At 39.0% G+C, this 144,179-nt stretch overlaps 1 protein-coding gene across 1 annotated transcript; it reads left to right on the forward strand.

Moving 5' to 3' along the window:
* The first annotated feature begins 35,350 nt into the window (after positions 1-35,350).
* On the forward strand, positions 35,351-98,307 carry LOC124595995 (zinc finger protein 2). The gene is made up of 4 exons (XM_047134941.1): positions 35,351-35,670; positions 36,444-36,602; positions 72,516-72,844; positions 96,082-98,307. The coding sequence occupies exons 1-4, from the start codon at positions 35,536-35,538 to the stop codon at positions 97,097-97,099; spliced, it is 1,641 nt and encodes a 546-aa protein (XP_046990897.1). The 5' UTR covers positions 35,351-35,535; the 3' UTR covers positions 97,100-98,307.
* Positions 98,308-144,179: the final 45,872 nt, after the last annotated feature.

Genomic DNA, 144,179 nt, shown 5'->3' on the forward strand with positions numbered 1-144,179 from the left:
GTTAATGCAGCGATTACTTGGTCATAGCTGAGATTAGATTAGATTAGATTAGTACTTGTTCCATAGATCATGAATACGACACTTCGTAATGTTGTGGAACATGTCTATACAAGATATTACATTAGACAAAATATTACATGACACTCAATAATTTTTTTTGTGGAGGTTGGGAAATTATCCACTTACTATATCCAAAAATTAATCTAATGAGTAGAAGGAGTTGCCATTAAGAAATTCTTTTAATTTCCTTTTAAATACTATATGGCTATCTGTCAGACTTTTGATGCTATTAGGTAAGTGACCAAAGACTTTCGCGCCAGCATAATTTACCGCCTTCTGAGCCAAAGTTAGATTTAACCTTGAGTAGTGAAGATCATCATTTCTCCTAGTGTTGTAGCCATGTACACTGCTGTTACTTTTGAATTCGTTCGGATTGTTAATAACAAATTTCATAAGTGAATATATATATTTTTAGGCTACAGTGAAGATTTCTAGCTCTTTAAATAAGCGTCTGCGGGATGATCTTGGATGAGCTTCAGCAATTATTCTGATTACACGCTTTTGTGCAATGAACGCGCTTTTACTCAATGATGATTTACCCCAGAATATGATGCCATACGAAAGCAGAGAATGAATATAGGCGTGGTAAGTTAATTTACTCAGATGTATATAGCCAAAATTTGCAATGACCCTAATAGCATAAGTAGCTGAACTCAAACGTTTCAGCAGATCCTCAGTGTGTTTTTTCCAGTTCAACCCCTAATCAATGCATACACCTAGAAATTTTGAATATTCTACCTTTGCTACCGATTTCTGATCGAAGTCTGTATTTATCAATGGCGTCATTCCATATACTGTGTGGAACTGTATATACTGTGTTTTGTCAAAGTTTAATGAAAGCCCATTTGCAGAGAACCACTTAATGATTTTCTGAAAAACATCGTTTACAATTTCACCAGTTAATTCTTGTCTGTCGGGTGTGATAGCTATACTTGTATCATCGGCAAAAAGTACCAGCTTTGCAGCTTCATGAATATAGAATGGCAAGTCATTAATATATATTAAGAACAGCAGAGGAACCAAGACCGAACCTTGCGGCACCCCATTCTTGATTGTTCCCCAGTTTGAGAAATCACCAGTTTTTTGCATATTATGTGAACTGTTTATTTCAACTTTCTGCTCTCTTCCAGTTAGGTATGATTTAAACCATTTGAGCACTGTCCCATTCATACCACAGTACTTGAGCCTATCTAGAAGTATTCAATGATTTACACATTCAGAAGCCTTTGATAGATCACAAAAATCCCAACGGGTGACTTCCGGTTACTCAGGGAATTTAATATTTCATTAGTGAAAGTATATATAGCATTTTCCGTTGAAAAACCCTTCTGGAAATCAAACTGACATTTTGTTAAAACTTTATTTTTACAAAGGTGTGAAGCTACTCTACAATACATTACTTTTTCACGAATTTTGGATAAGGCAGTCAGAAGAGAGATTGGGCAGTAGTTGTTGACATCAGACGTATCCCCTTTTTTATGCAGTGGTATAACAATGGCATACTTCGGTCTATCTTGGAAAATACCCTGCTTCAGAGAGCTATTACATATGTGGCTAAGAATCCCACTTATTTCTTTGGAACAAGCTTTTATTATCCTGCTGGAAATGCCATCAATCCCATGTGAGCTTTTATTCTTGAGAGTGTTTATTATCTTCCTAATTTAAGATGGAGAGGTGGGTGGAATTTCAATTGTATCAAATGGTGTGGCTAAGGCCTCTTCCATTAACTGCCTTGCTTCTTCTAATGAACATTTGGATCCTATTTTCTCTACAACATTTAAAAAATGATTATTCAAAATGTTTTCAACTTCCGGCTTGTTGTTTATCAAGTTTTCATTCGCTTTGCTGGTGATACCGTCATCCTGTACTCTTGGTTGTTCTGTCTCCCTTGTAATAATGTTGTTGTTGTTGTGGTCTTCAGTCCTGAGACTGGTTTGATGCAGCTCTCCATGCTACTCTATCCTGTGCAAGCTTCTTCATCTCCCAGTACCTACTGCAACCTACATTCTTCTGGATCTGCTTAGTGTATTCATCTCTTGGTCTCCCTCTACGATTTTTACCCTCCACGCTGCCCTCCAATACTATATTGGTGATCCCTTGATGCCTCAGAACATGTCCTACCAACCGATCCCTTCTTCTGGTCAAGTTGTGCCACAAACTTCTCTTCTCCCCAATCCTGTTCAATACTTCCTCATTAGTTATGTGATCTACCCACTAACCTTCAGCATTCTTGTGTAGCACCACATTTCGAAAGCTTCTATTCACTTTTTGTCCTAACTATTTAGCGTCCATGTTTCACTTCCATACATGGCTACACTCCATACAAATACTTTCAGAAATGACTTCCTGACGCTTAAACCTATACTTGATGTTAACAAATTTCTCTTCTTCAGAAACGCTTTCCTTGCCATTGCCAGTCTACATTTTATATCCTCTCTACTTCGACCATCATCAGTTATTTTGCTCCCCAAATAGCAAAACTCCTTTACTACTTTAAGTGTCTCATTTCCTAATCTAATTCCCTCAGCATCACTCGACTTAATTCGACTACATTCCATTATCCTCGTTTTGCTTTTGTTGATGTTCATCTTATATCCTCCTTTCAAGACACTATCCATTCCGTTCAACTGCTCTTCCAAGTCCATTGCTGTCTCTGACAGAATTACAATGTCATCGGCGAACCTTAAAGTTTTTATTTCTTCTCCATGGATTTTAATACCTACTCCGAATTTTTCTTTTGTTTCCTTTACTGCTTGCTAAATATACAGATTGAATAACATCGGGGAGAGACTACAACCCTGTCTCACTCCCTTCCTAACCACTGCATCCCTTTCATGTCCCTCGACTCTTATAACTGCCATCTGCTTTCTGTAGAAATTGTAAATAGCCTTTCGCTCCCTGTATTTTACCCCTGCCGTCTTCAGAATTTGAAAGAGAGTATTCCAGTCAACATTGTCAAAAGCTTTCTCTAAGTCTACAAATGCTAGAAACGTAGGTTTGCCCTTCCTTAATCTATCTTCTACGATAAGTCGTAGGGTCAGTATTGCCTCACGTGTTCCAACATTTCTAAGGAATCCAAACTGATCTTCCCCGAGGTCGGCTTCTACTAGTTTTTCCATTCGTCTGTAAAGAATTCGCGTTAGTATTTTGCAGCTGTGGCTTATGAAACTGATAGTTCGGTAATTTTCACATCTGTCAACGCCTGCTTTCTTTGGGATTGGAATTATTATATTCTTCTTTAAGTCTGAGGGAATTTCGCCTGTCTCATACCTCTTGCTCACCAGATGGTAGAGTTTCGTCAGGACTGGATCTCCTAAGGCTGTCAGTAGTTCCAATGGAATGTTGTCTACTCCACGGGCCTTGTTTCGACTCAGGTCTTTCAATGCTCTGTCAAACTCTTCACGCAGTATCGTATCTCCCATTTCATCTTCATCTACATCCTCTTCCATTTCCACAATATTGTCCTCAAGTACATCGCCGTTGTATAGACCCTCTATATACTCCTTCCACCTTTCTGCTTTCCCTTCTTTGTTTAGAACTGGGTTTCCACCTGAGCTCTTGATGTTCATACAAGTGGTTCTTCTGTCTCCAAAGGTCTCTTTAATTTTCCTGTAGGCAGTATCTATCTTACCCCTAGTGAGATAAGCCTCTACATCCTTACATTTGTCTTCTAGCCATCCCTGCTTAGCCGCTTTGCACTTCCTGTCGATCTTATTTTTGAGACGTTTGTATTCCTTTTTGCCTGCTTCATTTACTGCATTTTTATATTTTCTCCTTTCATCAATTAAATTCAGTATTTTTTCTGTTACCCAACGATTTCTATTAGCCGTCGTCTTTTCACCTACTTGATCCTCTGCTGCCTTCACTACTTCATCCCTCAAAGCTACCCATTCTTCTTCTACTGTATTTATGTCCCCCATTCCTGTCAATTGTTCCCTTATGCTCTCCCTGAAACTCTGTACAAACTCTGGTTCTTTCAGTTTATCCAGGTCCCATCTCCTTAAATTCCCACATTTTTGCAGTTTCTTCAGTTTTAATCTACAGGCCATAACCAATAGATTGTGGTCAGAGTCCACATCTGCCCCTGGAAATGTCTTACAATTTAAAACCTGGTTCCTAAATCTCTGACTTACCATTATATAAGCTATCTGAAACCTGTGAGTATCTCCAGGCTTCTTCCATGTATACAGCCTTCTTTTATGATTCTTGAACCAAGTGTTAGCTATGATTAAGTTGTGCTCTGTGCAAAATTCTGCCAGGCGACTTCCTCTTTGATTTCTTAGCCCCAAATCATATTCACCTACTACGTTTCCTTCTCTCCCTTTTCCTACTACCGAATTCCAGTCACCCATGACTATTAAATTTTCGTCATGCTTCACTATTTGAATAATTTCTTTTATTTCATCATACATTTCTTCAATTTCTTCGTCATCTGCAGAGCTAGTTGGCATATAAACTTGTACTACTGTAGTAGGTGTGGGCTTCGTATCTATCTAGGCCACAATAATGCGTTCACTATGCTGTTTGTAGTAGCTTACCCGCACTCCTATTTTTTTATTCATTATTAAACCTACTCCTGCATTATCCCTATTTGATTTTGTGTTTATAACGCTGTAGTCACCTGACCAGAAGTCTTGTTCCTCCTGCCACCGAACTTCAGTGATTCCCACTATATCTAACTTTAACCTATCCCTTTCCCTTTTTAAATTTTCTAACCTACCTGCCCGATTAAGGGATCTGACATTCCACGCTCCGATCTGTAGAACGCTAGTTTTCTTTCTCCTGATAACGACATCCTCCTGAGTAGTCCCCACCCGGAGATCCGAATGGGGGACTATTTTACCTCCGGAATATTTTACCCAAGAGGACACCATCATCATTTAATCATACAGTAAAGCTGCATGCCCTTGGAAAAAATTACGGCCATATTTTCCCCTTGCATCCAGCCGTTCACAGTACCAGCACAGCAAGGCCGTTTTGGTTATTGTTACAAGGCCAGATCAGTCAGTCATCCAGACAGTTGCCCTTGCAACTACTGAAAAGGCTGCTGCCCCTCTTCAGGAACCACACGTTTGTCTGGCCTCTCAACAGATACCCCTCCGTTGTGGTTGCACCTACGGTACGGCTATCTGTATCGCTGAGGCACACAAGCCTCCCCACCAACGGCAAGGGTGGCTTGTAATAATATTCCAAATTATTTTGATTTTGTCATCAGAGGTATTAATCTCAGACATGATGCACATGCTTCTGGAATTTTTAATAAGCTTTCTTAATGTAGCTCAGTAGTTTTTATAATATTTGGCTGTTTCTGGGTCATTACTCTTTCTTGTCGTTAGATATAGTTCCCTTTTGTGGTTACAAGATATTTTTATTCCTTTAGTAAGCCAAGGTTTTTTGCATAGTTTCTTATAATCAGATTTCACTACTTTCTTAAGGAAACAGTTTTCAAATTCTCTTACAAGCGTTATCATGAAATAAGTTATATTTTAAATGAGTATCGGGTTCCTTGTACACCTCATCCCAGTCTAACTGCTGAAGATTTTATCTGAAATTTCTAATTGTTGATTCATTAATTGAATGCACAACTTTGGAGGGTAGTTTTGAATTAGTGAATGGAGCTATGTCATACTGTAACTAGCTGAGCATCATGATCAGAAAGCCCATTCTCAACATGACAAGAATTTATGTTTTTAAACCTATCTTGGACTATAAAAGTGTTATCTATCAATTTGCTGCTGTCCTTTACTAACCGAGTAGGAAAATTAATGACAGATGTCAAATTGAAAGAACCGAGCAAGACTTCCAGGTCATTCTTCCTATTACACTCTTTCAATGAATCAACATTGAAGTCCCCACAAATAATAATTTGGTTTCCCCTGTCTGACAGATAACACAATAAGGCATCCAAGTTTTCCAGGAATAAATGAAAGTTTGCTGAAGGGGATCTATATACTGTTACAATTATAAAAGAGCCCTCCTTCAGTTTAAGTTGACAGGCATATGCTTCTATATGTTGCTATAGACAAAACTTTTTTGTATCTACGCTTTCTACACAGTGTTAACTTTTGACATATTTGGCAACTCCTCCTCCCACCTTATTCTCTCTGCTCATACGTGCAGCTAGTTTATAACCACTGATAATTACCATTTCCATATCAGACACAATGTGACGCTCAGACAGGCATAGTATATCTATTACATTATTAGATTCAATGTCAGCTAAACAAACCAGGAGCTCATCTACTTTATTCTTCAATCCCGGAATATTTTGGTGAAAAATGGTAACATTATTTTTTACTTCAATTTTCTGAGAATCTACTTTTTTCTTTAATCCACCAATATTTTGGTTAAATATGCTAACATTATTATTTACTTCCCTGTTGTGAGAATTTTGTGAGTTTTGGACCTCTTTAGCACCTGCCTGCCTGAACTTCTCATTGGACACTGATATTAGCCTAAAAAAGAGGTACATCCATGAGTACTATTGTCCCCCCTTATAAATGTCGCTAACAACCCTGCCAGTTTACCCTTCCATTTCCCATTGAGATGTAGGCCATGCCTTGTGAAATCCCCCCTATCAATAGCCTCGACAGGAACCAATCCAATGTGTGACAGAGTGGCCGCCCTTCGCAACTGATCCAACTCCATATTTACCCTCCTGACAGAGCGGTTCAACTGGGGCTGATCATGCCGCACGAAAGCAGCATGGGTCGTTGCTGAGGCTGTTTTCACCAGGTCACACTCAATGCTGTAGCCCTGATCCCTATCAATACTGTTTCCCACTCCACCCACTACCATCATATGATCCTGCTTTGTGAATCCCTTGCACAAGGAACCTATATCCTCTACCACCTGGCTAAGACTTGCACTTGGCTTGAAAAAGTTTGTGACCTGGTACCTGTCACCTAATTTTTCCTGCAAAATCTGGCCCACACCCTTCCATGGCTGCTACCTAGCAACAGAACTTTCCTCTTACTTCCTGCTTTTTTTTTAAACATTTGGTTTCCTATTGAAATTCTGTTGCATCTTAACTACAACTCCTTCTACTGGAGCCTCTTCCTTACTTAACTGTGGTAGCAAGGCAAATCTATTGGTTGTGTCAATTGGGAAACTGTCAGACACTGTTCTTTTTCTGTGGCCCCTGTTCCCAGCTACCACTTCCCACCGCTGTTTGCCCTCCACCCCCCTTAACCTCTTCAGTTCCTTCCTCGCTCTGTCCAAATCAGCCTGAAAGGTTCTAATTTTCTCCTCCTGTTCAGCTATAATCCTATCTCTTGAGCAAACCCTGCAAGAGAATGGAAGAGTCTCGTTTGCTTCCCCAATTCCCACACCGCTACAATTTCCTCAATGAAACCACCTGTCACAACAGCTGCACAAAACCTCTGAACTAACTTTCCTACTGCAGCTCACACACTTAGTATCCATGGCAGTTTGGAAATTAGTTAAAGAGATTTACTAAGTGATAACGATAATATATTAAATACAGATGCAAAAAGACACTAAATATGTTTTGGAAACTAATATGTAAGTAAGCTATTACCAAATGCACTTAAATTTGTGGTATAACACTAGATACGCACTATCAAAAATTAGGCCTAAACAGCCGAATGTAACCAAAACAAACTTTATGCGACAAGTGGAAAAATATGTAAATAAACGAAAAACCTTTAATGGCAAGCTTGAAGAGCACACTAATGAATGTATTTAATTAGTTAATCTATACCAAATGCACTTAAGATTGCGGTATAACGCTAAGTATGCACACTCAGAAAGTAAGGCAAACCGCGAAATATAAACAAAACGTACTTTTCGCGATTACTGAAACAATACGCAAATAAAAGAAATACCTTTAATGGTGTGCTTGAAAGGCACCCTAATGAACGTATTTAATCAGTTAAACTACAGCAAGTGCACTTCCAATTGCGGTATAACGCCAGTCCGCCAGTCAGTGGCGGCGACCTAAATACTTACTGTCGAGAGGGTGTTGCTTGTCAGTGTGTCTCTGGCCTCTCTCATGATAGACATGCTTGATCAAATACCTACTATCGATCTACACGCTACGTCTTCGCCGACCAGTGTGCTGGCGCCATATTATGCCAGCATAGCTCCATACTTACCAGTAATATAGAACCACTTGCTCGACAAAAGATCCATACCCAAAGACTGGAAAGTTGCACGAGTCACAGCAATATTGAAGAAAAGTAATAGGCGTAATCCACTAAATTGCAGGCCCATTTCACTAACATCGGTATGCAACAGGATCTTGGAACATATGTTGAGTTCGAACGTTATGAATTACCTAAAAGAAAATGGTTTATTGACACACAGCAACACAGTTTTAGAAAACATCGTTCTTATGAATCACAACTAGCTCTTTACTATCACAAAGTGTTGAGGGCTATCGACAAGAGATTTCAAATTGATTCCATATTTTTGGATTTCCAGAAGGCTTTTGTCTCCTTTTTCAGAAGTGGCTTGTAATCAGATTGCATGCTTAGGGAATATTGTCTCAGTTATGTGACTGGGTTTGTGATTTCCTGACAGAGAGGTCACAGTTCGTCATAATTTATGGAAAGTCATAGAGTAAAACAGAAGTGATTTCTGATGTTCCCCAGGGTGGTGTTATAGGCCATCTGCTGTTCCATATCTGTATAAATGATTTAGGAGGCAATCTGAGCAGCTGTCTTAGCTTGTTTGAAGGTAATGCTGTCGTTCATTTTCTAGTGAAATTATCAGAAAAACAAATTGCAAAACGATTTAGAAAAGATACCTGTATGGTGTGAAAATTGACAATTGCCCCTAAATAATGAAAAGTGTGAGATCATATACATGAGTACTAAAAGGAGTCCATTAAACTTTGGTTACACAATACATCAGTCAACTCTAAAGGCCATAAATTCAAATAAATACCTAGTAATTACAATTACAAACAACTTAAACTCGAAAGAATACATAGAAAATGTTGCATGGAAGACGAACCAAAGACTGCGTTTTATAGGTAGAACATGCAACAGAAGATGTAACAGATCTACTAAAGAGACTGAATACACTACGCGTGTCTGTCCTCTTTTGGAGTACAGCTGCACATTGTGGGATCCTTACTGGGTAGGTTAATGGAGTACATTTTGTTAGTATGGGTTGCATACATTCAGCGGCAAACTAGATTGATTTATAACCCCCTCCCCCTTAACCTATTGTTCTGTTAATTGTTTTATGACCCCCTGGTTGTTGATTTATGACCCCCTGGGGATAATCTGTCCTTGTGAGAAACCCCTCCATCCCTGTCCCTCCACCTCCTTGATCCCTCTGGGAAGCACATCTTTGATATCAAATTAATTGACTAATCAACTAAATTGGTAATTTAGTTAACCACTCCCCCCTCTGCTAAATCTCCCAGCCCTCACCTCCACCCTCCCCAACTCACCTTCCCTCCATCTGGAAACTGTCAGGAAAAGGACTCAGTCTGTGCTGGAGAGGGAGGATGTCAAGACAGGAAATTCAAGTCTATGTCAATATCATAGCAAAGGTTATACTATTTATTTATAAAATTCGAACTGCAGGGGTTGGATCTCTCTTTTATTTGATGGGAAAAGCTCATCATTCTCAGCTGTATTGGAAGACGCAGGTCTTGTAAAAAACGCCGAAAAGGAGTAATTAAATCGATCACTTTTTTTCTTCTGATAGTGCAAGGAATACTGTCACGAAATCGACTTCACTATATCTCACTGCACATAATTACAGTGTTACAAATATGTTGCTCCCATATTTGGACCACAGGGCCAACGAGCCAGCCACTTTGCAGGTTGGGAGACAGGACACATTCCATCTGCTAGGGGCTGTGACCACTGTTGGCTGCCGCATCACCAGCAGCCTCGTGTATTACCACGTATGCAAGTCAACAGAAATGCGCGCAAACTGGAAGTCATGCTAATCTCTAGACAAAGCATCAGGTCGTGGCAACTCCTTGTGTGGCTGCGCAGACAGATAAGAGGTGGTATGAAGCACCAGCTTTCCACTGTCACAAACGTCAGACGTGATGTCCTGCTCTGATTACAGTGCTACAGATTGGCAGTGGGAATAACATATCATGAATAAACCCCAGCCTAACAGGTATTCGCAAATAGACTCTATAAAATACACACCTGCTAACAGCTCTGACTGAATGCACAGTGCTAGAAAAGTAACTCCCTTCCCACACTTTGCTGGACTGTCATGACAACACATCTGCGCCCCACAGTGTCCCAAAGCCTTGTGCCCAGGCCCACGGACAACTAGAATGCGATCCTAGCTTCTCCAGGTGACTGGGGATCACATCACATAGAGTGACAGGGTATATCCCCAGGTATACAGACAGATGAACACAAGTCAAGCAATTAAATTTCAAGAACACTCGTCATATATCAGGGGCCTTGTATACAGAGAGGTTTGAGAACACAAGCGCACTCCTGCATGCACTGCCTGTTACCCACATGGTCACAAAGGCTGCTAAACTAATACTGAATAGTAGTTCACTATTCACCCCCTAGGGAACACCTCGGCCATTGACACCTGCACAGGATGATGACCCCAAAGCAGAAGTTTTGGTCCTTTTGATATTTGATACCAGGCAAACCAACTACACTCTCTCTCGAGTGGTTACATCCTGTGTGTGTGTTATTGTGTGTGTGTGTGTGTGTGTGTGTGTGTGTGTATGTGTGTGCGAACCAACCTGTCCAAACCAGTAGAACAAGTTATCTCTGAATACTGCAATCTTTTTGGTTCCTGCCAAATTACCAAGCACAGCTTGAGTCTATATAAACCATAACCCATCTACCCTCAGCCTCATTCTGCCATCATTCGCCAGTGTCCCAGGTCACCTTTTGCTTGTGTGCCTGTTACCAGTTATTATTTGGAAAAATGAAGGTGGCAGTAGCCGCAGCGACAATGCCAGTGGTGGCAAACGCCCAAGATAGTGGGAAGTACCTGGTAAGTTAATATTCAAATTGGCAACTGCAACTTATTTATCACAAATTTTGTAGTATTGAATACATTTTGTCTTATTGTTTCAGCATACATCCACCAAATTGTGGATGAAATGAATACTGAAATGCTTAAGCGACAGCAGCAGTAGCAAGAGCATTGTAAATAGTATATATTTTTTTCTTTGTATACGTAATACGCTGGTGTTATTTAGTGTTTGGTCAGTGAGTCTTCACTGTCGTACTCGATTTTGAAGATCGAAATAGACAACTGTAAAAGACGCTTGTAATTTTTTCTCTAAGAATCTGGTAGTACTGAATATGTGTAGTCTTATTCTTTCAGTATACAGCCAACGTAATTGGTGAGCTGGCTGCTGAAAGCACTTCCAAAGACATATAGCAACTTTGTCTAAAATTATGTCTGCTGTGCTTAAAGAAAACCACACCGCTTCTGGGCAAAACTGGATACTACCAAAGGGGAACAGGGGGGAACATGGTGAAATCAGTAAAAAAGGTACACACACATTATGAGGTAACAATTAATTTCTCATCCAACTTGAAAGTAATTTTACATTTTCGTAACCAGACACACCAACACAATTTTTACACATCTTCTTCTTGAATCGATAAGGAGTAGGACACCCCTAGAATTCCAGGTCTTGAATAGCAGCAAACTTGAATATTCGATGCATCGATAGGTCTTCTCCTCCTCCTTTATGTAGATGATGGTATCAGTGTGGTCTAATAATGTAAGCGATGTCACCATATCGTTATAGGGTATGCCAGAATCATCCCAGTGAATTCCAAGGAAGAAATCTTAATCTCTTTGCACTCTTCTGTATTTTAGCACACTTCACATCCCTGAAAGACGTCGATGATGTAATGTTTGCTGAGAATGTCTCTATCATTCTGGCCTCTTCTGTGTGCACTACGAATGCAACACATTTAAATATGAACTGTCTACACTCATTGTCATAGAAACCTGAGCGTCTGAGTCATGTTCACACCCTGAGATACTATTGCCGAACGCTCTGGGTATGGTGCAGCACCTGTTCATTTATACAGCTCGCTGCACAACACCAGTGAGTGAGTAATAGTTAACCACATGGTCTTGTAGAACTAGAGCATACGTTGCAGTGTGTTCTGGGAAATTTCCCGCGGATTCAAATTCAATTCGTACATCTATAGGTCCAGAGTTAATTATCTCGTTCTGTTTTGAGCAGTCTATTACGATGATTGGCGCCAGCTCCTTGAATTTCCATGGACATAGTAGATATCTACCTTCTTCATAGTATGAAGCATAGAACTTCACATATATGTCATATGCTACACTGCACACTTTTTCATCCAACTGCAGGTGTCAATTATCATATGGGTACAATTTGGAGTTCAGGTAGGCTCTGGCATTAGTTAACCAGCAATTATCAAATTGGTGGAATCATTTGCTGTATTTCCTCATCTATTAGTCTCAAACGCAAGTATGATGAACCTGGTCATCTCCAAATGAGCGATGGTTTTAATAGACCACGTTTATCTGCTTGCAGTCAGCAGAACTGTGTACTCGAAAACCTCTCATGAAAGGAATGATAATGGTAGAAATATACTGCATTCAGATCTTTTAAAAGCTTCAAATGTTGCTCATCCGATGTGTGGCGTTTTCCATATTATTTTATTCATGATGATCTCTTTTTCCTTTTGAGCTCCTTGAATGTATGAGTTGTCATCCATTGCACTCCATACAAAAGTAAGAACCTGTTTAGCATTCATAACATTTCGCAGCATGTCCACAAAGCGGCGGGGTCAGGGATTTTCTCTGTCTCGTGATGACTGGGTGTTGTGTGCTGCCCTTAGGTTAGTTAGGTTTAAGTAGTTCTAAGTTCTAGGGGACTGATGACCATAGCTGTTAAGTCGCATAGTGCTCAGAGCCATTTGAACCATTTTGTCCTCAAAGTATCCGATGAGTAATTTTAAAGATATTCACACAGTAAATCTCTTGTTCTCTTCCACTGTTCTATCCACTGGTTCGTCTATGAACCATCCACGATTTTCTAAATCATTCAAATCCGAGGGAGAAGCAGAAACACACGTTTTAAGAGTTGATGTTATGCCTATGTTGCATGTATTATTAGTCTTGACCCCATTAAGTTCCTGTCATATCTCACGAAACAGGAACGCTAAATCACTGCATGTAAGGTTCGTTGCCACTGTAGCAATCCTATCCCTTTTCGTAAATGATCCATCAAGATATACAAAACTCTTGCATGAAACGGGTAAATCGTCTTGGTGTTGGATGACAACCCTAATTTCATTGTTCTTGTTAAATGTGATTGATGAGTAAGATTCACTGCAGATCCTGATGAGCCAATGGTAGCTGCCAATGCTAGAGACAAGCTGGATGTTGCTGCCAGTCCAGATGCATTAGAGGCCACTAAATAAAGAAGAAGAAACAATGAGCATCTACAAACAATGACAGGGAGCTGAAGAAGGAAAGGGAACTTGACAGAGAAGAGGAGGAGGCACTGCTACATACAGTAGTAGTACAAAGACATGTAATGAGAACTTGCTTTAACAGTTCTTCCGCAATAGAGAGGCAGATGAGAATCTCGACTGCTATTGGCACTTCACGGTTCTTCTTCTTCCAGAGACTGACTGTGACTTCTACACCATGATCAAGTGACCGGAAATTAATTAGTCAATCAATTTATTGACTGCAGTAGTGTTTCTGGATCGACTCCCACTCAGACAATTACCTTGGAAGGAGTTATCATGTGTGCCAGTATCTGGGAGGGAAAGGCTTGGGGGTTTCCCAGGTAAATGCTGCTTTGTTTGCGGTTCATTCTGACCACAACTGATATCACGGATGGGCCCAGCAATGGTTTGCAACAGGAAGTGGCCACTTGAGAGAGAGTGGGGGAGAGGAGACAATGAGAGCACATGTTTCAACAAGAATTTCTCAGGTATCAATATCAACAGTTGCCACCACCCGATGCTTTGTTTGGAGATTAGCGAACTTCTGGTCTGTGCACCTCTCTCCTGATCTACATGCATTGTAATACGTGAGGCAGCTGACAATGTGGAGGTGGAGGTGGAGGGGATGGGGTGAGGTTTCTCAGAAGGACAGATTATCCCCATGGGGTCAGAAATCAACCACAAGGGGTCATAAAACAATTAAGTGAATAATATGTTAATGGGAGCAGGTCAGAAATCAATCAAGTTTGCCCCTGAGTGTATGCAACCCACACTAATAAAAGACACCAGAACATAGGTTACCCTACTACTGACGCCTTCTGGCGTTTCAGCCATTATGAGAAAACTCACAGAATACCACAGAAATCAGTCAATTGTAGTTTCATACACGTTAGGCACCCCAAATACGACAGAAATTCGCACAGTAGGGAAATGTGGAAACAGATTGAACACTTTAGTGAATGAGTTATTTTGGTTAGTTTTGATGTGGTTTCCCTGTTCACTTGTGTGGCCCTCACAGACTCTGTATACTTGGTGTCCCAGCTCTGTGACGACACCATCGTAGATTTATTAAACATACCCTGACTTCATCATATTTTTTACTTGGTGGAGAACATTTCAACAAGGCAGACAGCGTCGCAATGGGAAGCCTTTAGCTCCAGTTGTAGCCAACCTCTTTATCGAGTATTCTGAGGACATTGCCTTGGACGCGCCTCCAGCAAATCCTAGTTGTTTTTAACGCTACATCGACGATACCTTCGTTGTATGGGCTCGTGGACATGAAAAGTTGGAAAGGTTGTTGCAACACATCAACAACATCCACGACCACATAAAGCTCACGATGGAAGCAGAGAAAGACGGTTCCTTGCCATTCCTGGATGTCCTCGTCCGCCGTAAACCCCGTATGTGTCTCGCTCACAGCGTTTACTGCAAGCACACCCACACGGATTGGTACCGGGTGATCAAAAGGTCAGTACAAATTTGGAAACTGAATAAATCACGGAATAATGTAGATACAGCTATTGTTGAGGAATGATGGTGGATATATTGAGTATTTCCTCTAAAGAACATCATCTTTGCTTTGTCTTACTTTGTTATGCTAATTATTGCTATTCAGATCAGATAAAGCGCCATCTGTCGGACATTTTTTGAACTTTTGTATTTTTTTGGTTCTAATAAAACCCCATGTCATTCCCAGCATGTGTGTCAATTTTTACGCCTCTGTCTACATTATTCCGTGATTTATTAAGTTTTCAGATTTATACTGACTTTTTGATCATCCGGTATTTGCACGCCACTGGCTACCATCACTCCATCACTCAGCGCAGATGCGGTCTATTGTGAAGACCTCGGTACATCGAGCTGAAACCGTCTCACACGCCGAAAACCTGCCGAGGGAACTGAGACACTTCTGTAAAGCTTTCAAGGAAAACAGTTACAACAACAGACACATTTTGCAAGCAGTTTCATCAAAGCCGCGAAAGCAGAAGGCCCCTAAAGAAGACTGCGTTTTTACCGTTTTGTGGCTCAGTAACAGGGAAGATTAGCCAGCTCCTGAAGAAATGTAAAATCGACACAGTCTTCAGGCCTCCCAGCAAAGATCTGGCAACTAATGAAGCCTGTGAAAGACGATGTAGGCCTCACAACACGTAGAATATACAAAATCCGATATGGGTGTGGACAGTTTTATGTTGGTCTGACAGTCCGCCCTATTGAACAGCGCTGCATAGAACATAAAAGGTGTTTTCGCCTACGCTATGCGGAAAAATCAGTTGTAGAAGAACGTGTACTGGAAAATGGACACCAAATTGCATTCTATGATACTTCTGTTAGTAAATGAACCAACAGCTTCTGGGATAGCATAATAAATGAAGCAATAGAGATCAAAATATCGGACAACACCCTAAATAAGGAGAGTGGATTGGAGCTCAGTATGCATGACCTGGGATCCTGTGATTGGTGAGTTGAAATGGGCATGCGGCCGCGCCACCAAAACATTGCTATACATGATGCGGGACTGGGCAGCGCGGCTATGTGATCACGGCGGTATTCAAATGACAGAGAACCACTTGGCACTGGCAGAGGAGATCTCTGCCGAAAGCTCGTGGGTAGTTAACCAATTGATTGATGCTGCTTGAAACCCAAGAATATTTTATTAATGGATATCACCACGAGAGCATGCATTCATACATAACATCGGAACAGATGGGAATTGCAATCGATTAATAGCCTTACGTCGACCAGAATCCGGTCTAGTTACCACTTTCCCAAGGTGACGTGCATATAAGGAAACAAACTGGGACCAGTTTCAACAACAGCAGGCCCATACTCACTGTCAGCACTGCAGAAAAGATAGACTAGCCAATATATTACCTTACCGCCACAATCAAATAGGCAGACAAACTGCCGCCCATGATAGTCATCCACGACACAGTCTATCAAGATCCCTTGCCACACTCAAAGAACTGAAAGAATCCAAAAGAGAAGTTACCAGAAACTTTGACAGAAGACAAGAGACCCCAGATACCGTTGAGCAATGCACTGCCTACGTAGGGAGCCACGAAGACGCCTCCCCGGGAGAAAGACAGAAAAGTGGGAAGACAAAATGTCGACCTTTTCAATGTAGACTTAGGCTGGAAGGAAGCTTGTTAAGAAGATACAAGCAAAGAAGACTCCAAAAAATCCAGTTCTTACACATCGAGACCTTTCTGCAGATACTCTGTGCAAAGCAGACACCTTCGCCACGATGTTTGAGGCACAGTCGTCTTTACTCCAAGAATCACCGAAATTACTGGAACGATAATACAAGTTTACAACGTAACAACTGTCAGAGCGCATTCAGATCAACGAAATATAGGTACAGCCACGCTCACAACACTATCAAAAGTGAAAACTACTCTGCACAACCGCTACTCACACCACCATCGGAAGTGAAAACTATTCTTCCTAAGTCGAACAATGAAAAGGCGTCTGGTCCCCGCAAAATCATAAGTAAACAGTTCAAGAACTTCCCGAGGAAGTCGCTACTATTACTGACCCCATCTAATCCCTTTACTTCCTGGATGCTGCGTAGCAATCCCAAAGAGAATCAGAGGCCTCACATAAGCGATTAAGCACTATCTCATTAGCTTTCTCACCAGCGTGAACAAAGGTTTTCAACGTTTGATTAAGAAGCAAATTGAAAAACCAACAACTCAGGACGCAACTGTCCGAGTTTCAACCAAAAGTTTCGGCGGAACTGCAACTTCTGAGGCTCACGTGACAGACATCTTCAATTAGTACACCAGATCGATGGCTGCTGTCTTTGGTGTTGACCTTTCTCCACAGTAGACGGCTCTAAGTGTATGTCGAAGGTCAGTAACCTGATATCAAGCGCCGCGCTGCCGCAAGTCTCGCTGTTGTCATCTACTCTATTTACAATTTACATCAGTGACATCCCAAACACACCGCCCACCCAGACAACATATTTCTTTGAGAACTCAACGTTTTTGACGACAGGGAGAGTTAATGAAACCACCATTCGACGACTTCAATGCCATTGACACATTACGACAGACTGGTGTAAAAAAAATACGGGGGAAAATGAGTCCCAACAAGACGACGACCATTAGTTTTAACAGAAAAAGAGCAGCTTTGCGTAAAACTCCTCAACTGTACAGCAGAAACTTGCAGCAGTCCGGTATTTAGAGTGACTTTCGACAGGCAACGGTTTTTCACAAACCTGTGGAGGACTTACTGGGAATGGTGAGGAAACTTATCCCATTCTTTATTAGCAGCAAACTAAACATGGTCACGAAACCAAGACTATATGAGTAATACGCTTTCAAAAATGCTCTATGAAAATTCTGTCTGTGACTTAGACAGCAAAACGTCCTACACGACATTACAAGTAACACAAAACACATGTCTGCAGTGGCTCTTAGGGGGGAACTGTTAAGAGGCAATTCAGAGTCATTCTACAACACTTCATAACAAGATAAAACAGACTTGTGTGACACTCAGGCAGCTACAACGTATTGGCACCATGGAACCTCGACCCAGGTTAGGACATTGGTAAATAACAACTGTGTTTTAGCACAGCAATGCAGAAATAGGATTAAGGACCCTAATATTGGCCCTCATACCCTTCGTCATAGTGAAATAAAGAAAGAACCAATGTTTTGTCACATGCCACAATGAAATGTAGGTCATCAGGAGATAATGCGGCTTTATATGCACAAAGACACAAAAAAAGTCTGCTACGAGATCAGGCTAAAAAAGTGTTTCATTTAAGGTTGTCTCTTTTTGTAATACAGGTGAAGACGTGTAATCAGGGAATGTGATGTAGTTAAAATAATTTTTTCTACAAATTAGAAATAAAGAAAGCTTACTCCATTGATGTATCAAGAAAAAAATTAAAAATACTCAGAAATATAGTCTAAAGTTGTGTAGCAGGATAAAACAACGAAATTTCCTAATACACATTACCAGTGAATTAGACTGTTGATAAATCTGCAGAATTACATGATCTTTTCAATGAATGGATGTTGCAGTGATTTAATTTCTCAAAATTTGGCCAATCAAAATGAGAGAATTGGAGTTAAAGTGAATGACAGTGTTTCCCTTCAAATGATGACCACTATGAAAAGTATGTCAAAAGACCATAGAACAGGCATATCCATAAGTATGGACTTCTGCAGGAATTTATCAAATGATAGAGAGGAGGGGGGGTGACAGGATTCTACAATTTCCACTTTTGATATAAACGAACTAATCGGTTTCAAGAAAAGAACTAATTTTATAGGTGACAAAAAATGTACTATATCCCACAGAACTGATGGTCATCCATGATGCATGAGAATTCTGTAAAGAAAGAAGACTATGCACTCCAGATTGTAGGGCAGGGGGACAAGTGCATCACTCCCCATCCCACCCCCTTCAAGATGCCTATGTTACAGAATGAGCATTCAGATGCACTATACAAGCTTTATATTACCAATGCACACTGCCATCCATATGAGGTTGAAAGTTATCATAATACATTTAAAAGATAAAGAAGATTCTCTGAATGTGCACCTATTTGCATAACTTCTGGATTGTCTCTTTCTGAGTGTATAGTCTCTTTATGAATCTAAGCTGCTGCATACAAAAAAGTCCATTCATAGAAAACAAATATGTGCATAAGCTAACCTCACATTTACAGTTAAAAACTAAACCTGTCTGTGAGAATGAGAAGCAAATCCGACTGTGAGAAAGTAAATGACATATGCCTTGTCTGAACTAACACTGTCTGTTGTATTTAAAAAAAGGTCTCTGAACTTTAATGAGAATAATTAAACTCGACACTGTTAATTGACTCTTTGAAATTGAAAACTCTTATATTCTGTATTTGGCTTATCTGTATTGCAATGAAAAACGTTGTGCATCTGCTCTCCTAGACAAATGAGAAAAGGCGCATCTCAGTTTCTGAACTGGTACTAACTACAGTGAATTGCGATAGTACGTTGCAATCTCTTAAATATTCAATGCAAACCTGGGTCTCATTACCGAGCGCGATGGCGCAGTGCTTAGCACACTGGACTCGCATTCGGGAGGGCGACGGTTCAATCCCACGTCCTGCCATCCTGATTTAGGTTTTCCATGATTTTCCTAAATCACTCCAGGCAAATGCCAGGATGGTTTCTTTGAAAGCACACGGCTGACTTCCATCCCCATCCTTCCCTAATCTGATGAGACCAATGACCTCACAATTTGGTCTCTTCCCCCAAAAAACAACAACAACTTGGTTGTCATTAAATTTATCTCTCTAAGAAAAGAATGTTCAGCTGGTAATGGGAGCTGGATAATGATGAAGGATAATCTGAGTTACTCTATAGACAAAAATTCTTCACGAGAAGCTGTATTAAAAAAATTCACCTCAAACATTTCTTAACACTACTCTGCTTGCAAAATTTCACCGTTGATGGCCTAGCAAGCAATAAGAAAATATTTCATTACAAATAACAATTATGTAGGTTACCACTGGAGAAATACAAAAAATGTAACTCAACATGAATAAAATATTCTAACAAAAAGTCCTCAAACTAATTATTAAATTCTTTTTGTCCTTTCAAATCTATTAGCATTGGCTATGACAAAGCTTTATAAAAATAACAAGAAATTCCTGTGTTAAACCAGAAATGCCAAAATAATGCTGCCACAATAAAGTAAAATGCTGTCATTCCTTATCTTAAATCCCAATCTCATCATTCAATGCATAGAGATATTCCTTTTGTAATAATAATATCTTCCATCAGATCAATAAAATGATTCCCAAGAGCACCATGTTTTGCATCCTTCCTGTACAAGCTTACCACCACAACACTTCCTGTCTCCTCTCCTCACGATTAACATTTAACATCCATGCACCTTTGCAAAGTATAGATGATCTTACTAGCAGTGCAGTGCAGTCCCTCTGGAGAGACTGCACAGAAATAACTAAACAATATTGACATTACATCTGCCTCCTAAGATATCCAATAACAAGAAAACCTGTAAGATTACATACACATAGCTTTCAAGGCAACTTCAGTATGGAATATGATTTGACCATTAGAGCTCTGTACATTTTTGACATTACATCTCTAGAATAGATGAAAGTGGTGTACCTATGTACATATGTTTCATAGACATAATGTTTGCATTCAGTGTCTGGAATTAGTTTGGCTTAGAGCTATGAGATGCAACAAATTAACCATTTATGCTTGTTAATTTCTCTTTATCTATGGTCTTTATTAACTTTTTTCTTTATAATAGCAAATACACAAGAATATTTTACATTTTCCCATATTTATTGGTACATTTATTGACACCCATATCAGAAGAGTTATTAGATAAGAGCTCAATAAATGTGCAACAAAAACATTTTACTACAAATATTTGACATGTCTCCTGTACTTAAATTATATAGATTATGTATATTATGGTACGAATAGACAACAATTCTCACCCATCCACCCACACACACACACACACACACACACACACACACACACACACACACACACACAAACATAAATCAATAAACCTCTCCAAATGAAAATGGTCATGTGTAAAGTGTTCTTAACACACTTTGAATCATTTTAGGAACAAAATTTTCCATTTTTATTTTCTTGTTCTGCAATTGTAATCATGGTTCATGCTTAGGGAAAAAAAAATATTAACTGCAGATAATAATTCTCCCTGACATAAGTACTAGTATATCCTGTTGTGACTGCTTTATAATAAAGATAAACATTTGGAAATCTTTATAATAAGTACATGAATATAGTTCTAGATTGCATACATAACAGACTGAGTGACAGCACGCTATCACTCTATGCAGTCACATAAATTACACCTACAATATCAATTTTTTATTACATCATATATAGATATTTTTCGACAAATAAAGAAAAATTACTGATGAAATAACCATAATTTGACTTTTATGGTACTTGCCTATGAAAAGTAACTTTCCCTCCATGTGCATATTTCAATTTGCATCTGTAGAGACAGTAATTGTTCACTGTTAATAATGGTAAAATGTGTAAAAATAAAGATTTTAACAATGTAAAACATAACAAATTAGTACAAAAATTCTTACGCTATCACATCAGATGCCAGTCACAAACTTGGTTATATTCTTGATTACACAGCAAGAAACGAAGAGTTGTCCTAACAGATGCAGATGAACCAATAAAATCAGTGAGGAACTATTAAGTGTGGTATTCCTCAAAGTTCGATCCTTGGACTGCTGGTCTTCTTCATGTAAGTTAATGTCTGCCCAGCATCAGTAAATAACAAGGTAAATATACTGAATTTTGCTGACTCAATTACCCTTACCAAAGCTGTGAAGTTCTCAAAATAGATCACAACTAAAACAATAACACACAAAGTATAGAAATGATTTATAGCAAGCAGTCTGTCAGTAAATCTCTGGACATCAAATCTAATGCAGTTTCAGATAGCAAATAAGCGACAAGATTCTTAAATTGATACCAATGGTCAGGAAATGAAACTCCCCACTTAATATTTCTAGGCGTATGAGCAGATTATCAGTTAAGATGGACTGAACATATTGATCACCTGATCAAGAAACAAAGTTCTGCATGCTTTACTCTAAGAACTATTTCACCCTGTGTTGGTAGGGAAATAATAATGTTTTTGTATTTTGCGTACTTCCACTCTGTGATCTCGTATGGTATAACATTTTGGAGAAAGGCTGCAAAAATGGAAAAAGTCTTAAAATACGAAAAAGAACTGTGAAGTTGATCTGCAGTGTTAAAAATTGGACATCCTGTAGAACCTATTCAAGACCTTTGGGATACTGACATTCACAAATCCATATATCTATTCACTGATGATATTTGTAATCAAAAACAACAAAAATTTTCCCAACTAATCATGACAGTCACAATCAAGACACAAAGTAGAAGCAAAACCTTCATAAAAACTCAGTAACTCTCAATATAATGCAAAAAGGAGCTATCCAGTTTGAAATAAAAGCTAACAATTAGCTTGCATTGAATATAAAGAAAGGACATTGATAACCTTCATATACTCAAGAGGAAACTGAAACAATTCTTCATAAATCACACTATATACAATTTAATTGAATTTCTAAAGCTATAAGTTATGTAAAAGATGTATCATACTGTAAATAACGTTATAAAATTGTACACTATGTATGTATGTAATACTGTATACCCCGTATGCATATTGTTTGCAGTGTGCGATTCTGCTGTCCTTCTCCGTGTATTTGTTTTTTGTATTTGCATTTTATTCATCTCATAACATACAGTCTACAGATTATTTCTTTCTATTGTACAGGAGAACGTCAATTTTGGACTTATGATACACACAGTTATATAATTTTCTAAAACTAATTTTACCAACACTGGTTTATGTTAAACATAGTAATAATATTGAACTGTTTTCCTCATGATGTACCAGTACTTTGTGTATAAATTTTCCAAATATTATTTCATACATAACACTATGATATTAAACATTCACACTGCTCAAGTAATCATCTCATCATTCATAAATTCCTGACTTGAATAGTAGCATTTTTCCACCAGGGTACCTTACAGGTGTCACTTCAACAAACCTAACTCTGCGTTCAGTACATCTGTACTGGTGAGTTAGTTATAGACCTTTATTCACTTGTACTTGGGTGTCCGTTGGTAAAATTTTAACCCTCATGTGAGCACACAATTTTTCTTAATACAAGTGATTGCATGGTGTACTTTGTATGCATATAAAGAATGGCTGTCTTTGTTACCAAGATAAACATTTATGAGCAAAATCACCATTTAATCTTAGTTTAATTGAACAATGGAGGAATTAATTTACATTGTATGAGCTAAAGCACTGTTTCATTAAACAATAGTAAAATAACCATCTGCCTGTGTGCAAAGGAATGGGATACTACCACATTATTTTTTCTACAGGGAACCATTTTATACTCTCTTTGTAAAAGAATCCACAGGTAAAACTTCTCCTCAGTTTGATTTCTCGGAGGGCGTTACATCAATATCAAATACAGAAGCACTGGGGGAGGGTGAAGAAGGAAAGAGGAAACAAAGCAGGAAGAGGAAACAGGCATTAAGGATTGGAACACAAAATGCAACCCACACTATTGCAGGCTGGCAAGCTGGAAAATGCCAAAAGGAAATGATGAAGAGTAGACTGGATGTATCAGATATGTGTGAAGTGAGATGGGAGAATAAGGAAGAGTTGGACATGAAGAATGGAAATACACTCCTGAAAATTGAAATAAGAACACCGTGAATTCATTGTCCCAGGAAGGAGAAACTTTATTGACACATTCCTGGGGTCAGATACATCACATGATCACACTGACAGAACCACAGGCGCATAGACACAGGCAACAGAGCATGCACAATGTCGGCACTAGTACAGTGTATATCCACCTTTCGCAGCAATGCAGGCTGCTATTCTCCCATGGAGACGATCGTAGAGATGCTGGACGTAGTCCTGTGGAACGGCTTGCCATGCCATTTCCACCTGGCGCCTCAGTTGGACCAGCGTTCGTGCTGGACGTGCAGACCGCATGAGACGACGCTTCATCCAGTCCCAAACATGCTCAATGGGGGACAGATCCGGAGATCTTGCTGGCCAGGGTAGTTGACTTACACCTTCTAGAGCACGTTGGGTGGCACGGCATACATGCGGTCGTGCATTGTCCTGTTGGAACAGCAAGTTCCCTTGCCGGTCTAGGAATGGTAGAACGATGGGTTCGATGACGGTTTGAATGTACCGTGCACTATTCAGTGTCCCCTCGACGATCACCAGTGGTGTACGGCCAGTGTAGGAGATCGCTCCCCACACCATGATGCCGGGTGTTGGCCCTGTGTGCCTCGGTCGTATGCAGTCCTGATTGTGGCGCTCACCTGCACGGCGCCAAACACGCATACGACCATCATTGGCACCAAGGCAGAAGCGACTCTCATCGCTGAAGACGACACGTCTCCATTCGTCCCTCCATTCACGCCTGTCGCGACACCACTGGAGGCGGGCTGCACGATGTTGGGGCGTGAGCGGAAGACGGCCTAACGGTGTGCGGGACCATAGCCCAGCTTCATGGAGACGGTTGCGAATGGTCCTCGCCGATACCCCAGGAGCAACAGTGTCCCTAATTTGCTGGGAAGTGGCGGTGCGGTCCCCTACGGCACTGCGTAGGATCCTACGGTCTTGGCGTGCATCCGTGCGTCGCTGCGGTCCGGTCCCAGGTCGACGGGCACGTGCACCTTCCGCCGACCACTGGCGACAACATCGATGTACTGTGGAGACCTCACGCCCCACGTGTTGAGCAATTCGGCGGTACGTCCACCCGGCCTCCCGCATGCCCACTATACGCCCTCGCTCAAAGTCCGTCAACTGCACATACGGTTCACGTCCACACTGTCGCGGCATGCTACCAGTGTTAAAGACTGCGATGGAGCTCCGTATGCCACTGCAAACTGGCTGACACTGACGGCGGCGGTGCACAAATGCTGCGCAGCTAGCGCCATTCGACGGCCAAGACCGCGGTTCCTGGTGTGTCCGCTGTGCCGTGCGTGTGATCATTGCTTGTACAGCCCTCTCGCAGTGTCCGGAGCAAGTATGGTGGGTCTGACACACCGGTGTCAATGTGTTCTTTTTTCCATTTCCAGGAGTGTAGTTTTACTTGGGCAGGGAGAAGAGTGGCAGCTATGGCAAGGCAATTGTGATAGGAATGTGGCTGATGAAAGTGGAGTACATAGATGAAAAACTGATGAAGATGAATTTGAGAAATGACAAGAAAGATGTTGTTCTAATCCATATATTCATGTTTACAAGTCAACACGCTGATGAGAAAGTAGAGAAATATCATGAGAAGATTGAAGAAATCATGGCTAAAGAAAAAAGAAACACCTGCATCATCATAATGGGGTATTTGAATGCAGTGGTAGGGGAGGGAAAAGAAGTGGGAGTTGTTGGAAGATTGGAACTGGAAAATAGGAACGACAGGGATGAAAGGATGGTTAATTTCTGCAGACAAAAATTCTCTTGCAGTTGGAAACACTTCGTTTGAACACCATAGAAGACAAAGATATACAAGGATATCCAGGTTGAATGACGAAAGATACAAAATTGTTTATATCCTAATTCAGAAGAGGAACAAAAACTGCCTCAAGAATACCAAAATATACCGTGGAGCACACATAGTTTTGGACCAAAACTTGGCGGTGGCAGACTTGGAAATAAAGTTGAAGAGAATGGCAAGACGAAAGTCAGCAAAAAACTTCGACCTAGAGGGACTAAGGGAAGAAGGTTAGGATGCTGAGTGGGAAAAGATATTTATATCCATCATTCTGATTTGCAGCTCCTTGTATTGGCCGTGTTTGCAGTTAAAATTGTTGGATGTGAGGTCCACCAGTTATACAAAACACCATTTTTCTCATTACACAAACATGTTTTGGCACCACTGTGCCGTCACCAGTGGGTTTTCGTTTTTATTTATTCTGCAATGTGAACATTTTTGCTAAATGATTATAAGATTATATGTATTTTTAGTTCAAATAACGGATTGTTTCTTTTGTAAATACCTTTACATTTGATGTGCATGAATTTTCTGGATCACTTGTGTGTTAATTACTAAAAGTAGCTTGTCATCTGCAACCAATCGATATTGATGAGAATTTTTTTTTTTTGCTGAGAGTTAACCTATCTTCTAGAATGTAATTCAGTTTTTCACGATGTTTTCGTGCCTATATTCGTTTTTACTTAAGTTTTCATGTGGCAAGTACTTCCATTCTCCACATAAGGCTGAGATGTTATGATGCACACGTAATTATAACAAGTATTTTTCACAAAGAACGTAGTAAAACACTTTTCACTTCCCCAGAACACAATGCGACTGTCGTTTGTTATGTGTCCCAGCCCAGTCAGTGTTCATTTGTTAACCAGAGAGTTCGGCGCCAAATTTGAATTTTGTTTGCATTTTATCTTTGTGTGTCTGTGTGTGCGTGAGTGTGTGTGTGTGTGTGTGTGTGTGTGTGTGTGTGTGTGTGTGTGTGTGTGTGTGTGTGTGTGTGTTTATTTGTAAAGTTCCTTTAATGTGTTAAATAGTGTGCCTTGCAGAGTGTAGTGTATTCGTTTAAGACCTATTTTCCTTCTGCTATTGCCTTCTGTATATGGAAGTTTTCCTCATTTGTCAGTTTGCTGTATAGGCTGTGGCTGGTTTTGTAGTATTCTTAGGTCTGTTACTATTGTGGTTGGGTGGTGATCGTTGCCTACAAGGTGGTCAGCAAATGTGCTATGGTAGCTATTGCTTTTTAAAGCTCTGATATGTTCTGAAATCTTGTTTTGAAGTTTCTGCATGTTTGTCCTATGCACACTGACTGGAAAGTGTTGCATGTGAGTTCATATATTCCTGATCTGTTAAATTTATCCATGTGTGTTTCTTGTGTTCTGATCTTTTTCTGTGTTGTGTTCTCTGTCCTGTATCCTATTTGGAGTCTCTGTTTCTTTTATATGTTGCCTATTCTGTGAACAATCTTGTTATTGTAGGTGAGTATGTGCCATTTCGTTTTGTGTGTGTGTTGTTGCTCTGTTGTGTCTTGTGTGTGGTCATTGTTTGTGTTTTGTGTTGTTCTGTGCTGAGTGAGGACTTGTGTGTGTGTACGAATACATTACACTCTGCAAGGGCATACTATTTAACACATTGAAGGAACTTTACAAAAGAAGCACATACACAAAAAATAGAGAAACTAAAATCTGGAAAGGAATACCATATAAAAGTAAACACACACAGCTAAGAAGCGCACAGAAAACACACACTCATGCACACACATGCACACATGCACACACACACACACACACACACACACACACACACACACACACACAAACATAAAATGCACACAAAAATCAAATTTGGCGCCGAACACTCTGGTGAGCAAATGAACACTGGGCTGGAACACATCACAAACGACAATCACATTGTGTTCTGGGGAAGTGAAAAGTGTTTTACCACGTTATTTGTGAAAAATACTTGTTACAGTTATGTGTGCATCGCAACACCACAGCATTATGTGGAGAATGGAAGTACTTGCCACACGAAAACGTAAGTAAAAACGAATATAGGAACGAAAACATCATGAAAAACTGAATTACATTCTAGAAGATAGGTTAACTCGCAGCAAAAAAAAAAAATTCTCATCAACATCGTTTGGTTGCAGATGACTAGCTACCTGTAGTTATTAACACACAAGTGATCCAGAAAATTCATGCACACCAAATGTAAAGGTATTTAGAAAAAGAAACAATCTGTTGTTTGAACTAAAAATACACATAATTTTTTATAATCATTTAACAAAAATGTTCACATTGCAGAATAACTAAAAATGAAAACCCGCAGATGATTGCGCAGTAGTGCTGAAACATGTTTGGGTAATGAGAAAAATGGTGTTTTGCATAACTGGCGGACCTCACATCCAACAAAGATATTTATGTCAAAATGGGTTAGAGAGCCCAGTGAAGAGAATGCAAATCAGAAATGGAAGAGGATGAGTCAAAACCCTAAGAAATCTGCAGAAGAAGTTGTAGGGGTGAGAAAATTGTAAAGAATAACGAAAAATGCACAACAAGACAATAGTAGTTAAGAAGGAAATGGAAGACAATAGGAATTGAGGGAGGAAAAAGGATGTACAGAAAACTGAATAGTGAGTTAAGGAGAAAAAGAGAACAGACAAGGGAGACATGGATCAAAGAGAGGCGTAAAGAAATAGAGCAACTAGAAAAAGGAAGGGAAACATCAAATGATGTACAGGATAGCTGCTGACCTAGTCTTTGAAGCAAAGAAAAGCAGGACAAGTATGGGAATAGAAAGAAGTGATGATACTGCAGTTCATAAAAAGGAGGAACTGTTGGAGAGCTGGCAAGAATATGTAGAGTGCCTAGATGAGGCTAATCAAAAACCAAAAGCTATTGAATTAGAAAGGAAGACTAGAATTATAGAACAGGACAAAGGATGCTGCATCTTGGAAGGAGAAGTAGGAAGGGCTTTAACAGACATGAAGAATCATAAAGTAAGTGGAATCGATGGATAGCCAGCAGAGTTGTTTACAAGCCTTGGCAGTAGTGGTCTGAAAGAGTTAACATATCTGTGTAATAAGCAGTAATGATACTGATTGAGAAAAACGGAATGACAAGAAATGTGAGGATTTTAGAGCAATAAGTTTGATTCCTTATGCAGCTAAAGTTTTATTAAATGTGAAAAACAGAAAACTTCACAGAAGACTGAAAAAAGCATTGCAGAGGAGCAGTATGGAGGAAGTGGAAGAGAAATTTACACTGTTTTCATTGACTTAGAAAGAGCTTTTGCTAGAGAGTAATGGAATAAATTAATAGATATTCTAAGAAAGAATGGTATCTACGGAAGGGATAGAAGACTAATTAAAAGCATATACCTCTCCTCATATATATGTGGAGCATATTATTCGGAGATATTTGAAACAAAATAGTGGAGTATGGTTTGGTGGTAAGAGGACAGAATGTATTCGATTTGCAGATGATACAATGCTATTGGCAGAGAGTGAAACAACTATGACTGGAATGTTAAAACAATTAAATAAGACCTGTGAGGATTTTGGAATGATAATTAATAAGAAAAAACCAAGTATACAGTGATAAGTGCAAGAAAAGTAAGGACAACTGTCAAGTTAAGACAGAAAGATACAGAACAAGTTAGTGCTTTTTTTGATGTTACATGTAGTTTGAATTCCCACCAAAAATTAAACCATATCTAATTATGGATTCAAAGTAACTGTGGTACACCACTTTCCTGCTATTTATGTCAGTTACACCAGATAGAATGACCTCTGAAAAAGCAACAATGTTTCATTTAGTAACTAAATAACCTGTATGTGCTTGCCAGCTCAGATTTTTGCCCAAGTTTAGTCCCAAGAATCTGATGGACTTTGCTTCTTCCACAACTCGAATTTTACAAATGAGACTGATCTCATTAATTTTTGGTCTGTTGGTTTTAAACTGAGTAAACAGAGTTTTTGAAATATTAAGTTTCAGACCATTTTGTTGAAACAATGTCTCTATACTGTTTAGTGCATTTGTTACAGCACCCAAAATTTCTCTCACATTTCCTTTTTCAAAAAGTACTTAAGTGTCATCGTCAAACATGACTGCTTGGCTACTGATATTGGGAGGTAAATCACTTACATGAAAGAGAAACAAGACTAACCCTAAGATTGAGCCATGAGGGACTCCTTGTGAAACTGTATCCCTTTGAGATGCATAATATTGCATTGTTTGACTTGACCTACATTGCAGTGCATTAGAGAAAATATTTCAGTGTGTTAACACAGTGTATTCAGTGCTCCATAATAAGACTCCGTTTTACACAAGTTCCTTACAGCTTCGACAGGGACACAATACTAAATATTCCTTGATATAAGAGCTTCCATATTGTGACAACAATAAGATATGCCCACTATCTTTCTTCTATGAGAGGTGGCGTATGTAACCCCCATGTTTATCCTACTACTGATACATTATTTGCATGAAAGAACTTCCTGAAAACGCCGTTTCAGCTGTTTTGAGGAATTTTCATTTATCAGTAATTTTATTTTGTGCATGTTACCGAGTATATATTTAGGCACAACAAACAAACGAGAACTGAGGTTTCACAAGAGTTCCAGCAACCCCTTCACAACTGTTTGCCATAATCATGATTGATTATTCTTACTGTGTTCTCTACAGTCCAGCTGTGAAAAAGAGTTTCACCTATGGTTCAGTATCATGTCAACAACAACAAATATTAACAAGTTGTTGTTTAGATAGTTCCCTCAATACATCCTCACTCTTCGTCCACACATTCATGCCAGCATTGGCGAATAGTCATAGGACAGCATCCACACATTTGGAGCCAACACTGAGTTGAATTTGTATAGAGCCGACGTAAGCATGTCTGACTGACAGATCGTGACTGGAGCATTTGTGGTTGTGAATGTGAATAACTGTATTTTGTCACTGTAAAATAAAAAATGAAAAAAATTATTGTAGTACTACCTACTGCAACTTTTCAAAAACCAAATCACTTACTTTATAACAATCACGAAAAAGACATAATTTACCGTACCTTCCATAAAGCAAATACCGATAAGCTTTCAGTCACAACAAGTACTTACGACCTTATGCTCCTGACGTTTTGCAGATGTTAAACTATAATGCCAGCCTTTGTCAGGATTCTCTACAGGCCCTGAATTCTCAGAATAACATCTGGTTTAAGGTATGTGAAAAGAACTTAGATGAAACAAGCATTACTGCACTAGTAATTGCTGCAAATACATCAATGCTCACAAAACACAGCACTGTTACAGAATACAGGGCGTTTCAAAAAGAAAGAGCAGATTTCAAACATTTATTTCTCAAAAACTACAAATGATAGAAACACAATTCAAACGTTTCTTGTCAGAGAAAGGTTCAAAGTTTTTCAATGGTCCGCGCAGAAGTTCCATGCAAATCCGCAGTGGCGCTGGCGTTTGTTTGTAGGAAAATGGCGACGACACCACAGGAACGATCATTTTGTGTGCTGCAATTTGCAAAGTTAGAGTCCATTGTTGGTGTGCAACGTGCATTCCGCCGTCAATTCAACAAACAGCCGCCTCGTCATAAGCAAATTTATGAGTGGCATCACAGATTCGTAGAAGATGGTTGCATCTGCAAGCGAAAAAGCACGGGTCGTCCACGCACATCGGATGAAAATGTCGAGCGTGTCCGTGCAGCTTACGAAAGGAGCCCTAGAAAATCCACGGCACGGGCAAGTCACGAACTAAACATGTCTAAAACAACGGTATGGCGCGTTCTGAGTAACCGTCTGCACATGAAGCCGTACAAACTGCAGTTATTGCAAGCATTGCGTCCTGACGACCACAACAAAAGGTTCGAATTTTCAACTGCAATTCTACAGGACATGGAAGAGGACAATTTTGCCGAACGATTAATTTTTTCAGATGAATCAACGTTTCACATTTCTGGTAAAGTTAATCGGCATAACGTACGAATTTGGGCGAGTGAAACTCCGAGGGACGTTATTCAACATGAAAGAGACTCACCAAAGGTTAACGTCTTTTGTGCAATTTCGGTAAACAAAGTTTATGGACCTTTCTTTTTCATGGAGAAAACTATCACAGGAACCATTTACCTGGACATGTTAGAAAACTGGCTATTTCCTCAACTTCAGGAAGATTCAAATCACTTCATCTTCATGCAAGATGGCGCCCCACCACACTTCTCTGAACCTGTACGACAGTACCTAAATAACACCATTCCAGGACGGTGGATTGGAAGAGCAGGAGCACAAGATCAATGTCATCGTCTGTGGCCTCCCAGGTCACCAGACCTTACTCTCTGTGATTTTTATTTGTGGGGGTACATAAAGGACTGTGTTTATGTCCCACCTATGCCCGCTACTCTTCAAGAGGTACGACATCGAATTGTTGCGGCCGTGAATTCGGTAACTAAAGACCAGTTGCGTCGTGTGTGGCAAGAAATGAGATACCGGTTTGATATTTGTCGTGTAACAAATGGTGCTCATATTGAGGTACAGTTTTGATATTTGTTGTGTAACATTTGGTACTCATATTGAGTGAAGGACCGTTGGAATTGTGTTTCTATCATTTGTAGTTTTTGAGAAATAAATGTTTGAAATCTGCTCTTTCTTTTTGAAACGCCCTGTATATATATCAGTAACCAATTTTTCTTGAGATATGTGCCTGTATTTACTCCCTGGGAGGATACAAGTCCGGTAAGAGATTCAGCAATCGTGTAGCCCTTTGGTTGCCACACATTCATTTTGACATAGCGATTTTTGTGGTTCCTCATTGTAGGATTCCACCAACGTATTTCTTACTGGTAAGGTCCCGAAAACTGAAGTACATCCATGTTACTGCACTGATCGTGAGACACCGTGTTTTCAAAGATCAACCGGGAAGTACAAGCACAGTCTATCATAACAGTCGCGACACTCACTGCTGTAAAAGTTGTTACTGTTTGACAGATGGAGCGACGCTAAGGTAAACGTCAGACGCGTCGTAAGCATAATGTTTCTTTTGCATCCATTTCCTACTTAATTTACAAAATATTTGAGGTATTTTCTTGCCTCCAAAGGTTTGTGTAGTATCAGAAGGCATGTACGTTTCTAAAAATGATTCTAAAATAAGCGCAAGTATGGACAAAAACCATGAATCGAGTGGCAAGCTACAACACATTCGTGAAGAAACACTTGCGACATTGGATAGAATTGCAGCTTACAACGTTGATATCAAAGGAATATAAACACACAGATTCACACGTAAGAAACACAGACATGTTCCTCTACGTACAAAAACGATCGACAGCTCATTTATCGTTCAGTAGGCCTATTGTGTTATACATTGTCGCCTGTTGCCACAAGTATGACCTTCATCTTTATATTATTATAACTGGGACAAGCAACTCCCAAATAGTGGGAGAAATATGTTGAAAACATTATAATGAGCTGATTACATTACATTTCATGCAAAACCAAATATTTGAATAATTTTCAAACAATCTGTCAGTGAACAAAGTGTTAACAAAATAATGTCATCACACGAAGGAAGCAAGGAAAATTAAGTGACTAACAACAGAAGTGAATGGAATACATACCAAACATTACACTTTTGTAAGACATGAATAACTGCACTTAATCTAACCACTTTATCATCAAAGCAAGTCTGTGTTGACGATTCACACGAATCTGGCACTGATATATGGAAAGTTGAACTGGCTGCTTCTGTGTCATAGGACTATTTTACAGCTTTAGATGGATTGTCGAATTTTTGTGGCAGTTTCCTCTTCATCGTCACTCGAGGTGGCGTATTTGGGATGTCAAAATCGACACAAGTTTATTATTGTCTGCGCTCATGAACTGGTTTTGTTCGAAATGTAGCGAACAAAACCTAATATTATTATACAGGTAAACTGCGTCTTTTTTCAAAAGGTCTTCTCGTCTGCTGTTAACTAGTCATTTTTTGCTCCTAAAACGTAACATTAATCATTACACACATGTAGTTTGCAAGTGAATCCCGACGATACAGTTTAGCATAACATGATGGTATATATCTCTCAGGATCCTTAGATAACCTAAAAAAAAAAGACAGCTCTGATGTCTTATACCTGTTGCTACTGCAATTTATTGCGCTACAAACGCTCCCGCTTGTAAAAACCACTGTAGAAATCAAAATAGGCAACCACTATTCGCTTTCACGATCGCGCCGAAGTCACAGTTTAAGTTACTGGCCGCTTGGGGTACTGCTGGCGCGCTGGGCAACCAAATCGAGGCGAAGTGTCGCGACTGTTGTGTTAGACTGTGGTACAAGCGAGGAAAAGAACTCGAGTTGCATAACGACAACCGAAACAAACATCGTTTGCACCAAGCTAAGGTCGACGTATCGGTGTTGGCCCCATCGTCCAATGGTGCTTGGTCGAAATACCGATAACAACGGAGCCGTAACAACATTGGGGCCAGTGTAGTTTCCAGTGTTGTGTTATTTCACTGATTTACACTCTGGACCAACACTGTTAGTGCCGTTTGACATGCTTACGATGGCTCTATCCAAATTCAACTGAATATTGGCTCCAACATATGGGTGCTATCTCACAACTATTCGCCAATGTTGGCGCCAAAGTGTGGAAGAAGAGTATTGAGGAATTGCCTCAACAGCAACTTATAAATTGTATTTGTTGATGTTCACGTGACATCGAGTCATAGATGTAATTCTTTTTCGTAGTTGTACTGTTCATAAAACAGTAAAAATGATCAATTGTAATTCTGACGAACAGTTGTCAGAAGGGGTTGTTGGAACTTATTATGAAACATGAGTCTCGTTTGTGTTTACTGCCTAAATAGATAGGGCCTATTTGGTAACTTCAATAAAATGAAATTTCTATTACAATAAAATCTACAAAGCAGTTTTCAGAAAATTCTTTGATGGAAATAACATATCGGTACTAGGATAAATGCGCCATCTCTCATAGAAACAAGATAGTCGGGTTACCTCATTGTAGTTACAAAATACAAACTTTTCAGTCAAGGAATATGAAATATTACGCTGTTGCGGAAGATACAAGAAACTCGTGTAGAACTGCATCTTAATCAGCGCTGTTACCACGCCGAAACATTTTCTTTACTGCATGGGGAACAGTTCTCACAAAACGATAATAGAAAATGCCATACTTCGAACTGTAAAGTTGTAATAGCACATTACGTTTTGTCGTAAATATTGACAGATTTTCATTCGATGAACAAGAGAACTGGGTTATTGTAAGTGAGCAGATCTCTGCTATACTAAGCTGTAAGTTTTTAAACTATTTTAATATTGTAGCATGGATGTTTCAAAATAATTTCAAGTCTTTGGTAACTTCCATACCGTATTGTAGGAGCAATATCAAATAGGATTTGTCATATGATTTGATTAAGCCTACATAAGACCTATGCTGTATAATTATTGTAGGTATCAACCAGCCCACAATTGTAACTAACTAAAATATTCGAGAACTATTCGTATGCAGTTGCCATACTAGAGACATAGTAACAGCAACCTACTGTTTACAGTTATCTCAGCATTTTCTGGGATTCTATTGTAAACCTACCTATGATGGACGAGCCGTAAAAAATAAATATTTTTCACATCCTCATTAGTCCTCACCGCAAAGGTCACCTTTCTTATTGGCACATGTTGTTTTCCATGTTTCTGAATACTTTCAAATCCTTCTTAGGGTTGTACTGGAAGCTATTTACTGTATTTCTTTACACACAAAAAATGTTCGTTGTGACACCGCATTGCGCCGACAGCCGGCGATTTTTTAGTGCAGTGTTTTCATCACTGACTTAAAATGGTGGCAGTGGGTTGTGGTAGTAGTAGGTGTGTGGTGTAATGAACGTTTGGGATTGTGTGTTAGTTTTAATTGTTTGCACTTCGAAAATTATGTAACATAGCTTGTCGTGGAAATTGGTGTATGCAAAATGAGCGCCGGGTATAATTCTTCGGAAGTTTGTCGTTTATGCACGACTGGCGGTGGGCTGAGGATGCACATATTTGACAAGGAAGGGGAACAAAGACAGCTGCTCTTCAAAATTAAATCGTGCTTACCTATCATGGTGAGTATATACGCTCTGTAGGGGAAAATAGGGAAATACGCGAAAATGCCTTTACAGTTGGATGCAAACTACATGTGTATGTGATAGGGCTCAGCATGATATTGAAGGCGTTTACTGGCGATACACCTATAAATCCCGCATAGAGAAGTTAGTGATGAAAGACCTTTAGGTATGAAAAAGAGTAGCTACAGGAGCTGGCTTCGGGCAGCACCTGCTATTAAATTCAGTTAACTAGTAACTTCAAGTAACTAGTAATTTCAAGTAACTTGTCTCTTGATTATTTTCATTGTTTTGAATAACACTCCAACATGTGAACTATTTAAAACAAGTTATCAGTTTCAGCTCACAGCTATACAATCATTAGACGCCTACAATTCAGTGTTGTCTTTCTGCTTTCCTTTATAAGTGGCCACAAAAAGCAGATAAGTCTTGAAGCATAGTGATGGATGGCATGTACCTGACGTTTTAGCTGATGCCCACTTGTATCACTTTGATTTCACTTGAAGTTTACAGCACTGCCATTTTCTGTTGTATTTAGAAGCCTCATGCAATGCTCATACAGCAGATTTACACATAAGCTACAGTTGCTGATACAAACGAAATTATGTATGTATAAAATATGTGGCTCAGTTAATATAGCTTCATGGTTTTTCAGTTACTGTTAGGCCTACTGAGAAAGAAGGTTACAAATTATCAAATCTGTTAAAGATAGGGCTACCACCAAACATTTTAGAACTGATTTGTACATTGAATGTCAATGTATTTGATTTCAGATATCAAAGGAAGATACCCTTCCAAAGAAAATATGTTACCGCTGTGCATACAAGTTGGACATGTTCTACGAGTTCCGATTGAGTTGCCTGAATTCTGAGAACATGTTGAAGAATGTAACAGAGAAGCAGTTACCTGTCGAGAATGGACAGAGAGATGAGGTTTGGTGCTTTCTGTTATTTATGGGAGGGGAAGAGTTAAAAATAATAATAATAGTTCCATTTTAGGTTACTGTGAATACTGTATGTTAATGGATTAACACGTAACACATTGGTCTGAGCACTAGTAATTTATTACGAAGTGTGTTACACACAACAAAACAGTTGATTTTTTAAATGTGTTTTGCCATTTATAATCATAAAAGTTGAAGGGTCAAGAGTCACCTATGTTCATAGATGGGAGAGTGTGGTGCCACATTTGTGAACTTGACAGTTAAAGTGTCGGATAGGAAACTAATTGTAAATGGCATAATGTATTAAAAGTTATGTGAACAAGTAGGCCTATTTGTCATCATTGTTGTATACTGTTTTAGATCTGGAATATTTTTTATTCTCTCTCTCTTCTTTGTGTGTGTGTGTGTGTGTGTGTGTGTGTGTGTGTGTGTGTCAGGGATTCACATTCTAATTGTTCATTTTTTTTTTTTTTTTAAATATTCTGAAATTGAATTGATGGCTTCCATAGCCTTAGACTGTCGTCGTGTGCGTGGGGGTGTTTTTTTGTGTTTGTTGTCTAATTCCGATGAAGGCCTAGTTGGCTGAAAGCTCACTTTCTGAAAGTACTTTTGTTGTGTCTATCTGCGACTCAATATCTCTGCTATATGGTGAGTAGCAACTATCCTTTTCATAATATTGTTAAATTTTGTCAAACTGTGAGGTGTTCATGATGTACAAAGATTTTCCCGGTAGGAGTCTGTATCCTAGTCTGCAGGGATAATATTCTGTGTTCATATGTGTATCAGCAGCACAGCTCATATGTCTATCACATAATTAATCTGTGCAGGAATTGTCCATAAGAAACACTTTTTAGTGTCATATTGGAGATTACTTTTGACAAATGGCTGATTAGGTGCAGTGAAATACAGATTTTATTTCATATAAAATTTGTATGGTTTACTCATCATAGATTTTCATCTAGGTATACACCAGTACGTAGAAATCTGCATCCATCTGTGTCTGTCTTGTTAGTTCCACCTATATTATTGATAGAGGTTTGGTGTGAATTTGGAAGTTTTAGTGACAGTAACTAAGATTTACTTATGATAACCTTCAAATTTTGATCCTGGAGATACATAGTTCATCATTTTGTTTGTCAACAAATAGCAGCAAGATGTCCGCATAACTTACCGATTGGGAGTTAAGAGGTGGCTCTATATAGCATTCATTTATTTATTTACACTAGGATATGTGAAGTGCTAACAACTGATCACTGGGCTACGCCTTGTGTGACTGTTTTGTATCTGGATTGGAAACTCATGACAAGATCATAGTTTTTGCAAGTCAGCTTTTTATAAGGCTTACAGTTAATTAGGTTTTGAGTAAGCAGTTACATGAATATGGCATTTATATTGAATAATCAAGTTTATTTAAGAATAACTCATAGTTTACTGAATCAAAGTCTTTAGTGAGGTCTTGAAATGTGGCCTGCTGTTGGGTACTACACAAGTTATGATTGCTGTTGCAGTGTTGATCCTTTCGGAAGCCGTGCTGTCTACCTGTTAGTAACTTCTTTTTCAAGAAATAGCCATTAAGTCATGTCAGCAATACAAGCATTAGTCAACAACAGTGTTATTGCACCTGGGAGTGGGGGTGTTTTGGTCAGCTGGTGTGTTTACCTGTGCGTTTGAAACCCAACATAACATGTTCTGCTGTTCTAACAACCAGACAACTTGCTTGTAAAGCTGTTCAGACTTCCACAGTGTATATGACAGTTGAAAAAATTGATATGGTTTTTGTGTACAGTAGCATCACTGCATGTTTCCGGTAACAATTGTGGCAGGCCAAGTGCAATATCATCATGGGTGGGTAGCAAATACTGTATTGAAGACGAGTATTAATGAAATGGGACTAAAGTGTGGAACCTCTTCCTTGGATCGTTTTTATGCACTGTGCTCCACTGCAATGCATTTGGAAAAGTGTGTTCTCTGATACTCTGGTTGATCAGATGGGTAACTATAATAGCTAATTCTTTATTTTTTATTTTATTTTTTTTAAATCACAACATTACAGAAACATTCCCAACTTGACGAGTAGTTATTCCATAGGTTGCTTATTATCCTGCCTATTTCCTTTTCATTCACTTATTTGAATTTAAGGGGTGGCTCTTGTATGGGGCAGAGCTTTACCTTCCACTCTCATTTGTGATATTACCGGGATTGGAGCTGCAAATATTATTTATTAAAAATGTTGCCAATCTTATTAGTATCTGTAATTATTTTTCCTTCGTGTCTGATTTTACAATTTCAGGCTCTGGCTTTGGGATGACTTGAAAAGTTTATTACGTTCCATGAAGACTTGGCTATATTGGCTGATTAAGAGCTATTTCATTGCCTCCTTCATCCATATCTGTACATCTCCTCTGGCCTCTTCTCTGTGCCCCTCTCCTCCTCCTCCTCCTCCTCCTCCTCCTCCTCTTATACATCCCCATCTCCTCCACCCCTTTCATTCTCCACTTCATCGTCCTTACCCGAGTAGGAGGCTGGTGGTTCCCGCCACTACTGAATTTCTTTCCAGATCATAACTAATAAATATTATAAATAATTAATACCAGATTTGATTGAAATGGTTCTTTTAACCCTTGACTCTGACCGCATATGCACATCTCAAATATATTTCACATATAGTTAACATATTTCATGTGCTTGTACACACATTTAATTTGTAAGTCTAGTGAATTTGGCCCTGCAGTTTCACTTTCAAGCCGCCCTACATCTACATCGATACTCCTCAATCCACTTTAAGGCCCGTGGCGGAGCGTACCCAGTATCACTGATAGTCATTTTCTTTTCTGTTCTACATGCAAACAGAACGTGAGAAAAATGACTGTCTATATCCCTCTGTATGAGCCCTAATTTCTCGTATATAATCTTTGTGGTCCTTATGCACAGTGTATTTGGAGGCAACAGAATTGTTTTGCAGTCAACTTCAGATGCCAGTTCTCTAAATTATCTCAGTAGTATTCCTCGGAAAGAACATTGTCTGCCCCCCCCCCCCCCCCCCCCAAGGATTCCCATTTGGGTTTCGAAGCATATCCATAAGACTTAAATATTGTTTGAACATAACAATAACAAATCTCTGAATTGCTTTGATGTCTACCTAAAATCCGACCTGGTACTGATATCAAACACCCGAGCAGTACTCCAGAATAGGCTGCACTAGTGTCCTACATGTGGTCTCCTTTACGGAATTCTCTCAATAAATCAAAGACAACCTGTCGCCTTTCCTACCACAATCCTTGTATGCTCGTTCCATTTCATATCACTTTGGAATGTTCTGCCCAGATATGTAAATGACGTGACTGTGTCAAGCAGGACACCCCTAATGCTGTATCCGAACACTATAGGTTTGTTTTTCAACTCATCTGCAATAGCTTACATTTTTCGACATTTAGAGCAAACGGCCATTATCACATCAACTAGAAATTTTCCCCATGTCATCTTGTACCCTCCTGCAGTCACTCAACTTCGACCCAGCTCAGTTTTTATGATGTCATTTTTCCTGAACTATGTGTTGTACATATTCTGAGGCATCAATGGATCACCAATTGGAGGGCAGCGTGGAGGGTAAAAATCGTAGAGGGAGACCAAGAGATGAATACACTAAACATATTCAGAAGGATGTAGGTTGCAGTAGGTACTGGGAGATGAAGTAGCTTGCACAGGATAGAGTAGCATGGAGAGCTGCATCACACCAGTCTCTGGACTGAAGACTACAACAACAACAACATTTGTTGTACAATGATAAATTTTTGAAAGTACGTACAGTCAGATGTGGATCCTGTCTGCAAAAGGTGTCGTGAATAGAGGTAGTGGCGACCAAGTAATGAATTTAAATGACTTGCCTGGCGCCGCAGTTTTTCGCAGATCTCAGTGTTTGTGATTTAATGTCTCCCGAATTACATGCCATACGATGATATAATTTTTGGCGGTATGAATACAGTTAGTAATAAAGAAGTTATAAATTAAAACTTTGTGCCCCATATGGAAGCTTTAGTACATGAACAGTGAAAATGTGGTAAGTGTTAAGCGTCTATCCTTTTGTCATTTTATGGAGGTCCTTAGCAAGAGAAAATTTCCTACAGCTTTGAAGTTACATATAAAGTTCGTTGCAGGTCTGTGAGTGCTCTTATTCGCAAATACTGTATGACTAAAGTATTGTATTCGCAATTTGTGGGCTACACTGCTTTATCATCCCCACACCTTTGAGAGGTAGATGGCTCTTAACCACATAGCGACAATTTCCAGATGGTAAATGATACGTATATCAGGTTTGGTTGAAATCAGTCCATTGGTTTAGGAGGTGTGGAATGTACATACATACATACATACATAATACATTTTTATAATAGTTGTGCTTCGTTGTACTTGTCTTGAAAATCTGCAGCTTTGTTGGCAACTTTAGCAGGTGCAGTTACTGAATATTTTGTGTGTGTGTGATCATTTTTGTTGGAAGTGAAATTTTGGTGTTTTTTGCATCTTGGTTATGGGTTAGTAAAAACAGAGTCCAAATGTCTTAGCATACTATTATAATATTTGCCTGTTTGCTTTCTGACACTTTACACTGGTAAACCAGATTACAATCCTAAGTAGCTAATTCATTTTGTAGAGCTTTGATGTCAGAATGCTTTACATTTACTTATTCCCCACAAATTTTGTTATTTTTGGCATGCTTGGTTTACACAGTACACTAGCTAACTGTGGTCAGAGTAGCAAAAAATAAAATCCACATTCATGCACCTAACACTGCCTTTATTTGTTTACGAAGCATAATGTGATCTATTCTACTACATGTGGATTTTGTTACTGTAGGGTTAGTATTGACTACATTTAAATGTTAGAATGTCCAGGATTGAATAACAGCAATGTGGAAGGGATAACTTGCTACTTGCCATGTAGAGGAGGCATTGAGTTGCAAAAGGCACAATGAAGAGACTATTCAAAATTTTAATTTAAGCTTTCAAACAAAGTCCCCTCCTCTGTAGTATCAGTCTTTCCTTTTCACATTATATCTCTTATGTAATTGCTATTGAATGTAATTAACAACAAACTGTTCACGAATCTTTTCAGAGCTTTAAACATTTTTTGGATAGTATGTTGTTTTGTTGTTGCAAAGGTTTCATTTATAAAGCTGTAGCCTTTGCATGATTTAGCACCAAATGTTTTTCTCTCTGCATATTTCACTGTCATTTTAGCTTCTGTTGTGAAAGTTTTACTTTTTAAGTCTTTAACTTCATCATGAGCACATAGCTTATGTGGTAAGTACAGTCATTGTTACTCAGATTTCGTCTTGGTTTATCTTCCATTCACAACCAGAACTTTTGTTTTAAGTTCACATTTGCACAGTCAAAATGAAACACCGTTTTCCATTTAATTTAATATGGACTGGTAAAGAAATCTACTCACCAAATGGCACAGGAGAAAATACATATAAAAGATATGGAAATGCGCAAGCTTTCAGAGCCAGTATCTCCTTCCTCCTGCAGAAGAGTTGAGGGGAATGGAAGTGGGATAAAGGAAAAAGACAGGAAAGGTTCAGCAAATAGAAAAGAGTTATGTAAAGTTGCCACTCAGGGGAGACTTACTGGATGGGGTAAAAAGAGAAGACATTGTTGGTGCCTATACCAGATGAAATTTGAACACGTGAGAACTTACAGTGGAAGTTAGGATGATAAGCAAGACAGAGATTACTGGGGAAAAAATGTGCAAGTGTCAGTAAGAATGGAAAGCTGAGTGCATCATACATTATAGATAGTTCAGGTGGGTGAGGAAAAATAGGCAAGTCAGAAAATAAAATATAGAAAAATAGAAGGGAGCGAAGAAAAGGAATAGTTACTAAAAATAAATGGTGAGAGCACAGAAAATAAGATACATTTAGGCCACATGGGTGGCAAGGAACAAGCACATGTTGTAAAGCTAGTCCCCACTGGTGGAGTTCAGAGAAACTGGTGCCAGGAGGGAGAATCCAGCTGGCAAGTGATGAGACAGGTACCAAAATCACGACTGTCGTGCTGTAGAGCCTGCTCTGCAAGATGATGATGTGTGTTGCCTTTATGCACCCTTTGTCCGAGCCCATTCATCCTGACTGATAACTTGCTGGTAGTCATACCATTGTAAAAGGCTGAACAGTTGTTACGTAACAGTTGCTGCATGACATGGTAGGTGACTCTCACTTGATAGTATATGTTTTTCCGGTGGCAGGGCTTTTATATATGATTGTAGGATGGTGCATCGGCAAGTCCTATTGTGGGGACAGTCATAGTGGTAGGAACCGTTGGGTAGTGAAATGAATGGAGGAGCAGCATAGCGTATGACTGGGTTATTGTGGAGATTGGGCAGGTACAAAAAGCTATTCTAGGTGTGGAGGGCAAAATGTCACATGAAATGGATGTCATTTCAGGGCATAGTTTTAGGTAGTCGTAGCTCTGTTGAAGTAACTGATAAATACATTGAAGACCAGAATAGTACTAATGACGAGCTGAATTCCAAAGTTTTTTCTGGGTTCTCGCCACTCACCAGGATTAAATTTGTGTTAGTTTATGTGGCCTCAGAATGCTGGTCCCTGGCATGAATCCTCCCAGTGGATTAGTGTCGAGGTCCGATGTGCCGGCCAGTCTGTGGATGGTTTTTAAGGTGGTTTTCTATCTGCCTTGGCAAATGCGGGCTGGTTCCCGTTATTCTGCCTAAGTTACACTATGTCGGTGATTGCTGCGCAAACACTGTCTCCACAAAAGCGTACACCATATTACTCTACCATGCAAACATTGGGGTTAAACTCGTCTAGTGTAAGTCATTCCTGGGAGGGGTCCACTGAGGGCCAAACCGCACAATAACCCTGGGTTTGGTGTGGGGCGACAGTGGACTGCTGTAGCGTGTTGTGGAGTTGTGAACCACTGAGGGCTACGGTGGGGACGAAGCCTCTCCGTCGTTTTTAGGTCCCCAGTTCAATACAATACAACACTGCAGTGGTGGATCCTATGCATGTTGGGTGCATGATGATGGAATCATTAGATTTTAGGAAAGGAAGTATCTAAAATTCCAAATATAACAGAGTAGGGTCATGTTGTAGGGACCTGAGAAAGGGTGACGAAGCAGTGCTACACATTAGGAATTCTTGGAAAGCATGGATGATGTAATTTTGAGGTAGTGGTGTGATTCAAGTTGGGATATGGTCAGAACTCTTAAAGGCAGGATTCAGTGTCAGATTTGCTGCTTGAAAGGTTTTAGATTGGGTTCTCGCCACTCACCAGGATTAAATTTGTGTTAATTTATGTGGCATCAGAAATTCTTTTCAGTAACTATTTTTTTTCTTTGTTCCCCTTTTTGTTTTCTGACCTGACTGTTTTTCCCTGCACTCCTTACCTATGTACAATACACTTAGCTTTCCACTCTCATTGACTCTTGAATGAAAGCTCCGTGTCTCTTTCTTGTTTATTACCTCATTTTCCATCTCTCTGTTCTCAGGTACTCAAATCTTGTCTGGTGCAGGCACCAATAATCAATCTTCCTCCCCATCCAATTAGTCTCCCTGACTTTGGGCTCTAGATGACTTTTCAATAACACTCTCCATTTTCTAAACCTTCCCAATCTTTTTCATTCATCCCTATTCCTTTCCTTTCAACTCTTCTGCTATGAGGAGGAGCCACTAGCTCTGAAAGCTTATGCATTTCCATATCTTACACGTTTTCTTCTGCCACCAGTTGGTGAGTAGACTTTTGCTGTATCAGTATTATATTGTATTTTCAAACAATGATTATGTTAGTTTTATTTTCGATGCACGCAATTTACCTACAGCAAAGTTTTGAAACTGTTCGACTTGATGTTACACTTCACTTGTAAGATGCTGCTGCTACACTGTCAAATTTGTCCAATTCTACATGTCGCTTTTCCACAACTTTTGATATTATAGTGCAAGTTAAACACACTCTGTGATTGTACATGTTGGCATTTTTAAACATACAGCACTTACTTATACAAACTTTACTTTTATTTGTCAAGCAGTTTGACTGACTATTCACACTTGACATCACGTTTGCTAATGTTGAGGTATTGTGGAGTATTTGATTATTCAGTGCAAGTTTTCAAGACAGTCTTCACATCCTTGGTGATTTTTACTGTATGGGCACTCGGCCGTGATCTAAGGCATGTTCCCGTGCCTAATATTTTCTCTCTTAATGTTAAGAGAATTTAGACTTCAAAGATGCAGTTAGTATTTTCAAATGTAAACTGGCTCACAAACTATGCTCTGCAGTAACATAGTATCATAAATACTTGCATAGTTGGTCATGAACTATACTCAAAAACTCTCTCCGAAATACATTTATTGGAGTGGGTTTGTAATATTTGATGATGCCGCTTGAACAGGTGTTGTGTTAAACTTTAGAATGTTTGTTCGAATGAAGAGTAAGGATGAAAATTTATATTGCTTACATTTCTAGTGTGTTGACTAACTAATACCAGTCATCTCCTCCCACACTCCTTAAACTTTGTAATGATGTGTGGCAGAGGATACTCCAGCTGTCATAACCCCCCCTTCTCTAAACCATTTATGAATGGTGCACGGAAAGAACTACTGTCAGAAAAATTTTACATACTTTTTACAAAAATATACTTATATGTTTACATGCTGCTGATTTATAGGTTCATAAGTACTAATTATTTCTATTAAAAAGTTTGTTATGGTATAGAAAGATTAGCTTAGGAGAAACAATTTTGCTTACTTGAAAATACTTCTTTCAGAGATTTTGTTTCTGTGAATAGATAATCATATTTCTTTAGCTGTATTTTACTACTTTCTATGCCAAAATTAGTCAATAGAGGGCTAGGCAGCAGTTTTTGTGAACTCTACACGTAATTGTAATTGCTTTCAAATGTGGAGTGGTCCCTTTTGCATGAAGGCTTACTCCAAAATCTGCACCTGTGAGGATGTATCAAATCTAAACCAGAATTTAAATCTGACAGCTGTTGTAAGACGGAAATAAGTGTGATCTTGACAGAATGTCGGTGGGGATGTTGGGAATAGCGTTGTGATGCAGTTTCTGTGACATGACTGGCAGAGTCAGACCACTATGTGAACAAGAGATGCACAGGTGTGGTGCGCAGCTCATAATAATCAAGTGTTTTGCAAAAGAAGGCACCAAACCTGCAGAAGTTTTGAGATGGTTCCTTGAACAATTTTGGGAAGAAACCCATTCGAAGACTCAAGTGTGTTAATGGCGTACAGTAAAACATCTGTGTCAGGATAGGTAGCTGTGGAAAATGTATCCCACCAAAGATGACCACAGATAAGCATCATATCGGATAACAATTATGCTGTATAGGATCTTATTGCAGAAGATTTTCTGAAATTTCTTAGGTGATATGAATAAGCTATGGAAGTGTTGGCAGCCAATCTGAAATGTGATTCTGCATCCACATAATACTCCGCAAGCCACCTAATGGTGTGTGGCAGAGGATACTTCTGGTACCACTAACTGATCCCCCCTTCCATGTTCCACTCGTCAATAGCACATGGGAAGAATGATTGTTGGTAAGCCTCTGTATTAACTCTAATTTTTCGAATTTTCTCGTCATGGTCGTTCTGTGAGGCATGTGTGGGAAGAAGTTATCTGTTGTCTAACCCTGCTTGGAAAGTGATCTCTCAAAATTTCAATAGTAAACATCTCCGTAATACACAATGCCTCTTGTAATGTCTATCACTGGAGTTTGTTGAGCAAGTCTGTAACACTTTCGTGCCGACTAAACAATCCTGTGTTGAAACACGCCACTCTGCATTGGATCCCACAAATATGAACAAAACTGAAGAACTGGTCAAACAAGTGCCTTGTATGCCATTTCCTTCATGGATGAGTTACATTTCCTTAAGATTCTTCCTACAAATCTCTCTGTCATCTGCTTTCCTTACTGTTTGTTTCATGTGGTCATTCCACTTAAGGTCACTCTGGATAGTCACTCCTAGATTTTTTCTGGTGGGTACTGTTTCCAACAGTTCATCAATAGTGTGGTTATGCAGTAGTGAATTTCTTTTCCTGTGCGTGCGCAATATGTTACACTTATTTACATTCAGGGTCCAGGACCAGACCCTGCACCATTCATCGATCCTCTGCAAGTCATTCTGCAATACAGTTAAGTCTTCTGGCGTTTCTGCTTTCTTATAGACAAGTGAATTATCTGTGAACATTCTTAAAGAGCTTCCGATGCTTCCTACTAGATCATTTATGTACACTGTAAATAGTAACAGTCCTATCACATTTCCTTGGAGTACTCCACAAATAACATTTACATTCGTCAATTTTGTTCCATGAAGAGTGATGTGAGTTCTGTCTGTTGAATCCAGTTCCAAATCTAGTCAGATACTTGGTAAGCTTGTGTTTTTTTTTTTTTTTTCCACTAAACATCAGTGTGGGATTCTCCTGCAAAACAATGCAAGGTTGGATTCTGCTGTTTTAAAGAAGGGAAGAGCTGGAGGAAATTCATTGAGAAACGCCGGAACACCCTTACGGTCCAGATTTATCATCTGTGATGACCAAATGTTTGGACTGCTGAAACAATAATGTGAACACCAGTTTTATGACAGTTCATCACTAGAGGAGTCTGTATGAACTTGGCTGCGCCCATGTCCCTTGTGTTTCTTTGAGGAAGGCATCAAAAAGTTGCCAGTTTGATGGCAAAAATGAGTAGCAAAGTGACCAGGCTATGTAGAAAAATGAGGTGAGTGTATCTTTCTTTTGATTCAGTAAAGTTTACAAAAAACAATCTCAGTTCCTATTTGATCTCCCCTTGTACATAAATACTGTGCAAGCCACTGTACAGTCCATGGCGAAGAGTACTACTCATTCCCTTCACTGTTCCATTTGCAAATGGAGTGACAGAGGAACATCTGCCTAGATGCTTCCATACAAACTCTAAAATTACTTATCTTGTCTTTGCAGTCCTTACAGAGAGATGCATTGGTGAGAGTAGAGTTGTTCTGAAGTCAGGAGGAAAAGGCATTTTTCTGTTCTTTGTCAGTAATGTTTCATGAAAAGATTGTAGTCTTCCCTCCATGGATTCCCATTTGAGTTCATGAAGCAGTTTTATAATTCTTGCATGTCAAACAAATCTACCTGCTACAAACCTAGCAGCAATCCTTTGAATTGCACCAATGTTTTCCTTTAACCTGTCCTAGTGGGGATCCCAAATGCTCAAGCAGTGCTCAAGGACCCCCTCATATATCTGAGAACATGTTCCGTATGCTCAGACCTTCATTAGCCCCCCATCCATTATTTGTAGGATATCATGCAAGAAAGGGGCAAGCTTGAATTTCAGATGAAAGATACTTCTTAAATCTATGCTGATATGTGGGCAGAAACTTTGTCTCAAAGAAATTTGTTATATTTGAACTTAGAATCTACATCTATATTTTGCAAACTACGGTCAAGTGCTTGGCAGAGGGTATGCACAAGAGTTCAGCAGAAAACAGATGGTAAAGGTAGGTCTGTTGGTCTGTAATTTTGTAGTAAGAATCTTCTGCCCTTACTCTATACAGATGTCAGTTGCACTTTTTTTCTTATCACTTGGTATTTTGCACTGGGCAGGAGATTTATGATAAATGCAAATCAAATATGGGGCCAGTGTGGAAGAAACTGAATTGGCATTCCATCTGGACCTGGTTACTTATTTGTTTTCAACTCTTTCAGTTGCTTTTCAGTGCCAGGGATACCCATTTCTGTGTCTCCCGTACAGGCGTCTGTGCAATGGTCAGATGATGGTATGTCTGTATGTTTCTCCTGCCCAGTGAGTTTCAAAACTTGAAATTTCAATTTCAGCTCAGCTTTCCTTTTACTGTCTTTTATTGCCGCACTAGACTTGTTGGCGAGTGGCTGAGTAGAAGTCTTCGATCGTGTGAGTTATTTTACATATGATGCATGTCCAGAAAGTAATTGTTTTGGAAAAAAGCTTCATAAAAACACTTTTTGAAACCAAAATTCATTTTTACTAGAAACACATTTTTAAACTATTTTTCTACAGTTTCCACCATTGTTCACACATTTCTTGTAGTGGGAAACCAATTTTTCTATTCACTCTTTCTAGAAACATGCCACCAGCCAATGCAGAACACTGTTTTTTGTATAATCATCACTGTCAGTGCCCTCTTCTATATCATGCTTGAGTTCAAGAACGAACCTTAGTCGGAAGAAAGCGAGATCAGGGCTGTGTGGTGGGTAATCAAACTCCTCCCAAATGAATTGTTAAATAAGATTTTGAGTGACATCAGTAGAATAAGGACATGGTTGACATCAAGCAACACAATACCTTGACCGAGCATTCCACACCGATTTTTATTTTATTATTTTTTTTAAATTGAGCACCGAAGTTTCCCCAGTGTTGCACATTGACAGTTTCGCCTCTGGGAACAAGTCAACCAGAATGCCCATTCTGTCCGAGAACACAGCGCACATGATTTTCTTGTGCCAACAGCATTGCTTTGAATCTTTACTCTTATTTGGGTGGCGGGACGGAACTTGACTGCCTCCACTCCATCTGTTGTTTTGATTCTTGAGTGACATGGCAAACTTAAGTTTCATCACTACTCACAATTCTGTTTAAGCATTCATCTTCATCACTGTATCAGGTAAGAAATGTCAAATCACTGCCAATTCACTTCGTTTTGTGGACATCCATAAGCATTTTCAAAACCCAGTGGGAACACAATTTGTGAAAATTTAAGCGATTTGTGACAGTCTTGCATAAAACAGATTTTAAAATTTGGGGAACCTTACTACAAAGCATTCTTATTGTGAATCAAATATTTTCACTAATTTTCTCACACATTTTCAACCAAACCATCACTGACAACAGAAGGGCACCCACTCTTGCTTCACCATGAATATTAGTTTGTACCGCATATTCCATCAATCATTAAATTTTCACTGTAAACTCTCTAAGAGTTCTTAATGATTTTCAGCTAGCTTAACATTCATTACATTCGATTTTCAGCTAGCTTAACATTCATTACATTCAAAAACTGTATTACAGAACACACTCACAGTTGTCAAACTCAGAGATTGCCTTAAACATTTTGAATGGTCACTAAAAATATGCAAACACAGCACAATCTGGCTGTAGTGATGTCAGTAGAAAGCCAGTGAACCAGAGAGATGAGTGAGAATGTGCAGAACCGATCCTAGTGCTGCAGAGGTGGCAGAATGAAATGGCACTTACTTTCTGGATACACTTCATAGGACTAGAATTTGCTTGGGTTCTCAGTAAGATCTTTTGCTAATTAATCATGGTGGAAATTCTTGTATGCTTTGTGCCCCAGTCTTTTTATACACACACAAATTTCTACTATCTTTCACCTATGAACATTTTACCATTCGAGGGTGCAATAATCTCTTGTTTCCTCAGCATTTTCTGAGTTTTGTAATTAAACTACAGTGTTTATTTTCCAAAATTACTCGGCACATACTTCTACAGAACATTGTTCACAGTTTAAACCTCACCCAAAAATCCTACACGTCCATTATATTGGAAATAAATAACATCTTGCCAGTAACTGCTTGTCTGCTCTCTCCAACATAAAAATTCTCCTAGTCTTGATTAATTTATTAGCTTAACAATTGTCGCTATGATACCATGATCACTAGTTCCTTTCTCTGTACTGACACGGTCTATAAGATGAGGCCTGTTTGTAGTTACAAAGGCTAAAATATGTACATTGAATGTGGGGGATTTTGAACTTGCTGCTCAAGACATTTTTCGGAAAATGTGTTCTGAACTACTACGCAAGACTGTCCGTGCCACCTGCAGTGAGTACATACCTGTATATGTGACAGTCTGTGATCTGAGTACTTCCGTCTACTGATGTTAAACTTTCTTTGAATGATTCTGCAACAGTTATGGTTGAATGGGGTGGCTGGTAGAAACATCCAGTGATTACTTTGAGTTCACCTAGGCCACTTACTCACATCCAGGTAACTTTGCAGCGAGACTTGGTTTTGACATTCATAGACTTTATATTTTTGTCAGCTGCAATGAACAGTCCCACCTTCTACGGTATAGAACTTATCTTTTTCATATATGTTCCAAGCCTTGGTAAATATTTTGGATCTTTCTACTTCAGGTTTCTTCCATGTCTCCATTCCAAGTATTATTTGTGTACTACAGCTTCCTGGAGGACAGTAAATTCAGGGACTTCGTTGTAAATGCTTCGGCAATCTTAACGCATACGACATCAGTCACTGAAAATGTGCAGAAACTGACTAGTTTTGTGTCCTGAAAGTTGGTTAGTATTCTTAAAGCAAAACTAGCTGACTCTAGTTTTCAGCAGCTCTTCTATTCCCCCCCCCCTCCCCTCCCTCCCTCCACATGCTCCAGTGTTAATGTTAAGTTGAGAGAGAAGAGCACTGTTATTATGTACTTCATTATGTAAACATCGTCCCTCAATCACTATGTTGCCATGCTGCTTTCTGAGCTCACTTGGTGTGGATTTAGCCTTCAATAGGTATTTAGAGTTCAGAACTTATGATTGACTGGAATTCAGCTTTGGGCAGGCCCAAGTTCTGAATTTTGAGAAGCTTTTCATATATTTGATTTTCATTTATTCTGTTACAGTACAGTTCAAGAATGTGTTTTGGTGGCTGTTTCAGATCTGTGTAGTATCAGTGCTTTTACGCATCTCTCTTCTGTTGCCATGATTGCCTGACCTGCATGCATTTACTCACATTGGAATGGAGGTGTAGGTCATGCTCCACAGAACTCTATAAGGAAGGTGTCTTATGTGCCAGCTTGAAATATACACTTAGTGTTAACTGTCTGTATTATGGCTGTGCTACCAGTGAGATGGATTAACATGACCACAATAATGTTTTATTCCTATTTTGTAATCTTCAGAATGGCCATTTTTGGCTTTAAGGCACGTCATATTTGCGGATGTTACACCTTTTTCTCCATAAAATGTTTTTTAGTTGGTTTACACCTGTTGTTAAATTTTCTTGGCCACAAATTTGATGGACCATTTGTGCTGTTGTGCTTAGGACATCTTAAAGTTACAGAATGGTGATAGCATCTGGGGCGTGCAACTACAACTCCATTTATGTTTTCTCTTTGTAAATATTGTGACCCATTGAAGACTTACACATATCAGTATCAAAATATTGTAACATATACGCAATACTACGCCACAAAGCTGATTTGTTGAGGGGGAAAAAAAAAACCAAATCTTCACAAAATATTTATTATATCTTGGTACCTAACTTGCTACTTTTTCATCTGTCTTTGCCCCTGTCAATGATGAAGTACTCACAGGTTGGAAAAAATAAAGAGAGAAACCAGTGATTTTTGAAAAAATGTGTTGTGATTTAGCTAGTTACTGAAATATACATTCAACTTGCTCGTCATTAAAGCAAGCAGTTCACTTGTTAACAAGTGACCCAATAACCTTTTTTCTCTTCTCTAGAGACTTGTTTTATTATAACAGTTACTGAGTAAATATCAGTTTCTGCTGTGATCATTTCCTTAAGCACCATTTGTTTGTCTAGTGCTAGGATAGTCAACATTTTTTACCTACTTCCCACTTTTGTATCACTGTTAGTAGTAAAATTTTCTAACTGCCCATTGATTCCTCAATAATGATGAATTATAAATCAGGGAAGTAACTTTACAAGGTGTATTAAAGCAAATATAATGAATATAACAGAACACAGCAATTGCAATGGCATTTGTATACACTTGTACAAAGTGTATCTTAGGCTTAGCATTATTGTATAAATAACTTATATTATTCAAGTAGTGCGCTCAGCAGTTTTGTTCCCAAAATTATTCACAAGTGTGTGTGTGTGTGTGTGTGTGTGTGTGTGTGTGTGTGTGTGTGTGTGAGAGAGAGAGAGAGAGAGAGAGAGAGAGAGAGAGAGAGAGAGAGAGAGAATTGACAGGTGCACTGCTAGGGTTACATGGAAGAAAGATGATTGTTTTATCACCTAAGCTTTTCCATCTGCAGCATTCTGTCATCACAGTTGTGCTTCCTACAAGCAGCACCATTCTGCATACAGTGCCTTCATTCTGTAGTTGCAGTATCTGTCCATCCATTGTCTAATTAATTTGCATGTATTTTGCAACCAGTACTATTGTCAATTCCTGTGTTTCTTTGTGCCAAGATTTTATTGTATTATTTTTTGCTATTGTTTTGTCACTTTTTCCATACCATTGGCCTCTCTAAACACTGCGTGTATTAGAGGGGTGTACAAAAATATGAAAACACCAAAACCACAACACAGTAATGTGCCTAATGCGGTATAGGAAAACCATTGGCATTCAAAACAGCTTCTAGTCATCTAGAATGGGTAAAATTGGGTCCTGTACAATTTTCAAGAAAATTTCATACCATTCTTCTTCAAAAATAGTGGCAGGTAATGAAGATGAAGATGGATAGCGATCATACACCCTTCCCTCCAAAGCAGACCACAAAGGGTCAGCTATTGAGATCTGGTGACTTGTGGCTAAGGGGGATGTGACAATTCATCCCCATGCTCACAAAACCAGTCCTGGAGATAGCAAGCTGCGTGAACAGATGCCCTGCCATCTTGGATCACACTATCACCATGGGGGAACAGACATTGTACCATAGGATGGATCTGATCAGCCAGAATGATTATGTAATCCTGGGCAGTACTGTAACTGTGGAGAGTGAGCATGGGGCCCTTGGAATTCTGTGATATGGCTGCCTAAATTATCACTGAAATCATATCATGTTTGACTCTTTGGATGTCAACTAGGCCAGGAATTGGAAATAATATGAAAAAAAGACTCATTTGACCAGTGATTCTCCCATTGCTCCATAGCCCAGGTTTTATGACTTTGGCTCCATCTTTTACCTTTTATAGTCATTTACATCACCGATGTGAGCTTTTCAAATTCCACCATGCACTAAAATTCCCAGCTTATAGAGCTGCCTTAGTGTTATTTTGGTGCTGACAGGATTCGTGAGTGTGGCATTCAGTTCTGCAGTGATTTATGCAGGCATTGTCCTCTTTTAATCACAGTCCTCATAAATTACAGTCTGTAACAACCACTCAACACACACTTTCGTTCACATTGTGACTTAGTGCACATTGTTTTTCTGCTTTAACTGTATGTAGTATAAATCTTCAGTATGGTGTCTCTTGGAATACCAAACACTTCAGCTACTTTGGTTATGGAAGCACGCACTATACAAGCACCATCGATTTTCCCATATTGAATTCACTGGTATAATATGCTCACAACTAGACAGAACTCTGTTCTGACCACGACTGACACTTGCAATATATTGAGAAATTGCACAGGTGCTGTTGCTGGACAATCCAACAGCACAATATGCAGGCTTGGCTAATATCTGCATTTATGTTGAAGCATGCATTTTTTTGTGGTGTTTGCATATTTTTGTCCAAATTGTCCAAATCCAGTGTTTAGAAAAGGGAAGGAGTCTGTCGCCTTTCCAGGACCCACATACATCACAGTTGCAGAAGAACATGCCTGCATATTCTATCAGTCCTTCATATGAAACACTTAGGAAGACACATGTTATTTACCATCTTAGAAGTGCTCAGTTACCATCAGTAAAGTGGCTGAGTGCATGAATGGACGCATTAACCTTCCTCAGGGACTTCAAGCACCCAGTTATGGAGCATGCTCTGCAGCATGACTCAAAGGATCTAGATGACTGCTACACCATGTGGGCCATTGGATCCTGCCACCCAGTACCAATTTACCTTAACATTGGAATAGGAATGTTGTCTCCAACTGTTTTTCTATCCCATATCACCCACCTGCACTTGACCTTTGTTAATAACTCCCCAATTTTTCCCATAAGTAGATTTTTTAAATTAGTACTAATTTTTTCTACTCAGTAAGTTATTCTATTACTGTTTTATCGTCATTGTTCTCTCATTGTATTGTCATTTCCTTTCTTTTTAATTCAACAGGACTTCTCAATCTGTCCTTCCTATCGTTTCTAAACAGAAACTGACACAATGCTTACCTTTGTAATGCATTTGACCTCTTCCTGTTTTTTGCACAACTCCCTTCACCTTTCTCTCCCTTGTGCTCACCACAGTGGGGTTTCTATCAATCTCAGATCATAGTGAACTGTCTTCTTCTCCTTGTCCACAACCTATTCTTCCTTCCTCTCTGGAGGAAACTGAAAGTTCTGAAAGGTAGATGTTGTTTCTATTGTATTGTGTTCAGTATGTTCAAAATTAGTTTTTCAAATTTTCATAAGAATAACTGTACACACCAAAATAAGGAAAATAGTTGATATAAATTTGTATCTGAAAATCCTTCATTATTGAGTTATTACTCAAAGTTTATATTCAGTATACTTCAAGGTAAAATCCAACTGAAGATTATAACCAAAAATAGAAGTTGATTTTGTTACTACTGGTGCAAGTCAAACTGCCGGTACACTCATTGTTTTGTCCTGCTGATGTGTCACTACACAGACTTTACGTTTGACATTTGTGTGCATGTAAGGTTAGTCTGTCTTAAAGCTGATAAATATTCTGTTTGACCATGACAAAATAATCATTTCATGACCAGACAATAATTTTTGTGTACAGCTGTGCACATGATACTGGAAATACGGCTGTGCAGCTGTACCATAATGCATTTCTAAGCAGAGGACAGTGTAGTCATCTAGTCATTGCAGCTGCCCTTTGTTGTTTTGATGGCACAGGACCTGTAGCAACACAAATGATGGATTGAGGTAGACCAGGAAGGCTGTTGAAGGCAGTTGGTGTGTGGTCCTGCCCACTCATCTCATATAGGGTACCTGAAGGATGCTTTGTTCTCAGAATGCTATACAATAATTCAAGCAAAATCACATTAATAGTTTTGTTACAAATAAGAAGATTGACAATACTTAACTTAGAATTTACAATGGTGTTGCAAGCAATGGGCGACATGCAATCAATCAAAGTCCTTTGCTGTATACAAGGTCCATGTAAGGAGTTGATATGGATCACATGTCACTGCTATCGTAGTGCTCTCCTAGTACTGTGCCAGAAATGTCTGGCCGAGGCTGGCAGGAGAGGCGTTTATATTCACTTCATCTAGATGCTGCTCCTGTCACGGTGACGTCCTGGTCAGCATGCTATTGGCTGACGTCGTCTCACCACCTTCTCTGGTCGTGCGTTCTTAGTCTTCGTGCCAGCACTTGTCTATACACCAGAACATTCCTCCCCCCAAAGCGATGGACCGTTGTCGTGTAGGGAGTGCGAACACGATGGGGGAGGCAGGAGTGTGGACACAAAGCCAGGCTGGAAGCTGTGGCTCCAAGGGACTTCAAGCTTCCGGCCGTACCTCACCATTCAGCCTGCACTCTGGCAGAAACCTCCCCTGGAAAATGACCAGAAGGGGAACCAGATGAAGAATGCGATAACTGCTGCGGTGCGGGCGGGTCCACCTCCATCGGTAGGATGGAGGTGGCTCCATCTCCATGGGTTCATCCCGCTGTCAGTGTCGTGAGGACACCCTCTGGCGGCTGCTGTGGCTGCACTGTCCTCCGGATCCATGAATCTGGGGAAAGAGAGATTGTAAGATCATCGTGTGCATGACAAAGGCAAAATTGATTTTGATGGCGGCGCTGCAAGCATCTGGACCCAAAATAAGATATATGCAAGCACCAAGTCGACGGATGATCCCACCTTGTGCCCACTGTCTGCAGCCACTAAAAACCCTGTAAAAGATGATATCATGTGGAGTGAAACGATACTGAGGAGAGTGGAGCGGTGTCCGATGGTGGTGGCCGTGAAGTAATTCCGCTGGCGATGGTCCATTTCATGTGTGCGAGCAATATGAGGTTAGAAACAGTTGCAGTGCTTGATCCCTGGTGTGTGCGGAGTGAAGTTTGGCCATTTGCTGCTTGAAGGTTCTGACAAAACTTTCTGCTTCGCTGTTGGACTGTGGATGGAATGGGGCACTAGTTAGATGCCGTATGTTATTGTGTTTACAGAATGTTTGAAATTCATTTGACGTGAACTGAGGGCCATTGTCTGACACTATTACTTCAGGTAAACCTTCTGGGCAAAATATCGATGACAGTACTTGAATTGTGCTGTATGACGTTGTCAAGTACATTGGCACAGCTAAAGGAAACTTACTATATGAGTCAACCACAATCAACCGAGTGTTCCAAAAGGGCTCCGCAAGTCTGTATTTGGGCATCCATACTCTGCCAAGTACAGTGTCGATGTGCTAACTGTTTTGTGTGAACAATCCCCCAGTGTCCTTGGTGAAGTAACTGCAACACTTCTTTTTGCAATGTGTTAGGGATCAACACATGACTGTCCACTGTTATTTTGAACAAAAATTACACCTTTCTGTGCAGAGAGGCTATGCCAATGTGCAAAGTATGGACGCACTACAGAGTTCTTTATGCTGTTCAATGAGTGGGGCTAAGATTTGTAAATATATTTTAGCAGAATGTACAAATCTGGATCAGCTTCCATGGCCTGTGCAATTTTCTTATAGTTCAGTGGAAAAGACTGAAGCAATTCAGAATTCTGAGCATCGATGTGACAACATGCAGCAGAAATGTCAAAGTTTGTATCATGGCTGATTGGAAGGCGTGAAAGTGTGTCTGCATTACCATGTTAGCTGTCAGACTGCAAAGCCTTGTGATCTGTTGCTAAGTAGAATTTTCTGTCGGACAAATAGTGGTGAAATTTGGTGACACCATACACAGTAACCAAAGCCTCTTTCCCAATTTGTGAATAGTTACACTGAGCTTTGGACAACATTTTTGATGCGAAAGCAATAGGCCTGTCTTCATCACGAATTCTGTGCAAAAGTACTGCACCGATTCCGTAAGAGGAAGTGTCAACTTGCAATACAACTGGTTTGTTAGGATCAAAGTGAACTAAGCATTGATCACTGAGCAATGCGTCGTTAAGTTTTTGAAAAGTCACTTGGCATTCATCTGGCCAAACAAAGGGGACATTCTTGCGACACAAGTGATGCAGTGGAGCTGTGATTTTTTTTCAGCATTCGGTATGAACCGAATGTAATAGTTCATTTTCGCTAAAACTGACTGCAATTCTGTGTGGTATTGTGCGGAACTGGCAAGCCTCGTATGGCTAACAAATGCAACTGAATAGGATGTACACCTTAACTGTTCATGACATGACCAAGATACTACAACTTGGGTTTAAAAAAATCACACTTGTCCAGTCTACACATTAGTCCTGCCTCAGATAACACATGAAAAAAGGACGTAAATTTCCAATATGTTCTTCAGGTGTACAACCTGCTACGACAATATTGCCCAAATAGTTTGAACGGTTTGGTACTTGCGCAGTCAGCTGTTCCAAATACCGTTGGAAAATGGTGGGTGCGGAGGCACTGCCAAAAGACTAACACAAATATTTCAACAAGCCCAAGTGAGTATTCACTACACACACTTTTTGATATTCTTCGTCAAGTGGTACAGTATTTGAAGATCGCGTTGTGGAAATTAGTTTTTGAAAAATAGCATCCACTGCCTAATTTGTCCATGAGATCCTCTGGGCATGGCAATTGAGAAGTATCAACGGCAGTTTGTAGCTTGACTGTAGACTTAGTCAACACAGAGGCAAATGCAACCTGAAGGTTCGGGGAACAAAACCAGTGGACTTACCCATTGACTAGCTGACATGGACGCAATAACTTCGCTATCTTGCAATTCTTTAAGTTCAGCAGCGACTTTGCCCCATAATGCAATGGGAACAGTTCTGCCTTGGCAAAATTACGGCTGAGCATTACCTTTCAGCTTAATATGTGCAACAAAATTGTTAGCTTTGCCTAAACCTTCAAAGGGTTCCAGGAATTGTTTTAGCAAGCTAGCTACACTGTCTTTTGCATTAAACGCAGACACTGACAACACCTTGTCCTGAATGTTAAAGTCAAACAAATCAAAAGAATCAAGACCAAATTTGTTCTCACATTCGCGTGATTGTAGCACTAAAAGTCACTGTTTGCGTATGTGAGCGATACATGGCAGGCAACGTACATGTTCTTAGAACAGGAATGTCTAGTCCATTATAAGCCATCAGTTGCATGCTAGTTTTAGGCAGGTGTGGGGAACGTAACAGTTCCTATGTGTGACAATTGAGCAAAGTGACAGAGGCACCCATGCCCAACTGAAATTTCCCATGTTTCCCACAAATAAGTAAATGAACAAGAAGTTTGTTCGACTAGTGTATCACTGAAGAAACTGCATGCTTGCTAGGTTTGCTAATGCCTGTTGAAGACTGAATATACTGCATTAATGACCTGGGTCTTGTGACTAGAATTTTGTGAGTGGGCCGACTTCTTATGTTTGTTCCGTTGCAAACATAATTCAGATTGGACATGTCCTTTCCTACCACAAGCGTAACACTGAGCTTGTCGGGAGGGGCAGTCTTGGCATTTGTGCTGCGAATAACACCGAGGGCAAGATTTCGCCTGTGTAGCCCCTGTTTAGCGAACTGCTTATGCGGCATGTAGCGTTGTTTACTTTGGCTAGCGCAAGCTGCTTTGCGGAATGGGGCGATCGCAAGCAACAGGCTCAACCTGACCAATAGCTAGCTCTTCAAATGTATGATCCGACAAGGCACCGGAATCATACTGATCTAGTATTTGCACTACCTTCTGAAATGATGGATCGGACTGTTTCAAAATCCGTTCTCTGAGTTTGACATCAGGTAAATTGTACATGATTGCTTCACGCAACATAACATCTGAATATAAAGCACTGCAAGCACATTTAAATTTGCATTTCCTTGTCATACCCAGCGAATCTGTTACCTACTTGTGATAAGTTTGTTCTGACCGTTTTTTTGCAGTTAAAGATACCTAGCTGCTAACATACTCACTTGTTTGTCATAATAGTTGGTTAGTTTATCAACCACTTGGCCGTAAAAAAGTTCACTCAGATTGGCATTAGGAAAAAGTTTTGTGATGAGGCGGAACACTGCACTTCCTACCATTGAAAATAGATATTGACGTTTCACAGTACCTGGTACATTATGAATGATGACGTGCGCTTCAGACTGGGATAACCACTTGAGCCATTCCTCATCTTGTTCACTAAACTGTCGAAAAGGCGATATAGCAGTAGGTGTTGCTTGTTCTGTCGGCCGCGTAGCATTGGCTGGTAGCTGCTGCACCGTGTTGAGTAGTGCAGAAATCTACTGCATCAGGAACTTATACATCAGCATTAGCTGTGTGGTATCTAATGCTTGCGGCTGTGGCGTCTGAGCAGGGGGCGGGATAGGTGGGGTGGGCGTGTTCGAAGACACCAATGCAACAAACAGACAAGGCAAGCAAGCAAAGAAATTTTCTGCAATGCCCACCTGAAAACACTAATTAGCAAATATGACGCGAAACTGTTGAAGCAAATAAGTGCGCCTGCAAAGAAAAGACAGGAGAGAATTAAGGTGCCAGCAAAAAAACAAATTCGGAGGCTGTGAGGCACGGAGTTCGGTTGTAAGATGTCGTTGCCAAATGTGGGGGTCATGCCCACTCATCTCGTATAGGATGCCTGAAGGAGTCCTATACATCAATTCAAGCAAAATCATATTAATAGTTTTTATTACAAATAAGAAGATTGACAATACTTAACTTTGAATTTACAATGGTGTTGCAAGCAATGAGCTACATGCAAACAATCAAAGTCCTTTGCTGTATACAAGGTCCATTTAAGCAATTCATATGGATCACACGTCACTGCTATCGTAGTGCTCTCCTAGTACTGTGCCACTAGCGTCCGGCCGAGGCTGGCAGGAGTGATAATTATATTCACTTCGTCTAGATGCTGCTCCTATCATGGTGATGTCCTGGTCAGCGCGCTATTGGCTGACATCGTCTTACCGCCTTCTCTGGTCTTGCGTTTTTAGTCTTCGTGCCAGTGCTTGTTGATACACCAGAACAGTTGGGGTATTAGCACACAGCATACTACTGTAGCATGCTGAACGTATGGTAGTTTTGCATAGGTCACAGTTAGTGTGTTCATATCATCTTCGAAGCATGCAGGGTCTTTCATCTGCCAAGCACTGACAATGAAAGATCTTTAGCCCATGGTTTGTTGGTTTGTATCTTCAATTCGTTTACAGATGAGGCAACGGTTCAGATGGAATAGCTAATTTTCAAAATCAAAATTTGTGAACTGATAAAATTCCTCATGGTTAAATTAAGGTTATACATTAGCAGCAGTCTAAGATTTATGTGCTGCCTGGAATAGGTGGTGATTGTCAGGTAGATCTGTATATTTCCCCAGAATCTCATACAGGTACTGTATAGGATGACTTAATTCAGAACACTAGTCGAGTCATAGTCTGTACCTTTGCAAAACATACTGCAAAGAATTGGGAAAAATGCTATTTACATCTTATTGCAGATTAAGGTAATGACCAGAGTAGATCTCACTCCAGATGGTCGTACCGTGCAGCTGGCTCTGCATGTGTGAGATCGTCATGCAAAGTGGTACTTATCCTTTTTGGACCCAGGCAGGCTGGTGTCAAATGGTCCTCGAAGCTCTGCTGCCATGTTAAAGATCCTGGGACATCTACATCACCATCTTGGTGAAGGAACATTGGAAGTAGTGGACTGATGGATTCCATTCAGTGACTTTAGGCATGGGATACACCCAGCTACTACTTTGCCAGCAACTTACTGCTCTAAATTAGACTAAACAGTAATATGGATCTTACCATACCAATGCTTCTAGCATTTTGCAGAACTTTAGAACCTTAGGTCCATTAGTAGGTTTGGAAGAAGAGTTAAGTAGGATTAAATGGGATGCTATTCAGTTATGGAAATCACAATGGGAAATGAAGAGAAAATAAAATTAGGACATATGTTTTTATTACAGAGGAACAGAGCAGGGAGGAAATTAAGAAATAGGCTGTTTGGAAGATCAAAAGCATTATTGCAAATATCAAAGGTATCTTAAAAAAAAAAAAAAAAAAAAAAAAAAAAACTTTCTTTATAAATTGGCGAAAGATGTTCTATAGAACTGATGGAAGTTGTGATGATGTGCTGATGTTGTGATCAGAAGGTAGACAACCTTTACAGTGTTACTGACACTACTGATAGAAAATTCCGTAATGAAGAATTAGAATTCTTCACTGTATAATATCAGAAATTACAGAGGTCATAAATTTTTTGTAATTTCTGAAGAGGAACATATTTGTATTTAATACATCCTTCCAGTAGAAACCAAATAGGAAATGAGCTTCAAAAGGGCCAAATGACACTAAAAATGAAATGCACTATAATTTATCAAACTACAGAGAAACTGTGCAGGATGTGATGGTCCTAAACCTTTAAGAATCCATTGATTATATTCTGGTAAGATGCAGAGTAAAAATATATACAAAACTGGAAAAAAAGTTAAGTGGTCAGAAAATTGAAATACAGATATGAGAATTTATGTAGGGATGGGGACATATACTAGATCAGATTAAGCAGCAATTTTGGCATCTTAAAAAAATGAAGATTGTATTGACATAGATGAATGGTTATTAGATACAAACGACATGTTGAATTAAACAGAACTACCAATATATATTTTTGAGAAGGTGTGAACAGAAACATATTTCATTAAATAAGAAGCCTAACAAAAGAGGAAATTTCACAGGCCTTCAAAGATTTCACTAAATACTTTTATATTTCAGGACAAGCATTAGAATTACAGATGAAAATTAAGGGCCCAGAAGTAATACCAGATGTTATGTACAAAGGTGTAAGGAAAGGATTGGTGCGTGATGATGGTGTTTCAATAGAAATTGATAAAACTGGAGAAAAAGTAACACAGAAGTAACTTGAAAAATTATTTGCAGAATGTCTGTGGAGGATGAAAACTCCCCAAAATTAGAATAATGTGTAAAGTGCACTGCTTCGCAAGAAAGGACCCACACATGCGGTAAAGAAGGTGCAGATCCATTGCCCACCTCACCCTAATATAAAATATATTCACAAAAATTGTCAATAGCCAATTAGAAAACATTTGGGTTTTTATAAAATGGAACAAGCAAGCTTTAGAAGTGGATACAGCGCAATGGATACTTAGCAAGTTATTGTTGAAATTATACACTACTGGCCATTAAAATTGCTACACCATGAAGATGACATGCTACAGACGCGAAATTTAACCGACAGGAAGAAGATGCTGTGATATGCAAATGATTAGCTTTTCAGAGCATTCACACAAGGTTGGCGCCGGTGGTGACACCTACAACGTGCTGACATGAGGAAAGTTTCCAACTGATTTCTCATACACAAACAGCAGTTCACCGGCGTTGCCTGGTGAAACGTTGTTGTGATGCCTCGTGTAAGAAGGAGAAATGCGTACCATCACGTTTCCGACTTTGATAAAGGTCGGATTGTAGCCTATCGCAATTACGGTTTATCGTATCGCGACATTGCTGCTCGCGTTGGTCGAGATCCAATTACTGTTAGCAGAATATGGAATTGGTGGGTTCAGGAGGGTAATACGGAACGCCGTGCTGGATCCCAACAGCCTCGTTTCAATAGCAGTCGAGATGACAGGCATCTTATCCGCATGGCTGTAATGTATCGTGCAGCCACATTTCGATCCGTGAGTCAACAGATGGGGATGTTTGCAAGGCAACAACCATCTGCACGAACAGTTCGACGACATTTGCAGCAGCATGGACTATTGGCTCGGAGACCATGGCTGCAGTTACCCTAGATGCTGCATCACAGACAGGAGCGCCTGCGATGGTGTACTCAACAACGAACCTGGGTGCACAAATGGCAAAATGTCATTTTTTCGGACGAATCCAGGTTCTGTTTACAGCATCATGATGGTCGCATCCGTGTTTGGCGACATTGTGGTGAAGGCACATTGGAAGTGTGTATTCGTCATCGCCATACTGGCGTGATGGTTTGGGGTGCCATTGGTTACACGTCTCTGTCACCTCTTGTTTGCATTGATGGCACTTTGGACAGTGGATGTTACATTTCAGATGTGTTACGACACATGGCTCTACCCTTCATTCAATCCCTGCGAAACCCTACATTTCGGCAGGATAATGCATGACCGCATGTTGCAGGTCCTGTACGGGCCTTTCTGGATACAGAAAGTGTTAGACTGCTGCCCTGGCCAGCACATTCCCCAGATCTCTCACCAATTGAAAACGTCTGGTCAATGGTGGCCGACCAACTGGCTCTTCACAATACGCCAGTCACTACTCTTGATTAACTGTGGTATCGTGTTGAAGCTGCATGGGCAACTGTACCTGTACACGCCATCCAAGCTCTGTTTGACTCAATGCCCAGGCATATCACGGCTGTTATTACGGACAGAGGTGGTTGTTCTGGGTACTGATTTCTCAGGATCTATGCACCCAAATTGCATGAAAATGTAATAACTTGTCAATTCTAGTATAATATACTTGTCCAATGAATACCCGTTTATCATCTGCATTTCTTCTTGGTGTAGCAATTTTAATTGCCAGTAGTGTAGAATGGAACAATGAGTACAAATTATCACTGTACCTGGGATTCATAGCTTTCTCAAAGCTATGAAAGTTTCAGCTTCATCTGTACTAACCTGTAAGTCCTTTAGAAACAAGTCATTGATTCGACCATGTTAGTACACTGAAGACAATCATGCCACAGCTTCCGTAAGACTTCGTCATTATAATGAGAAATTTAGAACTAAAATGGCAGTGAGAGAAGGAACAAAATTCCAGATCACCAAAACTCTTATAATAATAATAATAATAATAATAATAATAATAATAATAAGAGTTATTGTTAGAGGAATTATGGGACACTCAAACTGAACAACAAAAGGATGGCAGATGCTGAACTGTCTTTGTTGTGCTATGACATACTATATGGCTCTATTGCAGAAATAACTTCAACAGCAAATGGAAGAACTTAGTAGCTTAACTCCGAAAGCAGGCGTGAAAATCTAATTGAAGAGAGTATCACAATGTCTAAATTTCAGCTTGAAAAGAAAATAATACAAATTGACAGCAACTCATAGAATCGCTTGCTGAGTTTTTATTTTTAGTATAGTTTAAGACAGAAATCAAAAACTGTGTGTTCAGAAACTAGCTGCCAGTGTGCCTGAAATGGAAGGCTGATTCAAGGAATTTCATTCTTAGATTTCTTGAGATCAGGAAAAAAAGACAGTAATCTGAGGGAAGGCGGTGGTGGTGGTTATGTTAATAGAAAATTTTCTACAGAACAAAAGGAGTTGTTAAGGAGTAACATTTTCAGTTTGCTTTCAGATTTTAATTTGCTGTCTGGCAGATATTTTGTATCACTAGGTAACTGGTTGCAGCATTGCACACCCCTTTTTGTGCTAAAGACATCCTTAATGTGGTGTAATGAATGTCCTTTTTCTTCTGGTATTTTAGTTATGTACATCATAGTTTTTTTAACTTCAGTAGATTATTTACAACAAATGTCACAAGTGAATAAATATACTGTGAAGCAGTAGTCAAATGCCTGACCCCTTAAACAGATGTCCACAAGATGATTGTGGGTGAGCACCACATATTATTCTTACAGCACGTTTTTACAATAAATACTTACTCACTGAAAGATAAGTTACCCCAGAACATTATTCTATATGATGCCATTGTATGAAACTCTGCAAAATATGTCAACTTACTGATTTGTCTCTCCCAAAGATTTGCAATGCTTCTAAGTGCAAATTTGCTTTTTCTGGTATAAATTCTCAACAACACAGACATCTAAGAATTTTGAAACTTTTTTGTTTCCTCAACACGTATTACACTTATCAATATTAGTGTAGAGAACTAAATATGTCGTGTCTGTTTAAGACTGAGAGTGAGACCATTCGCAGAAAACCAGTCGATACTTTTGAGAACATCATTTACCATTTCTTCTGTTGTTGTATTTATGTGGTTCAAAGGTCTAACAGGCAGGTGGACAGGTAGGTAGGAGATGACTGGTTGTGTGGCCTGCATTTCTGCTGATGTAAGTCATTTGTATTATCTGTGGAGTTACCTGAAACAATAAATTTATACAACAAACATTTGTGATGCAGACACACTTGACAGACTCATCACGGAAGTGAGCAAACCATTCAATACCATGTGTAGGTGTTTGAAAGGCAGTGATGCTTTGTGATGATGTAAAGAGTGGGGGACATTATGAACATTTGTTCTAAGTTTCTGTGCAGAGAACTACATAAAAGTATTTTTTCATAGTTCTGAAACTAAGGATTTTTGAACACGTGAACATGTGCATATGGGGACTTGGTGTCAGTAATATATCCCCCCCCCCCCCCCAACACACACACACATACACATACAAAAGGCTTATTTCTGTTAGACTTTTTATAAGTCCACTGTAAATGAATGACGCATTCTGTTTACATTATATTGGCTGTGACTAGTAGTGATTTCCAGTCTGTGAGTACTTTACAGTTGGTTTCCAATTAACACTACACTTTCGGTTATACCTGCTGCTGCTGCTCCTCCTCTTCCTTTCTATGACAGGTTAACTTTTCCTGCATCTCTTACCACCCATATACTAACATTTTCCTTCATTTGGCAATTGAGTTTTTATATATCATCTAAACTTTCCAGCACATTTTGGTTGTAGACTTCGTGCTGATATTTGATATCAAAAAGCATATTTTATTGAATAAATATTTCTTCCCCACCTCCTCCATCTTATGTCATCCTAAGTTGGGTCACGTAATTGAATGTTGTTGCTTAAGTGGTTGAGTTCCGTCACTGTTCTCCTGTGGCTTTGCCAGTGTTGACGTTGAGTAATTCACTGCTCTGCTCTCTGCTACCCATCATTATTTTTGTCTTTGTTTTGTTTAACCCTAATGCAAATCCTGTCCATTCCATTCAGCAGATCTTCTATGCCCTTCTGTTTGGCCAGCAGATGGTGTTTCCTCTGAATATATTAACATTGGTATGAGTGTGACCTGTTCTTTAATTTTTTTTCTTTAACTTTATTTCAGCTGGTCCTTTACTTTCTTAAGATGCAAATTTAAAAAAAATATGATGTTGTTATTGTATTCTGTATTTTACGCTGTTCTTTCTGGGTTTTTGTACATGTAATTTCACCTCGCACTGTCAGGCTTTTTTCCTGTATTAACTATTCATAGAAAGGTTTTGTAGTCTTTCTCTTTTCCTTTTTCCATTAATATGTTGAAGATCAAAATTAAGTCTCAGGAGTGGATCTGACCTTTTCTGAAGCCACAGCCATTTGTCTTGTACCTCTTTAATTCCACCTGTCTATCTCACTGCATATTGTCTTATTCCAATTACAACTGATGACTGTTTTTTCATAACTCACTTTCTGTAAAATTGTAATATTTCAGGAAAGACTAAAGACTGTTACAGGATTTGTATATGGATGAGAATTTTGCAAAATTCACTTGTAATGTACAGGGTGAGGCATAAAGGATGAATGGTTTTCAAATGAACAATACATCATTAAGAGTGCTTCAAAAAATCTCATTGCAGAATAACGCTCAAATAATGTTGCCATTTAACAAAAGTAATGCTTGAAAACATGATGTCCCAGGAGACACACTTATCAAGGTGCTCTCGGAAGCTGGCTTCAATTCTCTGCAACATGCCTCTGTCTATTTGGACGATATCCACTCTAACAGCTTCCTTCAATTCTTCAAGTGTACGTGGCTTATTCATGTACACATGTGGTTTGAGGCAGCCCCACAAAAAGTAGTCACACATGGATAGGTCAGGGGAACGAGGAGGCCAATGAATGTCCCCTAACTGGGAAATAATTCTACCACGAAAAACAATCTTAATTGCTTCCGTAGTCAATCTTGCCGTGTGAGCTTCGCTCCATTCTGTTGAAACCACACTGACCGGATAGGAATATGTTATCTTTTTAATTCAGGTAGGAAGGATTCAGTGATCATCTCTCTCTATGTATCATTCAGAGGTTACAGTTACAGTGTTCCTGTTTTCATCTTGGAAAAAGTATGGACCAATAACATCTGTACCTGTCACAGCACAACAGAATGTCACCTTGGGACTATGTAATGGTTTCTCATGCAGTAGTTCTGAGTTTTCACTGGCCCAATAATGACAGTTCTGCTGATCTACCATTCCATTCAAATGGAAATGAGCTTCACCACTCATAAGCAAAATAATGTTGTCATTTTGCTCAAATATAGCCTCCATTTCTTGGGCAAAATTTAGCTGCTGTTCATAATCTCTTGGGTTTAATTTTTGCACAATGACCATTTTGTAGCAATGAAATTGTAAGTTAGTATGCGAAATACGCCTTAACGAGCGATTACTGATGTGCAGCTCAGCCAAGTGTCTTCTAGTAGATCGACCAGGACTACAGAGTGTGACTTGCCGAGCTCTTTCCACATTTTCTTGTGTCCGAACTGAGCAAGGAGCTCCTGGTGGTTTTTTGTTCATAACTGTTCCTCGTGTTCGAAATGATTCTACCCAACATAAAATGTTGTTAAGAGTGGGAACACTATCATGTCTAGCGAGATTGAAATGGCTACGAAGCTCATGATGCACTGCTGTAGCTAAACACATGATGTTGCACAGTCCACGGCTCCATGACCTTGACGAAACAAAATGGCAGGAGCTACCGATCACATTACCACATCATTCCTCCCACTCAGACCGCCTGAGCCTGAATACTAGCTGTTATAAAAATGTCCATCCTTTCTGTTAATTTGTAAAGAGCAATTCATACATCCATAAATCAAAAGAAAAATTTTCATACATAAATTAAAAAAAAAGGCCACGAAAATATCAAATTGCACCAAAACTTACTTTCTGCATAACTTACTGATGTATAACTTTCTTCCTTATTGACCATTTACTAAGGACACAATAAATATACAACATAGAATTTTGTAAAGTATTAATGATGTAGAATACAGTAACTACATTAAGTCAAGCAATTAAATATTTCAAGGCAAGCCAGTTAACATGTTTGTAGTCCAGTGTGTCACTCTGTTCCCTCAACATCTAAATTTTCCACCATATCACTTGTATTTGCACTATCCAAAGCATCGTTCTCCTACAACATATTTTGATAGGACTCCATGACATTGTTGGGTATTTCAGTGAACTTGATCAACTCTGCCATATCTTGACTTTTTTCCTTCTTCTTCTTCATCTTTTTCTTCTTCTTCTTCTTCCTCTTCTTCTCTTTTTTTTTTTTTTTTTTTTTTTTTTGGGGGGGGGGGGGGGGGGGCTGCAGCCATGGCTCTCACGGATTTCAGTCCTTGAGGATCCCTACTACAGTTGACTCCCACAATATGTATATCTAATACAAATTTGATCCTTGAAGTTGGAATGCTCTTTGTACTGAATAACTCGACCTTTAGCAAAGCTGAATGGCAATTTTTACTTCAAAATACTGCAACACCTATTTGAGACCTTTCACATTCCAATCATCGAGCAATACTTTATCACCATGGATTCTGAGAATCTCAGGATCCTGCTTAGGTGACTTAATTTCTTCTTTCTCTCTGTACTTTTTCCACCTTGCCAAATGCCCAATCGGGAGGCATATAGCTGTGCTCCTGTGTTAGAAAGTCTTTGGATTTTTCCTGGAATCTTGATAAAGTTGCTGTTGAAATACTGTTCTTGTTTTGTGAAATGCATGAATCATAGAAAATTCATAGAACTCTCATTGAAAATGGCAATATTAAAATAAAAAGACTATTCACACTACCAAAATTGGCTCTTAGAAAGGGAATTTTGCTATATAAATTTTGTCGTGAAAGCAAGTTTTGGAAGATATTTGGTAGCTTCTAACCATGGAAGTAATTGGGTTTTGTTCTGAATAAGAAAGGCGGCTATCTCAAGTAGTGTATGCCATAAAAGAAAATATTTTGGCCAATTTTGCAGAAAGTGAGTTCTGAAGAAAAAAAGGTCCTCTGTTGTGGAATGTCAGACTGATTGATTGTCCTCATGTTTATCTACTTATATTGTGTTCAATAGTGTTATGACACTGCATACATAGAAGTGCTGTATATTGAGTCATTTACTCTTCAAAAGTTTTGAAGAGCAGTTAACATATACACCTTCGGCCAGTAGGAAAAGAAATTGCACCCAAAGACAGACGAATCAATATTGATCACTAATATGTCAGTGCTTTAGACAACATAAACCACTGAATTACACTGACAAATGTGGATCTAGAAGACATGCACTAATCTGATAATTATCATTTGTCTCGAAGAATAATTACAGAGACAAACTAGGCGCTGTTTCACATTTCTAACTTGAAATCAAGCAGTGGTGAGTATCTAACAGATGACTGAATAATGCTAACCGTCAACAAATCATTGTATGGAATGTTAGAATCTTCTATTTATTTACTTTTTTAAGTGTGTGTGGAGGGGGGGAATAAGAACTAATAGAGAAAGATGAACTGTATGAAATCAATAGTTATTAGTAACATGGATTAAAAGGAGGACAAGTGCTTCTGGTGAAGTGACCACTTAAGTAGTAGCAACATTGTCAGTAAATGCTACAGTGTGTGTTAACATGGTCGTGGAAAAAAGGGTGGGTGATAGTGATTTATAGTAGAGTTAGCAATAACCAAATTACCTTTCTCATTCTCTCAAGCTAAAGTCAGCTACTATTTTACAATGATGGCGGTGGTGGTGGTGATGGCGGCATTAGGGAAGTGGTGAAATGTGTGAAGTGAGAAGAAAATTTCTTTTTCTTGGGAATTTTCAACAGTGACCAAGACAGAAAATATTACCGTACATGCTTATTGGAGATTATGGACTGGGAAGAAGGGATGGGGGATGAGCGAGGACGACATTTTTGGAATTCTGTGATAGATTTAAACTGCTCATGTTAAACACCCTTTTCAAATCAGAAAAGGCTGTAGCACATACGCTACAGTCATAGGTTCGAATCCTGCCTCGGGCATGGATGTGTGTGATGTCCTTAGGTTAGTTAGGTTTAAGTAGTTCTAAGTTCCAGGGGACTGATGACCACAGATGTTAAGTCCCATAGTGCTCAGAGCCATTTTTTTGTAGCACATATACCACAGTATCAGCTAGACTGATGTATGGAGATAGAAAAGCAAAATACGAGAGAATGTTCCAAGGAGCCGGAGAAATTGCAACTATCTCTATCGTGAATCATATCTAATGGAATTTTGGAGGAGTTACCCCTGCCTCTCACAGTCGTAGTCACATAATAATCAGGACAGTTGGGGCTTGGAAAGTAAGCTGAATAGAAATTAATTCTTTTTCTCTGTGTATTCACTGTTAAAAATACACATACTAAGTTGCAAATCAGGAGTAGCCTAATTGAAATTTTTATTTTATGGAAAGGAATGCTTTGCATTTGTGAGGAGGATCATCTGAACAAGTATTTGTTCTGCTATTCCTTTTTCTTAATACACAGTTTTGTTCATTACTTTCTATATGAAGTTGAAGCAGGCATTGTGTGTATGCCAAGGTAGATCAACAGAAGAGGCAGTAATTAAAAAGAACCTAGCTGTGACACTTTGAGAAGGTATTTCTGACATTAATAGGATGTTTTAATTTACCTATGCACTCAAGAGAGGAGCACTGTTCACTTTCTGTCAAAAGGACTTAGAAAGTCTGTTTGTTGGAGAACTGCCACTGTGCAGTGTAGGAGGTTGATGAAGAAGAAGAAGAAGAAGAAGAAGAAGACAAGGAGGAATTAGAAATGGGCAATTTAAGAATTTAATCTAAATTTGAGAACAATAAATGATTTTGTGCAAGACAAGACTTTGGTTACGTTCCTTCAGAGCTACCTCCAATGATTGTTGTAAGTGTAATACTTGACATGTGTTCTCTTTCAAATTTATGTGAGATGAAGCAAACTGTAATCTCACAGCTTTTACCTGACAACTACACTTTTTATATTCATTTTGTATATTGTATTCACTGAATTATCAGTTTTTTTCCCTGCATACTGAAATGTTTGTGTAACTGTATGTAAGCATTAAACTGATATACTATGATGAATTTTCAAAACGTCATGCATCTCTTCCCATACACTGCATTCTGAAGTTAGTAACAATAACTTATATTTTTTCTGCCACATGTTGTGTGTAGCACTGATATTTTGTTATATTGAAACTCTACTAATAAAAGCTAAAGATTACATGATGCATATTGACATACGTTTTTTTAACAAACATTTGGTGTAATTGCTACAGAACTTTGTTGCTTGGTGTCCTGTTTCATTACTTCAGTTTGGCGTCCAGTTTATAGTATAAAATGTGCGGTAAAAATTGTTTCAGTAAGGTGGCTTATGACCTGCGTCATTTTAAATTCAGCCACCAAGAGAAGTTGGGGTGCCTATAATAAGGGCGCGTTAAACTATTGTGGCAAATGACGTGCTAACTTAGAATCCCGATTTTTATAAAAGTGGCCAAGTTATGAATGTGTTTTCTAGCGATCCGCATGCCTTTCTACGCAATCGATCAGTTTTTATTGTGATTTCAGAGCAATGTGTTGACATCCGCCAACGCTAGTGATACAACGTAACTTTTCACTCAACTTCAGCTACGTGTTTTTCATAGATGTAGCAGGACAGTCATCGAATATTTCTTAACTCGATATCTCGATGTCTTTCGGAATGTGCATTGGTCGAAGTAGTATTGATTCCCTTAAGAATGTTGATGTAGCCGTTAAGGGTTTTGCGACGAAATGGGAGATTTTTTTTGAGGGGCAATCTAGTTTAGTCATAAAGCGCAAATCGGCAATATTTCTTCAAATTATCGACTGTTTGCTACATTATTGTGGCGAAAACACAATACTTCCGCGTGTCCGCCTTCTCTCTAACCGGCGAATTTTTTTTCGCAGAAGTTGCGCCATGTTTAATTTTTTATGATACTGTCGTCTTTCAAGAACATGTTTTTTTCTCAGGTGCAAGTAAAGTCTGAAAAAATGGAAGAAGTGCAGAAATCTACTTACACAGAAGCAATGCAGCAGCATATGGCGCAGATAAATGCAATGCATTGTAAACCTCAGCAAGATGATAAGTCTTCCGACAGAAATGCCGGACAGAAAAATCCAAATTGTCAGAACGGTACCCGCTTGCCTGAGTACCCAACAACACTTAAAGTTCCGCAGGTTTCTCAACCAAATCCAGATATTTATGGCAGTAAACAAGCATCTGAACCGACGTTTGTTATTCCCGACGACGGTTTGGGATTCGATGACGGCGTTAGAGTTCTCAGAGCTTTGGGTACATGGTAAGTAATTTTTATTCATAGTATTCTGTGTGACTAGTTATTTTTAACATTTGTAATTAGGAGGTCGTGTATTATCAACAAGCTTCGCCACATAAAATGTATTTAGAAAAGTAATCTGCCCAACAAAGAATGAATAATAAGAACCCGATGTAAATGAAGATAATAGAAACGTTTCATATATATTCCCTTAGTTTTGACGAAGATGTGATTTTTGTTAAGGTGAAGTGCGAATACCAAATTGGAACTAATCGTCTTAAGTGTGACTACATGTTATCAAAGTTTGTCACTTCTGTCTTACATAATTAGTTAGTATTTCAAAAATATAGTATCAGCATTAATCAAGAGTGTGTAGTAAGAGCGTCTCAGTTAATTGTTTCTGAAGGATATTTGTTATAATTCGTGACTTTGACACTGTTGTTGAGGAAAAACAAGTTGGAGACATACGTGATCTGTATTTACACATTATGTTTCTTGAGCTATGTGATAGAAGGAGCTGTATATTAGAAATTCCAGCCAAATTTGAATTGACAGAGATTGGAGAATTATGGAGGAAAATCAACCTTTCAGACTTGTATTTAATTTAAATGAAAAAAATGGTTATCAAACAGTAGCCAGAATTTGTGTGTGTGTGTGTGTGTGTGTGTGTGTGTGTGTGTGTGTGTTTCCTTGGCATGATTTCAGTCTTGTGCTCTTTCACACAAGTTTTTCTTTTGAATACAGATAAAAGCACAAATATTGAATTAATGGTGATAAAATGTGTTGCTCATCTGAACAACTGCCAGGTTTTAGTGACTTAGCTGATGTTAAATGACTAAACAACCATTATAGGCTTACTTGCACATTGCTGGGTCTTCTTAAAATAGTTTTTAGATTGTTGACAGCCTTAAATGGTGATGGGTTTTGAAGAAATACCTTTGTCAATAACTATATTTTATCCCAAAACTCCTCAACTGTTACAGTAAAACTGCCACTGATGAGTGCTGGTTAACATATATTTTCAGTCGTTGCATTATCGCGATAGTGCAAAGTTTACTAGTGCCACAAAATTATGTTTAGTCAGGTCTTGAGCGTTACGAAGGCAGGCAGGTATACTCCAATTCAGATAACTTGGTGATATCAATGTTTCATGAGTCGAGTGATAAGAGCCAGCTGATAGTCAATTGCAGTAGTTTCCTGTTGCCTGAAGCTGACTGTAATGTCTGTTGATTGTGGTGACACTGATCTGTGGTTGAGCTAGATTAGGTCTAGATTAGGTGGGAAGGTACATTTTAGTTATAAGTTTGCGAAGCCCACAAATGTGAAAGCAGAAAATTTGGTTGTGTTAACAAATTGACTGGTAGCAAAGCCTAATATTTACATCTCTGCCATAATGAAAAATGTAATGGGGTGTGGAACATTACTTCTACTTCTTTCTGTATGGTGATGACTATTTTACCATCATATAGTTAATTGCATAGTTTAAAGGAAACAAACAGCGTTGCATTAACAAAAACGAGTTCTTGGTACTGGTGGCTTTTGCATTGTGTGCTGCAGGTGGCAACTTTTAGTGCAGTGAATGATGGCAAGTGAACACCACGAATGATGCCAGATGATTAGACAAGGTTGCAGAACCAATGAGAAAATAGTTATATCAATGTCATTATATGAAATGGTATACTGAATATATTGTGCAGAGTGTTGTCATATAAAAAAGAATTTAAACTGTACTCTTGGCTTCCTGTATAACTGATACCACAGAAATTGGAATTTTTTGAAAGATACCCCACAAAGTTTACAAAATGATCATTGGACTATGCTGGAGACTAGTAGGTCACCACAACTAACTTGCCTCCAGTCAAATTGGTTCACTTTGCCAACTCTCGACTAAACTATAACAGTGGTATGCAAAACAAATCCTGTCATATTCCGAGAAACTGCCAAAATAAGTCGTCATATTCAGCAAATCACATTGGTTACTGTTTACTATCACCCAACTGGCTACTACTAATGCTGGCCGGTGTGGCCGTGCGGTTCTAGGTGCTTCAGTCTAGAACCGCGTGACTGCTACGGTCGAAGGTTCGAATCCTGCCTCGGGCATGGATGTGTGTGATGTCCTTAGGTTAGTTAGGTTTAAGTAGCCTAGTTCTAAGTTCTAGGGGACTGATGACCACAGATGTTAAGTTCCATAATGCTCACAAGGGAACCTCCCCATCGCACCCCCCTCTGATTTAGTTATAAGGTGGCACAGTGGATAGGCCTTGAAAAACTGAACACAGATCAATCGAGAAAACAGGAAGAAGTTGTGTGGAACTATGAAAAAAAATAAGCAAAATATACAAACTGACTAGTCCATGCGCAACATCAACATCAAGGATAGTGTGAGCTCGCGAGCGCCTTGGTTAGCGTGAGGAACTGCGGAACGAGAAGTCCCTGGTTCAAGTCTTCCCTCGAGTGAAAAGTTTAATTTTTTATTGTCAGACAATTATCAAAGTTCAGGCACTCACACATAATCAACTTCGCTCTCCAAAATTCCAGGACATGTTCAGATTTGCTTGGACATATGCAGGATTTGATGGTCTACACACGGAAAAATTTGAAAACGTTAAAAAAATATGTTTTGACAGAGCACAGAGAAAACTGTGCGACTGTGAAACTGCTGCATTCATTTGTTGCAGTTTATCTGACAACCTCTTATGTTTTCATCACTTTTTTGGTAGTGATTATCACATCCACAAGGAAACCTAAATCGGGCAAGGTAGAAGAATCTTTTTGCCCATTCACCAAGTGTACAAGTTAGGTGGGTCGACAACATATTCCTGTCATGTGACGCACATGCCGTCACCAGTGTCGTATAGAATATATCAGACGTGTTTTCCTGTGGAGGAATCGGTTGACCTATGACCTTGCGATCAGATGTTTTGGGTTCCCATTGGAGAGGCACGTCCTTTCATCTACTAATGGCACGGTTTTTCGGTGCAGTCGCAAAACAGACATTAAACTTATTACACTGAACAGAGATGTCAATGAACGAACGGAGAGATCATAACTTTGCGAAAATAAAAAAAGTAAATTTTTCACTCGAGGGAAGACTTGAACCAAGGACCTCTCGTTCCGCAGTTGCACACGCTAACCACGGGACCACGGCGCACCCGAGCTGACATTATACTTGATGTTGCCTATCTTTCGCATGGACTACTCAGTTTGTATATTTTGCTTATTTTTTTTCATAGTTCCACACAACTTCTTCCTGTTTTCTCGACTGATCTGTGTTCAGTTTTTCAAGGCCTATCCACTGTGCCAACTTGTAACTAAATCTGACGGGGGTGCGATGGGGAGGTTCCCTTGTCAGAGCCATTTGAACCATTTGAGCTACTACTAACAGAAGTGAATTGCCAACAGCAGCACACAGCGGAAGAGCCACTGACACTGTAAGTGCACTTTAACCTTTTTTTTATGTGCTAAATTTCGTAAACCATATTGTAGTCAAGATTTATTATTTTTGTTTCCTTTATTTTTTGCTTGGTGTAAGTAATGGCACTCAGAAAATAAATGTGAGAGTGTATGTTTGGTGAACTTCATCATTGTTTTCTGATGCATCATATTTTAGTTAAAGATGATTATAAAAATAATACACAGCTTTGTATGCTCATATGATAGAAAAAAATGATTTGCTATGGAATACAACTTCTAATTTTAGATGATTTATTGCTAATCTGAAAATATATACAGGGTGGTCCATTGATAGTGACCGGGCCAAATACCTCACGAAATAGCGTCAAACGAAAAAACTACAAAGAATGAAACTTGTCTAGCTTGAAGGGGGAAACCAGATGGTGCTATGGTTGGCCCACTAGATGGCGCTGCCATAGGTCAAACGGATATCAACTGCGTTTTTTAAATGAGATCCCCCATTTTTTTATTACATATTTGTGTAGTACGTAAAGAAATATGAATGTTTTAGTTGGACCACTTTTTTTGCTTTGTGATAGATGGCGCTGTGATAATCACAAACATATGGCTCACAATTTTAGACGAACAGTTGGCAACAGGTAGGTTTTTTAAAATAAAATACAGAACGTAAGTACGTTTGAACATTTTATTTCGGTTGTTCCAATGTGATAAATGTACCTTTGTGAACTTATCATTTCTGAGAACGAGTGCTGTTGCAGTGTGATTACCTGTAAATACCACATTAATGCAATAAATGCTCAAAATGATGTCTGTCAACCTCAATGCATTTGGCAATATGTGTAACAACATTCCTGTCAACAGCGAGTAGTTCGCCTTCTGTAATGTTTGCACATGCATTGACAATGCGCTGATGCATGTTGCCAGGCGTTTTCGGTGGATCATGACAGCAAATATCCTTCAACTTTCCCCACAGAAAGAAATCTGGGGACGTCAGATCCGGTGAACATGCGGCCCATGTTATGGTGCTTCGACGACCAATCCACCTGTCATGAAATATGCTACTCAATACCGCTTCAACCGCACGTGAGCTATGTGCCGGACATCCATCATGTTGGAAGTACATCGTCATTCTGTCTTGCAGTAAAACAACTTGTAGTAACTTCGGTAGAACATTACGTAGGAAATCAGCATCCATTGCGCCATTTAGATTGCCATCGATAAAATGGGGGTCAGTTACCCTTCCTCCCATAATGCCTCACCATACATTAACCCTCCAAGGTTGCTGATGTTCCACTTGTCGCAGCCATCGTGGATTTTCTGTTGCCCAATAGTGCATATTATGCCAGTTTACGTTACTGCTGTTGGTGAATGACGCTTGGTCACTAAATAGAACACATGCAAAAAATCTGCCGTCGTCCTGAAATTTCTCTTGTGCCCAATGGCAGAACTGTACATGACGTTCAAAGTCGTCACCATGCAATTCCTAGTGCATGGAAATATGGTACGGGTGCAGTCGATGTTGATGTAGCATTCTCAACACCGACGTTTTTGAGATTCCCGATTTTCACAAAATTTGTCTGCTATTGATGTGCGGATTAGCCGTGACAGCAGCTAAAACACCTACTTGGGCATCATCATTTGTTGCAGGTCGCGGTTGATGTTTCACATGAGGCTGAACATTTCCTGTTTCCTTAAATAATGTAACTGTCCGGTGAACGGTCCGGACACTTGAATGATGTCCGTGATACTGAGCACTTTACATAGCACACGCCCATTGGGCATTTTGATCACAATAGCCATACATCAACACGATATTGACCTTTTCCGCAATTGGTAAACAGTCCATTTTAACACGGGTAATGTATCAAGAAGCAAATACCATCTGCACTGGCGGAATGTTACGTGATAGCGCGTACTTATATGTTTGTGACTATTACAGCGCCATCTATCAGAAAACGAAAAAAGTGGTCCAACTAAAACATTCATATTTCTTTACGTGCTACACGAATACGTAATAAAAAGTGGGGGTTCTTATTTTAAAAAACGCAGTTGATATCCGTTTGACATATGGCATCGCCATCTAGCGGGCCAACCATAGCGCCATCTGGTTTGCCCCTTCAAGCTAGATGAGTTTCATTCTTCGTAGTTTTTTCGTTTGGTGCTTATTTCATGAGATATTTGGCCTGGTCACTATGAATGGACCACCCTGTATATTTAGAAAATAGCAAAAAATTTACAATTTTCTAAAAGTTTTGAAGTTGTCATGTAATTTGTGTATAAGTGTCATGGCTAATAACTGTAGAACAGATCTGATCCTTAGCTGCTGTTGGTGCTGTTATGTCAGAAGTAAAATTAGTTGTCATTGTAATTTTTTTGAACATAATTTTAAAATATAACTTCTTTTGAAATACCATTAAACCTTTTTTCCTTTTGGTCAAACTTTGTTTTACATATTACTGCCCCCACCTCCACCCTGCCCGCATTATATGAGCTGAGGAAAATGACATTTCAGTAAAATAATAATAATAGTAATAATAATCACAAAAATGTTTAACAGAATGCTAAAAAAGGTCAACTGTTAGTTTAACACTTAAGCTGCTACCAACAATGTTGCTGAGTTATTGGTGTGTAATCTGCCTACCATCATCAAGTTACCGAGCACCGTGCCGTGCACTATACTGATTTTGTTTGAGATCAGCAACAATGATTCATGTTGTTTGAAGTTTTTCATCACAAAAACTAATTACAGTAACCGTAAAAATTGCAGTTTTGTTTGTTAATAATTCTTCTGCTACCAGTCATGGTTTTATTTATTTACTCTTCAAATGACACATTTCGGGAAATAAATCCCAGTTTCAAGTTCATTTTTTGTGTGTATTACGCCATTTCTATGTGATGTTTTCGATGTGTATTTTTTGGACTTAACTGCAGTATATAAGAAATGTGCAATTTTTAGTTGGTTATCGGTCTTTTTGTGTTATTAGTGGCAAAATTTAGAAGAATTTGTACTTACAGTTTTCGTATGGTCTATTTGTGTAGTCTTGCACACACTTTTGAACATCACACACAACTTGCTGTACAGTTTAAACATCGCTAGCAAATTCATTTTATGTTCTTTATTTAGTTAATGGAGTAGTTTGATATTTTGCTCTATTTTTTCCAAATGGATGTATTATGTATGTGTGTTGGTATGGCTGATGTAGTGTGTGTGTTGTGTGTGCAGGCTTTAATGTGCTCTATGTACCTGGTGTTCAAATTTGGGCTTGTCTGTCATAGGTAGAACATGAAGCATTTCTGGCATGTTACCTTGTATATTCTAGAGTCTAAATACGGATCATGATAGCCTTTATATTATGTTTCAGTTTTTGTTGCAGTGCATTAGATGTAGAAAATCCAATTTTTCCTTTGTGATTTTTGAAAATATTCGCAATCTTCTGTGATACATTGCCGGTGTATGGGATACTAGATATACATTTGTTTTCCTCTTTTTTTCCTTCTGTGGTGCAATTTGCACCTGGGTCTTTCTCCACTTTGTCTAGGATTGTGTCAACCATGGAAACATTGTAACCATTGGCAACTGCAATCTTTTTGACTGTGTTTATTTCTTGTTGTGTTTTCTTGGTTCAGTGGTATTTTAGTTGCCCTATGTAGCATTGGCATGGTTCTTAAAATAATACTGTTTCTTGTACAGTTGATAATGATTAGTAATTCTTCCTTATATGGTAAGTCATGAAACGGCTATAACACATTACGATGTGTTCATTAATTTCTGGTACCTTTCACACGTAGTATTTTGCATGAACTGTGCGCTTTCGCGTTAGTGTATTTTTCCTGGTGTCTTGCTTTTAGAGCTAGATGAAACAAAACCCCATTTCTTTCTTAAGCACTGCTCCTGTTGGACTCGTCTACATGCATGTTTCTAGAACTATCATCAACATACTGCAAGTTCTTGATTTGTTTTTCACCTGTCTTTTTGTCTGCCTTTCCTATCACTTCTGGAAAGGATAGATTGCTACTCACTGTAAAGGTGACAAATTGAGTTGCAGACAGGCACAATGAAAATACTGTTACACATTCAGCTTTCGGCCAAGCCTTCACCAGAAAAGAAAAACACACATGCAATCACACAAGCAACCATGCTTCACATATGCATGACCACTATTTCTGGCTGCTTAGGCCAGTGTGGCCTGTGCTTTCTCATGTGAATGTATGTTTATCTTTTCTGATGTTTGGCCGATAGCTTAAGGTGTAACAGTCTTTTCATTGTGCCTATCTGCAACTTAGCATGTCATCTTTATGGTGGGTAGCACTCTATCCTTTCTACCACACACTTTACATTGTTTGATTTTGCACTTGAAGCATGTCTGTGGTTACCCATTGGTCAATTTTATGCTGCTCCTGTGTTGCATTACTCAATCGGTGAAGCTGGTTACCAGACAACATAAACTGGATTTCTCCTCAGTTCAGTTGATCCTATAGCTTTAATGTGTTGCATCCACTACAGGTAGTACTAGCTAAAGTGTACTTACCATGTCAGTGGCTCTTGTGTTGTGTGCTGAGGCTGGCAGTTCATAGATGTTGGTCGTAGCCTACCGAGAGATATGTGGGAGCCAGTGAAAATCATTGAATTTCTTTCAGCAGAAGGTATGAGTTGTTACTTGCTTTTTGAATCTGGAGAGTGCCAGGATAACTATTACTGATCTGGTTATTTTGAATTTTAAGATTGGTTACTGGTTTTTGTTTTTATTTGCTGAATGAAGAAAATTACATAAACTGATGGATTGATTGCCCTGTAGCATAGCCCGAGGCCTGTGTTAGGGCCAGCTACAGTCTGGAACCGGGCGGCCGCTATGGTCGCAGGTTCGAATCCTGCCTCTGGCATGGATGTGTGTGATGTCCTTAGATTCGTTAGGTTTAAGTAGTTCTAAGTTCTAGGGGACTGATGACGTCAGCGTTAAGTCCCATAGTGCTCAGAGCCATTTGAACCTGTGTTAGGCTGGATTGTGAAAATTTGATTGAGAGTTGGTGAAACCAATATATGTGGATGGAAGGGAACTAGATATGCTGACAGACTGCTGTTTAGCATAACTTGATGTATAGGTTAAATCAGAATATGATAGTTTGCTTCTAATTGGCTACAATTAGATTGTCATTATAGACTAATCTTTAGTGTAGCCCGATTGTACATTTGTCGTTGCAATAACCTACTTCCATCTCTTTCTTTTCCGATAATGCCAAAAATTGTAACATTCTCATTAAATTCTAACCTAATACCACAAAAAACACTCTAACCTTACATATGAACCATAAAAAATGTTCAGCAAGCTTTCTGATTGTCTACCGGCAGTTGAATCACGATTCACTGTATTCAGTTTCTGTTATTCATCATGCGAGTTATTACCAATATCGGCATGCAGTGCAACAGGTGCTGACACCGAAAGAGCTTTCTTACCAATAGTACTGCATGCTGTGGTTCCATGACTGCGGAGACGACTATCTTTGGCCTTGAATAACAGTGGCTGACATAAAAACCTACTCACTTCGGATACAATAAATTGTTAAGACCACAATAAGCTTTTGTCAGGAAAAAGCTTTTAATGTGAATAAAATTCACTTTGGTGTGCATAAGGACTTTACCAATGTTTATCCCAATTTATAATTAACAGTCTTCATAGTTGTAAGTGAACCAGAGCACCCTGATCGGTAATGCAAAATGCAATTAGAACGTAATTGTGTAGTAGAGTTGAGGGCACAAAAATACATACATCCAGAAAAGTAAGTGACTGTTGTCACTTGCTTTCCACCTGAGCCATGAGTATAGTTGGAACACAGTTTGTCAGATCATATCTTTTTGCTTTGATTACAGAGAATTCACTGTTTTTTGAAGATTGTCCATGATGTGTAAATAAAATTAATTGGTTTCATTTACTATAAAAGTTGCCAGGTCTACTACCAGGAATACCGTGAAAGAAGACCGTTACCAACTTGATACCCTTACTTTTTACGGAAATCGGATCAGAAAAAAAGGTTTTTCATTCATCAAATGTGTCACTGAAGCATTATTTTTTCTCCCAAGTGTTGCACCTTCTCGTTCAGATTTTAGGAACTGTTAATGATATGTGTTCTGGAACAAATACCTGCTGGAAATATATGACTGAAGTACACAGTTCAGGATTATTACCTTGAAATTGCACTTATTAAGTGACGAGATCAATTACTGTTTGATTCTGTTGTTGGTAATAAGTAAACAGTAAGAACCACATAAAATTTCTACGGGTATTCATCCAAAGTGAGCAGAGTGGAATGATTGCATAAAACAAGTTGTACGAAGAGCAGGTGCCTGACTGGGACTAATTACAAGAATATTAAAGAAATATAATTCATCCATGAAAGACGTGAGTCACGAAATGCCTTTTGAATGATTCTTATATATTGCTCATCAGTCTTGGGCACTAACCTTGTTAAATTAGTTTGTCTGCCGTTCTGTGGTGCTCAGTGTTTTCTCATACCATCTTCCACAAAATTTTGTTAAGCATTTTTGTGAAACTGTCTCATTAAACAAACAATCTCATGATGAATCGCATAGTTTTGTTCTGAATCGTCTCTCTCTTCTACGATTCAGGCATAGTAAGAGTCTCAGATTGATAAATAATGCAATTTAATTGGGCACACTAAAGTTTTCATGGCAACACACCACATGGATGGCTTACACTTTCGTAAGATGATTTGTTTGGAATGAGCCTTTCATTCACCTAGATTTCTCTGGCTATTTTACTTGAAATCTCTCTGGATGATTATATCAGTAATTATGTTTGTTCTAGTGATCAGCAATATGGTTATTAACACTCATACCTGATTTCTTTGATGTAGTCAGAGAATGTGTGTGTGTGTGTGTGTGTGTGTGTGTGTGTGTGTGTGTGTGTGTGTGTCCCACTCCCTTACTCCCAACTTCCATTAGACGACAGTGCAGAACTGTATTGGAGGTCAAGACCTTTACTGCATAGCAATCTCATTGAACACAGCGAGTGTGAATTGTGACATGCTGTAACCATATATAATATTTCAAACTGAATTTCTGTCAGTGTGTGGTGGTATATTCATATTGATCAATACCAGAGGAGTTTTGGAACAGTTATTCATACACTGTCACAAAACATTTTCTAGAACTCGTGTCAAGTACATAGTTATTTCTTGTGACATTATACTCTGAAATTGACCTGAGTTGATCGCATTGGGTTGCTTTGAAGATATACAATATACTACTGCTAGAAGACCAGTTCTTTTACATAACTGATGCAGACTCCAAACAAATTGAAAGGTGCTCTGTCAGGTGTAGTGCTTTTTCTGCTGCATGTGACAACCATAAGGATGAATTCTACGTCTACACATTTACATAACTACTTGGCAATTCACTCTTAAGTACCTGATGGAATGTCCATTGAACCACATTTGGACTATTTCTGTACTGTTTCAACTCTTGAACAGCATGTGTGGAAAAATGAACACTCATTTCTGTTATTTTATTATGATGATCATTTCTTCCTAAGCATCAGGTGGTTATAACTAAACTGATAGTTTTATGAGCTCTGCGGTGCAGGCTGTATACATTGCAGGATGCTGAAACATTATAGGTATGTTCATTACTTGTGCATCTGCGGAATATGCTGAAAAAGTAATAGTTCAACTTCCTGCCATCAGGTGAAGATATGGTGCTGTAAGCAGTCGTAATGTGTAATGTCTCCTGTTTTGACTTCATACCCTGTTTGTTGCTTATCAACACACGTTGACTGCTTTTGTGAAGTGACTGTTGGAGTAAAGGTTAAGAGGGTTGAAAATTTTACGAAACATAAGGGCTGTTGAGAAAAAAGACAATGCCCTGCTGGTAAAGTTGTTTCATCAAAATGGCAGCAACAGCATCACTACATTTCAGGAATGCCACCAACAGATACAGTTGCGAAGAGGCCCATGTCATTAAATGGACTAAAGAATATGATGAATAAATTGGAAGAAACACACAATTAGGTGGTGCAGCAGGGACAGGAAGATGACCCATTCCTTTGGCAGTTATTGGTGGAAATGCTGTAGCTGATAGTGCAGCACATCTCAAATTCAGCAGGAAGTGCTTGAGCTGTTGCAGGAAGTGCTTGAGCAATGTGTCTACCCTAGTCAACTGTTCAAAAGATTTTGTGGTGCATTTTACACTGTTATCCCAACAAGATTTGGAATGTGCACCAAATGGAGCCCCAAGATGGTTACAACGCCATGACTTTGCCCTTTGTTTTTTGGCATGCTTGGAAGTGGAGGACATGCAGCCAGGCAATATTCTTTGGACCGGTGAAGGACATTTTACTCTGCACAGTGCTGTGAATGCACAGAACTGTTGCATATGGGGTTCTGCCTCACTATATATTGTGCAGGAACATCCACTGCACTCAGCTTATGTAAGTGTGTGATGTGTTTTCACAAGCTGATTCATTCTGGTCCATTTTTCTTTGAGAGGATACTTCACGGGCTTCTTTGGTTTACAGTGAAATCTGCACATTACAAGGACCTCCTTGTGCAACACATGCTTTCAGTTTCATAAGAACACATGGACACCACCTGTCACTTGCCAAGTGAAAGATTTGCTTCGAGAAGTCTTTGCTAATGTCTGAATCACCTCTAGGCAATTTCAAGATGCGTGGCCTTCCAGATCTCCCGACCTAAATCCATGTTTCTTCTGGTTGTGGGGATATGTGAAAGATTTTTTCTATTAGGAATATATCTGGACTTGCAGTAACCTTATATGAAGGTAATTTAGTCCATATCCAATAAATGTGCCAGAATTACCATTGCCATGTGTTTGATCATTCCCCCCTTTTCCTGCACCCACACCAAATTCTGACTGCTTACAGCATCATATTTTCACCTGTGTGTGAAAGTGGAACCATAATTTTTTCAGCGTACTCCGCGAGCACGTTGATTAATGAACGTACCTACTATGATTCAGTGTCCTGCAATGTATACAGCCCACACTGCAGCACTCGGAACATGGCCAGTTTTATTACAACCACCCAATAGGCCGGTTTTAATAAAATATTTTTGCATTTAGTGGAGAAAGTTGATTGAAATTTTGTGGAAAGGAGTCACAGTAATGAAAAACACCTTTATTTTAAAGATTGCCATCCCAACTTGCTTGTCACATCCGTGACACTCTCACCCCTGTTTTGTGGTGATACAGAATGAGCTGCCCTTCTTTGGATTTATTCAATGTTCTCTGTCAATCCTATCTGGCAAGGATCCCATACTACACAGCAATACACTAGCAGAGTACAGACAGATGTTGTGTAGACAGTCCTCATTGTGGACTTGTTGCATTTTTTAAGTGTTCTGCCAATATAATGCAATATTTGGTTTGCCTTACCCACAACATTATTTGTGTTATTGATATAGGCTTGTTCAAGTTGTTCATAATTGTAGTCCTAAGTTTTTAGTTGAATTAACAGCCTTTAGATGTGTGTATTTATCGTGTAACCGAAATTTAATAGTTTCCTCATAGTACTCATGTGTATGACCCCACACTTTTCCTTATTCAGAGGCAATGACCACTTTTTGGACCATACAGATACCGTGTCAGTCATTTTGCAGTTGGTTTTGATCTATGAGTATGAACTAAGTTTCAGATCCCCTGTCAATAGCACTAACTACTTCTTGTGAATAAAGAGCTAATTGTGTTTCACAAGAACAGATATTTTCTGAATCTGTACTGACTATGTCTGTAGACTATTTTCTCCAAGTTAATGCATAATTTTCGAACACAGTATATATTCCGAAATCCTACTGCAGATGGACCTCAGTGTTATGGCTCTGTAATTCAGTGGATTACTCTAACTTACTTTCTTGACTAGTGATGTGACCTGTGCAACTTTCCAGCTTTTAGGTACAGATCTTTTGTGGAGTGAGCAGTTGTATATGATTTCTAAGTGTGGAGCTGCTGTCAGCATACTCAGAAAGATGTGTAATTGGTGTATAATTTGGATCAGAAATCGATTTACCTTTTTAGTAATGCTGCTTTAGTGGCACTGGCATCAGTAATATTACCATGGGTATTTTGCAGTGAAGGCATTGATTGTGTCTTACTGCTGGTGTTCTTACCATATGACTTGAATCTCTTTTGATTTGTTGCCAGATTTTGAGACGGTGTTTTGTTGTGGGAGCTATTAAATCATCTTGTGTTTAAGTCCATGCGGAGTTTCAAGCTTAAGTAAACAATTGCAAACCTTGGAAATTTTGTGTTCTTTTGAATTTGGCATGCTTCTGTTTTCTTCCTACAATAGTGTCACCAACACTATTTCTTCGAATGAAAGGTGAAAATCAAATTTTTATTTGCTTTTTTAAGTAGATACATTTTACATTTATTTTGGAAAAATTTGGATCTTTCAGTGTGCAGTGTCACTATAACGACCTTGTGGTCACCTCTACCCTTAATAACTCATAGGAACTACCTACTTAAATTTTTCTACAAAATAAACTAAATGTATCCTTCCTGAACATTGTCAGGTCTTTGTAAAAATGTTGGCGGACCTTGTTTATGGCTTTAGCCATTTCTTAGTAAGTATGGCAGTTTGAGCTTCAGTGCTCTCTATGAATGTTTGGAGCTCTGGTTCTTTCCCAATAGCTACGACAGTTTACAACTACAGTACTGATCCTTTCAGTGGCTACTCTTGCCCTGCGTTCTCTGGGTCTGTAGTACTTTCTGTAATTCCTCGAGATCCCTGACCTAAAATATGGCCCTATCCATTCCACACAGCCCCCCGCTATCCATTTAGCCACCTCCTGTGTGTAGTTGGCCTATGAGATGTTAGGCGGAACCCGAAACCGCACCACCCTATAGCACAAGTCGAGGAATCTACAGCCTACACAGCTGCAGAACCGCCTGAGCCTCTGATTCAGACCCTCCATTTGGCTTTGTACTGAAGGTCCACAATCAGTCCTGTCAAGGATGCTACACATGGTGAGCTCAGCCATCATCTTGCTAACAAGAAGTCTTTGCCAACTGAGACAGCTACCTAAAACTGTAGAGAAACTCACTCCAAAGCAGCATACATCTTTAGTTCTGGAGGGAACTATCACCTGCAGTTTGCCGCACCCTGTGCTCTTCTTGGCAATCTGAAGCACCTGTTCCATATCTGTATTGTGGCAACTATATCACTAAGGGCCCGCATTACGTGCCTAATATTGCCCCTCCAAGTTAACAATAATCCTGCCCTCAGTGAATGCCCAGATCTTGAGGCTGTGAGGCTTCCTCTGAAACAGAAGTGACTGCATGTGGTTCAGGACCTTTTATCGGCCACAGGTAGCACCTGAAATCTGTTTGTCAGACTAACCAGGAAGGCTTTTCGATCCCTAGCCCCCCTCCCCATGCAGAAGGTCTTCCACTGCCCATCACACCTCAAGTGACCTCTGACTTGACCATGGGTGAGGAGTCACCCTCAGTGGGGGCAGTAACCAGGGTGGTCACAGCAGTGGACGGATTGGAGTATATGTGGGACCTGCTGGACATCATATGGATTTGGTTCCACACAGTGATGGCCTTTGGTAACAGCCTCAAGCTCTGTGACCAAAGCCAGCACTGCCTGGCACTGTGAGTGTGGGGTCTGCTCGCGTTTGAATGCAGCAATCACAGTCGCTATCCGCACTAAAGGTGGAATTATACACTAGACAGTAATTAAAACGGAAATGTGGCTACACAAATGTGCAGGAAATTTAAGAATTTAAACTGCACAAAAGAAATCAAAGTAAGTCACTTCTTAACAGAAGCTCATTACAACTCACAAGCTAAATCCTGTACTGTGATGTGCTGCTGCAGAGAGTGAAGCTGCCGCCCAGTTGACAAGTTGTGTGACTGACTGCCTGTGCACAGGGAAACAAATGACTCTCACAATACAAATGGCAGAACTATACACTAGAAATAACTAAAGCATGGAACTACTAGATACAGAAAGAGTTTTATCTGAAATGCACACAGTAAACCACAATAGGTCAATTTTCTAGCTCGTATTGTGTGATTTTAGGCAGTGAAAGAATTTAATATTTCATCACTATAAGCTGACTATCTTCAGTTTTCAATTTATTGATTTTCATTTAGAACTTCATAGCTTCTTGACGATTCAGGAAACAAAATGTTTCTCTTAAACATTATGGAACATATCTCACACCATGCCTACACCTTCTTCTTCTTCTGCTTCTGCTTTTGCTTCATCATCATCATCATCCCTCAGCATCATACATGCTACATGCCATACAGTACTGTTGAATAGCATGTGACAATATCTACTTTTTTGTGTAAGATTTCATTTCCATTAACCATTAAGAGTGCATTTATCATGTGGCAGTACATTTTTTTTGTATCAATATAACCTATCGTGGCCATGAATCATTGAGTGTGCATTGCCCGTTCGCTGTCTTGGAGATCTAAATGATTAGGGTAATAATGCTCAATTCTTTGGTATTCTCTGATATCCCTGATACTTGGGTACAGCAGTCTGCCACAGTGCTAGGCTCCACGAGTTAAATTTTCTGAAGAATCCAGCAGGTAACTCAAGTCACCTACTCTCCCGTACTATACATCCCAGCATTCGTTGGGGAAGGAGATGAACATGGCTCCTATTGTGCAATGAATATAAGTGAAATGGTAGATATTTTATGTTCTTTGTGAGCTCTGGAGAAGAAATATTGAAATGAGAGATAAATATCAGTGCAAAAATAATGGTTGGTAACATAGCTAAACTTTAGGAAATCAATGCATGTGATTATAATCATCTTGTGATTACACCATACTGAAACAGCTTTCCTGTTTCATAGTTCATTTTTGCATTTTCTGCAACATCGCCTCTTAATTAACCAGTACATGGATTTATGAAGACTTACTATTTCCCTGTCAGTCAAATTTGTCTGAACTAGGCATATACAAAAAAATGAATTTTGCAGTAAATGAGCATTTACAGTTTGTATTAGACATTTATTGTTAGTTTTTCGACAGAGTAGCTCACTACTTCCCAATCAAGAGTCGCATTTACCTGCCATTTGTGGTGTGAGAAAACTTGAAACCATAACTTTACCATCAGAAGATCTTGAGTTTCTGAGCCCCGTGCCAGTATGATTGCGGGCATGGACTGGCATGTGTAGGTTTTCAAGACCACAGCCAATAAATCAATAAAAGAGGAGCTACCATTCAAAGTGGCTGAAGACAAATTTCTTATTTTTTTATTTTTTTTTTTTTTTTTTTTTTAAAAAAACACCTATATTACAAGAAGTCAGGACTTCAATTCCCTGCAGGCAATGAAATAAATAAATGGTGAAGGCTGAAAATTTTGCCAGGCTATGACTCAAACCTGGATGCTCTACTTGTCTAGAAAAGATGGCATTAACTGCTTCGGCCTTCCGGACATGCATGCAAGTAGCGCCCCCTTCGATTAACCACACTGCTTGTAGCATTCGCTGAGTCCCACAGAGGTTTGGAAGATGTGGTGCCTCCCAATGAAACTAACTAGAGTGGTCTCTGCTAATATATAAGTATGAGTGAGGATGGTTCTAGGTACTTTCAGCGTGGATGCACCATATGTTTCGAATCCCTGTGGGACGTGGTGAACGTTGTGTGTGGTGGGGGTAATGGAAGGGAGCACTACTTGCACATAACAGGTTGAGAAGTTGAGTTTGATGGAGAGCGTGTCTGGATGGCCAAGGCAGTTAATAGAGAGAAGCGGAGCATCTGGCGAGCTGGCACAAATTTTCAGCCTTCACCATTGATTATTTCAGTGCCTGTAGGCGACTGGAGTCCTGATTTCTCATAATATAGTTAGTTTCGGTTGCTACACCAGCAGTGGCATGTGTTCTGTTGAACATGTCTGACATAAAAGACATTAGATACCTATATAAAAAAAATTAACAAAGGAAGTGCCATCTGCAAAGTTGAAACAACATACTTTTCCTCTTTGTTCATTGTTGAAATGGAAGAAAACTAACAACGATAGGTTCAAAGACATTGGTCAGTTTGCTGTAATAAAATGTAGAAACCATGTGTGTCAAAAAACATGACAATGTAAAGAAACTAGAGAGATTTTTTTGATCCATCATTAGAAGAAACCTGAGAGTTCAGTAAGAAGGCCCCTAGAGTGTTGCTGTGAACATGACAGTGAACCACATCGACATATGTATGCCACAAGCCACCATACAATGCATGGTGATGGTTACCCTGTACCTCTATAGGTCATTTCCTTTCCTGTTCCGCACGCACATGGAGCGAGGAAAATGTGACTGTCAATTTGCCTCTGTAAGAGACTTGCAATGTACATTGGCGGCAGTAGAAACATCCTGCAGTCAGCTTCAAATGCCGGGTCTCTAAATTTTCTCAGTAGTGTTCCTAGAAAAGAATATCGCCTTTCCTCCAGGGAGTCCCATTTGAGTACTCGCAGCATCTCCATAACAGTTGCGTGTTGTTCGAACCTACCAGTAACAAATATAGCAGCCTGCCTCTAAATTGCTTTGAAGTTTTCATTTAATTCCAAACACGTAAGCAGTACTTGGGAATGGGTTGCACTGGTGTCCTACATGTGCTCACCTTTACAGATGTACCACACTTTCCTGGAATTCTTCCAATAAACCAAGTCTATCCTTCACTTTCCCCACTGCAGTCCTTACATGGTCATTCAATTTCATATTGCTTTGCTGCATTATACCCAGATATTTAATTGATGTGACTGTCAAGCAGCACACTATTAATGTTGTATTTGAACATCAGGGGGGTTTGTAAAATTTGAAATTTTCCCGGCGAACCAACTGTTCAAAATGATTTTGGGTTTGCAGCCGGTCATCATAAACTTCATTGCACAATATTTCGGCTGGACAACTGCTAGCCATCTTCAGGTGAGCCGAACGAGTACTGATGAAGACGTTCTCCGCTCCAGCTTATATAGTGCGCTGATAGTACTGCCGCACATGCATTACAGTCGCGTAGAAAGAAGGGCCAAACCACCCAGCGACAGCGCCCTCGCTGGTGGAACTGCAATACTCAGCTGCTGTCGGTATTGTCGCTGGCCACAGCTATTGAAGTCTTCTGCCGTCTTCGTCTCGAGCAAATTTCAGAGGTGACGGGATTCCATGCGTTATTCAATTGGTAACCACTGTCACTGTTCATTATATTTCCCGCAATGCATATTTCAACGGATTCTTTGATAATGGAGTCCCAAAAAGTTGTTGCTATGGCCAAAATCAAAGTTTTGTCGTACTCCATTCTGTCTATTGTTAAGCCCACTCACACTAATTTGTATTTGCATTCTTCAAGTTGCCATCACCCATCCCAGACGATGAGTGTACTTAAAATCCTTGTGCACAGGACACACACGGTTTTGGATGCAGAGAATTTGCTTACGGAACTTGCACATTTGAGGACGGTGTTCAGAGACAATGGGTATTCGACGCGGCAAATTAACAGGGCCTTCTCAACTAGAGCCAGAAACCAGGAAGGGGATAAAGAGGAGAACGCGCCAGCCAAGTCCCTAGCGTTTCTTCCCTTCGTTGGAAATATCTTCTTCGAGATAGCGAGGATTCTTAATAATTTTCATGTGAAAGTGGTTTTCGTCTGCTTTCTAAGATTTTGGATTTGCTGGGGTCAACGAAGGATGATTTTTTACTGCGGAATGTGGGAAATTACAAAATACCATGTCAATGTGGTATGGCCTATATAGGACAGACAACGCGTACAGTGGAAGAGCGTTGTACAGAACATCAATGTTGCTCTCGCCTACTGCAACCCAGTTAAGTCTGCAGTTGCAGAACATTATATTTCTAACCAACATTCAATGGAGTATGACAAAATTTTGATTTTGGCCACAGCAACAACTTTTTGGGGCTCCATTAGTAAAGAATCTGTTGAAATACGCATTGCGGGAAATCTAATGAACCGTGACAGTGGTTACCAATTGAATAACTCATGGAATCCCGTCATTTCCGAAATTTGCTCGAGACGGAAGATGCCAGAAGACTTTGACAGCTGTGGCCAGCGACAATACCGACAGCAGCTGAGTATTGCAGTTCCACCAGTGAGGGCGCTGTTGCTGGGTGGTGTGGCCCTTCCGTCTCCACGACTGCAACGCATACGCGGCAGTATTATCAGCGCACTATATAAGCTGAAGCGGAGAATGTCTTCGTCAGTCCTTGTTCGGCTCACCTGAAGATGGCTGGTAGTTGTCCAGCCGAAATATTGTGCAATGAAGTTTACGGCAACCGGCTGCAAGCCCGAAATCTTTTTGAACATCAGGGGTTTGTTTTTTCTTACTCATCTGCATTAACTTCCATTTTTCTGTGTTTAGATGGTGGTGGTGGTTAGTGTTTAACGTCCCGTTGACAACGAGGTCATTAGAGACGGAGCGCAAGCTCGGGTTAGGGAAGGATTGGGAAGGAAATCGGCCGTGCCCTTTCAAAGGAGCCATCCCGGCATTTGCCTGAAACGATTTAGGGAAATCACGAAAAACCTAAATCAGGATGGCTGGAGACGGGATTGAACCGTCGTCCTCCCGAATGCGAGTCCAGTGTGCTAACCACTGCGCCACCTCGCTCGGTCTCTGTGTTTAGAGCTAGCTCATCACACCAACTAGAAATTCTGTGTAAATCGTCTGTTCTCCTATGGTCACTCAGTGACAACACCATTCTGTACGCTGTAATCAGCAAAAAGTCGCAGACTGCTGCTCGTCCTGTCCAGCAGATCATTTATGTTTATAGAAAATAACAGCAGGTTTACCACACTTACCTGGGGCGCTCCTGACTGTGTGTGTGTGTGTGTGTGTGTGTGTGTGTGTGTGTGTGTGTGTCTATTGTTGACGAAGGCCTTAATGGCTGAAAGATTTATTTTTGACAGTCTTATTGTTGTGCCTATCTGCGACTCGGCATCTCCGCTACATGGTGAGTAGCAGCTATCCTTTCCATAATAGTGTCACAGTATATCATGTGAGAAAAGAGCCAGCTGGGCTTCACACAAGCAATGCTTTCTGAAATTGTGCTGATATGTGGTCAGAAGCTTTTCCGTCTCAAGGAAATGTATTGTATTGGAACTAAGAATATATTCAGGAATTCTGCAGCAGACTGATGACAAGGATATTGATCTGTAATTTTGTGTGTCCAGTCTTTCACCCTTCTTGTATACAGAAGTCCCTGCACTTTCCTCGAGTCGCTTGTGACTTTGCACTGGGCGAGATATTCACGATAAATGTAAGCTACGTAGGTAGCGACTGACATAGTGTACTCTTGATGAAAAGTCTAATTGGAATTCCATCGAGACATGGCAGCTTAGTTCAGTTGTTTCTGTACGCCAGGGATACTTATTACTGTGTCCTCCGTAAGGGAGTCTGTGTGTGATGACCAGATAGTGGTATATTCATACAATTCTCCTTTGTTAATGGTTTCTTAGATGTGAAATTAAACTTCAGCTTTCCTTTTGCTATCTTTTACTGGCACACCAGACTGGTCAACAAGTGACTGGATATAGAAGCCTTCGACCCACTTAGCGAGTTTATGTGGGACAAGAATTTTCTCTGGCTCTTGGCAAGATCTTTTGTTAAGGTATGACGGAGATAGTTGGTGTACGCTTCAGGAATTGATATTTTTACAGAAGACAAATTTCTACTGACTTTTGACTGTCGTCATTTGAATGTTCTCTTTTGAGCCGAAAGTGCAGCTGCAGTTCCCTAAGGAAACAATTTATTAAGTTATTGTCTATTCAGTAGGTTAAAGTAAACTAGAACATTACTGCTATAAAATAATTAATCTATACATGTTCAGTAGAAATGTTTTTGCACCGTTGTTTTATGTATGAAGAGATCATTTTTGAAATATAATTTCATGAGACATCAGCAGTGTATACAGTTAAAGAAATTAAATAAAATGTGTTTTCAGAAAATTTTGTTTTTGTAGATGTTGACGTTTGTGAAAACAATCCACAGTTTGAGGAATTCCCTGAATTGGGTATAAGTTCATGCCCACTGTGATGCCATTGTACTAGTTACTCCAGGAGGTTGAATAAACGATGACATTTTTGTGAAATGGATGTAACATTTTATCAGAACACTTCCCCTGCGAGACCTGTCCTCCTGTTAATGGAGTCTCATGGTCTGCATTTGTCTCTAGAAGCACTGAAAAAGTGACATCATATTACTTACCTTTACATCACGTACGACTCATCTACTGCAACCGGTAGATATCAATATCTGCATTCATTAAAATTTTCCAGGAAATTTGAACTCAATTAACATGTGAGGAGGAATCCTGGAAAGGCACCAAGCAGGTATGATTTTCATGCACTCGTCAACGCATGCTATGAGAAATCCCTCTGTCCTCAGATAATTAATACTGGGTTCAAGAAGATTGGGGTACACCCTTTTAACAGAGGTACAATTCCTTTGGAGGTTCTAGCACTGTCTTCAGTCTCCAATAAACCAGTTTCTGATGTTAATCAGTCCTCAGAGGAAGAGAAAATGCTGCCCATTTCTGTAAGCGAACAATTCCCAGTGAGGAACACTCACAGGAAGTGACAGTATACAAAAATTCATACCATTTCCTGAACTTCGTGCAATGCTGATTCTGAACATGGCCTGTCTTCTAAAACAACCACAGAGAAAAAATGGGGAAGAAATGCTAAATTTCGTGTCCACAGTACATATCCTGTGTGCAGTTTGTACTATAAATATGATACACATAATTACACGGAAGCAGAGTGGACACAGTGTTGCTTCTGTGTTCAGAGGTACAAGAACAGTGTGAGAATATAGGGGATGACAATGATGGAAGCACTTACATGTGCAGATAAATCTTTTTGTTTGAGCAAAAAGACGTTGGTTTATCATTTTGTATTAGGTTAAGTAATTGATCTACATGCTGTGTTCTTTACTTTTTGTACATCCCCTATCCCCCTCCCCTCCTCACCTGCCCTCCTCCCATGTTAGATATGAGTTTCTTTAGGTGAAATAGATTGTGTGGATTTTGCCGTTTGGGTTTGTTATTCCATTAATATGTTAGCAGTATTAATGCAGTGTAGTTGAACACAATGTAATATTAGGAGCTGGTAGTTTCGTATATTTTATGTTCATTGTTTTTGGTCTCAGGGAATTAGGATACCATTTACGCAATTAGAATACCACTATCTTGGATTTAGAAATCATGTGACATGTGGAGGAGCCATTGTCATAGAATTAATTTCTACAGCTTTTCACTATATTTGTAAAACTTAAAAATACTCAGTCAAATAAAAAATATATACTCTAGAAAGTTCAATCTGTCTTCCGGAGTTGAGACCTTCTTTCATTTATTAACATTGCTTTTTCGTTTATGAACATTGCACAACAGTAGCTGAAAAATATTTTGGCATTAGATGTCCGTACCCCACTGTGTGAATGGATAATAAATTAGTGGCCAAATAACTTACTGATGTGGAAAAGTTATCTAATGATTTTTATTTGATTCAGTCAGTGTACTAACAGTTGTATACTTTTGTCTACTCTTAACATTTTGTAATGCATCAGCAGGTGATTACTGCTCACTTGGTGAGTACAGGTCTTTTTTAGGCAGTGAGCTTCATATACATGATTTTGTGAAATGATTAGATAGAATATTGCAGTCAGATTATGTCATACATAATTAAAATAAAGATTAATTTTTCAGTTACAAAAAGAAAACCGATTTTAATGCATCTTTAGTAGTTATAAATTTACAGGCACAAAATTCTGCTGTATGTGGTTATATTGCTGACTCTATTCTTACACACATCACTGACAAATTGTAGTTGTTCATTGAGGATAAATGATGATGTATGTTTCTAGGTCACCTGATTACACTAACAGTTTGGGCCGTACTGGAATGCTACATGTACCAGAACAGCACTATGGGGAAGTAGCAAATAGTGTCAATAATGGTAGTTATGGTCCTCAAAGGAAAGTATCTCCCTCCACAACTAACCGAAGCAAAGGAGCTTCAAAAGGTGATGGTGCTAACAGTTCTTCCAGTAAGAGCTTTGCCTGTACAGTCTGTGGTAAGGGATTAGCTCGTAAGGACAAATTAGTTATTCATATGCGCATCCATACCGGTGAGAAACCATATATTTGTGAAGTGTGTAATAAGGCATTTGCTCGCCGTGATAAACTAGTGATTCATATGAACAAAATGAAACATAGAACACCAACCAACATAGCCCCTTTAGGCAAACGTTCAATAGTACCTGACAAGAATGGTATGTTGATGCAACAACAGCACCAGCAGCAGCAACAACAGCAGCCATCACAGTCGCAGCAGCAACCACAGCCTCAGCCCCCACCACACCAGCAACCTCAGCAGCAACAGTCACCACAACAGTCACTTGTTACAGATAAGAAATCATTATCAGTGAAATGTGAAGATGATGATATACCAAGAGGTCTTCCTCTACCTCCACCACAACAGCAGAACATTAGTTGGAGCTGTGAACTTTGTGGTCGTATGTTCTCAACTCGAGATGATTGGATGGCACATGCAAAAAGTCATCTAGACGACAAAATGATTAGTAACATGCATCATCCACAACAGCATCTTAGCAATGGAAATCCGTGTAGCAGTGGTGTTGTAGTCCCCACATCAGTGCCTGCACCACCAGCTCCTTATTTTTCCCCTCATGTACCACACCATGTGCAACCATATGGTGCTAGTGCACCAGAAAGGCATTTTTGCTTAGTATGTCGCCAAGACTTCACGAATAAGACTGATTTTATGTTCCATGTGCGTACTCATTTTGTTGAAGGGAAGCCACCAGAGTTTGACATGCTTGGCAAGAGTAATCTTGTGGATGGATCTGGTCTGTGCACTTGAACGTTAAATATATGTAATTACATACTATTTTTACAATGGAAAATTTTGTATTGTTTGCAGATATTTAGTGCAATGTGTACTGTCTTTTTATGAAGGACACTATTTTTTATGTCATGTGGAATGTATACTAATAAGTCATAGTTGTTTTATAGCATTTTCTGTGTGCTGTGGGTAATTGTCGTGGCCCTAATTATGTTGCAGGAAATTCAGTTGGCTAAATGATTGACAGGTTTTTATGAGAAGACTTTTTGAGCTATCTTATTTTTATACTAGTTATCCGGTCATTGTTCCTACAATCTCCTGAATTGATTAATTGCTTCAGTTTTTTTGAGTGGCATTTGCTGTGATGTGGTTACATATATCTTTTTTATAATTGCATTGTAGTCAAAGTTGCAGCATGGTTGCGTGTTGGTGTCTTTTAGAAACTAGTTGGCTATGAAAATCTTCGAATTTTAAGTTTTGAAAAAGTGTTGATACACCTAATTTTATAGTTGGTGTAATAGTAAGGCCCTGAGAACAAGAGAGTATTTCCGTAATGTAATACATATCAACGCGATGAGTACACCTTACAAAAATCTTTCCTCTATCAAGTTTGAAAACTGGTTTCAATAAGACAATCAATATGGTTTAGTAATCTCTGAAACTTAGTCATTGATCAAAAACTGGACAATAGTATGTTGGTTACAGATTTGTTAACAAATCATCCTTTATACAGATGTTGTAACAACACAGGGTAAAATTTGATTTAAACAATGTAATGGATGAAAGCTTTGAATTGGATACCTAACAGCATTGGGAACATAATTGATTCCATGGTAAGTTGTAAAGTGCATGAATGTACTATTACAACACGTACTATTTTTCAGTAGACCAGCAATTATACTTCTGTTGTTCAATGAAACTGCAGAAGACTTTGATCAGAATAAGGACTAACATCTGTGAATAACTTCTTTCCTAATTTATTTCTATTAAATTGTGTCTACGATGATGTGTTGCTACTTGGAAATGGTTTTTTTTCCAGTGCATGTAACAGTCTTCCTCACTCTGGTGCTTGTTCCTGTAACGTGCAGTTTTATGTATTTAATTTTATTGTGTTGTGGATATTAGTTATCTTTATCTTTATTTGAATGTTTTATTGTGTTGTATTTTTTATACACTTTATTGTGTAAATGTGTTCCTTCTCAGATAAGTTGTACACTTGAGTCAAAAATTATAGATACTACATAGTTATTTAGTTACTTACTTGAAAAAGAGTGATTAATTACAAAGACTGAAAAGATGTTGCATTGTTTTTCTTTACAATTTTTTTAGAAGGCTATATTTAGTAAAAAAAATTATTATTTTATGAGGTATATGGCAGGTGTACTGCAGAATTTTCTTTGCAGTGACATTCTATTGCGTGTGTGTTTTATCATTATGAGACATATCACTTCAGAGTTTTCTCTTAGCTGAACATCAGTTTCTCTTAATTTTTGCAGCTAAGAATAGCTTTGCAGAGTTCAGAATTATACATTTTCCTGCTTCAGATATGCCACAACCTCAAGGACTTGACAAATATTGATCATTATTTAACTATCTGTGGCTTAAAATTTTCGTTCTTGATTTATTAACAGATGATTCCTCTTACAGCACATTCGAACTTTATCCCTAATGCAAAGCTTCATTCTATTGTCATGTGTAATGTAAACACTAATCCTATATATGAGGCTATACATTTCCAATATTGCATACTTTAAAACAACATGAAGAAATTTTAACTGCCTTCAGATAATTTTCCTGAGCAATCAACATGCACAGATCTTTATTGAGAGCACTGCTGTGAAATGTAATGGCTGATGGCATGATTTGATTTACCATTGAAAGTTTGTGCTAGCATTTTTCTGTCACCGTCATCTGAAACTTATCTTGCTGATATGAAATATACTCACTGCCTTCATCATTGGGAAGAGGCAGCAAGTAAAGTAAAGAAATCAGTACCGCATTCTTGACCTCTGAGGTGTTGTAGGTGGAATCTATGTATACCCTAAGATATAACCGAAGTGGAAAACAATCATCTCTTTTTAAAAAACAGTTTTTCTTGGCTGTAAAGCACTGTGTCAAAAGAAATGTAATTTGAAATGTAAAATGTTCTGGCATTGGTTTTGTATGTATGTCTGGAGAACTGCGGGATCTGAGGATTTGTTTCTCCCTTTTGTGTTCCTATCATAGTTGACAGTGACTTAACGATTCAGCTTCAGGTGGGCAGTGTCTGTGTACAGTTGACAGCTGTCTGTCTGGTGATGATGATTATTATTTGATTCAGTGATATTTGACTTCCAGCAGTCTATTTGTTGGCCTTTTTTTGTGGAGTAGTGTAAGTTATTGTTGTTATTATTATTGTTATTGTCGGAAGTATCATAATGTGTTGATAATACGTGTTAATTTACCTTAATTCAAGCTGTAATGCAGTTGCTTTGCTCCTGTAACTAATGTTATGTGCCAGTCATCATTTCCTGCCAAATGTTGTGATAGCTAAAACATATATCTGCTTTTTTTTTTTGCCCCCTCTTAATAACAACTTGAGGAGATTGCTGCTGATCTTCTTGTTGAGTACACCTAATCCACACATGGAAGTAAAGGTGCAGAATACTTGTTAGTAGTGCACATACTCTCATGCTTACCCATTATGGCCATAAAGCCAAGCAGACATCATAGGTCTTCAGAATATGTATTAGATAATTTATGTTTCTAGATCCACCAGAGCAGGATGTTAAACTTCGTTTTATTTATTTCATCTTTTATACCTATAGACGTATTCTTGTGTAATATTTAAATCAAGCCTGCTGCTGTTTCCACACATATATCAATTTGTATAGTCTATGACTGTTTTTATTCAGTTTAACATATTTGAACTATAGTGGCTGTCACGAAAATAGGCACATCAAGGTCATCTCACTTTCTTTCACTGTTGCCAGTTAGAGATAATTTCAAAAGTTGGTAAAAATTGAAAGAAAAAAAAGACTGACATCTCTGTTTTTGGTCTAGAACATGATGCAGTAGATTATAAAAGAAAATTCTTTCCAGCTGCTACAGAAAAAACACACTAATATTATAAGAAATTTTAAAGAAAAATAATTTTTAGTTCAGCCTGTTGATAAGACAGATCCACTGACATTTTTGGACTGAAAAATATATGAAATTCTGAAGGATTAGAGATGCATGTGGTACAAATTTTATAATGAAAATATAAAAGTATTCATAGGTGTGAAACTGTTCCGCCCATGTAACGAAAAATGTCGTCACCGGTGAATTTGTGTTCTGTTGGACTTAGTAACTTCCCCTAAGAAAACTATAAAATTAATTTTGGTAACCTTGGAGACATCATTGTTGTATAATTTGACTTAAGAGACTCAGTGCGCAGCAGTGTGCAAGTACTTGAGTGCCGCTGCCGGGATTTTTGTTCAGGCGGCTCACCTTAATATGCCAAGAGTATTCCCTACCTTCTGAATTTTTTTTATTTTTGTCTCTTACTGACCGTTCACCGCAGCAAATCGTCACCCAGTTTGCTGATACACACTACAGAAAAAATAACTTTATGTACTTACAGACCACTACTTCTGTTGAAGTCGAGCAAAATACGTTTCCCCCCCCCCCCCCCCCCCCCCCCCCCCACACAGCTCGTGGTCATGCAGTAGCGTTCTCGCTTCCCCAGGTTCCCGGGTTCGATTCCCGGCGGGGTTAGGGATTTTCTCTGCCTTGTGATGATTGGGTGTTGTGTGATGTCCTTAGGTTAGTTAGGTTTAAGTAGTTCTAAGTTCTAGGGGACTAATGACCATAGATGTTAAGTCCCATAGTGCTCAGAGCCATTTGTACAAAAATACTTTTTTTCCGTATGATTCTGTGAAATGGAAGTTTTATCACAGTATACTCAATTGTCTCCAGCAAGCAATAAGTATGTTGTACTCAGAGCTTCATTATTGCAGCTGCAGTATCTCTAAATTCCATTAACAATTTTCATCCAACCTTACACTTTCTGAAAAAGAAAAAAAACTGAAAGTGGAGAAGATAAACAATGGAGGCCTCTGAGCCAGAATAATTTTTCTTTTTTTTTCCACCAAGATCACCCTGCAGTTTTCTAGCTGTCGGATATTCTGATCAATTGCGGTATCTGAGTGTAGTTCTATACACTAACTTTTTTTGTCAAAATCGTAAAAAAATGTACATTTCCATTTTCTTTTATATCCTTTTCTTGGAGAATCAAAACACATGCTCACACTTAGAGACTATTCCAAGGCTACTACTCTCTTCACATTGCATAGAGTTGATTCCAAAATACCACAAGGTTTTCCGTCATTTTATGAACTTGTGCAAAATTTGTGTTTTTCTAGTTTCTTCACTGTTAGCAGGATCAGTAAACAACTTCAGTGCATTCAACATTGCTTCTGCATTTTTTTCACTACTACACACGTCAGTGCACCACTTCACGGAAGACTGAAACCACACGTTTAACACACAGTATCGACGGAAAAACATAACATTCAGCTAATACTGACCTGCTGCACAGCTAGCAGTGTGGCAACAAAGCTATGAGGTGAGGTGGGCAAATAACAGCTTTTAAATTCTGCGGACTGCAGACAGCGGGTGAAACCTTGAGGTGGCTTAATTTCGTGATGGTCACTCTAGTCTTCATATATAAATTTTGTTGAAGTAAAGCCTTCAGCCTCTCCAGTGGCTTATTAAAGCACACAATTTTGTTTGATTGTTCTGCGAAATTACTTATTCTTACATTATTACAAATAAAACACTTAATCTTTTAGCTGACATTACTGCTGGTTGATTTAGTAACTGCCCTGTCAAGTCACAAATAGCTGTACATGTACTTACAATGTGAAAAAGACGGAACATTGGTTAATCTCCCAGTGGTTAAGAAACCTTTCAGTTGAATACTAGTTTGCCTTGGTTTTAGTTGTTTGCATATTGTTTTCCAATCCATGGAAAACTAACATACTCAAAATATGCTTAACAATACACACACATTATAATTGTTTCAAGTTTAACTCCTATGCAAACAATTACTGTCTGTTCCATTTGAATGTACATGGGTACCAGGGGAAAATTATTGTTTATATAATGTGGGCATGTTTTGATACACATGTTAGAACTTGTGTCTGAAGCTGGACAGTTTTTACTATAATGCAAGAGAAACAGTGAAAGGCCCTACTCATAATTGAAAGTCAATACTGAACCTCAAGAAAGTAGAATTAATTTGTATTTTGTCCATAGTATATGATCTAAGTAAAATTTCTTAAAGGAAGTCTGAAGCATAATTTATTGAGACATTGAAAATGATTCTTATTATGCCCAGAATTGTACTAAAGGTAGCTAATGTTAAAAATTCTTTTTTACTGCAACTAACAATAATGTGTGACAGGTTTTTTCATCAATAATATGCCTTTGAAGTGGTACACTGTGTGGAAATTGTGTGTTTGAATTATGTTTAATACTAAACAAATGTCAACTTGATAACTGACTAATTTACTTCAAATATAAGGTGATGCCGTTATAAATGAATAGCTTGAGAACCCTAAACATTCATCTTGCTGATGCATAGAGTTTGTAGTTTTGAACCTGAGGAACACAGTATGTTAGAAGGCAAAATTCCTGGTAACTTGATTCCGTAAACATCTACTAACATTTCTGTCACAGTCATGTCTTGTAAATGGTTTACCTGGTTATCTTGGTTTCCTAGTAATACTGTCCTAACAGGGACAAACTTTGACTGTCATGGAATCTCTTGCAGTGTTTTATTGTTACTGTTGATTTTAGTAGGAATGTGTTAGGTAACACTTAAATTTTTGCGTCGACCCATGTTACTTGCATCTAGAAAACACTCTCTCTCTCTCTCTCTCTCTCTGTCTGTGTGTGTGTGTGTGTGTGTGTGTGTGTGTGTGTGTGTGTGTCCCACACGCACACACACACGAAAATATGAAACGAAAAGTTTATGTGAAATTGAACTAGCTACTTGTCACAGTAACCACATCGATATCTATGTCTTATCTGTTGTGATGAATAAATATTTATGCGAAGACTTGAACTTGGATTTCCTGCTTTTTGTTAACAATCAACATATCATTAGACTCCCCGAAGCCCACCTTCTGGACTGACAAATATGATTTGTGTCTGGCCAGATGGTATGCTAGAAAAACTGAAAGATAAAGCAGCTGTGCATGAAAAGTGGAAAGTCCACATTTGAATCTGGTCCCAATGTATATTTTCAACTATCATAACAAATACGTATAATTCATGTAGCATGAGGCATCAGCAGTTGAAGTAGAGTAAAGATAATATATTGATTAGGTGTCGACAGTCATTTCGAGGTGTGTGTGTGTGTGTGTGTGTGTGTGTGTGTGTGTGTGTGTGTGTGTGTGTGTGTGTGTGACATCAATACATTTTTACCTACTTATTTCGTAAATAAACTGAAACAAGATAAATCTGAAAAGTAATGATAAGAACAAATTTTCATAAATTGAAAATCAAATGTATGTATTCTCTTGGTTAGTCAAAACTTTTATCAATTTGAATACCTGAGAATACTAATGACTAAAATCAACAAGTCTAGCATCTACCTCATATAATCATAGGATGCGCTTATTAATTTTGAGCAATGTACAATTAAAACTAGAAAGAGATTACCAAGCAGTCTAATCACTTTTTCTGAGTACCACTGCTCAGTTTACTGTAGATTTAAAATGAATCTCAGCTTGGACCATAATTTTGCATTAGTTTATGGTGTAAAAGTACATGCTGACAACCTTATTTCGTATTTGTTTTTAAGATACAGTGCCATATTATACATACAATTTTGAACTAGAGTGTGTGATTTGTCTTGTTCTTACAATATCTGTTTCATCCAGTGTGGCTCTTTCTGTGTACCCCTTTTATCATATCCAATAATGAGAAACTGCAGCATTCTTGGCTGCTGGAGTGGAATTATTGGAAAGTACTTCTACAGTTTGCATTCAAGTAATGTGCAAAGAACGGAAAAGTGTGTGTGTGTGTGTGTGTGTGTGTGTGTGTGAGAGAGAGAGAGAGAGAGAGAGAGAGAGAGAGAGAGAGAGATACACCTTGTATTGCGACATGACCATTTTGTCTATGTAACATTAAACAGATGATGAACTTCGATTGGTTGTTCCTGTCATTACATACTTTAATTCTGTGAAAATAATGTAAGTTTCGTGCAATAATGAAATTTTGTGATGTGCTTATGGCACCTGTTTTAAGAAGCGAAAAGTAGCCATGAAGAGTTGTAAATGGAAATAGAGAGATGATGATCTGCGGGAACATGAATAGGAATGATTTAACTAATTTTGAACATAAGGTGATATCTTCCAAGAAAGAATTAAGACAGCAGGTACCTGTTGGCTCTTTTCTGAACTATGGTGTAATAGATTCCCCAAGTTGGGTGATTTGGGGGAAGGGAGGGAGGAGGGGCAGATGAGCCTATATTTCTCTGTAATCAATTTTTGTAACTAATATCTACTATGTGTAGTGCTAGTCTGCTTTGAAGAACGAAATTGAAACAGCCATAGTCTGAAAAGTTGAATGTGCGTATTGTGTATAAGAATTGAAGATACAGAAAAGTACTTGGAAACTGTCTCTCCTTGCAAGGTATTGTGTCGACATGTTATTGTGGCAGTTGTACAGGAGCACTGTTTTGCTTGAGTGCATTCGAGTCAGTGCTGTTTGACTCCACAGATGCCAAACATTGCAGTAGACGCGCATACTCAAGACATGTGGCATCTAAACTTTATAAAAAGTGTAAACATAGTAAGATACACTTTGTTGACACGAATGATGAAACCGTTAAAAGTACTTGTGAATAATTTATTACCTGCATCTTCTACTAAAATCTTCTTGCCATCTATTAAAAAAGACTCTTGAAATAGGGGTGGAATCTTTGACAAAAGTTGAGATATAGGTATTGTAGGAGGGACATTTGTGGCGACCTTGACATCTGCCATGATGACAGCTCACTCTCGGTTCTCTCTATCCACAGAACATGTCTATGATGGTCCATTTGTGACTTGACTGTGTAACGATGCATTTTCAAACAATGGAAAATCCAGCATAGACTGTAACAATATTATGAAAAGGAAAGTTGCTACTCACCAGATAGTGGAGATGCTGAGTCGCAAATAAGCACAACAAAAATACTGTCACAAATAAAGCTTTTGGCCAGTAAGGCCTTCTCAAAAATAGATGACAGAGACATCATACACTCATACACACAACTGCAGTCTCAGGCAACTTGAACCACACCACAAGAGTGTGGTTTCAGTTACCCGAAACTGCAGTTGTGTGTGTGTGTGTGTGTGTGTGTGTGTGTGTGTGTGTGTGTGTGTGTGTATTTGATGAAGGCTTCACTGGCAGAAAGCTTTATTTGTGACAGTCTTTTTGTTGTGCCTATCTGTGAGTCGGCGTCTCCGCTATATGATGAGTAGCAACTTCCCTTTTCATAATATTGTAACAATGCAGTTTATTAACTCCAAGGAATATACACACACAAGCATAGTAAGGAGTCAAAGAACTGACTTAAGATCATACAGATACCTGATCCCTTCTGGTGTTGTGTGAGTCATCAACGAACCCCTTACTGTACAAGAATTAAGCTTTTTCACTCACTTCAAAATAAGAAAACAATGAAAAATGCACAAGCCAAAGCGAAGTGGAGTAAAACGCTCCCTGCCTATAACTGCCACTTTAAAGTTTCTGTGCAATACTTTGTGTTTTCAGCCAGTAATGTCACTGAATGAAGTGACGCAATGGTTAACACATAGGACTCGCATATGGGAGGATGATAGTTCAAACCCGCATCTGGCCATCCTGATTTAGTTTTTTCGTGAGTTCCCGAAATCATTTCAGGTAAATGTTGGGACAGTTCCTGTAGAATGGCACGGCCCTTCCCTAATCTGATGGCCTCCCCATCCTTCCCCTCATCTGATGGGACCAGTGACATCCTTGTTTGATTCTCTTCCCCGAACCCACTGGAAAAATCTCATTTTTGTCTCAGTAGATGAAATGGTTTTTTTACTGAGCGGTCATGCATTGTCGCTGGCTGAGTGCAGCTGAGTACGTGCTCCGCTTCCCTACTCCCATCATTACTACTGTTTCCCCTCTTCCTACCACTCTCCTCAGCTTGCAGTCTGTGCTGACACCACTTCTTGCCACTGCCGATGAGAGGCAGGAGGCATGAGAAGTGGTTTGTTAGGATCTGATTTTCAGAGACTGTAGCCCAGCCGCAGCAGCCGGAGTCGGTGATCATGTGTGCATGAGTTGGGTCTGACTGATTGTGCGAATGTGTATGTGCTCTCATTTTCTGACAAAAGCAATTGGTGAAAATTTAGTTGTGAGAATGTGATTGCCTCTTCTATGTGCCTGTCTGCAGCTCAGCAATCATCTTTACAGTGAGTTGTTCCCTATCCTCTTTATCATTGGGTCTCAGAATATTTGAACAAGTTATCTGTTGCATGGATTGATGACCGTGGTCTCATTTCATCAACATGTCTGTGGCACATGAATAGCTGGCCACACGATTGGATTTCCATGACGGGCCAAAACCACAGGCCATTTCTGTGAGTATCTGTAATGGATTGTGCCTGCCAGTCAGAAGCCGTTTGGTTCCCACTAATGTGCAGGCCCTGCCTGTCAGATCTAGTGTCGTCAATCTGCCCGCAGGCCGGGTCTGTTTATGTGTGGCGTAATGCAGCAGATTTTCATGGTTTATCCATGGACCCAGGACTGCGGTGCCCCTCAGCAGGCCAGAGGCAGTGGGTTTCAGGAATTGCAACTGCCTCACCACAAGTACACGGACAGTGTGGCGTTTTATAAACATTTTATTTGTTCTAGTACACTTTGGCACTTAAAAAGTATTTCATATGTTCGAAGGTTTGCACGATAAGAAGAAGAAAATTGTGTCAGCCGCTGGTGGTTTGTAGTGGTTTATACGCTGGGTACTCATATATTTCCTGAAAGAAACATCACAAAAGACCTGCAAATAATGGATGTAACACAGTGACTAAACACCGACAATAACGAATGTAATAGAACCAACATTTTATTAGCAGTCACGTACAGTGTTGGTTTACACTGTTCTTCCCCGCTTTATACACTTCTTTCAAGAGGCCTACTTTTATCTGAGGCTATTTCTGAAAACAGTGAAGGTATTTCAAATCTGTCTTGCAACTCCAAGGAAATGCGTACTTTTATCACCAGATGTGTTTGGTTTTATTGAAATAAAATATCATCAATGGTCATAATGAAACGGATGTACCGTTTGGCTTGCTTTCTCCATATAAAAACAGTTCGTCACAAAAGATGTTGATGTTAATACTGAAGATTTTTGCTCACATTAGGAAACACCATCTGCTTGCAAGCTTTTTATAGGTATTTGCACTATTGCTTCTTGTACTGTAGCTCCAAAGACAGATGGTCAGTGTCTTAACTTACCCTTGAGATTTCAAAATTTGTCAGGGGGAGACTTGTGGCAACCTTGGTCAGGTTTTACATCTGCAGTGGCTGTTAAAGCAATCTGGCAGTAGTGCTCCCCAGTGCCATGTGCATGTTCCATGTATTTGGTGAACAAGTGTTGTGTTAGTAGTGCTTTGATTTCATAATTAGTTACTCTAAACACCTGTATACATTTAAGTGTTCATTGTATTTTAAATGTATCTACAGGATAGGTTTTTTGCATTGTAGTTTCTTTCACTCTTCATTATCTGATCTTTGGTGCTTTTTTAGAGCAAAACATATGTTCTGTACTTTTATCTCATTTCGTTGTTATACATTTTCCTTTTAATTCTCACTGCTAACAGCCCTTCCAATGTTATTGTGTTAGTTTACCTGTTTTAACTAATTCCTGGTAATATATCTCTCATCAACTTCATAACATTAACATGTTAGGTATATGCTCCTCACTGTTGCTAGCTTCTTGTGTATAAAAATCTCTAATTGAAATTACTAATGCTAAACCCCATTAGTTACATTGTCTGAAACATCGCCCAATTAATGTGACTGAGAAGTGAAGGCACAGATTAACTTTCCTGTTATACACGAAATAAGAACTTAATCTAAAATTCGTTTGCAGTTGCATGCGTGTTACAATAGTTGTCACAGTCTATAAAGCTAATTAATTTAACATCTACTACACTATTGCATTATAACTACTCCTCATCACTTCTGATTGTATGCTGCCTATTCACTCAGTACTGCAGGTATTTTCAAAGATAATATGAACATAAATTATGCTCATTTGCATTTACACAATTCCCTCATCTGATTTGATACATCATACAGACAGTGTGTCAGATCAGTTTACTACATATGAACGTTCCCCAGCCTTTGATCATAGAAATTGATTTGATCTGCATTGCTTCCCCTCCATCTGAGTTACAGTGTGTGTTCTCCAGTGAGGCATTTTGTAAACCTGTTTGTCTTCCAACAATGAAAGTCTTGCAGTTTTGTTTACAGTATAACTCTCTCTCTCTCTCTCTGTCTGTGTGAGGGCACGCACGCGCGCCGCAGATGAAGGTTTATGCTGCCAATCCTATCATTTTTTTGACAGCTGTTGTCATTTTGGACAACTGTTGTTCAACGTCTGCCATTTGTGAGCTCGGTATACCTTTCACTTGCGAACTGTGCTCAAATATATTAGGGTTTGTGGTTTTTTAACATCACAATATATCTGTGCAATTTAAGCCTCTGTCTTTTGGGAAAAATTGATAGTTTATATGAATCTCAGATATAGTTATATTCAAGTTAATAACAGTATTAAAACCTTTGACTATTGTAATGATTTATTACTGAAAAATAATTATTTTAGATGAAATAATTTATTAAATGTAGAGTTTATGCTAATACTGCTTTCATATCAGCAACCAAGGACTTTGTGCCAGATAGTGAAATACACTTCGATGTCTGAATTTTGTTAGTTGTGCTCGACACACTTCATCATCCAAAAGTGTCATACTAATAAATCTAGTCTTCATTTCCATTGCTTACATTAATCACAGTGTTTAAAATTTGAAATCTGAAAGTGTACCTGATATTGGGAAGAAAGACTTGAAGAGAGTGTGGATCTAAATTTAGCTCAGCAGCTTTAAGGTTTGATACTTCAAATAGGGTGGTGCTCCTAAAAAACTTACTCAGAATCTTCACTTAGGCCATGCGTGAGTCATTATCAGTTGTATTGTTTATCACAGGAGTCCTCTGTATTGGAAATCACAAACTCTTGGAAAACGTAAAGGGGGATGAAAAAGTTTCCATTTGATGGCTGTATAATCCAGAATCGGTTTGCTGATAATGTACAAATCATTGTGAACATTGAGACAATCATCCCACTGATGGTGCAAGATTGAAGATACCTGATTGGTAAAACTTCGTGTCCTGCTGCATAAAGAAGTTGATAACTGCCTGTTGCACATCCTCCTCGACAGGAAGTGTCAACTGTTCAAGGCCCCTCTTGAGGGACTGACGGCATTATGATCGCGTGGGGAGAGATCAGGTCTATAGGACGAGCACTCGAGAGTCTCCCATTTCAGTTGGTACAACTTCTACATTAGTGACATTTGAGATATGTGGATGTGTGTTATCATCAAGCAGCAGCACCAGCTGTCACAGTTGGTTTTTTACACATTCTTCATTCTGTGGTGGATGTCTGTTGGTATTTGTCATTCACCAGCCAATAAAACAATTGGATGCATTTGGTAATAACATTACCATATTTCAAGTTTCCGCATTTAGTACACGTGTGTCAGAAAGACATGAATGCCACACTAATCCTTTGGCTGCATGTTGGTGCTTATATATCCACAATGGTGTTGTACTATGTTATACATACGTTGCAGCAATGCTCTCGTATGGAAACTTTTTGATTGCTCTCTTATAATAAGTCATTGTTATTATTATTATTGTGACCTATGAATCTATTATACAAAATATTTCACTGAAGTAATGCTACTATCGAAAACCGGAAGTTAGTGATTCACCGTTGGGCACCAAGTTTCAGGTATGGTTAGTGTAAGTTGTAATGTATTTACCGGTGATAGTTGTGTGTAAAATATAAAACTAATTTGAATAGTTGCTGTGATTGAGTTTTAAGCACAGCCTTCAACTTATAAACGAATATTTTTGAAAAACCAAGATTTAGTTGTGAATTCGTAGGAAGACTTTGTGGTTTTTTTTCCCTCCTGCAGATTAAAAGTAATCATTTTGAAGGCAGTAGATTTCTTTATTTTAGGTGACAGATGCTTTACATGTGTTGAATGTTGCTTACTTTGTGTGCTAGAGTTCTGGAGTTTGCTTGTATTTGACTGAAGAGAGAAAGTGTACAGAAAAGTTGTATGTGTATTGGAGCAGACATGATTCATTACAGATTCATATATCAGTTGTGCGAATGCTTATTGTGGATTTGCCTTAAAATAAATTCATAGGTTGGATTGTATTAATATTAGCTTTCTATGTGAATTGATGGCAATGTTTAACAAGTTGGAGTAGTAATAGGTACTTATCAGCAGTTGTGGAGTCTGTGATGTGTTGTGTTTTTTGTAATATAAGATTTTTTTCCCTTTATACTTCAATATATAGTGACACATTTTGATGTAATTCTGAGGCTAATTTGTAACTATGACAATTTGATTTTTTGTTAACCCTCGAGTGGGTGCACAGTGTACTTTGTACATTTGATGAATAGCTGCCTTCATGTTGCTAAATTAAGTATGTCTGAGCAAAATCATAAAATAATCTTAGTTTAACTAAACAGTGATTAAATAAACCATTATATAAGCTAAATCACTGCTTGATTAAAAAATAATAAAATAAATTTTAATTACATCACTCTGCTGCCACATACAAGTGTTTTTTACCTCATAGTAATGACCCACTCGAAGCATTAAAAAGTGCAGTTGCATCATATTCATGCCAACATCTTATTTGATTACTAATTGTCTCTTAGATAACTGGATCATTGTGGGATTGTGCTGCTAGCTCAGAATCTGGGTCATTTTCTTGTACGGATCATGCATTTTTTCCTCACCTAGCTCACTGTTTATTTTGTATTACTTCTGCTCACTTGGGTGTGTGAAAATGCAACTAATAATTGTGTTAACTGAAGCAATGGTGAAGGAATAGCTATAGTCTCAAAACGTAAAGCAATGGAATGGTACAAGATAATGTTACTTGCGAAGAGCACATTTTATACAGAGATGCACCAACTTGAGGGTTAATGACGTACAAAATGATATGTGGCAGAGATGACGAGGGAGAGATCTAAAAACAAAAATTAGAAACCCAAATGAAGAAGACATGGTGAAGGAAAGGGGAAATTAACGTAAACATTGGCATCCAGTGATGCAATTTCAAATTCTTTAATAGGCAGTGATGTGTCATTGATAAGAAGATGGTCAGGGTTAGAAATGATAGTCAGTAAACGTGCAAATGAACAAGAGTGCTGACCTACAAGACTTAATAAAATGCTTTTGTGGCTATTTGTTTATACTTTATAAAGTTTTGTATAGGATCAAAAATAATACAGCAGGTGCATTACTGTGATATTGGAAAGGGGCATTTAAATATGCAACTGAAGTTTCATAAGATCAGCATTATGATGTAATACAATAAAAATAAGGCACTTGGACTTTGGGGGTATCAAGAGCCTGACCAAAATACAAAAGAACTTGTGCAGCGAGGTTCAGGCATTTCTGCGAAGTTCACCACAGAGGCTACTAAGAAAACAAAATGCTGCAGAAAATAAAACAATATTTTCTCCTAGTGATCATTGTCAAATTTTTCCAAGCAACAGTGGGACTCTGCTGTCATGATGAATGTGTAATTGATATTTTAGGCTATAGACCTTTCTGAAATTTTAAGATAGAAGTTTGTATTCCACTGTTAGTGATAGTCCCCAAGATCTGACTAAAAGATCTGTCAACTCCCTTGTTATAATTTTTTTTATATAAATAGCTGTGTGAATGTTGTTGAGACCACTCACAGGTGCAAAAGGACAAATTAATTGTTAATATATCTTTCTGAGAATGATGTCCTTTGTGTGTCATACTTTTGTAACATTATTTTGAAGTGTAAAATAACCTATAGTAACATTGTATTCTAGTGTTGTGTTAATCTCAGTAGATACTTTCTTTGGGCTGTCAACTCTGATGTATTTTTGTTATAAAATGTTCTTATTAAGCAGCACAAATAATCCAGTTACAAGCAACATGACCAGTTGAATGAACAGATAGGATTTTTTTCTATGTTGGTGATGTCATATTCAGGAAATACTTCATTCAGAGCTTTCATAATAGTGTCATTTTGTCAAAGATGGCAGATATGAGATGTCACATGCTGCATCAGGATACAGGAAGCTGTAAAATTGATGTGTGACTATCTGCATCCAGTGATTGCAGCACTGTGTTTGTTGACCGACTTATAAGAACATCCACCACACATTCAAAATATTCTAAGCAGCAGATACTTTAATTAGGTTTTTTGGATTACAAGCAAACATTTGGATGAAAACATTCCACTCATTGCCACTGGAACAAGATCTGCTCAGTCACGTAATGCAAAATGAGAAGCTGCTTTAATAAGTATAATAAGTGTGCAGCGAAAGTTATACACAGTTGGATCATCCCCAAGACAGTCATTTATTTATTTATCCTTAGACAATTGTTCTCTTTGTCACCAGAATTAGTGTCCACCTTTTCTTGTGTGACTCTGGTGAAAGATACCTGCTTCATAGAGTCATTAATGATCATTATCTAACAAGACAGCTAGTGAGAAAGATAGAAAGTGTAATCGGATGAAGTTTGAAAGTTGATTTGAGCTACAGATCTCACTCCTTTGTGCTCTGATGCAGTGGAAGATCAAGCTTTGTTTTTGATTTAATGGTGATGTTATAAAATTGCTCACCTACAGCAGAAGTCATCTGACTGACATATTTCTTGTATTGGCCAACATGAACGTAGAAATTAGTTCTGTGTAAGACCTGTTCTGTATTATAAATAGAAGAGGTAGAATAGCATGTGTGACCACCTATACGTTTATATTGTAATCTCCAGGGTTAAACAAATATCTTAATAACTCCCTGCTATCGATGTAAAATCAAATCATATCTTTATACTGAAGCCTTGACGTTCTGCATTGCTCGGGAAACAGTTACAGGAGTACGAGGTTCTTTGTACTGGTTTACTATGTTCCTATCCCCACCCTTTAAGTTCTGTAAGAAAAGTCATTTGGTTCATGAATTATTGGTTTGTTCTCAAGCTTTTACTGCTCAACCTGTGTGCTATTTTCATTGGTTGGCAAGTAGGGTACGATCTATTGCACACAATGTAGACAGTTGTATTTACATTTTATATATGTCTTTTTTATGTATTTTATCATTGAAGGTACCTTTATCTTTGTTATTGTATTCTGCCGTGTGTGTGTGTGTGTGTGTGTGTGTGTGTGTGTGTGTGTGGAGAGAGAGAGAGAGATCATAAACATGTTAAGAATATTTGTGTAGTATTAGAGTGTGGTTTCTAGAACAGTTCAGTTTCTTATTTAAATGTCTAAGATATATGGCCTTGTAACCGTGTACCCACTGTACCGAAAATAGTGTCTCAGGAATGTCATTTGCCTCTGAAGAAAATGTAGTACAAATTGTGTATTTGTGTTTGTTGATTTTGTTGAGAGTACTCTGTTCATTGTATGGTTGTGGTTGTATTAATCACCCCCATGTACAGGTAGCATATTAATATGTCCTTATTGATTGTCATATTTCTAATGAAAATATACTCTTAATCATAAGCTTATTTTTTGTGATGTGTCCTTCATTCATTCTTAACTTGATGAAGCTCTCTAGTTTCCTAGAGGCTTATGTTAGAGGACAGGTTTCATCTTTATCATAGTTCATAATGGAAAATAAATAGCATGTGTTGGTAAAATGTTCCACCTGCAATGATGTGAGAGACTGGAAATGTTTGTGTCTTTACGATGCTACCTATGCACTGCAAGCAGAAATTGAAAATTTATTTTTCACCTAGAGATTATTTTTCTTCGGTGTGTAACATACATACTTTTTCAGTATTTATTTATCAGGTATTATATACAGTTATATAACAGAAATACAGTATCCGTCCTGTGTAAGGCAAAGCCTTACATCAGTTACTGTCAGTAGCAGTGCAAGGTTTGGGTACACAATTTGTCAGATGATGATGATCATTACATGTTCAAAATCAGTGCAGTATTCTCATATTTCTTATGCAATTGCTGTTTTTGTATTTGTATTGTAAAGCATAATAATAATTCTCATTCAGAATTTTTTTTACTGTTGTAGAATAAATGTAACAAATATAATTATTATGTGGAATAGATGACTTTCCAAAATTTTCCATCAAAGCCAAGTTAGTATTCTGCCTTATTTGGTTTATCTCAGGATAAAAAAGGTACTGAAGGTAAACACAAAGGATTGTGCAAATACACATTGGAGAGGAATATTTGTCCTTTTTGCTTGGCAACATGTAACACCTACCATAGTAGTGACATGCACAAAAAAGTTGGGTGACGGGTCGATGAACTTCATCAAGGAGCACTGTACCACGTGAAACACACTAGTCAACATTGTTGTTCTGCCAGGTCTGTAGCTTGTGCTTTAGGGTAGTATAGACAAGAAGTATTACATTAAGCTTTAAGAAGTGACAGTGATAGTTTTCTTAGCATATAAATTGTTCTAGGTAGAGTCATAAGCAGAAACCTGGTGTGGCACTTACCCCAGTATTGCCAGTTATCAGGATAGGCAGTGGCTGGAACATGTGGTGTGGAAGAGGACAAAGAGCACACTAGCCCTGCTGTCTCGAAGTATACTCCATCCTTCACTGTGCAGAATTCTTCATACATAAGCCTTCTTAGTTCGTCACCACTAGAATACATGATGTGTATTTCTCTTTACAGACCACACTAATTTTACATTAAGTATTTGCCCCATGTGTGAAAAGCCTATTGAATACATAGCAATATTATTTCTGTTGTCTGTAGTGGATTAAGTATTATGCTGAACCTGAAATATGTTGTTTAAGTTGCATAATTTAAAAAAAGTGCTGTGTTAGATGTGAAGGATCAGGAATTGACACCTTATTTTATTAATTTGTAATTGAGGAGAAACTAAAGGGAAATTTCATTTTCTGTTGGGTTCCATAGTTGAGGATGCCTACAGTTTAGAAGCATCCACAATTTCACTATTTTGTTTTGAATAGTTGTGGAGAAAAAAGGACAATTCTAATAAAAGATGTTGGTCCTGGGAAATCGCCAAAAAAAAAAAAAAAAAAAAAAAAAAAAGTGCCTTTTAAAGCTTACAGATGATTAAAAGCTATCTGCAGCATACAGTTTGTGTTTTGCATCTAGTGTATCTTTTGGCTTTCTTTAACTTAGTCTTATCACCTGTCTTGCATACTTCGCCATGTCTGTCAGAAACATTTCACCATTATGCAATCTGCAGTTAATCAGAATGACAAAGACCCAAGACTATGTTCTCATCAGAAATGATCCCTAATTTTTATTGCTTTTAATACTTACATATTTCCACAGTTACAGGCGAGAATATCATCATGAGCACCTGTTTAAATGTCTACACACCTTCAAGAACAGTTTTTGGTAGATTCCAAGTCATTGGATTTTGTGTCTGCCCATGGAAAAACAATCTTTCGGCAGGTTGGGCTGGGATGATCTCATCATGTAGGCTTTATTGCACCATTTTCAGTTGTAGGAAAACTATATGTATGTGACTAGGACTCGTCTCACTTTTGTTGTGTTAAACTTGCATCTTGATGTATCACCAGCTTCAGAGAGACCCAAGTAATGGCCTTTCATCTGTGGAAGAATTGTGGGAAATTATTCCCCACATATCTTCCTTTATAGCCACAATTATTTCTCAAAATTTGCTTGTCCATGATATCTTTAAAAGGGTTCTGTCTGATTCTTAGTGAAATGATCAGCTTCAGCAAGAATTGAGTATTGGAGGAATCTACAAAAACAGTAAATACAAACATACTCATTGATTTTTTGCAACCATGAAAACAACTGCCCATTCCAATGGCATTGTTACAGTTTAGCTACAACATTTATGGATCGAAACAAGACATCCCTATATTGAAGAGTGGATTGGAAAGCAAAGATCAAATGCTGATATCAAAAGTGAGTATGAAAGACAAGCACATGACTTTAGACTCAAAAGTGCTAAACTAATTTTCAGGAAAAATCTCTGGAGCATATAGAAACAAGATCCCAAAGAGTCAAAATCTCTTAAACAATCTTTGAATGAGCATCACTTATTATTTCTCTTAAGTATAGTATGGCTTGATTCTTGTTCTTTTATTTTGTGCTGCAAAAATATGTCCTTAAATTGTAATGAGGCTTGTTCTTCGATATTCAAGTGAGATGGCTGACTTGCATTTGGGAAGAATAGATTCAAATCAACTGCAGATTGTCTAGATTTTCGGTTTTTTGAAATCTTTGAAGATTTATTTTGATACAGTTCCTTTGAAGAGAACACTGTAAATTTCCTTTTCCATTCTTCTCCTTTCAGAGCATTTACTGTGCCTGTGATGGCCACATTCTTGCGAACCTGCTTCCGTTTTCTTGTACACCTCTCATAAAGTTTTGTCAGGTCTAAAACAAATGGTGCACTCAGAATGAAAAATAAACAGTACTCTTTAAATTAATCTTCCTTTTTGTTAATTTTTACCAAACACCAATGAAGAAATCAAAAAGAATTGCATTCATTTAATATGCAAGTGATACTGCTTTTTGGTATATATAATTCATTAACTACATATACTGCTGAGATTCATTAACATTCAAGGCCAATAATCATCTATTGGGTTTTCAGTGTAGAACCAACACTTTGTCTGGTGAAATACAGATAGTTAAATTTTTTTCATGTCAAGTGAGACAGTAGCTGTGCATCAGTAAGACAGGGACTTGTAGAGACTTAATTATGGAAACATGTATGTGAATAAGTTGTGTGTTAACAATTATGAGTAGGTTACATTGCTGCTCACATTAAAGATGACACATTGAATTGTAGACAAGCGCAACAGAAAGATTGTTGCACTTTGAGTTTTCAACCAAAGCCTCGTTCAGGAAAGAAAGGCAAAAACACACACACACACACACACTCACACTCAAACAAGCAGGCATGACTCACGCAGACAACTGTGATTTCTGGCAGATTTGGTTAGACTATTGAACAGTCTTTACACAGAGGCTATCGGTAGCAGTCATGTGCTTGAGGTGTGCCAGCTGAGAGTTAATTTGAATTGGATTTTTATTGGTCTGCTTTTATCATTCAGCACAAATTGTACAGTTGATATTGGGCAGGCTAAAATAAGCATGCAGTTACATTTAGTATCAGCAAAAAGGGCATGAAAGTGTATACAGTGAAACCTCTTTATAACTTTCCTCCATATAATGTTTTCCTCTATGTTACATCTGTTTTTTTCGTTCCCGACTAAAAGCCCATATAACCAATGTTAAATTTTCCTCTTTACTGTGTTTCCTCTATGTTACAATTTCCTCCATGTAACGCTCATACTTTTGGAACCCTGGTCAATTATTTACCTCTTCATAACGTTTGACTGGATGTAGACGCATCGTTTTCCGTTCTGTGGATTCACAGTTTGCACCGGCTCGGAAAGCCCATGCTCAGCGTGTTTCATATGTCAGCGGAAGAACCTGGTCACGTGACATGTGACACACATTCTGCTTGCGATCTTTTTGGCGCCATTTACTTTCACCCATCCACCTACTGGGCCCCATGTTTTAATTACAAAAAACTAATCATTTGATACATTGATCATTTGAAATGAATATCATATTACAGTGTTGTGAAAATTTAAAATGTCATCTATGGCACCATTTGTCAGAGCTGATTAGTGGTATCCCGATCTTCAGTAATGCCCTATAATTATTATTTGGAAGCCTTCCTCTTTATAATGTTTTCCTCTATACAGTGTTCAGAATTTGTGGTCCCTTGAAAAACATTATATAGATGTTTCACTGTATATAAATCAGAATTTATCAGTAATAGTTTAAGAACAGGTCAAAATAAGGATACAGCAATATGTAGCATCAATAAAACAATAGGAAAATTAAAATTACATGCTCACTCTTACAATCTAAGTTTATCAGCAATTGTTTCAGTAATATTTATTTTTACATGTGCAGAAATTCTTGTAAGAATAGGATCAGTGCTTTATCAGAAATGATTTCAGTTTTGTTTTAAAAATGGGATGTGTAGCATTTTTATTTCCTTTAGTATCTTATTGTGTAGTATGACAATAAAGTTAATTATGCTTCTTTGATAGGAGATGATTAGGAATATTACACAATTGCCCGTGGTACAGTAGTTGTGTCCATTCTTGTTCTGCAGCAATTTTCATGTCTTCAAGAGGCGAATAAGATAGTTCCATAAAAGAATAAACATGGAACATTCAGAGCAATACTATATGTTCCCATCTGTATACATAGTAGCTATAACCCATGCTCAGTAAACTGCCTGTGAATTAGCAGCTTGTGTATTGACGAGTATTTGGTCAGTGATGGAATTTGTACACTCTATTGATATTGTTGGATAATGTCTTGTGGGGTTTACAGTGAATCAGTTGGTCATGTGTATAAAAGCAACTCCCTCATTCGTGTCTTCTGAAAAATCGATGTTGAAATCATCACAAAGCACTAGCTTCATATTTACTGCACTATCCTGTGCAGTAAAACTACAGCATATTGCCTTCTATAGACAGATATCAAAACACTTGCTACAGAAAGCATAGAAATTGAAGGTTGTGAATGTTGTAAGTCATATTGTTGTGACACGAGAGAACTTTTATTTATGGACCGAGGATAAAGCAACATAAAGTAAGATCCATTGTATAATGTTACTTCAAATGCAACATGTGAATGCTGTTTTCTGCAGTAAAACTAATCCTCTCTATACACTGCAGTGACAAAAGTCATAGGATTTTGTGTACAGTTAAGTTCCATAAACATTCACTGCGATTCATGATGGGTGATCTGGGTGGCAAAACATTTGCTCGAATTGTCCAGAATATTTCCTCAAACCAGTTGTGGCCCTGTGACGTGGCGCATTGTCATTCATAAAAATCCATCATTATTTGGAAACACAAAGTCCTTGAAAGGCTGCAAATTTGGTCTCAAAGCAGCCGAACATAACCATTTCCAGTCAATGATCAGTTCAGTTGTACCAGAGGATCCGGGCCATTCAATGTAAACACAGCCCACACTATTATGGAGCCACCAGCAGATTGCACAGTGTCTTGTTGACAGTTTGGATCCACAAATTGATGACATCTATGCCACACTCAAAGCCAACCATCATCTCATACCAACTGCAGTTGAGACTTTCTGACTAGGCCATGGTTTTCCAGTCACAAGCCCAGGAGAGGCACTGCAGATGGTGTCAAGCTGTTAGTAAAGGCACGGGCTTCGGTCATCTGCTGCCATAGCTCATTAATGCCAAATTTCACCACACTGTTGTAACAGATATGTTAGTTTATTTATTTATTTATTGTTCCGTGGGACCAAATTAAGCAGAAGTCTCCATGGTCATGGGACGAGTCAATACATGAAATTATAACACGATAGTAGAAACAGATAAAATGAAATATAAGTCACATATTCAGGCGACAATTCGTAAGTTTAAATAAAGAAAATCAACAATGTAACACTTGAATTTGCTTAATTTTGCAGCTCTTCCAGGAGCTCCTCGACAGAATAGAAGGAGTGAGCCATGAGGAAACTCTTCAGTTTAGACTTAAAAGTGTTTGGGCTACTGCTGAGATTTTTGAGTTCTTGTGGTAGGTTATTGAAAACGGATGCAGCAGAGTACTGCACAAGAGTCAAGGAAGTGCATTCCACATGCAGATTTGATTTCTGCCTAGTATTAACTGAGTGAAAGGTGCTAACTCTTGGGAATAAGCTAATATTGCTAACAACAAATGACATTAAAGAAAATATATACTGTGAGGGCAATGTCAGAATTCCCAGACTATTGAGTTGGGGTCGACAAGAGGTTCTCGAACTTAACACCACACACAGCTCGAACAGCCCGTTTTTGAGCTAAAAATGCCCTTTTTGAATCAGAAGAATTACCCCAAAAAATAATACCATATGACATAAGCATATGAAAAAATGCGAAGTAGACTACTTTTCGTGTTGAACTGTCACTTATTTCAGATATTGTTCTAATGGTAAATAAAGCAGCATTTAGTTTCTGAACAAGATCCTGAACATGGGCTTTCCACAACAGCTTACTATCTATCCAAACGCCTAGGAACTTCACCTATTCCGTCTCGCTTATAATATGCCCATTCTGTCTGATCAAAATATCGGTTCTTGTTGAATTGTGAGTTAGAAACTGTAAAAACTGAGTCTTACTGTGATTTAGCATCAAATTATTTTCCACAAGCCACGAACTTATTTCATGAACTAATTACTTGATACTGTTTCAGTATTACACACAAGATCCTTCACTGCCAAGCTGGTGTCATCAGCAAACAGAAATATTTTTGAATCACCTGTAATACTAAAAGGCATATCATTTATATAAATAAGAAACAGCAGTGGCCCCAGCACCGACCCTTGGGGAACGCCCCACTTAACAGTGCCCCATTGGGACTGAACATAACTACCACTTTCAGTATTGCGGAGAATTACCTTCTGCTTTCTGTTCTTAAGGAAAGAGGCGAACCAATTGTATGCTACTCCCCTTACTCCATAATGGTCCAACTTCTGCAGTAATATTTTGTGGTCAACACAGCGTTCGCAACCTTTTATTTAATCCATCCAAAACCTCACAGAGAAAAGAGAATATAGCATTTTCAGTTGTTAAACCATTTCTAAAACCAAACTGTACATTTGACAGCAAATTATGTGAATTTAAATGCTCCAGTAACCTTGTATATACAACCCTCTCAATAACTTTAGCAAACACTGATGGCATAGAAATAGGTCTATAATTGTCAACATTATCCGTCTCCCTTTTTATAAAGGGGCTTCGCTACCGAGTACTTTAATCGGTCAGGAAACCAACCACTCCTAAAGGAAAAGTTACAGATATGGCTAAGTACTGGGCTAACATACATAGAACAATACTTCAGTATTCTGCTAGATAGCCTGTCATATCCATGAGAGTTCTTGGTCTTTAGTGATTTAATTATTAACTCAATCTCCCTCTTGTCAGTATCATGGAGGAGCATTTCAGGTAACAGTCTCGGAACACTTTTTTCTACGAGCGCTATATGATTCTCTGTTGGGACTAGGTTTCTATTTAGTTCACCTGCTATATTCAGAAGCCCAAATTGATTTCTGCAGCTATTTCAGGCAGTGTTGCTTGAGTGTAGCACTGACAACTATTCAAACACTGCTGCTCTCGGTTGTTAAGCAAAGGCTGTCAGCCACTGTGTTCGTGGTGAGAGGTAATCCCTGGAATATGGTGTTCTCAGCATACTCTTGACACTGTACACTGTGGATGTCGGAATATTGAATTACGTTACAGTTTTCAAAATGGCATGTTACATGCATTTAGCTCCAGTTACCATTCCGTGTTTAATGTCCATTAATTTCCATCGTGCAGCCATGATCACATCAGAAACCGTTTCACATGATACAAATTACAGCTCTACCAATGCACTGCCCTTTTATACCTTGTGTACAGATGACTATTGCGAACTGTATTTGCACATAAAGCTATCCCATGACTTTAGCCACCTCAGTGTATACATACAGGATGTTTCACATCAAATGTCCATGAAGTGAGAAATTATGTCGTGGGGAACAACTTTTGTTAGAGACTGAACATTGGCTGACTTCCCGGCAAAGCTACGCATCCCTTTATTGAATTTGCCAGCCCTGGGATGATGAGATTTCACCGAACTACAAGGATCTAATAATGAGGTGTGCTGCATCTGCATACTACTTTCCAGTAATTTGAGAATCATTTTCAACAAGAAAATATTAAAACCAATATCTCTTAGTTGAGAAAGATATTTTAGAAGCAAATCAGGAACTGTAATTTTGATCGGCCTAACCTGTTTCTTGGGGAGCAGATACTGGATGCTAGGCCACACACATTGCAGAGACGCACTGCAGAATATCTATGCCTGCATGAATAATAATACAAGCTTTCTTAATGTCGACACATATTTTGTCTGTAACAAAATTTGTTCCCCCTGATCATGATGTAATCTGTTACCCCTAGAGAGAGAGAGAGTGTGTGTGTGTGTGTGTGTGTGTGTGTGTGTGTGTGTGTGTGAAATGGGCACTCATTAACAACATGTTACATTGTTTGCTCTTCAGTGAGCAGATGTATGGAAATCCCGCTTTCTCAAGGTGTAATTATATCTATGTTTACCTGATCCAATGCAGTTCAGTTTCAAACCAGGTTTGACGAGGCACTTTGGATCCATCAATCTTAGTGGAGTCTTGAACCAGGTGAGCACCGGTGGGTGGAGGTCCATTTTAGTTTGTCACCACATAAAGGTCAAATCAAAAGAACTGATACTTTTCTGAATCAATCCAGGGCGGTTTGCATCATTTCAGACAAGTTATTGTTGGATCTCGTGGAGCATCATACAAGGGAGAGTTGTTCTTGAGCAAGTTCATTAGCTGCATTTGCTTAGCTATTGTGGAGCAATATTAGATAGACCAAGTAGCCACTGAATGTAAAGTATCGTCAATAACTCTCGTGGCATCATTACCTATAGATGAATTTTATAACATGTGTGGGTACTGTTTTCCCACACAGGGACACAATATCCACCAGCAGAAAGCACAGCTCTGTGTGCAGCAGAATGTATACTATTGGTGTCTGCATTCCAGTTGCTTCTGGCAATCATGTGAAGTAGGTTGACCCTTGACCCATGTTTCTTTAAAAAAGGACCAAACTAGAATTGTTCCTAAATGTATTGTAATTATGGAATACTTCAATTCCATTAAAAGTCACATATTGCTTCCTATGGACTTCTTTGTTATTTAGGAGGAATGCAGTAACATCAACTTTATTCGGTTGCACTAAAGTGTGCATTTGTGGAAGTAATTGCTCAGTTTCCTCAGATCATTTGTTAGTGTATTCTCACAGTGCATAATATCATTGCTTGGGAGACTAACACTAAGTCGTCTGCATACTGGAATTTTGTGGAGTTCATGTCAGGCATGTCATGGATATAGGTTAAAATAGAATAGGGACTGGGAGTGCTTCCTAAGGTAGATCATTCTTTAGTATACTCCATGTGCTAGCTTGCCCATTTACTAGCACTTGTCGCAGAGCGTGGTGATCACTAGAAATGCAGGATTTTGACACGGGCTGATTTCAGTAAAGTTTGACATCAGTCTTTCCCTCCACACAGTGTCAATAAGTGGCTGCAAGCTTTTATTTATTATTATTGTTATTATTATTATTATATTTATTATTATTATTTATTTATTATTATTATTATAATATTTATTATTCAGGCAGTTGTATCATGATCATAATGTTTTCTCTGTCAAGTAAATGCTTTATGTTGTTTTGTTACTGACGCTCTTGAGTGATGGATGTAGCATGAAACCTGCGTTGTGCTCTAGCCTTATTACTACCATTACTTCCTTCAACAATCACAACTTTTTTTCTAGAAACTGAGAAATTGTAGTTTCTAGTTGTTCGAAGGAAAACATCTTACGGAAATATCTAATCTCGTGCAAATTCTTTTGTAAGAATTTTAGATTACTATATTTCTCAATTTGCTCTTATTACTAGCCATTTTCTGAGATAAAATAACATTAGGTAATCCTAAATGTTTGTAAATGACTCACTTTGTACATTGAGCAGCCTTCACTGTAGGTTCAAGAGTGGCATTGTCTTGAATCTTCAGCATACTTCAGAGTAAGAATGCTGGGACCTGATTCCTGATAACTGGATGCTTCATTATTAGTGCTTGGCCAGAACTTTGCACTCCAGGTGCCAACTCTGAGAGAACTCTTAGATTTCTTTCCTTGCCAAGATACATATAATTTCTAGATAGCCTTGATGTTGTCGTTTGATACCTTCCACAACAGTGCCAGTCACTGTGTAACAAGTTGATTGCAATTTTCATAAGAATATTGTTTTCAGAATCTACAGTACATGGTTCATATAGTTTTGCTTTTCATTCCATTGTGATCAATCTACATAAATACACAGTCCGGTCACATTGTGACCACCACCAGTGGTCAACATCAGTGTGCAATAACTACTCACAGATAACTGCTAGCAGTGGGGAGAGTACATAAAGCCTGTCGAGGGTATAGAAAGCTTGTTCTAATGTGGAAATGGAGTGATCTATCTGACATCACAAAACGACATGACCATTGGATTTCAGGCCAAAGGTAGAAGCATTTCTGAAATTATTAAGTTTGCAAACTGTGTGTGTGCGCGCGCCACTGTGGTTAAACCATACTGTGCGTGGCCAAATGGTGCTACGCAAAACAAGCACCAAGGAAACTGCAGTGCACCGTAGGCCATAGATAACAGGGGTGGAAAATGGTTGCAGATATGTGTGTGGTCGAATAAGCATGCAGTTGTTGAGCAACTGATGTGTTCACATGAACTGAAGGGCTACCTACAGTATGTTGTCAACGACTATTCAGCGAGTGTTGCTGCTTATGGGCCTCCACCACAGGTGCCTGGTTCATGCACCCATGTGAGTGCTGTTCACCAGTGATGAAAGCTCGAATAGCATGCCAGTACCGCAGTTGGATATCCACCGTGTGGCGACAGGTGGCCTTTCCAGATGAATCGTGTGAAATGTCTGAAAGCAGATGCTCTGCAACAATCATTCAAAGAGTACAGGCTGGAGGAGGGAACATTACAGTCTGGGAATGTGTGTGGGATTCACAGGGTGATCTGCTCATTCTGGAAGGCACAATGGATCAGCACAAGTATCCATCTATCCTTTGGGACTATACAGGGTGTTACAAAAAGGTATGGCCAAACTTTCAGGAAACATTCCTCACACACAAATAAAGAAAAGATGTTATGTGTCCGGAAACACGTAATTTTCATGTTAGAGCTCATTTTATTACTTCTCTTATAATCACATTAATCATGGAATGGAAACACACAGCAACAGAACGTACCAGCGTGACTTCAAACACTTTGTTACAGGGAATGTTCAAAAGTCCTCCATTAGCGAGGATACATGCATCCACCCTCCGTCGCATGGAATCCCTGATGCACTGATGCAGCCCTGGAGAATGGCGTATTGTATCACAGCCGTCCACAATACGAGCATGAAGAGTCTGTACATTTGGTACCGGGGTTGTGTAGAAAAGAGCTTCCAAATGCCCCCATAAATGAAGGTGAAGAGGATTGAGGTCAGGAGAGCGTGGAGGCCATGGAATTGGTCCGCCTCTACCAATCCATCGGTCACCTAATCTGTTGTTGAGAAGCATACGAACACTTCGACTGAAATGTGCAGGAGCTCCATCGTGCATGAACCACATGTTGTGTCGTACTTGTAAAGGCACATGTTCTAGCAGCACAGGTAGAGTATCCCGTATGAAATCATGATAACATGCTCCATTGAGCGTAGGTGGAAGAACATGGGGCCCAATCAAGACATCACCAACAATGCCTGCCCAAACGTTCACAGAAAATCTGTGTTGATGACGTGATTGCACAATTGCGTGCAGATTCTCGTCAGGCCACACACATGTTGATTGTGAAAATTTACAATTTGATCACGTTGGAATAAAGCCTCATCCGTAAAGAGAACATTTGCACTGAAATGAGGATTGACACATTGTTGGATGAACCATTCGCAGAAGTGTACCCGTGGAAGCCAATCAGCTGCTGATAGTGCCTGCACACGCTATACATGGTACGGAAACAACTGGTTCTCCCGTAGCACTCTCCATACAGTGACGTGGTCAACGTTACCTTGTACAGCAGCAATTTCTCTGACACTGACATTAGGGTTATCGTCAACTGCATGAAGAATTGCCTCCTTGATTGCAGGTGTCCTCATTGTTCTAGGTCTTCCCGAGTCGCGAGTCATAGGCTGGAATGTTCCGTGCTCTCTAAGACGCCGATCAATTGCTTCGAACGTCTTCCTGTCGGGAAACCTTCGTTCTGGAAATCTGTCTCGATACAAACGTACCGCGCCACGGCTATTGCCCTTGCTAATCCATACATCAAATGGGCATCTGCCAACTCCGCATTTGTAAACATTGCGCTGACTGCAAAACCATGTTCGTGATGAACACTAACCTGTTGATGCTACGTACTGATGTGCTTGATGCTAGTACTGTAGAGCAATGAGTCGCATGTCAACACAAGCACCGAAGTCAACATTACCTTCATTCAATTGGGTCAACTGGCGGTGAATCGAGGAAGTACAGTACATACTGACGAAACTAAAATGAGCTCTAACATGGAAATTAAGCGTTTCCGGCACATGTCCACATAACATCTTTTCTTTATTTGTGTGTGAGGAATGTTTCCTGAAAGTTTGGCTGTACCTTTTTGTAACACCCTGTATGCACCACTGAAGGCAGATTGTTTTTCCTCACCATGATGGCACCTACCAGCATTACAATGCAGCATGTAACAGCTTGCAGTGTACGTGCGTGATTCAGTGTGTACCAGGATGAGTTTACAGTACTTCCCTGGCCCCCAAACTCCCTGGAGCTAAATCTAATTGCGAATCCCTATGGGACCTCATTGACTGGGCCATTCACGCCGTGGATCCCGAACTGAGAAACCTTGTGTAGCTGGCTGTTTCACTGGAGTCTACAGGCCTCCACACCCCTGTTGGCGCCTTCCAGAACCTCATTGACACTCTTCCTGCACAGCTCGCAGTGGTCCACACTGCAAAAAGTGGTTGTTCAGGCTTTTTGCATTCAACCCCAATGTGATAGAACAATGTTTTTAGCCAGTTTGCTCTGGAAGTGTGAAACACATTGTGAAATTTTTTGTGTGAAACTGCCTTAGCTCATTAATGTGGTGAATCATAGCTTAATCATTTCTTTGGGTAGTATACCAGAAAGTTGATGTTGAGCACTTTCCATTTTGATACCTTCTGTTAATTCCATTGTTTTTGATACCTTCTGTTAGTTCCGTTGTTTTCAGTGGTGAAACACACTTTATAATGAAGTGTACCTGAACCATTTACAAAAGATAAATGAGTCTATATTATAAATGAAATAAACTTTACTGCACCAACCTGGTCTATTCTGACATGCTACGCAGCAGCTTGGACAAGAGAAATTGTGAGGGAGAGGTCAGATTCATGCCAGAATGTGTAGTCAGCCAGTGATAGTATTGACAGATATTTATTCATGTAGCCTTGCATAGCACTCCCACCTGTTTCAGAGCTTCAATGTGAGCCTGCAGAAGGAGTTATGGAATGCACAGTCGCCCCAATCACACTAGTGATGTCCGTTGTCCTGGGCCACGATGGTAGCTGCTGCGACACCATGTGGATCCCCACCAGGATGGTGGCTGATGGCTGACGACAGCTAGTTAGATAGGGGGCCATGAGAGTGCATCTCCCCCTTCCGATTTGTAGATGGCTTTTCAGTCTGTCGGTCAGAGTACAGAGGCTGGCTGGAAATCAGTTCCTCACGTCAGTGCGATTTCTCCCAGTCTCACAGCTGCCATGCTGTAGGTATGGCATGCCTTTTGCTGGAACTTGGTGAGTTAATGAGTGGACAGGTTACCAGCCAATCTTCATCACCAAAATGGTAGCCATGGTTCCTCTGAAACTCAAAAGCCTGTCATTCTTCCCGTTTCAAGATCCAGACGGAATGGCGGCACAACTGAATGACTTCTGACCTTAAGCTCAATTATTTATACCTTTACAGCTATGCTTCTGATGTAATCCTACTGGAAGCAAATGAGCAGGTTTGCCATATACTTTCTGTGTCATCTTTTCCAAGCTCACTCCGATCCAAGCATCGGTTGATAGCTGGGGCTAAATTTCGGAGGTGTGAGTTCCTCAGTAGCATGCAAGTGTTCTGAGTTCCAAAATGGTACTTCATCCTTGGGTCACACAGAGTTGCGGCATTAGTGGATCTACACACCTCAGCTGTGATGAGTAGCAACTCTGTCTGCCTGGAATGTTTTGATGTAATGTCAACAATACAGTCTACTGGCCTACTTGATTAGCACACCACCCAAGCCGGCCTTTACTGCTGCCCATGGCTGGAATTATACTTTAAAAATTTACTGTTCATGCCCTGGACTTATTTGGGGGGGCAGCATTAAAGCGACATCCAAAGTGGCCAGTTCATCCTGAACATATATGTTGTCATAATGCACATGTCATTACATGTAGTCTGTATATGGCTCAAAATTTGCTGTGAATGTCAACAGCTTTGTGATGTTTTTACCACTTAAAGCCAAATTACAGAATGGATTTCCCAATAGATAGTATTTTATGATTGAATGTTCATTTTCAACAGCTATTGTAGACAAATGAGAAACAATGTGACTTTCTTGCTATTGCAGTGCAAAGCACACTACTCAATTGCATGGGTAATTGTAGTGACTACATCTCATGCTACATGAAAATGGAGGTTACTTTAAGACGATAAATTGTGCTATTCAGTTGCAGTAAGTGCAGCTACTATCACAATCATTACCACTGAACTTATTTGAAGTTTTCCATTGAACATCTGTCATAATTCTGAATTCCAGATCCAAACAATAGTTAATATGAAAAATACATTCATCCCAACTGAAAAACAAAGCAAAAGTGGGCAAAAGAGGTCAGTTAGATAAATTGTTTTCTAGTTTCAAAAATAAGGTGATCAAGTACCGAGGAATGTGTTAGAGCAATTGACAAATATTGCAAATTAAGCACAATGAATGTAATATTCTTCAAACTTCAAAATAACTGTAGAGAATACTCGAAATGTCAAAAGATATCACATTTTAGGAGGATGGCCTTTATGGGAAAAGTAAAGAAAAATTCGATGACACAATAGCTTTCTGCTATTTATTGTCCAAAATATATAAACACTGCTGGAGCTATAGAGGCTTAATTACAATAGAACCCCTCTAATTCGACCTTGGATGGTCCGTCACTCTGGTTAGCCATCAATCAGTGTCAAATCACGAAATGGTTTAAAACCAATAGGCCAGAAAGTAACATTCAAGCTGGGAAACAAACTCAAATTACGAAATGGTTCAAGCCAAAAAGAAATGCACAAATTTTGCAAGCTCCAAAAATACTGGAAGACAAACAAGCTGCTGTACATGTGTCTTCCAGAACAAGGAAAGCTCCAGAGAGGAACAGTGATTTTTTTATGGCTGGCACCAGGGAAATCACTTCAGCACCATCCAGATCCAGTGCCATCAAGAATGTAACTATGAATGTAAGTACACAATATCAAAGTGACAAAGAAATGTACAAGCCAAGTGAGCAAGGTGATGGGCTGCTACAGAAGAATCCAGACCTACCCTTTTGTGAGGATGGCTCATTATTAAATATTAGGTCTTTAAAAACTAAAATTGATGATCTTAGTAGTAACTATATAATGCATTGTAATATAAATGGTTTAAGTGCTGAATACTCATGTGACAGAAGCTCTAAATTAGATGAGCTACAAGTTTTTTTATCTGAATTTCTAAGTGTTAAAGTAATTTGTTTAAATGAACACTGGCTTAGTAGTGATACCATAAAAATCTTAAATAAAATTTCGAGGTAGCTACCAACTTTTGTAGGATAAATAAGTCACGAGGTGGTTCATGCATACTCATTCATTCTGATTTAGATTACCATGTAAGATGTGACTTCAATTGTTTTAATGAAGAGTGTATTTTTGAAAGTTGTGTTGAGTTAAAGACTAAAATGTTGTTATAATATCAATTTATAGACTCCTAGGGAAGGTGACAACTGAGCATTTCCTAAGTAAATTTCAGTGTTTGTTAGAATACGTCAGTAAAGAAAAGAGGAAAAGAATTGTGGTCGCTGCTGATTTCAACATCAATGTGTTGAATGAAATGTGAGGTATCAAAATTTACAGACTTAATAAAAAAATATGGCTTCAAATTAAATTTTTCTGAATCTACAAGAGAAAATGCTCAGTCAGCTACATGCATTGACAATATTTTAACGAATTACGTATTTGAAGATGGATATAAATTTTGTCTAGATCTAGGAATTTCTGATCATGCAGCATTATTCATTGAGCTACCCAGAGCAGGTAGAGAAGTCCCATGTAAAAAAGCTTATGTAAAAAGGATCTTCAACCAACAAACTTTGACTCTATTCCATGATAAGCTCAAGGAGACAGAATGGCACTTTGATAAAAATAATTCATGCACAGCAAATTTTGAAGCATTTCTAAGGGGTTTTCTAAGTGTTTTCAATGAAATGTTTCCACAAAAACTTATTTTAATAAAATGACAAAATTAAAATGGGTCAGTAAAGGTATAAAAATCTCCAGTGCTAAGAAAAGGTAGCTACATAAGGAACTAAGACATAATAAAAAAATTGAATATGTTAAACTATACAAAAGTACATTTAAGAAAGTTGTCAAAGCAGCAAAGCAAATGACAAATAATAAATTAATCTTAAAACATGAGAATAAATCAAAGGCAGTGTGGTCAGTTGTAAAACACGAATTAGTTATCAAAGCCTCTAGACATGGAATTAGTACAATTAAGCTTGAAGATGAGACCATTGTAAATCCGGCTCAAATTTCAGAATGTTTCAATGAGTTCTTCATTAATGTAGTGAAACCAGAGGTTAATGTTGCAGATTATGAGAACAATGTATGTCCCTTTGGACTAAATCATAATTCTGAATGTCTCGCAAAATTCAAAACAGTTTCAACAATAGATGTAGAAAAAATTATATTAAAATTAAAAAACAAAACTTCTGCAGGTTGGGATGGAATACCAGCAAAAGTTCTTAAATTTGTGTATAAAATAATGGGATACCCACTATCTAAAATAATAAACCAATCCTTTGAACAAGGAAGCTTCCCAGAGGTGCTGAAGTATGCGGAAGTAAAACCGTTGCTCAAAAAAGGGTCAAGAGAGGATATGGAGAATTATCATCCCATCTCCCTCTTTCCAGTCCTTTCAAAAATCTTTGAAAATGCTGCTGCTATGCAGATTCGAAATTTTATCGAGAAATATGATATTACGGAAAACCAATTTGGTTTCCAGTGTGGCAAAAGTATTACTAATTCAATTAACAAGTTTATCGACAAGATCAGCACATCATTAGACAACCATAATAAAGTTGGAGGAATCTTTTGTGATCTCACAAAAGCCTTTGACTCTGTAAATCATGCACTGCTTATCTATAAGCTTGACAAGTATGGGATCAAGGGTAATGTTCTAAATTGGCTTACTTCAAACTTATCAAATAGGAAACAAAGAGTGATTGTCTCATCAAATGCAGCAAATTACTATTCAAAATGGAAAACAGTAGCCCAAGGTGTCCCCTCAAGGCTCGATTCTAGGACCTATTTTGTTTTTGTTCTATGTTAATGATTTACCGAACAATATAAATGCTCCATCGATTTTATTTGCAGATGACACATCTGTATTAATTGAAAACTAGGAGCCAGAAAAACATCCCTCTCCACATAATAAACACAATGAACAAACTAGAAACATGGTTCCAACTGAATGGATTAAGATTGAACATCCCCAAAACCCACATGGTCCAGTTCAGAACAAAACAGTCAAAGCCCCAAGAAATTAAAATAACTCATAAAAATCAGGATATAGAAGAAGTAGATTCTGTAAAGTTTTTAGGGTTAAACCTAGATAAAAATTTAAATTGGAATAAACATGTTGACTACGTGTTAAACAAATTATGTAGCTTTGCATTTGCTATGCAAATATTAGCTGGTGCAACAGACATGAATACAAGGAAAATTGCATGCCACAGGTACTTTCAATCAGTTGTAAGGCATGGTATTATTTTTTGGGGAAATTCAAGCAATATATTGCGCGTACTAAATCTACAGAAAAGAATAATAAGGAACATGTGTACTGCCCATCCAAGGACATCATGTCACCCACTATTTGAAAAACAACAGTTATTAACAGTTCCCTCCTTATACATCTATGATATTATCATCTTTCTACATAGCAATTTAGAGTTATTCGAGAAAAACTGTTTCAATCACGCATATAACACGAGAAACAAAGACAAAGACAATTTTATGCTCCCCACTCATCGCTTAAGCCTATATGCGCAATGAAAATTCATAACAAACTAAAAGGAAAGAATGTTCAGAGTATGAACCTAGAGACACTGAAAACAAAGCTGTATGATATATTTGTCAAACGCTGCTAATACACTGTTGAGGAGTTCATGAAAGATGAACTGAACATTTGAGCAGGATAAATTTACATATAGTCTTGTGTGTAAATATAGCTCTCCTTCACAAAAGGGAGGAAAGAAAAATAAAAGTACTTCATGTTAAAATTCTTTGTACGAATTAGGCCTAAGTTGTGTTATCCATTTTTTGACGTGTCTCCTGTAGACTAATCATATGATTAGAAATTGTATGTTATGAGACGAATAAAACACTATTCACCATGCTCAGGTTCGCGAGCCTGTGCCGACTTGTCACTGACTGACACTTGTCGAGCCATTGTTGCGGTATCTATCGCTGTGCATATTGTTAAACTGTACGTTATTGTGCAGTTTTATCCTTTGTTGGGATTAAAAAACGTCGTCATTTGCTTTATTCCGTGTTCTCTACAGTACTTATTACTGTAGATTCATTGTGTGTACAGTTGTCTGTTTTTCGACATGTCTGGATTCAAACGTAAACACGTAACTCTTTCACTAAATCAAAAATTAGCAGTGCTACAAAGACTGGACGAAGGAGAATGGCTCCAAAAAATTGCGAAGGAATTGAGTGTAGGTGTTGCGACAATTAAGGATTGGAGGAAGAATCGGAAAGACTTTGAATCCTATACAGTTAACGATTGATGGTGAAAACACTATGAATGCTCGCAAAACATTAAAAAAGCTTAAACTTGAACTGCTTGATAACGCATTCTGGATGTGGTTTTGTCAAGAAAGAAGGAAAGGAACTCCAATATCCAGGCCAATTCTCAAAGATGAAGCGGTAGATTTGCACAAAAAGCTGGAAGCCGAAACTAAATTTGCCGTCAGTGTAGGCTGGATGGATCGTTGGAAAACTCGTCATGGTGTTCGATTTGTTTCCATTACCGGTGAAGAACTATCTGCCGATGGCGCAGCTGCTAAGGAGTTTTCTGTTAAGGTTCAAGATTGTAGAACAAAATGAACAGTTACCCTGCCAAGTGTATAACATCGACGAGCCAGGGCTGAATTTTAAAATGTTGTCATCCAAAACGCCCGCAGCTTCAAATGAATTCATAGTAGGAACGAAACTTATAAAAGATAGAATAACAGTCATTCCTTTTTATATTACTGTAGACGGTCCTTTAGTTCTTAAATCGTTTAATTTTTTGTACTAAATGTCTTTTTATATTTCTTGCAATAAATATTAGATTTTTTCGGATAATCCGACCTTTTTTCTGTTCCGACCATGGTTCCCGTCTCGAAGGTGACGGATTAGAGGGGTTCTACTGTATGATTGGCCCCTATCAGGCTATTGAAGATACCTTACAGTCAATAAAAACCAAACCAGGTCAAATTGGGAAAATGTTGGTGTAGTCACAAACTTTTGTACAGTGTAGGAGTGTCTTGAATAACATACTAAAAAGCGTGGCTAGTGTGATGTGAGCATAGGGGTGGGGAGGCGTTTACAGGTATTGCTTTGCTTTTTTCTTGAATGACAAACTGCAGCTTGTACCGAAAAATGATTCAAAGTACAAAATTCTCTACAAAAAAGGTCTTAATCATTTTCTCTCTATAACTAAAATAGTTTCAGGAGTTGGGAAGGTCTCAGATTATTAAAAGTAGTGTTTTGATGGTGTAAAACTAATGATTATTTTCAAATCGAGATGGGTAAAAACAAATACCAAATGTATGTACCACATCTGAAAAGGAAAGGTCCCCAGGAGTGGGACTGGCGGACTGAAACCATTTATGTGGTGATGAAGGTATCACATGATGTTAACATCTTGATGGGACATCGTCTATGAGTAATTGACAAAAAACAATTCCGGAATTGTGCATTATCTTGAGCTGTAAAATTATGTTGGTTCACAGAGACGTTGTGACGTATATGTTACAAGTACGTTCCTGGTATGCAGAAGGTTGTTGGTTCGAATATTGCTACGTGCTGCAATTTTTTTAATTATTCATCAAAATGACTGATCATTATTTTTATTCAGTTGTTTTGAATGTCTTAACTTCATCACATCATTTTAATCATAATATTATGGTCATTATTAAACTAAAAACCGATAGCGCATCGTGTCCAAGCATCGTGTCAAGTTACGTCCATTCATGGTTGGCCACTCTTGGCCAGCCTCTCACTGCGCTGTAATTACGTCCCAGGTCTCTGCAGTTCTGCTAGGTCCTCGGAAGTTTCAAGATCTTCCGATTGTGTGAATTATGCCAGGAAACGGAAAATTTTGTGTAAATATTCCGATTTTCCGGAATTTTTTTTGTAAATTTGCCGATCTTTCTTTCTCGGTAGTGTATGCTGCTACGTAACACATACAAATTCGCCGAGACATTACCGTGACAATGAATACCGCTATACTGCTACAGTATTGTTTGAAGTTAAGGGCCGGTAAAGCCATGATAAACAAACACTACGTAGCTGATATATTCAAATTTTTACCGATTCAGCGAAGGAGCATATGTCAACAAAATGCATGCAAGACACTGAGCAGTTCGTGACTGAGACCATAAGCATCTGCTAAGTAGTATGTTGTGCTTGTTTAGGTACGAGTTCGAAGTCGGATTGTGTGTATGTATTGATAGTGCCCGAAAAGGTAAAATATGCTACGGAATATATACTCCAGTGGGAAAAAGGAACAGCCTTTAGTGGCTGACACAGAAGCTGTGAGAAGGGTTGTATGATACCTGTTATATATGTCATGCCTAATTTGTCCCGCATTTCGGTAATTTTCACATTCCATCAACCGCAGATTATTCCCACGTATCGTGAGCACTACGAATCAGGATATGAAATTAGGATTTATGAGTGTGATAATGTGCAGTACCTTTCCTTCTCTAAAAAAAGAAATAAATATATAGTAAGAGTGGGTGAAGCACCACTTGCTATTAGCCCGGGATGACCACTCTTAGTTCTCTGAGGTTGGCAGCCATCTGAAAAACAATATGTTCCAGACGAAGCATTCGGGTGATGCCGAAGTTCAACGGCCGATTGTTCCCTTTTGTATGTAAGTACACAATAACTTAAGATGTGCAGTGCAAAAAGTGTAATGGGGTGTTCTCCGATGCTCATGGCGGTAAACACGTTGTACAACGTCGTTTAACATCTAACAAACATAAAAGACGCAAACTGCTGCAGATACATCATCACTCTCAACATATTTCCATCAGGAAAATTTCACTGACTTGCAAGAGCCGAAGGTTTGTGGGCTTTCCGCAAGTTAAGTCACAATCAGACTTTTAGATCGATGGAATGTTCTTCTATATTGATTCAAAAAGTGTTTCAAAAGAAGTTTCGTTGCAGGAAGACTAAGTGTAAAGAAATAATAAAGAATGTGACTGCGCCATTTTCTTTAGATAACCTACAGACAGAACTTATTAAACATGTTCCATGTCTCTGTATCTGTACAGACGTTTCAAATGACAAAGACCTCAAAATATTTCCAATACTGGTGTGATACTTTCATCCAAAGACTGGAATTAATGTACGAGGGTGGTCGCATAAGTACCCCGCCTGATCGAGAAGTGGCAGTTGTTGAAAGATATCTCTGGATTACAAGGTATACGATGTATGAAGCGTATGTTTTAAGTTTGAAGACGCCACATTGTTTACTGTTTAGTATTTGTTTGGCAGCCATCAGTAGTGAATGTTGTGAGTGAACTTGTGAAAATATTAAAGTTGAGCTAGATTCTACTTTGAGTGAGTCTGTTCCTTCGTTGACAGCAGTAAAATGTTGGGTAGCTGAGTTTAAATGAGGCCCTACAAGCCGCCAAGACGAGCATCACAGTGGTCTACCAAATGAGGTGACGACACCAGGAATGGTGAAGAAAATCCACAAAGCGGTATCGGATGATCGTCGACTGAAACTGCCAATATCACGTCTTCATTTGTTGAAAATCTTCGACCACTGAGCCATTGGGAACAGAAAATAACCCAAGGGGCCAAATCTGGCGAATAGGGTGCATGAGGTAGGAATTCAAACTTTAATTCTTAATTTTGGCCAGTGCAATAACGGACTTGAGCTGGTGCGTTGTCCTGAAGAAAAAATACTTTCTTCTTGGCCAAATGCGGCAGTTTTTGCTTGATTTCTTCGCCCAAACATTGCAATAAGTTCACACAATACTTGCCGTTGATAGTTTTGCCCTTTTCAAGCTAGTTGATGAAAATTATCCCACGCGCATCCCAAAAAACCAACGCCATGACTTGCCTGCAGATGAAACGGTCTTCACCATCTTTGCAGTCGGTTCTCCAATTTGTGTCCATGGTTATGAAACAACGCAAAAAATCAGCTTTGTTGCTGTGAAACTTTGCTAAACACTCAGTTGAGATACCTTCACGACACTGTTTTTGCTCGAGTGTGAACAACTGCACCACAAACCTGCACACAGTTTTCTCATGTTCAAATTTTCAGATAATATGTGATGTACCGCACTTTTTGAAATGCCTACTGTGTCTACTAGCTCGCGCACTTTCAGTCGACGATCATCCAGTACCGTTTTTTGAATTTTCTTCACCATTCCTGGAGTCGTCACCTCATTTGGTCGACCACTACAATGCTAGTCTTGGAAGCTTGTAAGGCATCATTTAAACTAGGCTACCCAACATTTTACTGTTGTCAACGAAGGAGCAGATTCTCCCAAAATAGGATCTAGCTCAACTTTAATACTGGTTGCACTGAGGCCTTTAAAAAATTCTATCACATAATGATGACCAATTTTCTCCGTTTTCACAAGTTCACTCACAACATTCACTTTAATGGCTGCCAATCAAATACTAAGCAATGTGGCGTCTTCAAACTCGAAACTTTTTTCTTTTCCTTTATTGATTTTCAATTCCCCCCAAAGGGGGGCGGGCTGGCAGCAGCTTAGTACGCTGCTCTACAGCGTACAGACTTTTATTTTAAAGAATGGAAGAAGAAAAGAAACAAGAAAAACAGGCGATAAAACGGTGACGTCAAGTGAAAAATGCGGAAAGTTAAAACAGAAAGCAAAAGGAGTTGGCAACATTAATAAAAGTCACAGGAATCAGACAAGTAACATAGTACACATACAATTAAAAAACACGGCAACAGTCTGGTTTCTGTTCGCAAGAGATAAAAGGCACACCCAGCGACAGTATGATGGCCGTTCGCAACACTTCCCAAAAAACACAACACGGAACACTCACTGTAAAACACGCACTGTAGAACACTCACTGTAGAACACTCACTGTAGAACACTGCACGAAAGTGGCGACACAAAGATGACACTCCCGAGCCAAAGGCAGATGGGGGAGGGGGACCTGGAGGAGGGGGAAGAACAAGGAGGGGGAAGAACAAGGAGGGAGGAAGGAAAAAAACGATAAAAAAGGGGGGGTGACCAAGGAGGGAGAGGACTAATAAAGGGGGAGAAGGTCAGACGCGAGAGGGAATGAGAGGAGGTAGAGGAGGGAAATGTAAAAGGACTCGGGGGAGAGAAGGGGGCAAATAGAGGGGAGATGGGGAAGAAAGAGGATGGAAGGGGGGGAGAGGGAGCCTGGGAAAAGGACAGAGAAAAGGAGGGGGAGTGAGGATCAGAGTTGATAGGAGGGATAAATGAAGGGAGAGAGGGCATCATCCGGGAGGGGGAGTTGATGGAAGCCACCTCGGGAAAGGAGATGTAGGGTGTAGAGATGGAGGGTAGGGGGGACACAACAGTGAAGACGTGGCAGGGGGCGGGGATGGGAGAGGAGAGGAGAAACCAGAGGGTGAGGGGGTTCAAGGCAGCGGGAGGTGTAGAGGATGCGGATATGTTCGAGGAATAGGAGCAGATGGGGGAAAGGAATGAGATCATAGAGGATCCGCGTGGGGGACGGGAGGCGTATACGGAAGGCGAGGCGGAGTGCATGACGCTTAAGGATCTGGAGGGACTTATAGAATTTGAGGGGGGGCAGATATCCAGGCAGGACTGGCATAACAGAGGATGGGACGGATTAAGGATTTGTAGGTGTGGAGGATGGTAGAGGGGTGCAACCCCCATGTCCGGCCAGAGAGGAGTTTGAGGAGTCAGAGGCAGTTGTGGGCTTTGGATTGGATGGAGCAGAGATGAGGGATCCAGGTGAGGTGACGGTCAATGGTGAGGCCAAGGTAGGTGAGGCGGACTGGATGGGCGCAGACAGTAAGGGAGAAATCCAGGAGCCAGAAGGAGCGAGTGGTACGACCTACGATGATTGCCTGGGTCTTGGAAGGATTGATTTTCAGGAGCCACTGGTTACACCATGCAGCAAAAAGGTCAAGGTGATTCTGAAGAAGGCGTTGGGACTGTTGGAGGGTAGGAGCGAGGGCGAGGAATGCGGTGTCATCAGCATATTGCAAGAGGTGCACTGGAGGGGGGGGGGGGGGTTGGGGCATATCTGCTGTGTACAGGAGGTAGAGGAGAGGGGAGAGGACAGAGCCCTGGGGCACACCTGCAGAGGGGTAGAAGGTGTGGGAATTGGCATTATGGATGGTAACATAGGAGGGGCGGTGGGAGAGGAAGGAGGCCATCAGACGGATGTAGTTGATAGGAAGGGCGTAGGTTTGGAGTTTAAACAGGAGACCGGGATGCCAGACACGGTCGTAGGCCTTTTCGAGGTCAAGGAAGACAAAAATGGCGGAGCGACGGGAGTTAAGCTGGAGGGAGAGGAGATGAGTGAGGCGGAGGAGTTGGTAATCAGCAGAGAAGGAAGGTCGAAAGCTACATTGGGTGTTGGGGAACTCGAAACATATGCTTCATAGATCTTATACCTTGTAATCCATAGATATTTTTCAACAACTGCCACTTCTCGGTCAGGCCGGGTACTCATACATTAATTCCAGTCTTTGGATGAAAGTACTGCACCAGTATTGGATATACAGCGTATTTATAAATGCATATTGAGGTTTTAACGCTTTATAATATTTATTATATTAAACTTACAGTTATAAATGATATGTCAAATGAAAGAGCAACTCAAACAGTTTTACCAAGAACCTTATAAATGTTCATTGCGAGCACCATTTGTCACAAGGCACACATCAAGTCTGTAGCAGAGCTCTTCCCAAATGTTGATAAGCATGTCTTCAATGATTGTAGCAACAGCTGCTTCAATCTGGTTTCTTAATTCGGGGAGGTCTGCTGGTAGCAGAAACACATACACACGATCCTTGAAGCCCAAAGGAAAAAATCGCATGGCGTTAAGTCGGGTGAATGTGGAGGCTATCCAAAGCAAGCCCTGTCATTGGGCCCCTTGCGGTCTATCGAGTGCTTGGGTACAGTGAAGTTCTAGCGGATTGCGGCGGAAAAATTGCACGCTGCGCATGCACACTGGTGCCAAACACAACTGTTTGAGTTGCTCTTTCATTTGACATATCATTTATAACTTTTAAGTTTAATGTAATAAATATCATAAAGCATTAAAACCCCAATATTCATTTATAAACACCCCGTATTTTGAGGTCTTTCTCACTTGAAAAGTCTGTACAGAGACAGATAAATGGGACATGTCTGTAGGTTATCTAAAGAAAAAGGTGCAGTCACATTCTTTATTATTGCTTCGCACCTAGTTTTCCATGAAACTTCTTTGGAAACACTTTTTAAATCACTTTAGAAGTGCATTCCATCGATCTAAATGTCTGATTGTGACTTACCATGTGGAAAGCCCACAAACCTTCTGCTCTTGCAAGTTCTTTGTAGTCAGCGAAGTTTTCCTGACTGAAATAAGTTGAGTGTGATGAAGTATCTGCAGCAGTTTGCACCCTTTTATGTTTGTCAGATGTTAAATGACATTGTACATCGTGTTTACCACTGTGAGCAATGGAGAACATTATTTAATAAGTTATTTGTAAAAAAAGTATTGTATGTATAGGAGTAAACCTAATGATTGTCTCTAACTAGAAGTCTGTAAATGTATGTGTATACGAATTAGCTTCTTTTACATTGGTCTAACCATGTAAATACTTTAACAAGTCCTATGTCCTCGTACAAAGAGTTCTACAGATGAATAAAACTGCTACTACTACTACTACTACTACTACTACAACATCCCCCGAGTTAACTTTTAACATACCACAAGAATGAAATTCACTCACATGACAATCTCCAAATTAGCACTGTGACTTACCATCTGCCAACATCACACCCTCAAACAAAGTACACATAGAAGGAAACAAACAGCTAATGAAACGCAACCTCTTGTAAAAGAATGCATCTAATAAATCCCCAAAATTTTAATACACCATCCCGTCCTCTTTATAACAACCCCACTATTAAGTCTTAATGTGTAAGGCAATGTGCACATAGATTGCACATGGGGGCTCTGTTCAACATGCTAAGTTACACTGCCATCGCAAACTCCTTCCCTTTTTTCAAACTGATAACGGCAGTGACAGCAAAGAGCTCAGAGCACCCCATATGGGCTTGAATATGCCCAACATGTACAACTGTTGTTTGATTCAAAAGTTGCATATTCATGTTCATTTGTGAGGTCTTCTTAGTAACTTGGTGCAGACTTTCATAACAAGTGCAGAAGTTTTTTGTCTTACTCTTTGAGGTATAAGGACTTCACTGCACTACCATGCAGGGATATTCAGAAACTTAAAATTCAGTTGTCTCATCCATGTTGATGTTCCTGGGCCCATACTTTCATCTACCTTAGAATTATATATGGCAACAATATAAGGTGATATCATATCCCAGTTATTATGATGACTATTTACATAATAACTTAAGGTCTTCCCTATAGTCTGATGAATGTGCTGTGTTTTCTCATTTACTTGCAAATGTAATGTGCATGTCCTTAAGTTATGAATAATAAATGACAAAGTTGCTTCTTTAACTAACATGAAATTGATGCCTTGATCTGTTATCACATCTTTGTAACATAAAATGTCAACATTAAATTATTCTCCATGGCAGAAGGCACTATGTCATCTTGCTGATTTTTGATAGCCACCATTCCCACATATCACAAAAAAGGATTTAGTATTGTCAGTTATTGACCCCCGTTGGCGTTTGCCCAGAAGGGCTTAAGATGTCTGTACCAATAATTTCAAATGGCCACTAGCCTCTGGTAATCTTTGAATTGGAATACACTGATGACTCTGTTCAGCCTGTTATGCACATGGTACACAGTTCTGCATGTATTGTTCTACATCCTTCTTGCATATTCATCCCCAATACTGTTCAGCTACATGTGGTTTCATGATTCTTCAACGCCCATCTGCTAACACATGATCATGTGCCTGTCTCAATTCTTCCTCCTGCAGTGCAGCTGGAACCACAACATGAGGTGTGAGTTTTGTTTACTTACATTTATTATGAATTGTGGCTACATTACATGTAGCTTACAGTATGTGTCAGCTGTTAGCACTGTCTTCCACTTTGCAGCAGTATGATCCATTCTTCATAACATACTTACATTTTGACTGAGGCCATCTGCATTCCTGTGTGTTCTGCCTAATTGATGGATTATCTCAAAATCAGGCTCACTGAATTTCAGTGCCCAATGCATTAACATGATTGATGAATTTTTCAAATCTAATAGTCATTGTAATACTGTATGATCAGTAATTACTTTAAATTTTCTTCCATATGAATAACATTGGAAGTTTGTTACACCATGTATGAGGCTAAGCATATCCTTCTGTGTTGTGAGGTAGGAGGGAAGGTACTGGTAGAAGTAAGGCTGTGAGGACGGGGCATGAGTCATGCTCGGGTAGCTCAGATGGTAGAGCACTTGCCCGTGAAAGGCAAAGATCCAGAGTTCGAGTCTTGATCTAGCAAACAGTTTTAATCTGCCAGGAAGTTTCATATTGGCACAGACTCCACTGTAGAGTGAAAATCTCATTCTGGAAACATCCCCCAGGCTGTGGCTAAGCCATGTCTCTGCAATATCCTTTCTTCCAGGAGTGTTAGTTCTGCAACGTTCGCAAGAGAGTGTCTGTGAAGTTTGGAAGGTAGGAGACGAGGTACTGATGGAATGAAGACTGTGAGGATGGGGTGTGAATTGTGCTTGGGTAGCTCAGATGGTAAAGCACTTGTCTGTGAAAGGCAAAGGTCCCAAGTTCGAATCTAGGCCTGGCACACAGTTTTAATCTTCCAGGAAGTTTCATGTCAGCGCACACTCCACTGCAGAGTGAAAATCTCATTCTGGAAATTTCTTTATGCTTTATTCAACTGCTGTGGGACATAGGTCATCAGATCCACCCCTCAGCTAATTCTTGAATCAATGCACAGCCAAGTGCATGAGTAATTGCATCACGTGACAGTGTGAATTCATTCTCATAATTTAAAAAAATACAAAAAAAGTAGAATCAACACCTGACTAGTTGGTAAGAATCCTTTAATTTACTGAACACATCTTTGCACTCTGACTTTCGATAAAACTTAAGCCCTTTTGTCAATAGGTGAATGAGAGGTCATCACATCCCTGCAAATTTTGGTGCAAACTTCTTATAATAATTTGCTAGGCCCTAAAACCTGTTACTCCTTCTTTATAAGAATTGTTAGAAAATCCTGTATGGCTTTTACTAATCTAGGTGCCCATCCAGATTACCACATGAGGAATTACATGTTGTAAATATTATACTTCCTGTACTCCAAAATTACACTTCTCTATATTAGGTGTTAGGTGCACTGTGCAAAATCTCTTAAACACCTCCATCAGTTATAAACATGTTCTTCCATACCCCTCGCAAAGACTGTTGTCATCCAAATACATCGTACATTGACTTGGCTTTAACCCTTGTAAAACTAGAGTTAATGAATGCTGAATGTGGCTGGTGCACTCTTAATCCAAGTGGCATATTCTAATATTGGTATTATCCCATCCCACAGGAACTGTAAATACCCTTTTTGACTTGTCATCCAGTGCTGCTTCTCACTGATGATAGCTACTTCTTAGATACACGGCGGAGAAATACCCACACTGTCTCCAGATTATCCACAGCTACCATTATATTTGGGATTGGATTAGCATTGATAATTGCATGCCTCTTGATATATGTATAACCACAACAAAACCAATACACTTTTATGCCACCTGTACTCTTATTTCGGAATGATCACCACTAGTCCCAAAAGACTGGTACTTTTCTCAATAATACCATCCCATAATTGTTGTTTAATGAACTCTTCCATAACTGGTTGCATATGATGTGGTGTTCTGTATTGTTTACAGTACATAGACAGTTCATTCCCAATTGAGATTCTATGCTGTGTCACCAGAATCACTGGTAAAGACCCATGAGAATAATACAGATGCTCAAACTGTACTGACAACTTCTCCTTTGCTAACTTTTCCACTCCTTGCTAATGTTTTACCTTTCCCTGTAATACAGTGAAAATGGCAGGCTGCCTAAGCTTAGGGTCCAGATTTTCTGTATCCAAATCATCTTCCTTTAAAATTTCCAAATTGGTGACCATCGGCACTTCAGACAAGTCCATGTTGTTGTGTATGACCTCGGACACAATGGTTAAGAGAGGTGGACTTCAAAGTGGTGTGGCAACTGTTGTTGTCGGAAAGCTGTACAGGAGCAGAACTGATTAGCGAACAAGTTAATACAGTAAACAGAAGATTATGTAACTTGTATCTCCAAGCGTATGAAGACTCATTGTAATGAATGTGGGAAGAAATAAAGTTCAGCTGTTAATATTAACAAGGAAGAAGAGGCTTTCTGAACTAAGCAAAAGCAATGACTAGGTGGCATCTGCGTAATACCATGTAGCAAAGTGGCTCCAAGTGTGAG

The sequence above is a fragment of the Schistocerca americana genome, chromosome 2, assembly GCF_021461395.2.
Source record: "Schistocerca americana isolate TAMUIC-IGC-003095 chromosome 2, iqSchAmer2.1, whole genome shotgun sequence".
NCBI classification, from domain to species: Eukaryota; Metazoa; Arthropoda; class Insecta; order Orthoptera; family Acrididae; genus Schistocerca; species Schistocerca americana.

Excerpts from the sequence above, each read along its gene's own strand:
- LOC124595995 (XM_047134941.1), top strand. The coding sequence starts at position 35,536 with ATGAGCGCCGGGTATAATTCTTCGGAAGTTTGTCGTTTATGCACGACT. Across the intron at positions 35,671-36,443 it reads AATCGTGCTTACCTATCATG|ATATCAAAGGAAGATACCCT; the intron begins GTGAGTATATAC and ends ATTTGATTTCAG. Across the intron at positions 36,603-72,515 it reads AGAATGGACAGAGAGATGAG|GTGCAAGTAAAGTCTGAAAA; the intron begins GTTTGGTGCTTT and ends TTTTTTTCTCAG.